At 31.0% G+C, this 144,179-nt stretch overlaps 9 protein-coding genes, 2 long non-coding RNA genes and 1 pseudogene across 13 annotated transcripts; 7 read left to right on the forward strand and 5 right to left on the reverse strand.

Annotated features, from left to right (window-relative positions):
- Positions 1-7,929: 7,929 nt before the first annotated feature.
- Positions 7,930-9,119, reverse strand: LOC137823170 (ethylene-responsive transcription factor RAP2-1-like). The gene has a single exon (XM_068628321.1). The coding sequence runs from the start codon at positions 8,919-8,921 to the stop codon at positions 8,448-8,450; it is 474 nt and encodes a 157-aa protein (XP_068484422.1). The 5' UTR covers positions 8,922-9,119; the 3' UTR covers positions 7,930-8,447.
- A 15,852-nt stretch (positions 9,120-24,971) lies between these two features.
- LOC137822227 (uncharacterized) lies at positions 24,972-28,859 on the forward strand (annotated as a pseudogene).
- Positions 28,860-37,384, forward strand: LOC137822229 (uncharacterized). The gene is made up of 2 exons (XM_068627125.1): positions 28,860-29,407; positions 37,251-37,384. The coding sequence occupies exons 1-2, from the start codon at positions 28,927-28,929 to the stop codon at positions 37,382-37,384; spliced, it is 615 nt and encodes a 204-aa protein (XP_068483226.1). The 5' UTR covers positions 28,860-28,926.
- A 7,378-nt stretch (positions 37,385-44,762) lies between these two features.
- On the forward strand, positions 44,763-47,766 carry LOC137820946 (uncharacterized). Its single transcript, XM_068625297.1, has 2 exons — positions 44,763-46,359; positions 46,871-47,766. The coding sequence occupies exons 1-2, from the start codon at positions 45,414-45,416 to the stop codon at positions 47,374-47,376; spliced, it is 1,452 nt and encodes a 483-aa protein (XP_068481398.1). The 5' UTR covers positions 44,763-45,413; the 3' UTR covers positions 47,377-47,766.
- A 10,297-nt stretch (positions 47,767-58,063) lies between these two features.
- Positions 58,064-59,272, reverse strand: LOC137822648 (uncharacterized). The gene is made up of 2 exons (XR_011082954.1): positions 59,132-59,272; positions 58,064-58,239 (listed from the first exon to the last, which is right to left on the reverse strand). It is a non-coding gene; the product is annotated as an uncharacterized lncRNA (long non-coding RNA).
- A 44-nt stretch (positions 59,273-59,316) lies between these two features.
- LOC137822646 (uncharacterized) lies at positions 59,317-60,333 on the reverse strand. 2 transcript variants are annotated; one of them, XR_011082953.1, is made up of 3 exons: positions 60,061-60,333; positions 59,757-59,928; positions 59,317-59,639 (listed from the first exon to the last, which is right to left on the reverse strand). It is a non-coding gene; the product is annotated as an uncharacterized lncRNA (long non-coding RNA). The 2 variants fall into 2 exon arrangements; XR_011082952.1 differs by having other exon boundaries at positions 59,786-59,928; positions 60,061-60,332.
- A 13,772-nt stretch (positions 60,334-74,105) lies between these two features.
- On the forward strand, positions 74,106-85,759 carry LOC137820212 (kinesin-like protein KIN-4A). Of its 2 annotated transcripts, none has more exons than XM_068624151.1 (26): positions 74,106-74,652; positions 75,706-75,852; positions 75,935-76,084; positions 76,224-76,477; positions 76,915-77,096; positions 77,182-77,306; positions 78,048-78,084; positions 78,516-78,607; positions 78,706-78,813; positions 78,949-79,062; positions 79,254-79,341; positions 79,426-79,538; positions 79,943-80,041; positions 80,118-80,231; positions 80,340-80,456; positions 80,540-80,620; positions 80,913-80,984; positions 81,957-82,050; positions 82,270-82,301; positions 82,389-82,486; positions 82,570-82,665; positions 82,814-83,035; positions 83,242-83,404; positions 84,519-84,674; positions 84,746-85,062; positions 85,307-85,759. In XM_068624151.1, the coding sequence occupies exons 1-25, from the start codon at positions 74,536-74,538 to the stop codon at positions 84,959-84,961; spliced, it is 3,087 nt and encodes a 1,028-aa protein (XP_068480252.1). In that variant the 5' UTR covers positions 74,106-74,535; the 3' UTR covers positions 84,962-85,062; positions 85,307-85,759. The 2 variants fall into 2 exon arrangements, with proteins under 2 accessions (XP_068480252.1, XP_068480253.1); XM_068624152.1 differs by having other exon boundaries at positions 74,191-74,652; positions 79,429-79,538.
- A 7,371-nt stretch (positions 85,760-93,130) lies between these two features.
- On the reverse strand, positions 93,131-96,840 carry LOC137821497 (probable inactive receptor kinase At5g67200). The gene is made up of 2 exons (XM_068626118.1): positions 95,109-96,840; positions 93,131-93,971 (listed from the first exon to the last, which is right to left on the reverse strand). Exons 1-2 carry the CDS (start codon positions 96,508-96,510, stop codon positions 93,391-93,393), a joined length of 1,983 nt encoding a protein of 660 aa, XP_068482219.1. The 5' UTR covers positions 96,511-96,840; the 3' UTR covers positions 93,131-93,390.
- Positions 96,841-107,337: 10,497 nt separating this feature from the next.
- On the forward strand, positions 107,338-109,982 carry LOC137821513 (cysteine proteinase mucunain-like). Its single transcript, XM_068626141.1, has 4 exons — positions 107,338-108,051; positions 108,943-109,178; positions 109,269-109,409; positions 109,585-109,982. The coding sequence occupies exons 1-4, from the start codon at positions 107,571-107,573 to the stop codon at positions 109,846-109,848; spliced, it is 1,122 nt and encodes a 373-aa protein (XP_068482242.1). The 5' UTR covers positions 107,338-107,570; the 3' UTR covers positions 109,849-109,982.
- Positions 109,983-111,815: 1,833 nt separating this feature from the next.
- LOC137821436 (protein RICE SALT SENSITIVE 3-like) lies at positions 111,816-113,976 on the reverse strand. Its single transcript, XM_068626028.1, has 7 exons — positions 113,550-113,976; positions 113,365-113,418; positions 113,147-113,284; positions 112,891-113,002; positions 112,699-112,740; positions 112,559-112,615; positions 111,816-112,477 (listed from the first exon to the last, which is right to left on the reverse strand). The coding sequence occupies exons 1-7, from the start codon at positions 113,690-113,692 to the stop codon at positions 112,058-112,060; spliced, it is 966 nt and encodes a 321-aa protein (XP_068482129.1). The 5' UTR covers positions 113,693-113,976; the 3' UTR covers positions 111,816-112,057.
- Positions 113,977-117,202: 3,226 nt separating this feature from the next.
- Positions 117,203-122,696, forward strand: LOC137821479 (protein DCL homolog, chloroplastic). Its single transcript, XM_068626084.1, has 3 exons — positions 117,203-117,679; positions 117,764-117,878; positions 122,207-122,696. The coding sequence occupies exons 1-3, from the start codon at positions 117,354-117,356 to the stop codon at positions 122,375-122,377; spliced, it is 612 nt and encodes a 203-aa protein (XP_068482185.1). The 5' UTR covers positions 117,203-117,353; the 3' UTR covers positions 122,378-122,696.
- Positions 122,697-139,869: 17,173 nt separating this feature from the next.
- Positions 139,870-142,058, forward strand: LOC137821906 (cyclin-D3-2-like). Its single transcript, XM_068626701.1, has 4 exons — positions 139,870-140,606; positions 140,828-141,029; positions 141,183-141,313; positions 141,403-142,058. The coding sequence occupies exons 1-4, from the start codon at positions 140,064-140,066 to the stop codon at positions 141,649-141,651; spliced, it is 1,125 nt and encodes a 374-aa protein (XP_068482802.1). The 5' UTR covers positions 139,870-140,063; the 3' UTR covers positions 141,652-142,058.
- The last annotated feature ends 2,121 nt before the right edge of the window (positions 142,059-144,179 follow it).

Genomic DNA, 144,179 nt, shown 5'->3' on the forward strand with positions numbered 1-144,179 from the left:
CGTGGGATGATGATAGCAAGGTTGACAAATAATAGACTATGAGCTTGAGGCAATGTTTTTTGTCTCACATTACACAGATCTCGTATCTGATTGCACCACATTTATCACAATTCCCTTCAATCACGACAACAAAAGATTTTCCCTCTCATTCCATGCCAATCAACCAATGCTGCCCCTATTTACACATACGTAAGCCTTTCATTATTCTCTTCCTATTTTCATTTTTTTGTTTGTTTTACAGCTAACATATTTTTAATTTGTGTATATTTACCTTACTTTTGTCCTCATACTTATATTTATTTTAACTATTAAAAAAATTTAATTTATTTTAAATTTTTTTTTTTTAGTGCTATTAGATTGAAAAGAAGAAAAATGTGTATTTTTTAACATTTAATTTTTAATAATTTTACATTTCATTTAGTTTAATTTTTATATTCTATAATATATGATTTAATAAATATTTAAAAAAGTACAAACAGAATTTAAATATTGGAGATGGTAATAAATAAGATTTTTTATTACTTAAAAAAAATATAACAATAAATATAAAATTTTAATTTGAAAAGGTGGACATATATCCAAAGAAACACTCATCATTTGTTACAATCCATAAATCTGTCGGTCCCAAAATTGCATATTTATTGTACCGAGTTAATGTTTTCTAATTTTTTTTAAATACTAAAAAAAACGTGATATTAGCTATCAGATATTTGTGTTTAGTGTGGACGTGATTTTCATTGATTTCACAAAATCGATGTAAAATTAACAGAAGCACGAAAAGATTTCGAAAAAAATAATAATTTTGTGTCAATCATAATTTTAAAGTCTAATTTAAGTTGTGCGTCGAGATACTTTTAGAAATAAATATGTTACATTGTCAACGTATTGTTATATTTTAATTTTTTAAATATTATTTATTCTAAATTTATTTAATGTATAATATTATAATAGATATTTTAATTTTAAATTATTTATTGTATTTATTTCAAATTTAATTTTTTTAATATTATAATTAAATTTTAAATTTTTTATATAAGTTAGTTAAATTAAATTTATTAAATTGGTTAAATATTTGATTTTAAAATTATTTAAAGAAATTATCTCAAAAGTTTATAAATAATTAAGAAATGGAAAAAAAAATTGAGTAAAAAAATAGGTATTTAAATTTTGTAAATGTTATATAAAATATTTAAATTTTTTTAAAATTATTTATTTTAAATTTATTTAATTTATAATATGAAATGGATGAGCTCGCATTTTCATCCCTAACTTTATTTATTTTTTAAATGTTCACCACTTGTTCTTGCTATATTCTAAAAAGGAGTTGAATCTGCACAGATATGTGGTCATTGATAGCAAAAAAGTAAACATGGTGTTAGAGAGGAAAATCCATATGCTGGATAGACTCTACATTGGAATCAATGAGACTGTTATTTGATGAAATGTGTATGACACACCTAAGAAGGTAGGTTCTTTTGTTTTTGTTTATTCTTCGTGTATAGAAAAAGTGGTAGATAGTTATATGAATACTTCATGTTTTCTTATAATTACCGACATATACACTAACAATATTTAATTATTTCTTAAATAACATTATAATATGATTTTCACGGGTTTATTTTTATATTATTCAGGTTAAAACCTTTATTAAGTCATTTACTTAGAGTTGTAGTTTTTTTCGTTAAATCATATTTGGGAAACGTGTTTCCCGAAGTTTTAAAACTCTTGTTAAATACAATGAATTTAAGAACCCCCGTAAAATACCATAGGTTTCAAAACCTCCATAAATATCATGGATTTCAAAACTTTCGTTAAATATCATGAGTTTAAAAATCTCAATAAATTAATATGGGTATAAGAAACTCCATAAAATACCATGAGTTTCAAAATTTTCATAAAATGACTTGTTTGAAATAACCTTCAACCCTATTTTCCACCATTTCTAATGATCCTCCTAACTTCTCTCTTCCACCGTAAGCACACTGCTCCCTGACATTGGCTCATTAGCCGTCTACGACAGACGTAACAAGGAATCACAATTCATCCACACTTATGTCAATTATATCTAAGGAGAAAAAATAAATAAGGAACTATCTTCTTCTTACTCCAATATTGTTTCTTCCATCACCTTGATATCCTAACTTTGGTCACAAGCCACCATTACCTAGCTCGAGAACAACTTATTTACATATCCTAAATAATTGCATTATCTATCATATGTGGGTTTTAAAGTCATGTGTGTTCTTAGCTAAAGATCGTAAGAACATATTGGGAGGAGAAATTAACTTTATTACTTCTCACTTTCACAGTATTAATTATTAGATGCATTTTAAAAAAAAGTCTTAATTTAAAATATTTCAAAATTACAAGAATTAAATATTAACAATTATAACTAAAAGTAAAATTGCACATAAAATATACGTACATTGAAAGTTAAAACAAAATAAGCCAAATTTTTTGAAGTATGAACTTGTAACAAAATAAACTATGAATTATATAAACCAACTACCATCAATCATAAGAAGTATGCAAATAGTGTTGAAATACTTATTACCCAAGTTTAGTTGTTTAAATACTTATTATCCAAAGTTATTTTGTTGAGTTTTAGAATAAATTTTTGAAACTCTAGAAAACTTATTTGTAATGTAAAATTACACTTTCAAAATTTTATAGAATTTAGTTATAAAATATATTAAAACTATATAGTTTTAATTATTTATTTATAAATAGATTTAATTATATTTATTTGTTGAAGTTTGAAAATTTTGTAGTATTTTATTAAGGTTCAACAATAAATCTTTGAAATTTAACGAAGGTTAAAAAAACCTCCGTTATTTTAATGAGGTTTTAAAATAAACCTTTGAAATTTAATTAATGTTAAAAAAACTTTCGTTATTTTGTTAAAATTTTAAAATAAACCTTTGAAATTTAACAAAGGTTAAAAAAACCTTTATTATTTTGCCGAGGTTTAAAAATAAATTTGGAAAGGTTAAAAAAAACATCTGTTAATTAAATCAATTCTTAGAATTATATTAACCTTCGTTAAAACTCTTTTTTCTTATAGCATATATCTTGCTTTAATATATCAATTGTTACACTTTTGAAAAAAAAATGTACAAAAATAATAAGTATTTAATAATTTTATTAGAAAATTTACATAGTTAAAAATATATTATTTATTTTAATATAAATAAGAATATTTTTAAAATAAAACATATTTTTTATGTTTGTAAATGTAATTAAATTTGTTTTTTTTTTCATTTACATTTTTCTTTTTTTATAACTTTGCTTCTTAAATTTTTTAAAATAAATTCTTTCACTGTTTAGTTTGGTATAAAATTTGTATAATATGTTATTGGCATGTCACTTTGCATTGATAGATGATTTAACGTTTTTAACATTATGATATACATGACATTGGTGTGGAGTGTGTACCAATTTTACTTATGATTAAGAAAATTAATTGATCTCGTTGTTCACTGAGATTATTTTCTTCACAGAATTTAGGACATTAAGAAATCCGAAACCATTTTTCCTCATAACAATAAACATTGTTATATCTAAATATATGATATACTATCTTTAAAAGTAACCAGAATAATTTCCAAAAAATAAAATAGTTTAAAATTTCTAAAAATGGAAATGACCAAAATTATTAAACTCTAGGGATGGGCTTTTATTAAAAAAAAAACAAGGCAATTGCTTCATACACCATATAATTGCACCCAATTCCAGTGGAAAAAAGGAAAATGTTAATGTATTATTTTTTTATTGAGAATTTTTTATCCTGAATGAGCTTTTTATTTTTGTTTCTGGATTTTTATGTTCGGAACACAGAAAGCTCTTCCGGATCAAGTTTTTTTAGAATGTGTTATTTTTAATTCTAAATTTTCATATCTGGAATAAAGAGTATTTTTGGAATTTTAAAATATGTTGGTGCAGGTTCAAAAGTATTGGGTGTAGGAAGAATTTGCCTAGAAACAAAAGAGTCCAGTGATGGGCTTGCTAATTCTTGAGATGGACTGGGAGGGTGGCGAGAAATTGACTGTTTCTTCCTGCACCTCCATAGGTTCTTCTGCTATCCGCATACAAAATGTGAAAATATATTTTTATCCTTATTGTACCACCCCATAGAGTAGCTTTCAGATTATATAATCTAGACACACATTTCAAAAAAAAATTCGGATTACATAATTTGGAAACTAATTATGCATATGAAAAAAGGCTTCCGATTTATGTAATCCGGAAATTAAAACGAATTTGGTAACAGAAAAGTATTTTTGGAAATATGAAAATTTATGAAGGTAAGAGAAAAATATATGGAGGTGCAGGAAGAAACAGCCGGAGAAATTTTGTCCAGCCAGATCAGCATAGCCATCTACTTCAAATAGAAGGTCATTTCATTCTGCACCCCATGTTTCGAAGTTGCATTCCTTAGGGGGTAGTGAAATGCCTAAAGTACTCCTGGATTAAATTTATAAAACAAGTTTATTTTGGATTGGGTGATAATTCAGAAAGGTTCTAGATTGCATAATTTGATATTTTGAATTTCACAATTCAAAACATATTTTGAAGTTTTGTGTATATTTTTTAATATATTTTTTTTATTTAAAATATAGTTTAGAATATGCTAATCATCTTGCTAACTTTTAACACGCATGAAGGTCTTTGTTTTTTTTTCAAGTCCATCCTCACTAGTCTCCACCCTTTCTATAAAGGAAAATCCATTGGCCCTTTACCTTGTTTTTCTTTTCTTTTCAGCAATTATCAATACGGGTTAACATCAATTAAGTTCTTATAATTTTTTCATTTTGATTATTTAATATTTAGTATCACTAAATTTAGTTCATTTAATATAATTTTGTATGTGCATTGAGTTTAGCAACACTATATATCATAGATGGTTCACATTATTAAGTGTATACAATTTTATGTATTTCACTAAATAACTTTATTTTAATGCATATTTCTTTTTTTCATTATAAAATAATTGTATTTTTTATATAAAAATAAAGTTTAAATAAGTTTTAGATCCTTATAATATATAACTACATTTTGTTTTGAATACCCAATAATTGCTAACATTCTTGATGGGTTGTATGTTAAGAGGTCATGTTAGTAATTGAGTAGAATGACATAAATTTTTTAAAATAATTTTGTTTCAAGGAAAGAAATTAATCAAGGTGATGTTGTTTCTCTTCGTGAGAGTTTAGTTCATTTTTGTTTCTTCCTTTTCACATTGAAATCCCATAGAAGATAACGATGGATAGGTATAAGAAATTTGTTTCTATATATATTTTTAATCTTTAGTTTCATCATTAAATAGGATGTCAATAAACCACTGAAAATAACATGATCACTCATCACTTAAAATATGTCAATAAATCACAGGAACCAAATATAAATACAAATTTTATGGGACTAGAAAGTTTTTTATTTTATTAAAGACTAAAAATAAAATGTAAAACTTTCTATGAAACTAAAAAAAAATGTCAGTCATATTCCAGCATCGATGTCTCAATTAATAAATAGGTACTCACTTACGAATATTACTAAATGATAGAAATCAAACGGAAAATATTTTTTTACTAAAGAACATATACAAGATTCACAAATTTACGAGGATAAAAGAAGTTATTTAAACCTTAAAATTATATAGATATGTTTTTAAAATAAAAAATATACAGTTGTCACATTCCATACATCAGTTATAATATAGATAAACACTTATTTTGATTCACGAGAGTCTTTATGTGAGTAGTTTTTTTAATCTTCTTTTCACAATCTATCTCTTGGAAAATTTTGTTTTTGTCACATCCTTTATTGATGGTCAACCGTGAGACAACCTTCTTTGTAAAGACAAAACTCTATTTTTATTATTTTTGAATCTTTATCATATTAGCTTTTGATTAGGTAATAATATATATATATATATATATATATAATTTCTTAAAGTAACCAATGTATCTTTTATTTTATTAAATTATATTCAGGTCTAAAACCCACGTCTATTTCATATTAATCATATTATAAAATTAATTTACATAATTTTTTAATAATATTATCTTGTAATAAATATTTACATATTTTTAAAAGTCACGTTTCACGTATAATGTAATAATTATCTAAATTATTTTTAAATATAAATTTATCAGTTGGATTAATTAAATTTTTAATTTTTAATTTTTTTTATGAAAGATGTAAGTTAATTAACTTTTACCTTGATATAAATGGATTCTCGCCTATAATAAAATATTATTTGTCTAATAATTTTATAATAAAAGAAAAAAATTAAAGTTCATAATATAAATACCTTTAATGAATATTATGAATTATTGTTTTATAATATTCATGCTATTAATTAGAGTAAATACTTTGTTTTTTATATTTACTTTTGGATTACATTCAATTGGGTGTAAAAATAGATTTATAATTATTGTTTGATATTTCTGTATTTAAAAATTAATGTTAATATTATGTTTTAAGTTTTATCATTATATTATTAATATTAATAAATATTGAAAATATGTATTGATTTTGAAGTTTTTTAAAAGTTAAAGACAGTTTATTTTAATTTTTCACTGACCCAACCCAATTATATTTGGATTTGATTACTAAATAAATAAAAAAACTTAATCCAACGCAATAAAATTTAATCAAGTTAGGTTTAAAATTATACTCAATTCAACATATTTGAATCGTCAAATATATTATTTGTATGTTAATAAGTGATATAATATTACATAAATTTGTGAAACTCATTTTTATAATTAACTGTAGAACTCTTTTAAGAAGATTCATTTTGGTTATAAAATGATTAAAAATGATTCTATATGTAAGAAATAATAAAGTTATAAAACTTGAAGATATCATTGATGTGTGGTGGGTTTATTTGATTTTTTTTACTCTTGTACACGAGTGGGTTGAAGCGATGGAGTAGAAGTATTTGTGGTGGTTTTATAGGAATGTTGAAAAGTATTTGGCATCGGTTCATAGTGGAGTTTGAAGTCCGACGAAGGGGAATCAATGATTGGAAAGGGACAGTCTCACATAGTCGCACAGAGGCATCGCGCACCCAAAGCTCAAGATAATTTATCCAACACGTCAAAGGTGCAGATGAGACCTACCATCACAAACGTTAACACTCAACAAAAACACTACAACATACTGCTACTTGGTTACATTTTAAGGAGGAAGATGAAGAACACACATAATAATTTCTAAATTTAAGAGGAAATAAGAAACTTCTCAGACTGTACTGGTGGTTAAAACATGAAGTTATAAAATGGAAAAAAATGTTTTGACAGTTGGTGCAGAGTTTTTTTTAAGGAAATGTGATGTGGAAGAGTAAGGGGAAAACAAAAGAAAGACGAAAGTATATTATTAAAAAGTAAAGAGAGATGAGAGGTGGGTGAGGCCCTACGGTTTGAATGTGTATCAAACGCAACTATCCTAAACTCCAACTTTCCCATGACTCTGACAACTGACAACCTCACTTTGAGATAGAGCCACACTGTTCTCCGCCTATCTCGCATATTCTTTTAAGAACAAAATTAAATCATTTTTTTTTTGTGGGGTGCCCTCATCAGCTGCTGCTTTGGGTGCTCAATTCTTCCTTATCTCCCAATCCACTTGTTACCACTGTTCCACAACTGAAACATTAGTGTTTGTTTTTTGTTTCAAATTAATTCGGCTTTGTTGGGCCACTGCTGTTCCTATCTTTATCTCTTCATTCACCCCTCCTCCTTCTTTCACACTCATCAATTCCATCATTTCCTCGTTTTTTGACTTCTCATCAAGATAACACACGCAGGGGAGAATATAGTTCACACACACTCAACCCTTATACACCTTCCAAACACTACATTTGAAATCACAAACTATCGAATTCATCACAACATATGTATATATTTGCATAAAGAAAATCCGAAACAATAAAATACGGTTAATTTGATTCGATTGTGTCTACTCCAGCCAACAGATATATATATCTCGTTACAAATTACAAGTTTACAACACACCACCGACCTGAGAAAAGACCACATCATATGCCCCGTCAAAGAGAACCCACAACATAGCTGCGTACCAGTCTACGACCTCAGCATACGCATAGTGAAAAAAAAAAGGAAAAAATCTTTGTTACACGATCTCATTCGATTGGTTAAAAGCTAAACTTTGTTCTTGGTGAGGTGAGCAACTAGTGATACAAGTAACCCCTTGGTGTGTGGTAAAGAGAGAAAATATATATATAATTTTAGTTACTCACCTCATGAATAAGTTAGCCTCGTCTCTGGTGTGTGTATTTCTTCCTAGAGGTTCTAATTTTAAGTAAAGTGGAAGAAAATATGAAATATGTACCCAGATAAATGACATGAGAATAATGATTTTGGAACATAAAGGAGGAGGTTGAAGCCCTATATCATGTCACAACCCATGGTCGGTGGAAACTAGTCTTCGGGTTTAGGATACTCGTTCAAGTCTGGTTTGTCAGAGCTGACGTGGCTGGAATTAGCGGAGTGGGACGACGAGGGTTGAAGCGCGGTTTGGAGCGCGTCGACTCTCGCGCCGACTTGGGTCGCTTTCTTGCGTATAGAATCGGCGGACATGTTGCCCTGTTGGGTCGAAACGTCGTCGTCTTGGGAGAGCAGTTCGGGGAAGTTGAGGCGAGCGGAAGGGCCTCTGAGGTAGAAGACGGCGGTGTCGTAGGCGCGTGCTGCGGCGACGGGGGTTGCGTAAGAACCCAACCAGATTCTGGACCTCTTGTTGGGCTCTCTAATCTCCGCCACCCACTTCCCCCACTTCCTCATCCTTATTCCTCTGTATGGTTTGTCTTGGTCCTGTTGCTGTTGCTTCCGTTTCTGGCTGTTCCTGGTGGTGGTGGAGTTGGACGAACAGCAATCTCCTAAACCTTCTCCTTCCATATCTGCTACGATCGAGGAGCCCTCTCCAGCTACTACACCTACCTATTCAAAACCATGTTTCTCTATGATAGTTTTTGTGTGCAGTTGGGAAGTGCAAGGAAATTGTGCTGATAGGTCCCTGAAGAAACTGAAACGATGTTGCTGTTGTATTGGTTTGTATTTATACTGAGGTTGGAAAAGGAAAATGGGAAATAGTTTGTGTGGAAAGGAATAATAGTATTATATTATATTATTGAATGGATGAATGGGAGAGAAAAGGGAGAAGGGAAGGGAATGAGTTTCCCACTTGGCTTCTAGTCTGTCGTCTGTTACGGCCGCCACGTTGAGCTTTCTTTAAGATAAATCCAAAGATGGCCGACACAATCCATCACCCTATCTCTCTCTCTCTCTCTCCTTCTTCATTTCAAAACTCCGTTTTTTGTTCCTATTTCATACATTCCACGTAGCCTCCTCTGCCCAATGTCATCCATCGCCGACGTGGACGGGTTACGCCTCTCTATACATACTACTGTCTCTCACTCTATCCCATCACTTATCCCTTCTCACATTTTACTTCATTTCAACACACTTTTTCTTCTTCAATACTCCATATCTTCATTTCTTAATATTTTATCAAAATGTAAATAATTTAATTATTATATTTTCATCTAAATACTTACATATTTTAAAGAAAATAAATGTATTCATAAATCAACTAATAATTTAAATATGTTCATTCCTTAAAAAAATCAAAATTTAATATCATATTGTCATTATATTATTTTTATTGAAATGATGTTTTATCATATAATAAATATTTTAGATCTGTTAATATTTTAAAGACTAGACAACAGAAAAAATATTAAAAACCAAATTCGAATTTTATAAAAAAAATGAAAACATATTTTAAGCTTATTTCTTTTTCATTCCTTGCCATTATATTTATCTCCTTTCTTGGTTTTTAAAAACATTGCAGATATTTTTTTAAGAAGATAAATTTTCTTTAATTTTCAAAGAATGATTATGATTTCTTCACACAAAAATATTGCGAATGTTCATATTTCTTGGAAAGGGGTAGCTACCTTGCTAAACAGTTAACTACGCAAAGAATTGAGCATTCAAGAATATATCGCCCCCCTGAAAGATTTTTTTGATTGGTTAGAATTTGAAAATGTATATATGAAAAAGTATTTGAACATTAAAATTTAGGTCAAATACGAAATTTTAAAATTAAATCAAGAGTAAAACGAGAAAATTACTTTTGATTGAAAGCGTTGTAATTATGATTTGGATAGTCTTATACATTTTTTAATTAATTTTTAAATTCCTGAATATAAAATATTAAATACATATATGTTTTGAAAATATCAAATATATCATAATTATATGATGAAGATATAATACTGGTTTGCAGGTAAAAGTAGATGGAGGATGGACAAGTATACGGGTTTTAGAATCCCTCTTTTAAAGAAAACTAATATATTAGTTTGTTGATAACAAATACTAAATATGTAAATTTCATTTAAAATAAAATTACAATATAAAAGTTAAATTTTCATTAAACTATAAATTATAAAGTGATGTGTATGTTAAAACTGCTAATTTTTTACGATAATTAATTACTTTAGAATTTTTATATCTCCAACAATATTTAAGTAATTAGTTATAGAGAAATAAAACATATTTATTTGGATAATTATTTATTAGTAAGGCATTTAGAATAATAGAATATTTGTGAATGATTAAATAAGGGATTAGTTAAGCGTTTGTTTGTCGGAATGATAACTATTACAAGATGATGTTGGTGGATGGGTTGACGCTTAACTTAATCGAGAATCGAACGGATGAAATGAAAAGAACGATAATAGTCGGTGGTAATGGACGGTCGGATGGGTGCCAATAGAGGAAGACTTTCCGTCCACGCAATACAAAAAACTCTGTCGCATAATTGCATTCTTCAAGTTTCTTGGTTGACAGCTATAGTCTGAGTTTTTCTTAGTTCAACAATTTTATTAATTACTAAGAAATCGCATGCAATTATCACTCCAGGTTCAACCAAAGCATAAAAAATATTTAGTATCTGAATTTCTGTTGCATCATAATATTCACCAATTTTTAATTATGATTATATTAATAACGTAAATGATTTCTTACTTAATAACGATGGAACAATATAAAAAGCAGCAATCAATCAATTTTGAACTCTTTAATATATCATTAAGCTCGGATCTTCAACAACCCCTTCATGTAAAAGTTATATTTGAAATTAATGTTTCTAACGTCAACTTGTCTTTTATTTTTATTTTCTTATACAGATTAATTAATATTTACAATTTAAGTCTTAAGCACATGATGTGTTCAATTTTTTAAAACAAAATTATTTTGCATTAAAAATCCTTGTAATAATGAGTTTTTGCTAAATTTGCATGATAATTCCTCCAAACTTAAATGTTGTGGAATTAAATTGATGATCGAAGTAAACATTTTTTACAAGGAGTTTAAGTTACTTTACTGCTATACCAAATTTTTTAATCATATTTCAGTTACACTAAAGTTTTGATCGACCTTAAAGATGCATGTATCATCATCACCCATCCAATACAACAAAGCCACTTAAGTTTGAGTTTTGAGAGATTCGTCTCATCATTTTGTTCCTCCACTTGGCATATTACTAATTCATCACACATGCACCAGCAATCCACCTTAAACACACCATCTAAGTACACATATAAAAACATCTTAAAATTTTAATTTATTAAATGCTTTAAATTTATTTTAATTAATCGTTTTGAAAGTTTCCTGTTATGTCGAGTTTTCGTTTCAAATTTTATTTTTTTATCACGTTTTAAATTTATTCCTTTTTATATTGCTGGCAAATTATTCATATTATTATTGTATTAGTTTTTAGCTTATGTTTATAAATATATTTTATAGCTATAGAGAAAAGACAAACTATAAGATGCTTATAAAATTTTAAAGGAGAAATAAAAATAAATAAATTATATATAAAATCCTTGAATGTTTTTGCAGCATTGGTCTCAAAAGATAGAGAGCTTCTTAACTGACTAACGGCTTGCTGACATCAGCGCCATTAAATTTGGTGAGCATGGATTGCTGGTGAACCACAATTTTCTCACCGACGTGCTGATAAATATGTTGACTTCTACACCTTCGGATCTCTGAACAGCCGCCACCTTAAACGACTAAAATAAACACTGCAGATACTTTGCAGCAAGAACAACAAAACCAGGGAAAATACCTTTTAACTAAACTATTATAAAACACAAGGATGGAAGATGATATTTCCATTTAATAATTGGAATATATAATATTTTAGGGCATTCAATAATTTTAAATGGATAACTAATATATTCTCGTATTTTGTTATCAATCCTTTCAATACTTATTAATTAATTTTATGTTGTCTGTTATTAAATGAGGAATAGTGAAGGAAATTATAACACAAATGTTATCATTCAATTTTCTAAAAATCAACAATTTTTTCAATTAGGATTCTGTTAAAATGAACCAATACAGCATTTAGTACTCGTCTTAATTAGTTAAAAATATAAATAATATATACCTTTGGTTTTTTACGGATCGGCACCCAATGATTGAAGTGTGCACATTAGATAACTTAAATAAATAATAAACATGGTTACACGTGGAAAATAAATAGTTATAACTTCTATTGAATAAGTCAAAAACATTTTCTGGAGCATTTTCTTGATATCAGGAAGTCACTAAACACGACCCTGGGACCATGAGGCATGTCTCTAACAATCTGTTACTTGGCCCACACAGTCAAGACCCAAGTCAACATACAAAAAGAAATTTCTGAAAGGGGAAAAAGGTACGTTTTTCATACTATCAGAGAACTCTCACTTGAGCACCATCGCTGACTTGAGCGTCGAAGTGCAATCGCAGGTATTTCCACCGATCGATCGAAGTACACGAAGAGGCATAGAAACTTGAAGAATTGGACAACTAAAGACACAACTACCATTTTGTATCGACGTGGATCAATATCCAGTTACAGTTTTTAAATATACTAAATAATTTGGTTTTAATAAAGTTTTATTTACTGACATGTTGTATAGACTTGTGTTATTAAAAAATTTAAAATATTAACATGTTTGATAAAAATAACTTTTTTTTTTCTGAAAGACGTGGGATTGAGACAGATATTTATATTTTTTAAGTACATAATTATTATAATGATTTCATAAGAAAATGTTTTCACAACTTTTAAGTTTATTTAGCAACTATTTCTAGATAGTCTATGACTTGTCAAAATATTTTTTAATGATAAACCCTAACCGACCATAGACTTGGGGCTTTTTAATGCCGTGCAAATAATTAATCATCAAAACATTAGTGAGTAAAATTAGGCTGGTATTTTAAAACAAATCATAAAATCGAATATTTTGAAAATGATATAATTGGGTAGAGAAACTTCCTTAAGAGTGTTGATCAGCATTTAATCACCACTAATCAAAGACTAATGAAGTCCGTAAATATTTTGCATTAATAATATAACAATAAAATATTTATAGTGTATTTATGAGTTTGAATATGTTTATTTCCGTTATTTGTTTTAAAAAAAATTGTTTGCCTGAAAAAATACGGAGAAAATTTCATACACAAACCATATTTAAAATAATTCTGCCTCTAAAAAATGTATTGGATATCAGAAGACTCTCACATGTAATTTTTTTTTCTTTTCATCTAAGTAATTTTTAGATTTTGTTTTTGTCTTCAATAAGTTTTTTACCATTTTAGTTTTATAAAACTTTTATTTTGATATCTCTCGTTTATTGATATTCTTTAACCTTTTGTTTGACGTCAGAAACATAAAAAATGATGAAAAACTCGATTTCTAATCACAAAAATCGAGTTAAATTTTTTATATCCGATTTTCTTTTAAAGGTTTGATAATCAATCATTTGTACAAAATAATCGATTACGAATAGATAAATATAATAACATATTTTTTTAAATAAAAGCTTTCATGTTAGGTATCACTATGCCACTTAAGATCTCAGTTAGGCGCTGACACCTCAAGTAACAACAATCATTTACCATCACATGAAAAAAAAATATTATTAAACAAAAGAAAAAAGAAAAAAAAATACAAAAATACGGGGGACTAGACCAAAATCCATATGTTAACAAAAACGATACATAGGTAGACTATACCTATTCATAAAGAATTCTAAGAACAGACAAGGTGGAAGCCTATTATACCAAAGAAAAGGTTCTCTATGAAAAAATCCTAAATTAGCCAACTTATCAGCACACGCATTTCCTTCACGAAAAATATGAGTAACTGTAAACCTAATTTTCCCACAGTAATTAAGACAAGCATTCCATCGATTACGAAGCATCCAAGGAACATTTGTCCTAGCAGTAAACGCAGCACAAACCAAAGCAGAATCACATTCCAGCCAGACATTAGTAAGCCCCATCTTTTGAGCTTCCTCCATAGCATGTATAACCCCATAAAACTCAGCAACCAGAGCAGTCTGAACTTCAAGAAACGCAGAAAAAGCTCCAATAAATTCCCCCATACTCCCACGAAAAATACCTCCGCAAGTAGCAAGACCAGGATATCCCCTAGCAGCCCCATCAGTGTTAATTTTTACCCAGCCTGGTGAAGGAAACTCCCATCTAACAGGAAGAGGACGTAGAACTTTACCAGTACGAGTGTTAATACCAAAAAACTTTAGCACATTGAAATCAAACATATCATTCTTCATTGAAGCTTTAGACGAATTACCCACTAGACAAGTTAAGTCTTTAATAACCAAAATAGCCCCAGAAACCTCAATCTTATCCTGAAAACGAGCATAATTCCTCATACGCCATATCATCCAAATAGAAAAAGTTATCACAGCTAGCTTAATTAATTTAACCAACGGACTACCATCACTCTTAATAAAAGAAAGAAGATCATCCTTATTAGAGAAATGATAAGTAGGAAAAATGTGTTGAACCCAACTCCAAATACGCAAAGCATTAGCACATTCAAAAAATAAATGTTGAATAGATTCCTCGTGCTTTTCACAAAGCGTACACATAGAACAAATATGCAAACCTTTATTTTGAATATGCTGATCTGTAGGAAGCCGCCCATGAAAAACTTTCCAAAGGACAAGAGTTTTGGAAGGCGGAATATATGAAGACCAAATAAATTTACCCCAACCACAAGAAACCCCTGGATCCAAGAAAAAAAGTCCTAGCTGATTTAAGAGTGAAACGACCAGACTCATCTAGAATCCAATTAGGAATATCCTGTACCGCCCTAACCATGATATGACTAAAAAGATGAGGCATCTGCTGTAAAGACAATGGAATACTCCAATCACTACCTGTCCAAAACTGAGAGACTGTATCCGGAATACTAGCACCATCAGATAATCCTGCAATATTTGCTAAAGAAGAAGTAGCACACCATTTATCATTCCAAAAATTAATAAGAGAACCTGTACCAACAGTCCAAGAAGTATAATCAAGTATAGTAGAATAAAACTGCTTAATTCCAGGCCAAAGAGATGACGATCTATAAACCATTCGAAACTCATATTTTGATTTAAGGACCCTAGCTTTCAAGAGCAGAGACCAAGGCTTGTTGCTATAAGCAAAGTTCCAAGCAAGCTTAAGAAGATAAGCATTATTTTCATGGTGAAGGTTAATAATTTTCAAACCTCCATTCTCAAGGGGAGAACAAATCGTATCCCATTTAACAGTAGCTATACCTTTTTTCAGAATATCACCAGTCCAGATAAAATTTCGACACCACTGTTCAACTTGCTTAAGAAGAGAAACAGGCCATTTATACAAATTAAAACTATAAGCTAGAAGACCCGTAATCACCGTATTGACCAACTGAACTCGACCCATCATGCTAAGAGATTTACCTTTCCAAGAAGCTAGCTTCAATTTGACTTTATCAGCCAAAGGTTGAAGAAAACGACCCCTTGGAGCACCAACAAAGATAGGCACTCCTAAATAAGTGAAAGGCAAACAACCATGACTACAAGAAAGAATACGCTGAATTTTGGTGACAAATCTTGTAGAATTATCCATGGTGAAAAAACTACTCTTAGAATTATTAACATATTGACCAGAGAAATCACCATATGTTTTTAGAAAATTTCTCAAATTTCTAAGAGACTTAGTATCCGCCCTACAAAAAATAAAAATGTCATCCACATATAAAATATGAGAGGGAGTGAGAAAACCTTGTGGACTAGCCATATGTAGAATCTTCTTATCATTCACAAGCTTTGAGAGACCTCTACTAAGAACTTCCTCTGCAAGACAAAAAAGTATAGGAGACAAAGGATCACCTTGTCTAACACCTCTACTACAAGGAAAATAACCCACCAAACTACCATTTATTCTGATAGAAAGCATAGCTGAACGGAGAATAGTACTAATCCAACCGACAAACGAGGGGTGAAAACCAAAGCGTGACAAAACTGATAGTAAAAATTTCCAACTTAGAGTGTCAAAAGCTTTGTGAATATCAACTTTGTAAGCCACATTGCCTCCGTGAACCTTTTTAGGAAGCAAGTTAATAGCTTCAGAAGCAATACTAATACAATCTTGAATCTGTCTGCCCTGCACAAACCCATACTGATTAGGAGAAATAATTCTGGCAGCCACAAGAGCAAGTCGATCTGCCAAAATCTTGAAAATAATCTTAAATTTAAAATTAGCAACAGCAATCGGCCTGTAATCTTTAATAGATTCAGCACCCTGAATCTTAGGAATAAGAGATACCACATTACTGTTCATTCCAGGGAGAACCCAGTTTTGTTTAAAAAACTGTTGGACTGCATTACAAACATTTGTCCCAATAATAGCCCAACAAGAATGATAAAAAACACCACCAAAGCCATCAGGACCTGGAGCATTATTACCATTAAGGTTAAAAACAACATTCTTGATCTCCAAAAAATCAGGACATTTAAGCAACATCATATTCTCCTCAGAGGAAACCAGCTCAGGAATATAAGTACCAATAAAATCTTCCATATTGTTTGCATCCTGATCATGAGAAATAGACTCGGCATAAAGAGTTTTATAAAAGTCCAAAATATGTTCCTCAATGAGTGTAGGATCCTCAGTAACAACATTATCAATTCGTAGACGATGAATCCCACTAAAATTATTCCTCCTCTTGACCACAGCATGGAAAAAAGCAGTATTTCTATCCCCATCTTTAAACCAAAGCATTTTAGCCCTTTCTTTCCAAAACAAATATTGACAGTGAAGAGCCTGATCAAGCTCCTCTTTAGCGATCCTTTCTTGACAGAGAAGTCCATCAATATCAGACATACTAGCAGTCTCTAAATTTTGTTGAATACCAAGCAGAAGACCCTGTTTAAGAAGAACTGCATTGTGAACATTACCAAAAGAAATTTTTATTCCAGTCACGTAGCTCAACTTTCAACCTTTTTAACTTATGATGTAAAATAAACATAGGACAACCAACAACCTTATTAGCCCAAGAATCATGAATAAGCTTCATACATGAAGCGTCTTGAAGCCACATAGAAAAGAAACGAAAATTGCTAACCTTCTTCAAAGAATTACTAGCAAGACTAGTAAGAATAGGGGAATGATCAGAACAATTTATAACAAGAACCTGATAAGTACAAGAATCCCATTCATCCAAACACACTTCGTTACATAACGCCCTATCCAATTTTCTATGAATTCTATGGAGCCCTCTCCTTCCATTACACCAAGTATAGCAAGTACCGGTAAAAGGCATACAAGAAAGATCATTAGTATTAATCCAATCAAGGAATTCATTGCAAGAAACTTGATTAGGAGCCACCCCTCCTTTACAGTCATCGGCTGAGAGCACAGCATTAAAATCACCCATAATACACCAAGACCCTATGAAGGAACTAAGATCCCTCCACAAAACCCGTCTAGCCACGTATGTGGTAGCACCATAAACACCTGCAAAACTAAAACATTTATCATGCAAATGACAAGTTACAGAAATAAATTGTTCATTTACCAAGAAATTTCGAACCAAATTAGGAACCGACAAACACCAAAGCTTAGCAGCTTTATTAACAATAGGAGACGTAGCCACCAAATGCATATTAACAGATTTGAAAATGACTTCAAAAACATCAGTGTACGGCACCATAGGTTCAGCAAAAAAAACCAGAAGAGGTTTGTGTAGTTTGAGTAAACTAAATAATAACATATTTAATTTTTTCTATTTTAATATAATAAAAAATTAAAATAAATAATATAATATTTTCAATTTTAACATTTCTGTAAAATAAACTATTTTAATATTTAATAATTAATCTCGTAAGAAAATAAATAAATAAATTTAATCAATCAAAATTTAAATTAATTTTTATTAAATATTTTATAACTTGGTATGTAATATATAATAATAATAATTAAATATTTCTAAATATATTTTATTATTATAATAAAATGAATAATGAAATAAAATATTAAAACAATTAATTAAATAAATTCAATTTTTTAATCTATTTTTTTATATTAAAATGAATAAATAATTTAAATAAAAAATGAAAAATGAATTAATATAAATTTTAATAAATTATTTTAAGGTATTTTTGTTGTGAAATTTATTTTTTTCATTTATTAAAATTTTATAATAATTTTTATTTGATTTAAATTTGATTTTAACTTTAATTAACACTTATAAAAAATTATCTTTATAATTCTTTTATGTAAACTACTTAGTCACAAATAACTATATTGTGCATATATTCAATGATTTTCTTCTATAAATACCAATAAAAAAATCATCTCAAATATATATATATATATATATATATAATCAATAAGAGACTGATAACAATTTATCAGTCATTAAACCTGCAACAATCCAAATACTAAGCAAAACCAATAAAGGTTAACGAAGGATTTTTCTTTCTTTTTCTGAAAGACGGTGGTTACTTTTCCTCCGACGGCATGCAATGATTAATGAGCTCAAATTGATCCAAAAGGATAAGGACGACGAGATGATCGATTTATAATTGAACGTTACACTAACAACAATATGAAAATCCTGCAGGTACATCCATCAAGGATAAATTCCTTAACATGGGTAGGTACAAGCCAGTAGGTAGAAACAAATTCCTTAACAGATCAAATAAAAATAACTCGATTGACAAAATCTGTTCATTCGATATATATTTCATGATTTAAGAAACCATTCTTTTGTGAGTACATTGATCATACTGTTGTATTGTATGGTATGCATTTGTATGTTGGCTAGTTTGGAACGAGATAGTGATAATCGATAAATAAGCTTAATGTGAGTATGAAGTTCAAGCATAAATTATTATGAATCGGCTGAATTGGTAATGTGTATGAGATGTTGGGTCCTTATCATCGAGATAAAGATTCATCATAATCATCACCAAATATCTGACATCCCTTTTTAACTCCACTTAGAACACAAGTGAATACATGATCTAGTTTGGTTTCTGGATCTTTCTTTTTCTCCCGTATAGAACTTGCAAAAACACTTTCGAAGGAAAAGAAGAAGAAAGAGAAACAAATTTTAGCCTAGGTTTGTCGACCCTCACAAAAGAACCGAGAGCTTATACAGAAATTGATAAAATAAAGCCCTAACCAGGTAGTTTGTATTTTTCATCCTTGTATTTCTATAAGGATATTGATAGATTGAATTCAATGTATCATGTAACAGTAAGAAGGAACGGTGGAAAATGAGGTGAAGAAGAAAACGTGGGGTCCACCTAACTGCCCAACATGGAGGAAGTTAACTAGTCGGCAGTCCAAGTTGTCCACTAATTAATGACATTATTGTAATAAGAATTCCCAAATTATTTAACCTAGAAAATCATGAGTGATTTGACATTATTATCCAGTGTGCTAAACGCCTCCAATCCAATAAAGGAAAGCCTAACTTGGCTTCTCCCTAATTTGATATTCAGGATTTGCAGCACCACTGAAGAAAGATGCATGAATTAGAAAGTAAGTGTGAAGAAGCGTGCCAAGTTGAAGCATTCAGAAAATGAATATGGATTAACCACAACGGAACAATCCAACACTCATAAATACATGAAAACGCATGTTTTGCGGCGACGAGACAATCAGCAAATCCCATATTGGTTTCAGGACAGGACTTGAACATGGGTAGTCCCCACATCACTGCATCAATAAATAAATAAATAAATATATATTTATATTGTACTTTCTGGATTTCATCGGTTAAGAGACCAATATGATTTAAACCAGATAAATAATTAATTTAATTAATTAGAAAATTAATAAAATTTAGTTCGATATTATTTTGATGAGGAAGCGAGTTTTACTTTTTTGTTATTTTCTATAACTAAGTCAATATTTTAAAGTTTTTTTATTTATTCGTTATATGAATATTAATTGATGAATATACATAAAATATTATATGGTGGATTTTTTCAGTGAGAATATATATATATCCTTTCTTTTTACACTATTTTTCGAATTAATACAAAAATTAAAGCCCTCCACATGCTCGTTGTCTAATTCACTAATTAATACTATCCACGTGCCTATTTGCTGCCCAACTTTCCTTTTAAATGTAATTTGTAAGGTTATTTCTGAAAAAAAAAATATAATAAAAATCAGAAGGGGTGTTCCTTTTATTTACACATTAATTAAGCCAGGTTATTTCCCTAACGTCGGTAAAATCAATTAAAAAATAATTAATCCTTTGTTGTTGTGTATGGAAGGAAATAAAAAAAAAAAGAAAGAGTTTAGATAAGTGAATGCCGACATTCGATTAATGGAGATTAAAGTAAAAGAACAATATTGTTGTCTTGAAGCAAAAGAGACAAACACTATAGCCGATGAAATAATGTAGGTATGCAACTAATTTATCAGATTTAATAGTAAGCTGATGTTACACTTTACTCAAATGCCACATGTATTATATTTTACTTCAATGAATTCGCACATGCATTACACTTTACTGCATGTATTCTTTCTATATTTGTTTTTTCTTATCTTTTTCCATGCACGCCTAAAAAATACAGTTAGAAAATGAAAAAGGAAACATTTTATTGTCTAAATTGAAAAAAAATCAATAGTGGTGCTAGTTTTTTTCTTTTTAAAGTCTAACATTTTGTTAAAGCCCACCATGTCTGTGCTTTTTAAAGTCACGGGAAGAGTTATCAATAGCATTTATTTTTCTTCCATCGACTTTTGCACCTCATTTTTTTTCTTTTCTTTTCTTCTTTTCTGTAATTTTATTTATAATATTTCAAGAAAATAAGCTGAATTATGATAATTATATTGAATTAAAAGATACAATTTGTTGGAACAAAACTATACTCCAAAATAGTCGGTTGAATTATTTCTAATTGCTTTGTTGATAAAAAAAATAATATTTTAATATATATTAATTTAGTGGTAAAAGACTGAAGATAACCGTGGTAACACAACAATAACACGTTCGGACAAGAGTATGAACGATCTCTAAAACTAAAACATTCGGAAGTTAAGAATAAGTGTATTAACTTAGCCGAGTGTGTGACCCGTCTTCCTTTCTTGCCCTTCCTCTTATATATACTGGAGTTTTCCCCTATCTTTCCTATATCTGATCGTGTTATTGACCTAAGTTCATTCATAAGGACTATTTATTTAATATCCCTAGATTTGCGCCACTACAACAATCAATTCTCTCTACTAATAATATCGAGCCTTAATATTTTTTATTAACAATATAAAAAACGATCACTTAATGTGCTTGATCGGACTCAACCCATAAGACTACGGACACAATTATTTATTTTTCTTTTTTAGAAAAGAGACTATAATTGTGTTGTATTAGAAATAATGAGTGGTGACTATAAAAAATTTCGTAATTGCATATGAAAAAAAAATAACTAAGTAAAGTTGAAAAAAAAATAGATTGAAAATTTAATGAACAAACGATAGCGATTATCTTAAAACCATCATAAAAATTTATTATATTTACCTTAAATTAATTATAAAATTGTTACCACCATCTTTTTCTTTTTACGACGAATTCATTCAAAATTAAATCAATTAAAAAAAGTCTCAGATGTCTTTTTTTATGACCAATCCCTTTATAACTCATAAAGTATTATCACACCATTTCAAAATACATGTATTAAATATTGTTGAAAAAACATGATAGTTATATTTGTTGTAGGACATAAAATTACATATTTATAGTTAGTTACGAAACATATTATATATGTACTGAGATTAAAGCATTTCATTGTATATAAGTGGGTGCAAACCTCAACTCTATGAGTCGGTTTTATGGGGTTGAGTTAGGCTTAAAGTCCACTTCTTAATATGGTATCAGAGTCATTTCGAGTCTATTCTAGCGATTGTTTGTGTTGGGTCTATCGTGCCACCCGTTATCAGGCCGCTATTGGACCACCCATAATATATAGTGTCACACACGAGTTGAGCCGGTTTTATGGGTTGAGTTAGACTTAAAGTCCACTTCTTAATATGTACATTATAATTATTGGAAATCAAATTTTTATGTTTATTAACTATGACAACTTAAAAAAATCCCTCACGTGTCTATTATGAAAGAACTTGTAAGGGTCTAAAAAAAATAACCTTAGAGTAGAAGTGGTATATTTTAAATGATACCTGAATATTTTATTATTAAAATGAAATGACATATAAATAGAAAATTCAGTTATTCAGGTTTCATTTTAAAAGAACCACCATCTCTCTAAAAGTTTCCTTTTTCCTTTCCTCTCCCTTCTCTCTAAGATTCTGATCTCCTCGCTTATCAGTTTGGCCATCGGAGTCTGTCGTTGGACTCCTGGCAGCGAAGACTACAAGACTGCCCGATCAGAGTCTCTTATAGAGTAAGTTCAGTTTTGTTCCTCTTTTTTCTTTTCTCTCCATTCTCTCTAAGATTCTGATCTTCTTGCTTATCAGTTTGACGATCGGAGTCTGCCATTGGACTCCTGGCAGTGAATCCTATAAGATTGCCCGATCAGAATCTCTTATAGAGTAAGTTCAATTTTTACCCTTCTCTGAGTCAAAGTTTTGAACTTGTAGATCAATCTGAATCTAAGTGTATGCATGTGCCTCTTTTAGTTTTAGGATTAGTCTTTAGTAGATCAGAGTCCTAGAGATATAGTTAGATTTTTTATCAGGACTCTGTGGTGCAGGTTAAGCTACTTTTGAAGATTTTGGTAGGTTTGGGGCTCTTCGTGAGCATATGCTCAAGTAAAGGTAAGGGATGCTAGTTTAAAATCTTCAATAGAACCATAGGTTAGAAGATTTGAATGTGAGTATGACGGGGTCAACAATTCCAGATTTTGTTGCAAGATTTCTTGTTCTGAGTGGATTGTAGTTTGATTGAAATTGAAAGTGTTGTGATTGAGAATTGGTTGTTTGATTTAAATGGTTTTGGAATTAGAAATCATATATATGATATATATAAATGGACATAATAACTCAATGATTCACTGAGAGTGATTGTATCATGCTGAACATAAACTGTCAATGTAATGTGTTGATTTATAGTTTAGGAATTGAATGAGATATTGACTTATAATCTAATAGGTATATTAAGTTATGCATAATTTTCTGCAGAATTTTCTGCATATTTCGCTCAAGCTAGCAAGTACTAGCTCAAGCTAAAAAAATTTGGGTGCTCTCTGGAGGATTTTAGCCCAAACTAGCGACTTCTAGCTCAAGCTAAAAATTCTGGGTGCTCTCTGGAGGATTTTAGCCCAAGCTAGCGAATTTTAGCTCAAGCTAAAATTCTGGGTGCTCTCTGGAGGATTTTAGCTCAAGCTAGCGAATTCTAGCTCAAGCTAAAGTAAAAATAAAATAAAAGATAAAAAAAATATATATATATATATATATATATTAAACTTTTTTTTATATTTTTTATTTGCTTTTAAGAGATTGATTTATTTATTTCTATATAGTTTTTCTTATAAAGTATGTAAACTTATATTTCATGTATAGTTAATTGAAAATCTCTTTAATTAGACATTTATATGATTAGTCAATGAACTGTTGTGTATTTTGGGAAATTCTAAACATTGGTATGATTTGATTGTTTGATGGTGGATATTATGAGGTTCAAAATATGAATTCTGATCGAGACATAGTATTCTCAGGAAAGAAAATACCGTGTTAAGATTGTTTAGGATGTGCATTGACTAGGGATTCGTCTAGAAGGAGATATCCTGACTCTCCTGAGATAATGGAATCATATAGATGAAGTTATTCAGGTGGTGAGAGTCGAAGGAGGTTCATATGAATGGGTAAGTTGTTTGAAAGATAATTAACTTGACCTGTTATATGAATTAACCCTGTCATACTAGGACAGAGATGATATTGAGATTAATTATGCGCATAGCTGTGTGGATTTCACAGTGATGTAGTATGACAGGTGCAGATCTCTGAGTCTAAGTCAACGCACGAGTCTTCCGGAAGTAGAGTCAAGTGTCTATGTGTTATGAGTCAGTAGAAGTCTGACATGTGAAAAGATGAATTATGAAATTTAATAGACACTCGATGATTTGAGAAATTGTATGAGAATTGATTAATTTGACATGAATTTATATAGAAATTTTTTATATAGCTAGCTTACCCTGTTATTGTTTGTGTTTGTTTCTTTATCTGTGATGATCGTGTTTTACACGGGAGCAGATGAGATTGCAGGTAATAGAGCTCCTCAGTGAACAGCTGGAGTATTGGATAGATTTACCTTTGAATGCTTTGTTTCTTTTGTTTTTTTTAAAAAAACTTTTAATGTATATATTAATTCCCTATGAAGAGGGACATCTTTTTGAGATACAAATATGATAACCTAATATATGTTTACATGTTAATTAGAGATTGTATGCATAATATATTAACAAAAGAAAAAAAAAATAGGGATGTTACATTTTGGTATCAGAGCTGTTCGAACCTTAGGAGACCTAAGGGTTATGGACTTGTTTGTGTGTGGTTTATTTGGTTTGTTAGTAAAACTAAATAATTTAAAATTCTAAAGATTTATCCTAAATCTTTACTTTGTGTTTTATAGAAATGGCTCCTAGACCTCCTACCCCTCCACAACCTTCTTCTGAGATGAACCAGATTGTCAGGGCTTTTGAGATGATGGCAAATGCTATCCAACAACAGAATATGACAATGGCTCAGAATCACCAGGCAACAATGCATCATTGGGAGAATGCTAGATTTGCTGCAGCAGCTTCCCATGTCAGTCAATCGCAGGAGCAGATGGGGCTGACAGAGTTCATGAGGCACAACCCGCCCAAGTTTAGTGGGAATGCCACTCCTGACCAAGCAGACCAATGGATCAGAGAGTTAGAGAAGATCTTTAGGGCAACCTCCTGCCCCGAGGATAAGAAATTGGTTTTTGCTACATATTTATTGTCTGGAGAAGCAGAGTTCTGGTGGATGGGAGCTCAACAAATGATGGAAGCCAGAGCTGAAGTTTTGGGCTGGGAGAGTTTCAAAGTGAGATTTCTGGAGAAATATTTTCCAGATAGTGCCAGATTTGCAAAGGAAGCTGAATTTCTCAGGTTGGAGCAAGGAGAGATGTCAGTAAATGCATATGCTGCTAGGTTTGAGTACCTAGCCAGATTCTACACCCAAGCTACCTCTGAGGCTTGGAGGTGTAGGAAGTTTGAAGAAGGTTTAAAGCATGAACTGAAGAAGACCATAGCACCTATGTGCATTAGGGAGTTTCATGCCTCAGTGGAGAAAGTGAAGATGGTGGAGACCCTGGAAAGGGGTGATTCTATGGTGATTAGATCACACCCAGGAGGGTCTTTCAGTGGGAAGGCCAAGGTACAACATCAACAACACAAGCCTTATGCTAGACCTCCACAACATAAGGCAAGAGCATTTCCGCCTCAGTTTCAACAACAACAACCATGGAAACCTAGATGTTTCTATTGTAGTGGACCACATACCACCAATACATGCCCCAAGGGGACTCCAGAGAAAAGATGTTTTACATGCCAAAAGATGGGACATTTTGCTAGAGATTGTCCTAACAAGAATAAGATGACTCTATCAGGCGGTTCTCAACAGTTTAGAAGTGAAGGCAATAGACCTCAGGCAGCAAGGAGAGTTTTTGCTATGACAGGAGCTGAAGCATCTCAGTCAGGTAACTTGGTACAAGGTGTTTGTTATATAGCTGGTAAATGTGTAAAAGCTTTGTTTGATTCTGGAGCGACACACTCCTTTGTGTCAAGTCTGTGTGTAGCTGAGTTGGGTCTTCCAGTTAAGGAATTGTCGTTTGAACTGCTGGTCTCTACACCTACATCAGGAAAAGTATTGACCTCTATAGTTTGTTCTGAATGTCCAGTAATAGTAGAGGGACGCAGGTTCAAAATGAATTTGATTTGTCTACCTCTTCAGGATCTGGATGTTATCCTAGGAATGGATTGGCTATCTGCCAATCACATTCTCATAGATTGTGGTCAACAGAAAATAGTGTTTTCAGATTCCAAGGAGTTAGATATGATGTCTGCTCAACATGTGTGGTCGGAATTGAAAGAAGGATTAAGATGTTTTGTAATCTTAACTCAGATGGAAGTTAAGAATGAAGAAGAAATGAGTAGTATACATGTGGTGAAGGATTTCATAGATGTATTTCCAGAAGAAATACCTGGATTACCTCCTAAGAGAGAAGTGGAATTCTCTATTGATTTGGTACCTGGAGCTGGACCAGTGTCAATGGGACCTTACAGAATGGCTCCAGCTGAGTTGATAGAACTAAAGAAACAAATTGAAGATTTGTTGGAAAAACAATTCATCAGGCCAAGTGTATCTCCATGGGGGGCTCCGGTGCTTCTAGTTAAAAAGAAAGATGGAGGGACTCGGTTGTGTGTAGATTACAGGCAGTTGAATAAGTTGACCATCAAGAACAAGTATCCTCTGCCCAGAATTGATGATTTGATGGATCAATTACATGGAGCCTCAGTGTTCTCAAAGATTGATTTGAGATCTGGATACCATCAGATTTTGGTAAAGGCTGAAGATGTTCAGAAGACAGCTTTTAGGTCTCGTTATGGACACTATGAGTATGTGGTGATGCCATTTGGAGTAACAAATGCTCCAGCTCTGTTCATGGACTACATGAATAGAATTTTTCCGTCCTTTCTTGGATAAGTTTGTTGTAGTCTTTATAGACGACATACTTATTTATTCAAGGACCGATGAAGAACATGAAAAACATCTGAAGACAGTGTTGGAGATTCTGAGGGAGAAGCAATTATATGCTAAATTCTCTAAGTGTGAGTTTTGGCTAAAGGAAGTCAACTTCTTAGGGCATGTAATATCAGCTCAGGGGATCTCTGTGGATCCAACCAAAGTGGAGGCAGTGCTTCAATGGGAACGCCCAAAGACAGTGACTGAAATAAGGAGTTTTGTGGGTCTAGCTGGCTACTATCGGAGGTTCATTGAAGATTTTTCCAGAGTAGTAGCTCCTTTGACACAGTTAACTCGCAAAGATCAACCTTTTGCTTGGACAGACAAATGTGAGCAATGTTTCATAGAGCTGAAGAAAAGGTTAACTAGTGCTCCGGTGTTAGTGATTCCTGATACAGGAAAACCTTTTGAGGTTTATTGTGATGCTTCACTTCAGGGATTAGGATGTGTCTTAATGCAAGAGAAAAGAGCAGTTGCATATGCTTCAAGGCAACTTAAAGTTCATGAGAGAAACTATCCTACTCATGACTTAGAGTTGGCAGTTGTGGTGTTTGCTTTGAAGATTTGGAGGCATTATTTGTATGGAGCTCAGTTTCAAGTATTTAGTGATCATAAAAGCCTGAAATACTTATTTGATCAAAAAGAGTTGAATATGAGACAAAGAAGATGGATGGAGTTTTTGAAGGATTATGATTTCCAACTGATGTATCATCCAGGGAAGGCTAATGTTGTTGCAGATGCTTTGAGTAGAAAGTCAGTACAAGTGTCAGCCATGATGATTGAAGAACAAAAGTTGATTGAGCAATTCAGAGATCTAAATTTGGGAGTGAAAGTTCATGTTGATCACATTAGTTGTAGTAAGTTAACTATAACTAATGATTTTCTTGGATTGATAAAGGAAAGGCAGTTAGAGGATCCTAGTCTGAAGCGTACTGTGGAATTACTAGGTACTCAAGCTAAGGACTTTGTGATGGGAGAAGATGGGATTTTGAGATTTAATGGTAGAATTTGCATACCTGCAAATGAAGAGCTGAAGAGAATGATTCTAGATGAGGGTCATAAGAGTCATCTTAGTCTACATCCTGGTATGAATAAGATGTACCAAGATTTGAAGGAGTCCTTCTGGTGGTCAGGCATGAAGAAAGAAATAGCTCAATATGTTGTTGTTTGCTTAACATGTCAGAAGGCAAAGGTAGAGCATCAGAGACCTGGTGGTTTGTTGCAGCAGTTAGATATTCCTGAGTGGAAATGGGATAGCGTTGCTATGGATTTTGTTACTCATTTACCAAGATCGGTAAGGGGTCATGATGCAGTCTGGGTAATAGTTGATCGACTGACAAAGAGTGCTCACTTTCTCCCAGTTAATTTGAGGATATCTATGGCCAAGTTGGCACAGTTGTACATCAAAGAGATTGTGAGATTACATGGAGTGCCTTCTAGTATTGTTTCAGATAGAGATCCCAGGTTTACTTCAAGGTTTTGGCAGACTCTACAAGATTCATTGGGAACTAGATTGAGAATGAGCTCTGCATATCATCTTCAAACAGATGGGCAGTCCGAGAGAACGATCCAATCCTTAGAAGATCTTTTGAGGACATGTGTATTGGATCATCTGGGAGGTTGGGATGAGATGTTGCCTCTGGCGGAGTTCACTTATAACAATAGTTATCATTCCAGTATTGGAATGGCACCATATGAAGCTTTGTATGGGAGGAAGTGCAGAACTCCTTTATGTTGGTATCAGGATGGTGAGAAAGTATTGGTTGGGCCAGAGTTACTTCAACAAACTACTGAGAAGGTGAAGCAGATACAAGACAAAATGAAAGCTTCTCAAAGTAGGCAGAAATCATATGCAGATCAGAGGAGAAAGCCTTTGGAATTTGCAGTTGGAGATCATGTGTTCATGAGAGTGACACCAACCAAGGGTGTAGGACGAGCTATCAGATCAAGGAAGTTATCTCCTAAGTTTATTGGACCATATCAAATCTTAAGGAAGATAGGTCCAGTGGCTTATGAGATTGCTCTACCTCCCCAATTAGCAAACCTGCATAATGTATTTCACGTATCACAGCTAAGGAAGTACATCCCAGACCCTAGTCACGTGTTGGAAGTGGATAATGTGCAAATCAAGGATAACTTGTCTTTTGAAGCAAAACCAGTTAGGATTGAAGACCATCAGAGTAAACAGCTCAGAGGCAAGACCATCAATATGGTGAAGGTGGTGTGGGATGATAAATCTGGTGATTCAACTTGGGAATTAGAAGAAACCATTAGAGAAACCTATCCATATCTCTTTTCTAGTAAGTCAATTTTCGGGGACGAAAATTTTTCTTGTTGGGGAGAATGTAAGGGTCTAAAAAAATAACCTTAGAGTAAAAGTGGTATATTTTAAATGATACCTGAATATTTTATTATTAAAATGAAATGACATATAAATAGAAAATTCAGTTATTCAGGTTTCATTTTAAAAGAACCACCATCTCTCTAAAAGTTTCCTTTTCCTTTCCTCTCCCTTCTCTCTAAGATTCTGATCTCCTCGCTTATCAGTTTGGCCATCGGAGTCTGTCGTTGGACTCCTGGCAGCGAAGACTACAAGACTGCCCAATCAGAATCTCTTATAGAGTAAGTTCAGTTTTGTTCCTCTTTTTTCTTTTCTCTCCATTCTCTCTAAGATTCTGATCTCCTTGCTTATCAGTTTGACGATCGGAGTCTGCCATTGGACTCCTGGCAATGAATCCTATAAGATTGCTCGATCAGAATCTCTTATAGAGTAAGTTCAATTTTTACCCTTCTCTGAGTCAAAGTTTTGAACTTGTAGATCAATCTCAATCTAAGTGTATGCATGTGCCTCTTTTAGTTTTAGGATTAGTCTTTAGTAGATCAGAGTCCTAGAGATATAGGTAGATTTTTTATCAGGACTATGTGGTGCAGGTTAAGCTACTTTTGAAGATTTTGGTAGGTTTAGAGCTCTTCGTGAGCATATGCTCAAGTAAAGGTAAGGGATGCTAGTTTAAAATCTTCAATAGAACCATAGGTTAGAAAATTTGAATGTGAGTATGACGGGGTCAACAATTCCAGATTTTGTTGCAAGATTTATTGTTCTGAGTGGATTGTAGTTTGATTGAAATTGAAAGTGTTGTGATTGAGAATTGGTTGTTTGATTTAAATGGTTTTGGAATTAGAAATCATATATATGTATAAATGGACATAATAACTCAATGATTCACTGAGAGTGATTGTATCATGCTGAACATAAACTGTCAATGTAATGTGTTGATTTATAGTTTAGGAATTGAATGAGATATTGACTTATAATCTAATAGGTATATTAAGTTATGCATAATTTTCTGCAGAATTTTCTGCATATTTCGCTCAAGCTAGCAAGTACTAGCTCAAGCTAAAAAAATTTGGGTGCTCTCTGGAGGATTTTAGCCCAAGCTAGCGACTTCTAGCTCAAGCTAAAAATTCTGGTTGCTCTCTGGAGGATTTTAGCCCAAGCTAGCGAATTTTAGCTCCAGCTAAAATTCTGGGTGCTCTATGGAGGATTTTAGCTCAAGCTAGCAAATTCTAGCTCAAGCTAAAGTAAAAATAAAATAAAAGATAAAAAAAAATATATATATATATATTAAACTTTTTTTTATATTTTTTATTTGCTTTTAAGAGATTGATTTATTTATTTCTATATAGTTTTTCTTATAAAGTATGTAAACTTATATTTCATGTATAGTTAATTGAAAATCTCTTTAATTAGACATTTATATGATTAGTCAATGAACTGTTGTGTATTTTGGGAAATTCTAAACATTGGTATGATTTGATTGTTTGATGGTGGATATTATGAGGTTCAAAATATGAATTCTGATCGAGACATAGTATTCTCAGGAAAGAAAATACCGTGTTGAGATTGTTTAGGATGTGCATTGACTAGGGATTCGTCTAGAAGGAGATATCCTGACTCTCCTGAGATAATGGAATCATATAGATGAAGTTATTCAGGTGGTGAGAGTCGAAGGAGGTTCATATGAATGGGTAAGTTGTTTGAAAGATAATTAACTTGACCTGTTATATGAATTAACCCTGTCATACTAGGACAGAGATGATATTGAGATTCATTATGCGCATAGCTGTGTGGATTTCACAGTGATGTAGTATGACAGGTGCAGATCACTGAGTCTAAGTCAACGCACGAGTCTTCCGGAAGTAGAGTCAAGTGTCTATGTGTTATGAGTCAGTAGAAGTCTGACATGTGAAAAGATGAATTATGAAATTTAATAGACACTCGATGATTTGAGAAATTGTATGAGAATTGATTAATTTGACATGAATTTATATAGAAATTTTTTATATAGCTAGCTTACCCTGTTATTGTTTGTGTTTGTTTCTTTATCTGTGATGATCGTGTTTTACACGGAGCAGATGAGATTGCAGGTAATAGAGCTCCTCAGTGAGCAGCTGGAGTATTGGATAGATTTACCTTTGAATGCTTTGTTTCTTTTGTTTTTTTTTTTTAAACTTTTGATGTATATATTAATTCCCTAGGAAGAGGGATATCTTGTTGAGATACAAATATGATAATCTAATATATGTTTACATGTTAATTAGAGATGGTATGCATAATATATTAACAAAAGAAAAAAAAATAGGAATGTTACAGAACTCAATTTAAATTAAACTTGAACAACTAAAATCGGTTAAACGATATAGTATTTCAAAAAAAAATAACACTGAAAAACGAAATATCAAGATTATATAGTATGGTCTAAAAAGCTCATAACTAAAATACATAAATTATATTGATTATTATCACGAAAACAAATTTATTAGACAATTGAATATTTAATATTATTTCAAACAATTTACTTTTAAATATATTTATATATGATTTTTTTAAATCTCACCAGCTATATCCTCATAACATGTGGCCCCTTAATGAGTAACACTTCTATATTTTCACCGAACCAAACTATCATGGAAAATAAAATCAAAATATAACAGTGGTCAAAGTGGTCAAAGAGCCAATAGAAAAAACAGAGGTCAAAGTCAGCAAGCCGGCTGTTTTATTAATCTTTTAAAATTACAAAAACTAACAGGTTTTAAGAAAATAAAGATATGGATAAGTTTTGCTTTAAAATTGAGATTGATTTCTACTTTCAATTTTTTTAATTTTTTTTGGTTTTCTTGATTAAAAATAAATAAATTTAATGTTTAATATTTTGAATGCCATACAAAATGGTTTTTTTTTTCCATCACAATTTTTGTGATATAAATTAATGTTTTTGACTATTAATAATTATTGAAATTATGACCAAATTACAGTGCATGAAAAGGCTGAGGAAAAAGGAAATGGAAATAGGGTTGGAAAGAAGAGGAAAAAGAAATTTAAATGATTTTTCAAAAGGATAAAGAATAAAGTTGTCAGTTTTTTATAATAAGTTTGTAAGACAATGAAATTGTGTTAAAACAGCTCAGGCAACTATTCTTCAGAGTTGAAAATAATGCTGAAAATTTCACTGTTTTTTTTTTTAATAATTAAAGTTAAAACATGTTGGTATTTTGTTGTTTATATAACTAATTTTCGTTTTGGATTCAATTTTTTAAAACTAGTGGGCTAATAAGATACTGTCCTTGGCCCGAAAACTGCATTCAACTAACGACTTTTTCTTACTGCACCCCCACAGTGATCATTTTAACCTTCTTTAAAGTGATTTCTGAAATATGCGTTCTGAATTTTGTTTGGAAGACACTTTGCAAAATTTCTGAAAAGAGATTTCTAGAATGTGATTTTTAAAATTAGGATTTTTCAAATAAATTTTTTAAAATGAAATTTAAAAAATGAAATTCTTCGATTGCATAAATACATTTTAGAATAAGCTTTCTAAAATAAAAATTTATAATACATATAATATCTTTCAGAATGGACTTTTTATAAATTTTTCATAACACATAAAATATGTTTTAGAAAAAGCTTTTCAGAATGAGCTTTTCGTAGTTTGCACATAAATTATACGCAATCTTTGTAACTTGTGGACCAATCTAAGCAATATTAACTAGTCTAAGATCACTCATAATTATATTATTGCATACAGATCACTCATTATTTTTATTTTTTAGTGAATTAAATTATTATTTTTCATGGTATTTTTTATCTTTTCATTTTAAAATAGAGATATTTAATGTTTTGATTTTTAAAATTCTGTAATGATGATTAATTAGAGAGTTTTTCATAAAATTCCTTAGTTACTAAATAACAGCTTAGACCCAACTCTTCAATCGATCCACGGTTACTTCAATTCCTAGCAATAACAGTTCAATTAGGAATCAATTGTACAATTAGGGATCAATTGTACAATTATGAATCAATTGTAGAGCTTACAAAAACTAATTCAAATATTCACTTTTAATTTTAGAGTGATTTTGTTTGTCTACTTAAATCTATCTGGTATCATTAAACCTAAAAAAATAATATAGAAAGAAATACATTTAAGCACGTGCACTGTAGAGCTATAAATGAATATGTTAGATTAAGATTTTGATTAAATAAAAAAATTAAGTATTAGACACAATGATGAACTTTCTAAAATCAGAGATCAAATGTTTTTGTTTTAAAATAAAAAAACTAAAATTTTGAATTGAGTAAAATAGTAGAATGAAAAGTATATTCAAGTTTTTTTCCTTTTATATTGAAGAAGTTAGTTTCTGAAATGCATAAAACCATTTAAAAAATAAGATTTGGAAGGATTTGTGTGTGTTTCTTACGGCAACCCAACAAATGTCTGCCTACACCCCCATCATTTATTAAAAAGACATTTTTACCCCTTTTAAAAATGACTTTTGGATTCTTCTTTCTGAACATACTTTTCGAAACACATTTTATAAATTTTGAATTTACTATGGAAATCAAAAAAATATATTTTGAAAAGAATATTCTAGAATTTTTTTTTATTGAATTTTCTATTCTGAAAACCTTTACCTATGAAATTCCTATTCCATAAACACCTTTTATTTATAAAAGTTTTATTCCAAAATTAAAAAAAAATCGATATTTTAAAAAATGTAGGAAGAAAAACTTTATATTTGTTTGTAGACGCTCTTACTAATGGGCCCGCTTAAAATGTGGGGCTTCCGTGTATTTTTTGGTTTTTTTTATGCATCCAATAAATGTGAATCTCACTTTATTATCGATGTGAAATGATAAAAATATTCTCTTTAATTTTTAAATAAAAATAGAGAGTGTAGATCAAAATGTATTTTAGATTTGATATTTTTGAATATAATTTTGAATTTTTTATTTTTAAAACACTTTTTCAAATTATACTTTATAGAACAGCTTCTCAAAATAACTTTTCCGAAATATGTTTTTGGATTCTTGTTTTTGATAATTTTCTTTTTAATGTTTCTAAATTTTATTTTCTGTAATATCTTTTACAGAATATATTAGTTGTATTTTGGATTTGTCTTTTTAAAAATATGAGATTTTGGATTTTCTAATTTTATTTTAAAATTTCATTTCTAACACACTATAAATTTATTTCTGAATTTCTTTTTCTGAAATATAGTTTTCAATTCAATTCTGGAATTTAAGAAATTGATTGAATGTAGGAAGCAAAATTCTTATTTTTTTTTTATATTGGCCTTTCTCCCAGCACGTGTTAGCAGTGTGATGGGCCGGTATTTTTTTTTATAAAAGAAATGTCAGACATTATTTTCATAACTTTTCCATCGTCAGTTCATCTTCGATTATACATTATTTTCAAAGAATGCGTTTAGATTCATAAAACTCTTTTCGACAAAAAAAAAACATATTTTAAATATAATATGTATGTTTTTAATAATTTTATTTACCTTTTCCACTACTCTATAAATGTGTCAAACAATTTCTTAATTTTCTCACTGTCTAGATTTTTTTTTTATATTTCAATATATAATTTAATAAAGGTAAGTATTATTTTATTTAACTGTTTTTCAGTTATCAATGGAAGGTAAATATTATTACAATTAACTGTTTTTAAGTTATCAAAGGAAGAAGATATATTTGTGTTGGAAGAAGTTGGAAAAATAAGCCAGTGCCTAGCTGATCCTTTTTTTTTTCTCAAAGCTTAGCATAAAAAAATTAAAACAGATTTAAAAACCAATTTAATGATTAATTAAATACTATTTTATCATAAAATATAATATTACTGACGAATTTTAGGATGGGAAAAAGATGGAGTTGAACACTAAAAACAAGTATCAAAATAATGTTTTAGATAGTGATTTTTTTTAATACTACAATAAAATCATGAAATAGAAACTAATTTTAGATATACAAATAATTAATTGTTATAGTAACTAAATTAGATACCATTTCAAAAAATAAAAAAAATATATTTAGTTTCTAAATTAGTTCCTATCATTGTTAAATAGTTTCTAAATTGGTATCTAATTAACTATCAATATCTTAACTACCAATTATTTATATTCTAAATTTGGTAGCAAAAATCTTGATTGCTACCAATTTGGAAACCATTTAACAATAATATAAACTAATTTAGAAACTAAATTTTTTTTAGTCTTTAAAATGATCTATAATTTAATTCTTATAACAACTAATTATTTTTTGTCTTTAAAATTGATTTCGCTAAGGAATTGATATATGAAGAAGTTTATTATTAGAATTTTATGTGATACATTTATTTTCTTTCACTTGAAAAAATTCTTGCATAAAAAATCTTACATAAAATAAATAAATTTTATTTAAAATATATTGAGTATATTTTTTTAAATTTTCTGATTTTTTTTTGTCATTGAAACATAACTGAACCTGTGTTTCTTAAAAATAATAAGATCATGGGAACGATAAAAAGTATTACTAGCTAGAACCCAACAAATATTTAAGAAACTCATCTAAAAACTTAATATTAAAAATGCCCTTACAGCTTTGGCTGTGACAGTTATCACTTGTAAACAAACTAACACATGTGACATTTATGAAAATAAAAAATCAATAATAGTGTTGTAGGAAAGTATAATTTACCCAAATTTAAAAAACGATAAATTTTTAAACATGCAGCAGTCTGCAAAGTATTAAATATAATTAATTGAATTGAACAGGTGTATTTGAATGAAAATAATTAATATTTACAAAATGAAACTTTTAGGTGTTTGTAGTTTATTGCCATTTACAAAATGACTCAGTGCAGATAATATTGATATTTATTATTAGGATTAATAGTATTAATTGTTAACCTTTTAATAACTTTACCATTAAAATAAAACATGTCACCTATTTTAATTCATTGAAACTATTTATTAAATACTTTATTGTATACAATATTTTTAATGTAGTTTGTATATTTTTCTTTTTCCATCTTAATAATAATAATCACAAAATTTTACACTAATGCAAACATGAGAAAACAACTTATGTTTAAGCATAATAGGACAGAGACAAATTTTTGGGAAGAGTTCTTTATCTTAGATAATTATGTAAGGGAGTTTTTTTTATAAGAATTAGAATATTCCTTAAATATCTTTATTTATTTATTAATAAAAAAAGACATAAACAACTTTAAATTTCTTGCTTATCAATCTCATCATAAACTAATTGATTTAATAAATTGTCCTTTTGTAAAGAAATTATTATTATTATTATTATTATTCACTTTTTAATCCTTTAAAATTTAGTTTTAAATTTTGAGGAAATTACTTAGTAACTTAAACAAAAAAAAATTCTTTCCTATCCTAATGCATTTTATGTTCAATATTTGTTGTACTGCATACTTGTTAAAACTAAAAACAAAACTATAAGAATAAATCTATTAATTGACTAATGAAGGTTGGTCAAGTTTGGTATATTATATAAACGCTAATCTAAGAATTTTGTTGGTGGACTTGGACTTGGAAGAGTTTTTTAATTTGAAGACATGTTCAATTTTAATTAGTTCAAAGAATCTAATTTATTAATTTTTTATTAATAAATAAATTTTAAGTCTAATTCAATAGATTTACATGTCTTTGTATATATATAAAATATCTTTATTTATAAATTCACGTGTATAAATGATATTTAAATATAGAAGAGAAAGAAAGAGTAGATAAGATAATTATGTAATCTTAGACTAGATAGCACAAAAATCCATAACAGTGTTTCTGTACTCATTGCAGATTGTGTGTTTGATGAATTAGCTGATAGACAACTAGCTTGTACTGTATATAGTGCTGTTAGGTGTTCAAAACTTGCACTCGCATTATACATATTTATGCAGACAGGGAGTGCATCAGGTACTCATGCTCGTTAATTAACTCTTCTGCTCACGCATACATCACATTCATTAACATGCCATCTTCTTTTCTTTTCTTAATTAATGTTTGGAATTGGAAACCCATCTTTTCTGCAACCAACTTCAGCTGCTGTAATTTACTATATATCCATTGCAGAAACTTTTGGTCTGCAAGAAAGGGACACGAAGGAGATTATGAGCTCTTCAAATGGTGTTACATTTTCTTCCTTTATCAAATGACTCCAGAAAGGACAATGGAGAAAAGAAATTATCTGCATTGCAAATTATGAACTTGTGCATCTGCTTTTTTTTTTTTTTATTGAATTTTATGAAGTTATATATGTTTTGGAGAAAACTTAAAAGTTGGAATTTACTAATGTCTGACTGGAATGTATCTCTGTTTTGGTTTGTGTTGTGTTTACTGTTAAGACAAATGTTCCTTAGATGCTTCATAATCAATTAAATACTTATCTTAATTATTGTGGAAAATTCATGTTTAGGGTTACTCATATTTTTCGTGAGGGAATGTGTGTGATGATAAGTTGGCTAATTTAAGATTTATTCATAGATAATTATTTAATTGGTATAATAGACTTCCATCTAATCTCTTCTTACAATTATTTATTAATAAGTATAGTCTACTTATATATTGTTTTTGTTAACATATGAATTTTGATTTATTCTCTCATATTTTTGTATTTTTTTAATAATATTTTTTTATAAGATGACAAATGATTGTTGTTATTTGAGAGGTTAGCCTAACTGATATATTAAGTAGGATAATAATAATAATGGTTAACATAATTTTTTTTTTAAATTATGAACCTTCTTACTGCACAACTCATAATTTCACCAAATAGTTTATAATTTATACCTATAAAAGATGTTCTCTAACATTTTAATTTTGCTAGGAATAGCCCTTTTTCCATATGCTGCTGATCATTATCATCAATTTCCCTTTTGCTTTATTACAAAAAGAGTCTTTTGTTTCATACTTTTCATTGTCTTCCTTGCATGTGACTGCGTTTCATCTTTCTTTACACTTTTATTAGTCAGAATCCGGTCTTCAAATATTTGGGAGACTGCACCCTCCTATGATGTTGATTTCTTTTGGCAGTTATCTATAAGTTTGTAAAAAGAGTCTTTACATTTATATAATTAGATATTGTATCTTTCAATATAAATAAAGATGAAGAGAGAACATTAAAAAAATGGGTAATAGAATAAGATTAGTATCTTTGACTTTTGACTCGCTCAATCACATAGTTATATTAGCATTTTTTTTAGATCACATGTATGATATATTCAAAGAAACAATTCCGTTTGAGTCAAATAAAAACATAATACAAATTAATAAATATTTAACTTTCAGACCACTGATTAAACTAAAATAATTATGTTCTACACTATAGACTCGAAAAATCATCATTAGTTATTTCTAGAAAATTATATTTTAAACATACATATGAATAAATCAAATTGAAGATTCAAGTCAAAAGAAAAAATAAAATAAAATCAAGAAATTAAAGTTCAAAAAGTCGCTTAAGTATGAGAGAAGAGATTTTAAGTGTACATTCATGATTCATATCCACACTGAAATACATGTTTCTAACTACTCCTTTCAAGAATTTATTTTGCAATTTATATGCTTTGTTGATTTACACTATTTTTTTTTGGGATAAACGATTTACCCTATATACTTTGTTAATAGTTTTTTTTTTATATTGAATCTCTTTCCGTATAATAACACCCTAAAGTTCTCAACAAAAACTGACCACTCCATGATAGTAAAAGCTGTATTCAATCCCAATTATTAGAAGAACGAATTTAACTGCTAAAGATTGTTTAACTTAATATAAACATGGTAACATAGTACATTTAAATAAATTATAAATGAGTCCATTTATGTGCGCACGCATAAATCTAAATCTGATTTTCTCACAGTAAGATAAATATTTTAACGATTAAGAAACATCCACAAAACATTAATCTTAACAGTAAATGCAGTACAAACTAAGTCAAAATCACATTCAATCTAGACATTAGTAAGTCCCGTCTTTTGAGTTTCATCTATAACATTAATAACTCCATAAAACTCAACCATCATAGTCATCTGAACTTAAAGAAACACAAAGAAAACATCAATAAATTCTCTCATACTCCGACGAAAAATACCTCCATAAGTAGCAAGACCATGATATCCTAATAGCCCCATAGTGTGTTAATTTTAACTCAGCCTGGTGAAGGAAACTCTCATCTATCTAACAAGAAGATGACGAAAATTTTTATCACTACGAGTATTAATACCAAAAAACTTAATCACGTTAAAATTTTGAAATTCAACATATCATTCTTCATTGAAGCTTACACGATCATGTAGATTTGCAAAAAAAATCATTATTTAATATATATTATCTTTTATTTGTATTATTTTTATTTTATGTGATTTTATTTATGAAAATAAAATAATAAAATAATTTATTTATTTATATTATATTCAAGTTATGTTGTAATAAAAAAATATTAATTATAAACCATCAATTATTAAAAACTCACAATTTAATTGTACCTCAAATATTAACAGTTATTTTCTTTTCAATATATGTGCGAAGTTCTCCTCATTAATTAGTTTTTTCACTATATTTTACTGTTTTTTTCCTTTTTTAAATTCATGCCATTCTAAAATTTATATTATTAATAATAGGAAAGGAAACAAGTTAGGTATACTAAACTGGAAAATCTTATTATATATTGTTGTAGGTTTTATATTGTCTTAATTTATAGATTTTAAAAATTTAAATTAAAAATGAAAATAATTAAATATAGTGATCGAATTTAATAATATTATCTTAAAAAATTATTGTCTGAATAAATATCCTTTAAAAAAAATTAATTGTCTCCAACATTTAGTCTTGAAATAAATAAAAAAATTGTATACTTTAAATATAAATATAACAATATATTGATTATATTAAATGTCATAAATCTTTGAATTTTAATTTTAAAAGAAAGTAATACATTATTTAAACTATGATGATTTTTGTATGTATCATAGGTGAAAAGTTTAATTTTTTTTCTATTTCATACTTAAATTTTTTTATCTTATAAAAACAACTTGTTTAAAGATAAGATGATATTATAATCATGATTTTACCTTTTAACGAAAATCAAATAATTTAAATTTAATTGAGAAATAGCAACGTCTAACCGTTTATGACAACTACTTTTGACTTAATGGCATCTCAAAAGATTGCAATGGCTACCTCTACCCATCCATCCATCTATATCAGTTTTTTTCAATTCTTTCCCTTTTACTAGTTCTACTTCTCCAATATGTAAAAGAAAAACAATATTATATTTATCTTTTATTTACAAATTTTAAAGTGTGAGATAGTATTGTTTATAATTTTATCAATTATATTTTTTATTTAATATTTATCCAAATTACACATATATTATTATGATGCAGAAATGGAAAAAAAAACATAAAATAAAAAATATATTATAAGAAAAATTTAAAATAAAATAAAATAATTTTTTATAAATAAGTATAATTTATTTATATATCGATTTTATTAATATGATTTTTGTTTAGTTTCATAAGTAAGATATTAAGTTATATAATAATGTTTAATATAAAAAGTTTTTATTAAAAAATAAATAAATAAATAGAACGGCTGATTACAGATGTATGTCTCACAAAATTCTAATAAAATATAATATTTTTTTAAAATTTTAAATTTTAAATTTAAATATTAAATTTTAAACTCTAAACTTTAATCACATGTGGCATGATTAAATTAAGAAGAGAGAAAGTATTTTTCTTAAAGTTATGTATGCATTGAAAATTAAACACATAAACATGCAAGTAATTCTTATTAGCCAAGCCTTTAAGATAGATCACACTATCTTACGAAATAGAAATAACACCATAAAATTGTTATTTATAATTTAAATAATACTCAATAGGTTTTTATTCTCAATAAACTAAAAATGTATATTTATTTTAGTCTTTAAAAATTTTAATAATCTCTTTAAAAATTTGTTAATTTAAGTTATAAAATAAATTAATTTTATTTTTAATTTCTATAAAATATATTTTTTCAATCTTTTAAAAATTTAAATCATTAATTTTCTCTAACATCTATTATTAAGGAGTAGATAAAGAACACATATTTTATAAATTTTAATTTTTTAGAAATATTATCATGTACTTAAATTATGTATATTACTTAAAATGATCTTTTGACTTTTCATTCAATACACACAAAAATTACATATAAAATTAAAAAATTAAAAACATAAAAGTATTTAACAAAAATTAAAATAAAAGAAATAAGAAAACGCTCAGGAGTAACATATTTAAGCCTCCTATAATGATGCCCACTTTTCACAGCTGCATTAATCTGAAAAAAGCAATATCTATTATCATCAGATTCATCCTTTATTTTTTATTTTTTTAATAAAACCAATATGAAGCTATATTTTGGCCAAGTTTGATTACTTTGTAGTTTATGAATTGTTCTGAAAACTGTGGTATAATAGTTTACAAATGGACATGAGAAGTAAAAATATTATGAAAACTTTTTTAGAACGTGAGGTATAAGATTTAGTTTCAAATAATAGATAAAAATAATTTTCATTTCTTTGATTTATTTATTTTTTCTCTTATATATACTTGTTAAAAAATTATCCAGAACAACTTTTTTTTTTAAATGTCGAGCAAAATAGAATACTTCAACCTATGACATTAATAAACTGTGGTAAAGCTTGATATCAACATCAGAAGATCTAAACGCATTTTTTTATATTAAAATATGACAGTAAAACATTGCGTTCCATGTTGAATATTTCCTCCAAAAGATTTTGTTTTGAAAGGTCTTCATTAAAATTGGAACACAAAATCATAAGTAAACAGGATAACCCCTGTTACTGTTTTGCAGTCTCATAAAAGTATATATAAAAATACTCACTACTATTACAACAAAATCATTCAATAACATGAAATAAAAAAATAATTATTTATTTATATTAATTAAATTAAAAACTACTTTAAAAAAATTTAAATTAATTTTTTAATTATTAAATAATTTTTAAATTGTTATAACCAAAGTTTTAACTATTAATTATTTAGATTCTAAATTTAGTAAAAAAAGTTTGTACTTAATTTAAAAATTATTTAACAATAATATAAATTAATTTTAAAATAAAATTTTTAAATTTTTTAAAATACTAGTTAATAAAATAATTAATTATTTTAGATTTCTATAATTAATTTTTATTTAATGTTTTTTTAGTGATTGATGCAGCACACTATTTTTCACGTTCCAAAATTTTCACTAATCCTACTTTTTGTTAGGAGAAGAGAAAAAGAAAGTAAAAAAAATATTAGTTATTTAATTTAGAAAAATTATAAAAATACAAAACTCACTTTATTAATTACCTATTTCTAACTATTTTTTCTTTATTTAATAGCAAATATAAATTATATTTTTTAAAGATATTTTTTCTGCATTTTGCACCGACCACAGTAGCCATACCTATCTGTCCCACCTTCATAATACAAATCATATCTCTCTGTCCATTCCCCAAAATGACGTGAAAAGGTGAAAAATACCATTGCTTACATTAATGTAAGAGCACTGAACTATCGACATAAAAAATCACTTTATAGAAACAATTTTTTAACTGAAAAAAATATTGTTGATAGTTTATTTTTCTCATAATCCTTTATTATATAATTTTATTATTAAAAAATGATCTCTCACTATCAAGTTATGAAAATGTAATTTTGCTTTATTAATAAAGTCATACTGGTATATTTATTTGGCTGCTTCAGATTTGGGTCCAGAAGTGTCCATGCATGGCCATATTTTAAGGACGGTCCCTTACAATGAGTTTGCCATCTGGAAGAGAGAACCATTATTCATGGAATGAGACAAATTCTACACGTGAAATTGTTTTCTCTCAAACCTTAATTACTTAGTATTAAACATATAACAATGGATTATGATGTCTGGTGCTTCAGTGGCAGAGTGCATTCACTCGCAAAAAACTCCCACTATATTCAAATGGAATGTTGGAACTCAATTCAGTTCTTGGAATCATTAAGAAATTCAATTTCAGAAATAAATCTTATATTCGATATTTATTATTGATTTTTTCAAATCAACTATCATATTCTAGAAGAGATTGATTAAACTATATATTATTCTTCCAAATGAAAATATACGAAAACTATAAATTACGTCATTTATTAATTCTAATACCTGTAATTTTATAAAAAAAATTTAGAATAGACAGTTTTTTAAACAAAATTATTTATATGAAGAAGTCTTTTTGTTATATGATTTTTTTTAAAACACTGTCTATTTTAATAAAAAAAATGAAATTACACTATATTGGTTAAAAAATAGTGTTTGTGATATATGAATCTCATGTATCATTCTCCTTTCATGTTATGTTGTCTTTCCATGTACGTTCTTCTGTTTTTTTATTCACTTTTTATTAGCATCGCTTTTCTGGCATCCTAATGGGTCACAAACTTTTACTTTGAAAATCTGTTTTTTTTTTCTTTTATTGTCGAAATTATTTTGGTAGTACAAGAGTATGGGACCAGTAGACCCAAAGAACAGAAGTATTTGATCAAAGAAGGTAGCACAAGAACAAGATAACCCAATCAAAATGTCCTTCACAGACGAATCTGAACTCAGAAAAAATAACCATTAACATTTCAAACTTTTTGCTCTCTCCTCCGAAGGCCAGATTCTCTTTTCTTCGACAATATATAACAAGGAAATCACCATTTTCTTTCATAAATTTCGTTTTTTTTACAGTTCAAAGCCGCTATCTCTGTTAATAATTATAATTATTTTCTTACATTGTTATTTTTCTACTCTTTTTACTTCTTCATTATTACACCTTTCTTCTTTAATCATCTCAGTTTTATTATTATTAACAGCATATCTCTCTCCTCTTCAGGTAATAGTAACTTTTATCCCTCTATTTATTATTGTCCTGCTGCTTATTTTAGAACAACTCAGTTCTTCTTCACATTCATTTATTTTTTTGTTTCCATTTTTCATTATTTTTTCTTCTTCTACTTTTATTTGTTTAGCTTTCTATCATTTAAAAGTCATATCAGTACATTTTTTAAATCTTTAATGAAATATTAAATTTCAATTTTACCCCCCAAATTAATAATATTTATATTAGAATACTTAAAAATTATTTATAGAGAATGAATATCAAAGTATTTTAATAAATTATGTGAATAATTAAACGATTTATTAAATCTTTATTCCAGTTTAAAATGGAGTACACATGGATTATTCCAGTTTAATCGACGCTTAAGTTGTTTAATTAAAATATGGGATTCGATCTCCAATGTAGAGATAGAGTGGGAGCTGAAGATTGTTAGAGTTGTATTACGTTTATTGTGTTTTAAGTATAATTGTTTTGAAGAAGAAGACCCAAATATTGTGTAATAAATAAGATTAAAATGGAAAAGAATAGTTTTTTTAACTGGCCTGTGAGATAATGATTTGAGTTTCTGGAGTGCATGGTAATGGAAAGCAGAAGCAGCTCAACCACAGTTCCTACTAGTCTTCTCTCTCTCCTTTGAAATCAGAAGACACAATAAATCGTCAAACGCGTTGTTTGCTTAACGAGGAGAGTTTGTCGGTTCCCACAGTATTAAATTATTGGGAACTGCCAAAGAATTCTTAATCAAACAAAAACGCTACCTTACCCTTACCTTGTCGTGTGTGTCCCTTCTAGTAGCAATGCTACATCTCTTCTCTCTGCCCCTTCCCTTTCCTTCCCTTCCCTTCCCTGCATGCCTTCTTTGATTGAACCAGTCTTGGTCCACGCCCGCCACGCCACCCCACCCACTTCATAATTTCAATTTCCCCTCTTTCACTCATTCTTTTCTCCCTTACCAATCACTCCACCTTTTCTTTTATTTTTATTTTCACCACACCAAATCTATGCATACAAACCCGCAAACCAAACAAACCCTATTCAAATCCAACGCAAGAAGAAACAGATGAAGCAGTGGATACACGTGGCGCTGGCCGCATCCGCCGTGGGATGCGTCTCCACCCTTATCTTGGTCTTTCTCTGGCGTTGGTGTCACAAAAAAAACGGCACGAATTTCGTTGAACCGGCTAGTTTGACCAGGGTGGAGAGTGTGCAGGGAGGGATTTCTGTTTCCAGGCTTCATCCGCAACCTTTTCAGTTGGATCAGGGGAGCAAGAACAGCAACAAGGGTAATTACAATTACTATATTTTTCGCGGTGGTGGGGTGTCGGGGAAGAAAAGCTTCTTCAACTGGGGTGATCACCCGTCCATGGCCGCTGATGCTGTTGAAAATGGATGGTCACGATTTGCCTTCACGGGGTACAAGAGTTACACGCCGTCTCCTTCGAAAAGATCGTCACTTTTGGGAGCGTGTGCTGCACCGGGAGGAAGTGATTTTGGGAGAGAATCAGAGGCCGAGATAAGCTGGGAAGTGTCACGTGGATCTGCTGAGTTTATGCAGAAGGTGAGGTTGAATCCTGGTATAAAAAAATCTCAGCAAAGCAACAACAATCATGCTTCTCTGGACGTTGCTTCTATCATTAGAGGGGCTTTGCCTCTGCCTGGGCCTCCTCTGGGGAATTGTGCGTTCCCACAAGAAGCATATTTTGAGATTACCATTTTGTACTCACGTGGTGACGAGTGTGAATCTGTTGGAAAGAGTGGGGAAGGCGAGAAAACCAAGCTTTTGGTTCAAGGGAACTCCAATGGTAAAGGAAATTCTGAAGCTTTGGTTCATGTTATCAGTGGGAATGGAAGTAATAAAATCAACAATGTTGAAGGAGAGGGTGGGAAGGGTGAATCTTTGATGTTCTCGTTGGGGTTAACAGCAGGGGGTTCTGTTCCTTTGAGAGTTCCCGGTAGCTATCCTGGAAGCATTGGCTTCAACTCCAACGGTTCTCTCTATCTTGATGGTAACTATTATTAACTCATAAATCATTTCCCGAGGATTAGATTACTGATTCACATTCATTTATTTGCTACCATTTGACCAAATTAGGTAAAGTTGTAGTTTGTAACAGCTATGTCTTTTTTCGTTTTGTTCTTTTGTTTTATCTATTGGTCTTAAAACAGAGAGCAGAAAACAATACATATATACTCAGGGTGTCTTAAAAAACTATTTGTAGTTTTCAGAATGTGATAATTAAACAAGGTTGTTTACACAACTGATGGAGGGTGCAGGCGATAGAGTTGCAAGAACAAAATGATCTGTTTTTGTTTTTTAGTTTTGAAAAAAAAAAATTATTTTAAAAACAAATAAAAGTTAATAACTTTTGGATGAGGAATTGATTGTCTTAAGATTTTTAGAAAAGAATTATTAGAACAAAGAAAACTGTGAAGGGTATCAAAGATGTTCTTACTTACAAATGGCAATTTTATTGTTTTGTATCTTGGGAGACATCTAAGTATGAATATTGGTTACAGGAATGAAACTTGTAAGCGAATCGGAGAAGGCAGAGTGGGTGGGAACTGATAAAGTGATTGGTTGTGGATTTGATCCAAGGCAGAAGAAGGTTTTCTTCACAGTAGACTCTGATCTAATGCATGTAATTCACTGCCAGACAGAGGAGTTTGGCACACCACTTTTTCCAATCATGGCTGCAAATATAGACATTATGGTGTTAGTTAATTTTGGACAGAGTGCATTCAAATATGCACCTGCCAATGCCCAGAGAACACCAAATCCATGCTTCATAGCCCCACTTGTAAATTCCCCTGCTGCTACCTTGGGCTATGATGACAGCAAGGAGCTATTCTCAATGGGAAGGATCGATTCTCAGTGGCTCAATCGCTCCACAACCAAAGGAAGTCACAATAATAATAATAACCATAATAATAATGGAACATTGGATTTCGACGAGGAGTCTGAGGCTGATCTATTTGAAATCGTCTTAGATGGTTCTGGAAAATGTCCATATCCAGCATCATAGATTACAGCAAAGAGTGCACATTGGTAACATCATTGTTCCTTGCTTGTCCTCATGGGACATGGCTTTGCTGCACATGCATGGGTTGTTTGGAAGAATGTTTGATGTATGCATGATGTATCTCACCATCTCAATGGGATCTTGGGCATCGGTTAGTGCTATACAAATATAGAGAACACACAGAAAGAGATTCATACACATGAGACACTACTTTATCTATCATCACCAATTGCGGAGGCTTAACATTGACTAACTAGTCAAATACACTTTGTCTTTCGTTTTCCACTTCTTTTCAAGTGCCCAGACATTTCATTTTTTTCATTAGGGAGACAACATACCCTCTGTAAATATTGTATTCTCATATAATAAAAAATATATATGTCCAGCCTTCAATTGTCTCTGAAAACTATCAGTATTTTGAGTCGTCACGTCAATGGTTATTAAAATCAGCATCGAGAATTAAAATGGAAGTGAATGGGTATGACTCAATTCACCAAATTTTATACCATCAATAATTTTATATAAAGAAAAAAAATTTCAATCAGACTCTAATTAAAAATTATGTCTGGTACAATTTATTTTCTCTCCAATACTCTTTATAGAAATTTGATTTCATATGATTTTTAATTCTAATTTTTTAGTTTCGGTGTCCTTAAAACACTGATTAACATTTGCTATTTTGTATTCTAAAAAAACAAGTGAAGAAGACTCATAGCTGAATCTTAATAATTGAACTTTTCAAAACACTGTCATTTCAAACAAACAAGCAAAAATGAATATAGAATATTAAATTAGTAGTTTTGCATAAAGAAGGATTTAAGATTCCTTTTCCCTTCCTCTTTTTATTCTCTCGTTCTTCTGCTGATAGAAATGAGGTATTATATTCACAGATAATAGTGGCTATGACTTTCATTTGGTAAAACATTGAAGGAGAAGCCGAGGAAGCATGAGCATAGCTAAAGGTAAAGGATATTCATAATTATAGCAAAAGGTATTGTTACTCAAACATATATTCTTCCCTTAGTGCTATTGTAATAATATATATGTTTGGTAAAAATAGTGTAACTTTGAATCCAAAACTAATAATTACAGTTTGAGGGAATCAAATTAAAACACATAAAATAGAGTTTTAAAATACTCATGAACAATCCAGTATAAACATGCTAATGCAAAAAATAAAACAGAAGTAGCGTACTTGTAATATTTCGCGTGAGAAAACCAATACCTTTTATGGGGAATTGATTCCTTCACGATTGATTATTCAATCGTTGAAATTTATTTATTCGGTCATTAGTTGCCATTTTACTTTTCAAAACATTTGGAGGGTATTTTCAAGAAAGAAAATTCCTTTATTAGTTTATTTCTTTTTTTTTTTGGTAAGATTTGAACTTCCATAACACAATTGAAAATGAAACACGTGGAACAGTTTGAAGGACAAATTTTATTTTGTTAAACCAACCAGAAAATTAAATTTAATTAATCTCTTATTTTATTTTTAAATAAAAGTTTAACAACAATCATTTGTCATCACATGAAAAAACATATTATTTAAAAAAAAGAAAAATAAAAATAAAAATATGGAAGGACTACACCAAGATCCATATGTTAACAAAAACTATAGATAGGTAGACTATACTTATTCATAAACAATTATACGAACAAACTAGATGGTAGCCTATTATACCAATGAAAAGATTCTTTATGAATAAATCTTAAATTAACCAACTTATCAGCACACGCATCTCTTTTCCTTTTCGAAAAATATGAGTAAGCTTAAACCTGATTTTCCCACAGTAATTAATACAAGTATTTCATCGATTACGAAGCATCCAAGGAACATTAGTAAACGCATCACAAACCAAAGCAGAATCATATTCTAGTCAGACATTAATAAGCTCCATCTTTTGAGCTTACTCCATAGCATGTATAACCTCATATAACTCAGCAACCAAAGCAGTTTGAACTTCAAGAAACGCGGAGAAAACTCTAATAAATTTTCTCATACTCCCATGGAAAATACCTCCACAAATAGCAAGACCAAGATATCCTCTAGCAACTCTATTAATATTAATTTTAACCCAATTTTATAAAGAAAACTTTGATCTCATAAAAAGAGGACGAAGAACTTTATCCATAAAAGAATTAATATTCAACGATATTTCTAAGGACTGTATGTGGTTGGTTCTTTAGTTTTGTTGTTAGATTTATGGTTTGACTTTGATGGCTACTTAAGAAGAATTTCATAAATTCTACTTTTGCCTTTCATGGTTGGCAACTGGGCATTTATTAACCTACACATTAAGCAGGATCAATGTACCAAACAAAAAAAATCAACACAATTATAAAACTAACAGAAAATCACGTGTCAAACTGTCAACCCTTAGTTTAAATTCGTCAATGGTCAGAATAAAGTTTTATCCTTTCTCAGTGGTCAGAAACAGAATATAATAAAATAAAACCACTTACTAATTTTTTATTTCTACTATCAAAACCACTTACCTAATTGATGCTTGTCCCACCATAACAATTTTAACCGTTGAATGGCTTCTCTTCTCTTTCCATTTTTTCTTCAAGAAATAAATAAAAGAAGTGATCTTTTTTAATGTTTAATTTGCACCGTTATTTGCATATCTACGAGGTTATAGGTTTTTTCAGAGGGTAGAAATTCCTGTTAATGATGTTCTTAAGGTATGCGTGTGCAGTGTAATGCACATTAGAGGGTTCAAAACTTCTGTTGCCTTATTACTCTGTATATCGTTAAATTATATAATTAAATACATTTGAAAGTAAAATATATTTTGAAGCATATATCTAAAAATATATGTAAACAATGTACGTTGATAATTACGTCGACACGACTTATCTAAATGATTGCTAAAATTATCTTTAACTAAATATATTTAGTTATAAATATTTTTTGTTGGAGATAATTCTATTTAAGTCGAATAGGACCATTAACATTATTCAATTCTCAGTGTCTCCCTCCTAATATTTAACTGAGTTGCATTCTCATGATCCAAACACAAGACTATTAAATTAGAACAATGTGCTAGTAGGTAATACGAAAAGGAATCATTAAATAGGATGTGGGATCCACAATTTTTTTTGTAAGGTTTAATAAATTTCGATAAGTAAAGGAAATATGTTCAAAACAGTATGAGGTATTTCTAATATTTTCCTTAGCATGATAAATAAGTACTTATTTTTTCATAAATGTATAAACATGTCCTGTGAGATTATATTAATATATATATATATATATAACTTATGTTTAGATTAAATTAGATGCATTTTTAAAATCACATTCAATGTTTATTCTAATTCAATAAATTATGTGATTTTAATTTTGTATACATGGTAGGAGTTGTTGGATGGTGTCATTTATGAGAAATATCAACCATACGAGCATTTAAGGTCCTTTCATTTTCTATATCTGTGAACAAAACCTCTTTTGTTTTTAAGCAATAATAGGTTTTTTCCTATTAGGTAGATGGGATGGGAATGTTTGTATTGTTGGACCACTAGGCCTTCATACATAGAAAGTATAAAAGTAGGATTATCCGATTTTTTTTTTTTGAAAAAAAGGTGAAAATTAAACGTGCTTAATCCAAGAGAAACCAATATTTGTGAAAATAATTCGTAATCCAATTTATTAACTTTATTTACTTTCGGACTAAGAGAAATTAGTAAAACAAAGTCTTAAAAAATCACACCCAAAATAATCACTACAAGAAAATAAAATCAATTTTAAAAATAAAAAATAATTAGTTCTTATATTAACTAAATTAGAGACTATTTTAAAAATTAAAAAGAAAAATAATTTTTAAATTAGTTTCTAAATTGGTATCTAACTAGCTACTAAGAGTTTTGTTACCAAATTTAGAATTTAAATAATTGATAGTTAAAACTTTGGTAGCTAATTAGATACCAATTTAAAAATTATTTAACAATAATAAAAACTAATTTAGAAACCCAAAAATATTTTAATCTCTAAAATTATATCTAATTTAATTAATATAATAATTAATTATTTTTTATCTCTAAAATTAATTTATATTTGATGATTTTCTTATTTACTAGTAAATGTAGAATGAAAGAAAAAAATCAATTGTTTCTATTACACTTTGGTTATGAATTAAGTAATACTTTCATAAATATATTTAATACTTCTTATTTTATTTTTTTTAGCAAAGAATTAATAAAATTAAATTAAATACTTCTTATGAAAGTTGTCTATTCTTATTTCTTTTTATGTTTAAAAGTATCTAAGTGATGTTTTTGCAACGAGGAATCTTTAAGTGAAACTAAATTTAAAATCCATATATGACTTACAGATTTTTATAGTATTTTCTATTAGTTTATTATCTATTATGTTTTATTATGTTTTTGACTCATGTAGTAGTGAATTTAGACTTTAAGATGAGTAATGCAGATTTAAGACCATCATAAAAGACTTAAGTGTTATGATTCATAATATATATAAATATAAAAGATTGATTATATAATTATAACTTTCCAATTATCAATTATACATTATTAAAAAAATTGTCACGCAAAAACAAAAGTAAATTAGAACATCTCATTAGTTATTTTCGTTAAAAAAATGTATTTTAAATATTTTATTTATAAATAGTTAAATATGTTATTGTTAGAATAGGAGTAGTTACAGAAATTATATTAAGTATATAGACAAAATCAACTAGATAAATTATGAAGTGTAACATAAAATATAATTTTATATAGGTTTAAATGTGTGCTTTAAAATTGAGGATATTTTTTCAATTAAAAAAAATATTTGTTTAGTTCCTCAAATTTGTAAAATGTTATTTAATTCCTCTAACTTGTTTTAAAGAGGTTTGAGAAGACATCGATAAAAAGAGAGATTGGGTAGAAATGAAATTGCGAGGTAAAAAAAACTTTCAAAAAAATTATATTATTTATTTTAATCACAAATAATATAGTAATGCGCCAATTTAAAAGAATAAAAAATATTTAAATATTTAACAAACATTTAAAAAAATATTTCATTCAATCAAATTAACATGAAAAATTGAATAAATTACTATTTATCACATCAGGAACATAACTGACATAGTTTAACCTCAGAAAAACAAAACAAAATAAAAATCAAAAGAAATAAATCCTCCATGCCATTAGGAAATACATACAAAACCTAACTTCTGTCAAAAATCTGTAAAAATAGCATGTTTTCTAATTTATTTATTTACAATTTAGTATCACTCTCAACTAATTTCAAACATGTTATTATTGACTTTTGAAAGGTAAAATTGAGCTTTTAAACATTTGTCAACTTAAAAAAATTACGTAAGACATTCGTGTCATCTTCTATGGTCAACTTTTGTTTCTTAATAAAAAAACTCAAAATGTAGTAAATATTCATCTCGTGTATTTTAAAACAAGATAGTGGTGTATAATCTAAACATATTTCAAAAGAATAAAACATAATTTTCTCTTAAAAAAATATGTAAAATTTCAAATGAAAAAGCACAGTTTAAGAAAAACAGAAAAATATAAATTGAAGAAAATGGGAGCATATAAAAATATTAAGGGTGGAAAAAAATCCGGGTCGAGCAAAGTCAGCCAAAGTCATTTTAGGCAAAAGTCGTGCACAAGTCATTTTAGGCAAAAGTCGAGCAGAGTCGGTGCAAAAAAAGTCGAGTCGAGTTGACCCAGGGCAAAGTTGAGTTGAGTCAACCCGGGCCCAAGTCGAGCTGAGTGCACCAAAGTCCAACTCGGCACGATGCCATGTCGAGCCAAGTTGACCCGAACCCATGTCGAGCCAAGTCAATCTCGAGCCGAGTCGACCTGAACCCATGTAGACCAGAGTCAGCACCATACCATTTTGAGCCTTGTAGCCAATGTTGAGTCGATTCGATTCGGGTCGATGTCGAGCTAAGTCGGTTCATGCTGATGTAGAGTCAAGTCGGTCCGAGTCGATGTCGCGCCGAGTCAGCCCGAATTGATGTCAAACTGAGTGAGTCCGTGACAATGTCAAGCCAAGTCGTTCCAGGCCGATGTCCAGTAGAGTCAGTATGGGCCGATGTCGAGTCAAGTCAGTCCAGACGATGTAGAGCCGAGTCTGCCCGGGCCGACATTGATCTAAATTGGTTCAGGCCGATCCGAGTCGATGTCGAGTAAAGTCAGTTTGTCCCGATGTCGAGTAAAGTCAGTTTGTCCCGACGTCGAACCGAGTCGGCCCCAGACCATAGGGGTGGTCATGAATTGGATTTTTCAAAATGTAATCTAGATCCAATCTAAATTCAAATAAATGGATTGGATTTAAAATCCATAACATTTTAACTAGATCAAATTTATTTGAATTTTTTTAAAATCCATTTAAATTGGTTAAATCTAGATAAAATCCACTTTGTCAATTACATTAAATTCATTTTGACATGGACACATTCTAACTTAGCTCAAATTGGGCCTAAGCCGACTCAACCTGGACGCAGACCAACTCCGCTCGACATCGCTCTAGCCCGGACCCGAAAGACTCAGCTCGACATGGGCTTGGACTGGCTCGACTAGACATTGGCCTGGGCCAACTCGCCTCGATATCGGCCCCGACTGACTTGAGTCGACTCAATATCGGCCACTAAGCTAGACTTGGCCCAGGGTTGTCTCGGCTAGACTTTGGCCCAGAACGACATGGCTCGACTTTGGTCCATACTGACTCGAGTCGAGCAGGTCCAAGCCGATGTCGAGCCGAGCGGGCCAATGACAATATTGAGACAAGCGGGCTCGAGCACAAACTACTTGACATAGGGTCGAGCTCATACGACTTGACATTGGCCTGGGCCCAGACGACTTGACATTGGCCCAGGCCCAGACAACTTGACATCGGCCTGGGCCGGACGACTCATCATCGTCCTGGGCCAAGACAAATCGACATTGATCCGGGCCCACTCAACTCGACATTGGCCAGAGCCCGCTCAACTCGACCTTGTCTCGGCCCGGATGGCTCGACATCACCACAAGCTCGAACGGTTCGACCTCGTTTTGAGCCTGCTCGACTTGACAACGGCTTGGGCCCAAGTCGAATCAAGTTGACAACCCTGGGCCAAGTCGAGCTGAGTGGCCGATGTTGAGTCGACCCTAGTTTGTCGGGTCAATATCGAGCCGATTTGGCCCAGGCCAATGTCTAGCCAAGCCGGTCCAGATCCATGTCGAGCTGAGTCTTTCGGGTCCGATATCGAGTCGGACGAGCCCGAGCCGATATCCAGACAACCGAGTCAGGGCGATGTCGAGCCGAGCAGGTTCGGGCCAATGTCAAGCGAGCCAAGGCCGATATTGAAACGAGCGGGTGCGGGATCAGACTACTTAACATATGCCTTAGCCCACATGACTCAACATCAGCACGAGCCCGCTCAACTCAACATCGGTCAGGCCCTTTCGGCTTGACATCGGACTGAGCTCGCTCGCCTCAAAATCGGCCCAGGCCCGCTCGACTCGACATCAATCATGGACTGCTCGGCTCGATATCGGCCTAGGCCCAAGTCGAATCGAGTCGGTATTGGCCAAAGTCGAGCAAAGTCTACTCTGGGCCAAGTCGAGCTAAGGGGTCGATATCGAGCCGAATTAGCCAGGCTAATGTCTAGTCGAGTCGGTCAGGACCACGTCGAGCTGAGTCTATCGGGTCCAATAACGAGTAAGGCGGGCCCAAGCTGATTTTCAGACAACCGAGTCAGGGCGATGTCGAGCCGATGTCAAGCGAGCCAAGGCCGAAATTGAGACGAGCGAGCCCGGGATCAGACTACTCAACATAGGCTTTGGCCCGGACAACTCAACATCGGCCCGACCCAGACGACTCTACATCGGTCTGAGCCCTCTCGGCTCCACATCGGCCCGGGCCCGAATGGTTTGACCTCGTCCCGGCCACGCTCTACACGACAACGCCCAGGCTCAACATCGACCCGATCCTGCTCGACTCTACATCGGCCAGGACGACTCGACATCGACCTGTGCACGGACGACTTGACATCGGCCTGGGCACGAACGACTAGACATCGGTCTGAACCCGCTTTGCTTGACCTTATCCCGGGCCCGATTGACTCGACATCGACTCGGGCCCGCTCAACTCGACATCGGCCTGGGCACGTACGACTAGACATAGGCCTGAGCCCGCTCGGCTTGACCTCATCCCGGGCTTGCTCGACTCGACATTGCACTGGACCGCTTAACTCAACATTAGCTCGGGTCCACTCGACTCGACATCAGCCCGGGCCCAAGCGACTCAACATTTCTTGGGCCCACTCGTCTCAACCTCGTCCCGGGCTTGGCACGAGATTGCCCGAGCTCGCTCGACACGACATCGGCCCGGGCCTGCTCGACTCTACATTGGCCCAGGCCTAATTCGCCCGGCCCAGACGACTCGACATCGGCTTGGGCCTGAACAACTCAACATTGGCCTGGGCCCGCTCAGCTCGACATTGGCACAGGCCTAGTTGGCCCGACCCGGACAAATTGACATCGGCTCAGGCCCGAATGACTTGACATCGGCCCTTGCCCGGACGACTCGACATCGAACTGGGCCCGCTGAATTCCACATCGACCCAGGCTCGCTCGTCTCGACATTTGCCCAAGCTCGTTCGACTTGACATCGACTCGAACCTGCTTGGCTCGACATTTGCCCAAGCTCGTCCAGGTCCGCTCGACTCGATAGACTCAACTCAACATGGGCTTGGACCGGCTCGACTAGACATTGGTCTGGGCCAACTTGGCTTAATATCGACCCCGACTGACTCGGGTCGACTCAATATCGGCCACTCAGCTCGGCTTGGCCCAGGGTTGACTCGACTTGACTCATCTCGTCGTGGACTTGGGCCGACTTTGCTCAACTTGGGCCTGGATTGTCTTGGTTCAACCTGGATCAGGCCAAGTCAAAATCCAACCCAAAATGCAATTTGGATAATCCAAAAATGTATCTAATCTATATGTAATCCATATCAAAAAATATGAATTTGGATTTGAGATAAATCCATTTAAATGGATTAAAACTAATATGGATTGGGTTCTGTAATTTGGATTTTTTTCCCATCCTTACCAAACCATGTTGATGCAAGTCGACCCAAGACCATGTCGAGTTGAGTCAAATGAGGCCCATCTCAAGCTTAGACGGGTCATGCCCATGTCAAGTCGAGTGATCTCGGATCCATGTCGAACTGAGTCACACTGGATCAAGGTTGAGTCAATACCGAGCCCATGTAGATCAAAGTTGACTCATACCAAGGTCGAGCCCAGTAGGCCAAAGTCCATGTCGAGCTAAGTCGACTAGGATTCAAATCGAGATGGAATTAATCTAATTGATAAAATGAATTTAATGTAGATTTAATCTATTTTAAATATATTTGAAAAAAACCAAATTAGTTTGATCCAGTTAAAATAGATATGAATTTTAAATCTAATCCATTTTATTGGATCTAGATTGGATTTTTAAAAATGAAATTTATGACCACCCCTAAAAATATAGTTTAATTATTAAAAATTAAACAATCCTTAGCTGAGACTATTCTCATTACTATGCCTAATCTTAAGATCTACCACTGCCAAATGGGCAAAGGGCAAGTAGTTCTCATTCCCCAACCCAAAAATAAGATAATTTACATTTTTTTACAATATTAAGATTAAAACTATGCATATTACCCAAATTTCTAACCACTGGACCGACTCTAATAGTTTTCTCTATTCTATAAATATAAATTACGAGCTTTAAAACAACACACACAGAAAATAATAATAATAATAATAATATAATAATAGAGCAGAACTAATCGCAGAAACGTCGAAGCTTTCTGCAGCAAATCCCATCAAAATATATCTTAAGAAAATATAAGCAGCCATCAATAGAGCTCCAGAATAGGCTACTATGTCCTCGTTGCTGGAAACTTTAACTTGAGGAAAAGTAAAAGGTAGATTTAGCTGCAAGATAAAGTCCAAGTATTGGGGAATAGCTAATAGAACTTTTGAACCCTTATGGTCGAAGCATTTGCTTCAAAACTTGAAGCTTTGTAAGATATACCCAATGGCCCTTGTTATATAACCAATCAACTAATAGAAGACTAAACATATAGAAGTTTCGTGGGGCTCTAAGGAACAACCTATTAGTTCTTACTATCCTAGAATAGTTTCTGTATGTAACAAGTTGGATGCAGAATACTTGTATGCCCCAAGTCGCTTTAATTACAGTCACTAGCCTGCCCCAGTTTGTGACTTCTTTGGATGTTGCTTAAAATTGCAATCTCAAGAGTTGGTTTAGTCTCACATTTACTAGTAATATTGTCAAATTAAAATATATAAGTAGAAAACAGTCCCCGCTTTAAAAGATAGCTGTGTATTTGACTTAGACTTAAACTCAAATATTAAGATAACATCAGATACTATGTTGGGTCACTTGTATATCTACCATGTTCTAGGTTGGAAGTCCTAGGCATAAAGGACTGTGTTAGAAAATCATCTTAGTTGTGATCACCCCTAGCCCACTCAAGTTCCGGTCTCTTTGGGGTTGCCTTGCAATCTTAAGGGTGGTGGTTTAGTCTACACAATAATTTTTTAGATTAATGTCTCTCAACACAATTTTCAAAGATATAATTCAACTTTACCATCATTCTTTAGTTCTGCTAATGTCAATTGAGATCCTAAAATGCAAACTGTAACAAGATAATAGCCATCCTGATTCCACTGTTTGTTTATTTAATTAATTTTTAAAGTTGACATGTTCCATATATTTAAGAAATAAATCAAGCCAACAATTAGACAAGGTGAGGATAAATATATCTTAGGGTTGTACCTTCAAGTCTGGTAATTCAATCAGACAAGCACACTCCACAACATCAACCCCAACACGTTCTGCAATAAAGGGAGTAACAAACAGAACAACTAAGAATGTATTGAAATGCTTATGTTAAGCATTAAACAGTATAAAATACACTTCCAAGTTAAACAGTCACTTCACTTGAAAACACCATCTTTAAAAGGATGGTATTAGGTTCATTACCCAGAAACAAGCTTTTCTCTTCTCATTAAAAGCACATCATACATGCATTATTTGTCTGAATGTATAAATAAACAGAAAGAAGAAAACCATGAATGCTGAAACACTGATAGGATGATCTCTTCTGTGGTTCAATGGGTCCGAAGAAAGGAAAGTTAAATGCACAAAAAGGAAGTACTTAAATTCCACAACAAATTTTACATAGAAATGCCCCTTAGATTGAGATGCCTATAAGAACATAAAATGTGTATGGGTGTAATGCAGACAAAATTAAAATGTTGGATTAATATCCTTCTATATTTTTCTTAACAAATTATGTAATAGGACCCTTCCAGAGAGGGTATAACTCAAGTAAACCAAAAAACTCAGAAAGACAAAGTGTAAAATAAAACAAAGAGCAACAGAATAAAGCATACTGGTTTACTTCAGGAGAGAGGAAGAGAGAACACCAAATACTGTCATGCATTCTATTTCACAAGCAATAAGGGAAAACATCTTAATGAACTTCATCTATTATTTTGTGCAAATAAACCAAAAAAGAAGTATCAAAGATATAATCATGTATCCCAGTGCCTAAGGCTCCTCACTTTACGAAGGAATAATTATACACAGCCTTTCCGTTGCATATTCAAAGAAGCTATTTCCTTATTCGAGCCCATGATGAACTGGTCACCAAGGCATAACTTCACCGTTATGCCAAAGCTCATCCTTGTACCAGGTAATATACTATTAAACAGAAATTCTTACCAGTGATCTTGTCAGTTCTTCATTTTCATGATAGTATATGGCACATATATCCAATAACTTTGGCAATTCAAGCAACTTTTTCTCCTGCAAAAGAACTACAGGCAAAATTAGTGAACAACGGTGAATCACAACAAAAAAAGACAAAATATGAGGTAATATTACTCGACAAGAATCCACAATGGAAATAATTTTCCAAACACTTCCTATTTCTTGTATACAAATAACATTTCTAAAACAGCACAAAATCATTGTTCCAATGCGAGTTCAATCTCTGCCTGGGCCAAGACTTACAAATGCACACAGTATGTATGTGCGCTGTCTTAACAAAGGAATTAGTAATAAAAAACATGTAGTGGTCACTCAAACAAAAACGTCTATATTGTCCACAACCTAAAAAAAGTCAAATGATTTTCGCTAGGATGCAAATACAGGTAACTTCCGGCTGATGATGTCGACTGTTACGTTTGAGTGGAGGAGGAAGGGGTTTTATTTTGTTCTTCAGCCATATCTGTAAGGAAAAACAATAAGGAAAAAGAAAATTCAGAAAAGCGAGAATCGGAAACTGATTGAGAAAGAAAATGAAAAAGAACAAGAGATTGAAACAAGAAAATCAGAGTTACGCAACAGAGCTCTTCAATTGAAGAGCTATGATACCATAACACGATTAGTGCAAATCTGAGATGAAGATGCGCCTTGCGGGAGATGGTTGAAGGAGTTCCAATCTGTGAAAAAGAGCCCCTGCGTAGAAGACAAAAGCGCTTGTGCTTTGGATCAAAAAGGGGGCTGCAACATCAACGCTGTAAACAAACCAGTATGAACACGAAAGGGTCTTTATTCGAAGAACTGCAATGCACACACATTACAAAAAATCACAGATAAAAAAAACAGAGTCCAAAACAGAGCATCACTCCAACTCATGAGAAACTTACATGCGATACAATACCATGAAAAACGCGGCGACACAAATCGCGCTCCCCAACAATAACACCTGCAACAATCCCTTTCACCCCGCGATGAGGGAAATCATACCACAAGTCTAATCTAAAATGGGAATTAGTTGAAAAGAACAGGTTAATTATGAGAAAAATCTTAAAAAAAATAAGAAAGAAACAAGAAGAAACTTGTTTAAAAGATCGGATCTTCTTTCATCTATTATAGTTCAGCGAAAATATAAAGAGAATAATTTTGATAATCTTTTGGGCAAATTTTAACTTAATTATATTTTATATATATATTTGATTTGAGAGGCTTACAGTTACCAATCATAATTTAATATCAAGAAAAGTTAAGTGTAAAATATCAAATGAACTTAAGAGGAAGTAAATATAAGTTAATTTGTAAAAGTGCATTCACACAATAGTAAGGGGTATTAATTAATTTTGCAGATAAGATTATGGGAGCAGTGTTTTTAAGTATTCATGTCCTGCCATGAAAAATAATAAATAAAATAGGGTTAAATAAGTTTTTAATCTTTCAATTAGGAATGCTATTTCTTTTTGGCATAATAATTTTTTAAAAATATATTGAGTTTATTACAAAACCAACTTAAAGATAATATATATATATATATATATATATTAATTTCATATTAATTTTTTTAACTAATATAAAATCTTTAATAAAAAATTTCGTATGATAAGATTATATATTTGTTAATATCTAATAACAACATGATAACATAATAAGTTTGTTTTAAAAAATTATTTTTTAAAGTATAATTTTTTTAATAATATTTTAAAATATAGATTTTATGTCTAACTTTAATCTTACTCGATTAGTAAAGTAGTAAGTAAAGTGAGTTTCACTTATATATAAAAATCTTATTTTTAGTTAATACAAATCTCCACCAACATTCAATAATTAAAATTTAATTTATGAATATTTATGATTTAAATTATAAAATCAATACATATTTTCATTATTTAAATAATAACATTAAAAAAATTAACCTCTTAAATTAGTTTTTATTTTAAATTTAGAAAATGTCAAAAGGTATATAGGAAGATTAAGACTAAAAATATTTTTTATTTATTTATAGAGACTAATGCATTAAAATTAGAAGTGAAAAATAAATTCTAAATTTCAGAAAATGGATAAGCAGTAATTATAAAAAAAAAATTAAGGAATTAATTTTTAATGATTAAGATTACTGAATGAAAAATAGTAAATCTTTTAAAGTTTTTAACACTAGACTGGGCCGGGTTGTAATACATACACAGAGGAGGCTATGGCTTCTTCTTCCTGCACCCCTATGTTTTACTTCCTACACTCCCACAATTTTTTGAATCCCGAAACTGTCCTTGACCTTTTATTAGAAAAAGGGCACCGTGGTTACTGGAAATCGGGATTGGAAGTGTGCTACGGATTCATCATTCTAGAACTGAATTATTTTTTTTTAATGAGGGGGTGTTATGGAAACAATTTTTGCATAAATTATTGATTTCCGGATTGCTGAATCCGGAAGCCTAATTCTGTTACGGATTGGTGGATCTTGAATTCTTTTTTTTTGAATTATGGATTTCTGAATCCATAATGCATATTTCTTTACGGATTGGTGTATCCATAATGTTTTTTTTGAATGATAGATTTTTGAATGTGAAATGCATATTTTGAATTACGGATTGATGGATCCGAAATTTTACTGGAAATGTCAATCCAAAATTTTTTCAGATTATCCAGAAGGCAAAAAAATAAATACAGTTCAAGTGCATTTTAGGGTTTTTAAAAAAATAATAGAGACAGTTTGGTCTTTGCATAATATTGTGGGGATGCAGAAAGAAAAATGTAGGGGTGCAGGAAGAAACTGCCCAAGGCTATTTTTTTCTGCCCTTCCATAACTTATCTTGGGTTGTTTCTTCCTGCACCTCCATAAATTTTAATATTTCCAAAAACACTTTTATGTAATATTCCGAATTATATAATCTGTAAGTGTTTTTTCAAATTCGTAGTTAGCTTCCAAATTACATAATCTAGAAGCTTTTTTTTCATATGCTTGATTAGCTTCCGGATTATGTAATCCGAAAGTCTTTTTTAACTTCCAGATTACATAATTTGGAAGTCTTTTTTCAAATACGTGTCCGGATTACATAATCTGGAAGCTACCCTATGGGGGTGACACAAGAAGAATAAAAATGTATTTTCACATTGTGTATGGGGTGACACAGGAAGAATAAAAAGGTATTTTCACATTGTGTATGGGATGACAAAAGAACCTATTGAGGTGCAGGAAGAAACAATCCTTATCTTGGCACCCCATATATAAAGCAAAAGATGATTTTATTCTTAAAAAATATATTTTGAATTTAAAATTTAAAAATGTATTTTTTTATTTATTCCTCTTGAATTATATAATAAAAGGTATTTAATTTAAAATACATTTTCAGATTATATAATCTAAAATATAAAAAAAAGTTTCAGATAATAAAATCTAGAAGAGATTCTCGAATTCAAAAATATTTTTTTAAATTTAATAATCTAAAATTATCTTTCGAATTCTATAATTCAAAATATAATTATTTAAAAAAAATTATTTAAAATTATAGAATCTAAAAGATATTTCCAATCCATAAATATTTTTGGATCGTATAATTCAGAATTTTTTCAAATTTCCTATTCTAAAATAAAACTTCAATAGAATAAAGGATATTTTTTATATTTTAAGAAATATGCGGGTGCTCCAAGAAGCTATGAGGTGAAAGAAAGAAATAACACACTAAAGCAATTGCTTCCTACACCCAATTTTTTTTTAACCTTCATTCATCATCTTATGTGAAATAGTAAAATTGTCTTTTCTAGTTTTTAAATAAGAGAGACGTGTTGATAAAAATACATTCCAGATTTTCTATAATGAAATATCAATTTCCCAATTTAATTTCTAAAACATAAAAATCTACTCTAATTTTTTTTTTTAAATATTTTTTAATTATAAATTTTCAATTCTAAAATGAAAGACAATTTAAAAAGTTCAAAAATTGATTGGATGCAGTTAAAAAATAATCGTTGCAGTGAGTATGAGTACGGTTTGTGAGCACTTTTAAAAAAAATTAAGCCTAATTAATTTCAATTAGACAGTTTGGTATGTGGGCCCAGGCAGATAATGATTAGTTCTTTTTTCTACTAGTCTCTGGTTTGCTTGTACTGATCCCGTTTGTTTCAAAGTTATATAGGTTTTTGGTTAGTTGATGATTGCAAATCCCGTGTTTGTATTTCTATTACACCAATATTTCTTTCATTCATTGCTCACTATGCAGGGTGCTTTTTAGGAATGAATATTATTATTATTAAGATTCTGTTTTGAAGTTGTTGTAAGTTTTTAGTTTTCAATTTTTAAGCTTAAATTCAAAATAAAACCTGTTCTGATAAAAGAGGAATGAAATTAACTTTTTAAATAAATTATATATACTATAAATGTTTCTAATAAAAATATCACACATAGTAAATTCGTTTGATTTTAATTATATAGAGTTATCTTGAAGATTATACTATATATTGAGGATTTAAGATTAAATTGATAAAGTAAAATCTGTAAAGATGACAGTATATACTTATTCAGCTCATTAAAATAATCATAATAAAATAATTGATTCAGATAAATAACAATAATCACAAGTTGCTACTAACTAGCGGATGGATAAATTGGAATGGCATATAGATCCATCCACCATATCAAATGAAAATGTAGTAAGAAAAAAAGTATCACTTAATTTTGATTATATTATTGACGTTTTAAATTATTGTAAATTTGTATTTATGATTTCTCAAAATTTATACACAATGATAGATTACGTGATGAAATTAGTAGATAAAAAAGTATTTGACGGCATAAGGGAAGAAAACTGTTAAATATTAATCCTTGACAATAAGGGTATATATTAATACCTGAAACATAGTCAATTTTCTTTACTCTAAATACTCATAATATTTTATTACAACAAATATTCTATTTCTTACAAAACATTTAATATATATATATATATATATATATATACCAAAACAACTCAAATAATAAATAAATAAATTTATTACTAATTTCTAAGTTCTTCAATGCTTAGCTCTACTACCTCTAGTCTATGCTATCATAGTAGGTTTTTGAAAAGAAGAAGAACAATTACAAACAATAAAATAAAGTGAGCTAGTTTTAAAAAATTTAATAAATTTTTTAAATAAAACAAATTTCATTAACAAACATATTAATTATTATGCACCCTTCATTATCTAAAATTATCATTCTTTAATAGTTAAGTGTCTACCTTTATTTTAATTTCCATATCATTCATTCAAGGAAATCTATTAACATCAACGCATAAACACTTGACTATACTTTCGGAAATACTCGTGTATTAAAATTAACATCAAGAGACTTGCACCTTTTGTAAGACTCACTATGAATCCGCACAATTATGCGCATAATCATTTTAAAATCTCATCATCTCATATAACAGGGTAAATCCATATGATATACTCGGATAAGTTCTTTCAAACCTCAAACTTAGTCATATGAACCTCCTTCGACTCTCATCAACTGAATAACTCCATCTATGTGATTACATTATATTAGTAGTGTCACTCATCTCATTCACATGACACTCACAGATCAATACACCCTAATAAGAATCTCGACATGATATTTTCTTTCTTGAAAATATTATCTTGATTACACTTTCACATCATTTCATACTTAGTGTAACACATTAATACACCATTCAATCACATCACATTTGAACTTTGTAAAACAATTCAAATATATCAAAAAATTCACTTAAACATCCCTGTAAAAAGATTTGAGACTGGTGACCACGTCACCCCCACATCCAGATCCTCTAACATAGGATTCTATTAAAAATAAAGTTAGCTTCCTTTATTTGAATTTGAGCAGTTGTGCTCACAAAGAGCTCTAACCCTGCACAGTCCAAATGTAGCTTAACCTGCACCACAAAGTCTTGATCAACGATTCAAACATATCACTTGAACTCTGAACTAACAGGAACTAACCTTGAAGCTCTAAACGTCACATGCAAAGCCTATATCAAAGATAATCTAACAAGTTATGTACATGCATAGAGAAAGAGGGCCTAGATAGTGCATGAGGTTGGTTGTACAATTGCTGACGTGTCGATGATCCTCTAGTTCCTTCCACAAATGTTGATGCTCGGGCGGAGTTGATCAGAAAAAGGTACTCCGACGATCAAGTAAGTACTCTGTGTAAAAAGTGTATATTGGTAATTGATAAAAGCGTACCTTAAACCTCCGCAAAAGGGTTTATTTACAGTGTTGGTTATGAACCCTTATTGTGATGGGTCAAATATGAGTTATTCACTGATGTGCATCATGATTTCTGATTAATAGGAAGGTCTATTGGTATATATGTATGTTGGAATATCTTAAGAATATTTGTACCATCTTTCAAGTTAACTAGTATTTAGCTGATTTATCGAAGATATTTCTCATGTATTTCGGGATATGAATGTCACTCATTAAGTGCTATTGTAACTGTCGTTACTGTCATTTATTGCGTGACTTGAGATATTCTTTGACTCGGTTGATTGATCACCAAGCCTGAGACTGGCTCGTCCGGTATTGACCGATACAAGTTCAAAAGTGACTCCAAAGAAGAAGGAGCAAAAGTGAACTTATTTTGTCTAAAACTCTGATTGGGCGATCTTGTAGTATTCGCTGCTAGGAATATAATGACGGACTCCGATCGACATTTTGATGACAAAGATGCTAAAAAGTTAGAGATAAGACATAAAAAGAAAAATTGAAAAAAATTAAAAAGATAATGACACTTTTAAAATGAAACCTAAATAAATTATTTTTCTATTTATATACTCTTTTCACTTTAATAATAAAATAATTTTTTATTTATATATTCTTTTTCTTTTAATAATTTATTGTTAAATATCATTTAAAGTATATAACTTTTATTCTAAAACTATTTTCTATTTGCTTAGGATACGTCGAACTTCATTAAGTCATCTTAATACATAACTTTCATAGGTATTAATTAGTTTAATCATAACTTTGATAGGAATTAATTAGTTTAATCATTGACCCTTTTACGTACTAATTAATTTGATCTAATTAGCAGGCACCAGAATAGGCAATAGAAGTGAAATTTGGAGACGGAATCTGGTAGTAATAATTATCCAATACACGAACCAATTTGATTGATTTTTGTAATGATAGGAACCAAATTAATTGGTATTACCAATCTCAGAAGTTACGCTGATTAAGAAATATTAAAGTTAATGCAAAATTGTCGGTAATGAAATAAAAATGGAGATAATTGTCTTATCTAATTGACAATGATTATTATAGAAACTTTATTTTGCAGGTAGGATATATAGGAGTTAATAGGGGATAAAAATAGTTGATATTGATTTAAGTAAGCATCAGTGGTGTAAGAGTGATTTGGACTTAATATAAAAGCAATTAGAGAGAGAGAGAGAGATTTGATTTGTTGTTTAGCGAGCATTAAGGACAAAACAGTTGGTTTGGTGAGGGTTTTGATGAGAAATGAATTGAGAGGTGTAGGTTTTGAGCGCAATTCTGATTAGATTTATTTTCCATTTTGAATGAGATACCTAAAAGAAACAGTGTACAAATTTCACCTGATGTTACTGGCATGTGTCGATTTAAGTAGAAGAGCTAAAAAGGACGAGGTGGTGTCGCTGGAAGCTGAGATAAACAGTTAATGGGGACCACTCTGTGGTTGCTTTCTTAATTGCTTCTGAGGTAACGTTGAGATGCCAAAATCCAATGAATGAAGAGTTAGGTTGGATTGGATGGGAAGCTTGAGGTTGGGGTTTCTATGCACCCACCTCACTCCTTCACTTCTAAAAAAAAGGAGGCAGAGAAACAATTTCTGCAAACAAAATTGCATCTCCCAACTTTGCTTTCCTTGCAGTTCACCACCACATGAACATAAAATTAAAGTCACAAAACAGAGGAGAGGTCGTTTTCTTCTATTTCGGATTCAACAATAAAATAATCCTGAATCTTCAAAACCACTACCCAGTTCCAACGTTTTTTCACACTACCAAGGACTAAGCTACAACTACATTTCTCCTTCCCAAACCATTCTATCAGTATTCGACAAAAATTATTGCAAAATGTTCAATTTTCAAAAGTATCTATTTCAAGTCATTTGATTGTCTCATATGCTGAAAAATGTAAAAGACACTCACCAACACAATCATGCGTTACTTTGATTAAACAAACCTCTTCATAACAATCATTATTTTAGTCTCTATCTACTCAAATTAAGTAACTTGATTGCTGAATAATTCAATGTATTAATACATCATCAACTTAACTTCAAACATCTCATTATTAAAACAACAAAATTATATCAATTTGTCAATATGTATATACTGTGTCAAAAAAAAAGTTTTCAACATTTGCCTCAGACAAGGAAAGAACATTTGTGCGGGTTTAATTTACATATGATTAGGTTTTATATTAAACATGTACATATATGTAGGCAACACATACATATCAAATGCTATTAAAACTTAAAGTCATTAATAATTTATCTGCTCATAAAGGTCTTCAATTTCATGAAAAAAAAAGAGAGAAAATTTGCATAGTTTCCTAGTTGTTTGCATGTGATGATTTGCAAATAAATGTTGATAAAGTTGCTGAATCCACACATGTCCATCTAAAATCATGTAGCTTGTTTAAATTTGCATGTGCTGATTTGCAAAGAAATGTTAATAAAGTTGTTGAATCCACACATGTCCATCATGCAAGGTCTAAAATCATGTAATTATGGCTGACACATGGTGTTTTATAAAATTTATTCTTGTTTATGGTGCAAATATGTTAATGTTGTGTTATCCATTAAATTTGGTTTTACTCACATGAAGAACATTGTCTGGTGAAAATCTTTGTTCACCACTTCACTTCACAACTTTTATCAGTGAATTAATTTCTTATAGTTATCTTCATTGATCAGATCAAATAAGAGAAGCATTACATCGTAGTACTGCACATGCGAAGAAGGACTTCAAATAAGATTGTTTGGTATTCATAAAAACACTGTCTGAAGCTTGTTTTTTGTCCTTACCACATTGTTGCTGCAATGACCCTCCTTGTTCTTCCTCACCTTTGTTTCAACAACGTTATTGGAGTTGGAATCACAAGTTCACAACTCATTTTGTCAGCCAACTGATTTATAATATTTTCATTTAGAAACATTTAAGTTTAACAAATAAATCTATAACTTTAGGCAACATTAACAGATAAAAAATGTTTATTTGACACCACCCTACACCCAATAAATATTAATATTTTAATTATTTATAAATCATAAGTTTTTTTTATATGATTGAATAAAAAAAAAACTGTCATATTTAAGTTTGATGAAGGTTAAATACATCAATTTAATAATATTAAATGACAATTCATCTCATATATTTCAAGCATTTATGGAAATGAATTAAATATATGGAACTAAAATTAAATTATCTCTTCTCCTCTCCCTCCAATAATTTTCTTAACCCAAATTCCATTTAGTGTTCATATGTTAAATTAATTGAGGTAGGAAATAGTTATCGGAAGGACAAGAAAAAACACAGAATGGAGATAAATAATTTTAAATCGTATTTATATAGGTGTGTATTTTTAAAACAGTAAATTATATTATAGTTATGAAAAACAATTTTTTAAGGTGTATATTTATACTTACTCGTTAGTTAGTTTGTACTTTTTTATTAATATTTATTAACTTTGTTGCAAATGAACTTTTTTTAAATGATAATTTGCACTTTAATTTTTAACTAAGATTTTATAATAAAATTTTATTATAATTTTAAATTATTTTAACTTATTTGATACATTTAAAAAATATTTTTTACATCATGGTGTTTATTATAAAATTATGATTATTGACAAGTTTAAAATAATCTACGATATTATTTTATAAAAAAGTATTCAATTTGTTACGATACAGACCTTTTAAACCGATATAAATAATATATTTTTGACATTTTTTAATTTAAAAACAATTTAACCATTTTTCAAATTCTACCATTTACTTATATTTGTATTCTATCATATGAAGTAATTACTCATAATTTTTTTACTATTTTGTTTTCATTTTATGTCGGATAATCTCACTTTCAATTTATTACTTTTTCATTCCTTACTCTTTTTTTTTCAGTCAATAACTTTTTAGTACTTAATCCAAAGCTAAGTAATGAAGCATGTTAGTGCCCCATGCCAACTATCTTCAACTGTTTTTCAAATGCTCTTAATGTTTCACCGGTTATTACAATTGCACTAATAACTCCCACCTTAACAAGACGAGGACACGTGTTATTCATATAGAGACACATATGCATACTGCGATGAGCACCATGAACTTATTAATTTAATTTGTTGCAGAAATTTCATGGAATATCAGATGTGTGGTCTCGGAGATGGGGATGAAGTGGAGTCATTATTCTATCAATAAAATGTTTTATGAATATCAAAATAAAATAACAACAAGGTTGCTTTTTAGTTTAAATTTTAGGTTATATTTGTGAGACACGTTATTATAAAAATTATAAATAATAAGTAATAAGTAAAACAATTCATTATATACCATATAACCTCTTATAATAATTTTTTTCAGTTGGATGTGAATCTGATCTAAGTAGGAAAATGTTACACAAGATGATTTTAAAACAAACAAAGACGCAACAAATTTATATAAAAATTAAGATAACATGTTGTATTCAAAATTGTAAGACAAATTTTTGAGTATTTTTGCGCATATATATATATATTATTTATCTTAATTTTTTTATTTAACGTGAGACTTTCAATCATAATTTTTTTATCTCATATTTTATATTTTATTCAAAGATAGAGATGATGAATATATATCTAATTTTAATAACTTTGAGAGAGAATGAATTGAGCATTAAGGAACTCCTTCATACACACCACAACATAATGATATAGAAGAATTAGACTACTATGAGATACAAAGTATGTTGAAGACAACTAAGAGTTACCAAAATATTTGTCATACGAGATTGTGTCAACTATTGTCTATATTTTGAATATATGTCAATCTAATAGATTAAAAGAGATTATTTCAAAAGATGTTTAGTCCAACAAGTTAAGTGTGAGTTATCTAAGAGTGTTTGGATCAATATGCTACAAACATGTGCCTAAGTAGTTAAGAAAGAAACTAGATGATGATGAGAACAAATGATATTGTTAAGATATCATCAAATGAGTGGCTACAAGTTGTTAAATCCCCTCAACAAACAAATTGTAATGAGTAGAGATGTTGTGTTTGACGAGACTAATGGTTGGATTTGGACATCAAACGCATATAAACAATATAAAGGGGTTATTATTGAATCTGAAGAGGCTGAGACTATTGAAAAACAAAATGTTGTATCAAATAGAAGAGAAAGTACATCTTCTTTAAGAATATCTCAGGAAATAGTCATACGCATATGTATATGAAGATGTTGTTCACTTTGCTCTATTTGCAAAAACTAAACCAGTCACCTTTGAATAAGTCATTACAAATAGTAAATGAGTTAATGTTTTGAAGGATGAGATTCAATCCATTAAGAAGAATCAAGTGTGAGAACTAGTATCTCTACCAAAAATCAAGAAACCAATCAGTGTAAGGTGGATCTTTAGGGTCAAAATTGATCTTGCAGGAAGAATAGTGAAATACAAGACAAAGTTTGTAGTACACGAAATTCTTCAAACTCCTGAAGTAGATTATAAAGAATTGTTTGCACTGGTCGCTCGAATCAAAACAATAATGTTTTTGTTTCAAAAGGTTTGATCATGCATCAACTTGATGTAAAATTTGCCTTCCTAAATGGATCTTTAAAAGAATATGTACGTGTATTACAACCACTTGAGTTTGAGCTTGAAGGACAGGAAGCCAATTTTCAAATAAAAAGGAAAGTGCTTTACATACTTAAACAATCACAAAGAGCCTGGAATCTAAGAATTGATGTGTTTATGTTGCAACTGGAATTTTTGAAGTGCACACATAAGTTTACACAATGTGGGACACATAATCTAATTATAGTCTGTTTGTACGTGGATGATCTCCTGATTATAGAGAACCATGAAAGATTGATGCCATTAAGAGGAGTTGCTGAATGGAATTGAAATTACTAACTTGGGAGAAGTGACATTTTTTTTTGTTTTGAATTCACAAGAGTAAAGGAACGAATGATGATGCAATAAAGGGTGCATGCGATTCAATATGCTTGACTGTAATTCAACAACCACTCCATATGAGTTCGGTTTAATAATAGAGAAAGAAGGAACTAATGAGCAAGTTGATGAAACCGAATCTAAGAAAATTGTTGACTCTTTACGATATATTTATCATACATGACGTAATATGGAATTTGTTGTATGAGTAATATTGAGATACATGCAGAGTTCAGAGTATCTCATCTTCTAGTTGTTAAATGCATTCTCGGATACATCAAATGAATCATGGAAAATGACATTTTGTTTTCCACAAAATAACACATCAACTAAGAAATATGAAGTTGTTGGGTTCACAAATGTAGATTGGGGAAGTGATAAGGATGATTGCAAGAACATTCCGAGTTTGTGCTTTTTGTAAAAGGAGTCTCGGTCTTAAGGAATTTGAAAAAGGAACAAGTAGTTACATTGTTCACATGTGAAGCATAATACATAACTAGTGGTATGTATACATGTCAAGTTATATGACTAAACAAAGTGTTTATTGAATTGAAGTTGAAACAAATATTTAATAAAATTGACAAAGGACTATGTTACTCATGATATGAGTGAGTATTTTGACATTAAATTTTAGTATCCGAGAAATCAAGTGAATGAAGAAAAACTAAAATTGATATATTTCAACATTCATCATCATGTTATGCTTGAATTCTTTTTATAATTTTTTTAATAAACTTGTTTTGCAATTTTTTCTAGTGAATCGGTTAGACTCAACTTATTTTTACAATTTTAACGTTTTACCGTAATTAGCTCCACAAAATGTCTTGACTTAACTAATATTTTTTATTTTTTAATATATAATTATATTAAATATATATTTTTCTAACAATCTTAGTACTCAAGTAAAGTATATTGTATGTCATGGAAGATACATGGGATTAGTATAAAAAAAATTCACTATCGTTTTAATGTGAATCTTTAGTCCTCTTCCTTTTACAATTCTCTCTAGCTCGTAATTTACGAAGGTAGTTAAAGTTGTCTAAGTTGGCTAAAGTAACTACCCTCCATTAAGTTATAAAACAACATCTATTTTTTTTTTCTTGTTTCTTTATTTTGTCGACCAAGTAATTGCTTTTAAAAATACGAATAAAAGGTATTTGTAGTTTTCTAACGTGTATGCATTTAAAATATAAAAATAAAAACTATTTAAAATAGTTTCAACTTAAATGTGAATATTAATCCGTGCTTAAGTTAATTTGACGTGAATATTAAAATAATTCTTTAGCTAAATATTTATAATTGTCACAATTGTAAAGCTGCAAATATACCTGTAACTTAAAACAAGTTCATTAATAAAAGAAAGATAAATAAAAAAATGTATCATAGCATATACATGATCTACATGTTTAACATAACTAGTGCGTAGAAATAGGAAGAGAAGTTAAAAGCAAAAAATGTTTTTCACCACAGAAACACAGTGTGACAGAAAAAAAAGAAAAGAAAAAGAAAAGAAGAAACGATGTACATATACTATGGCACCTGTGAAATGTGGACGTGAGTGACGATGACTGGGTACCGGCAAAGACGCAAACCTCCCTCCTTTCTCTCATAATGGTGTCTGTATGTGGTTCCGCGTCACGTGGCTTTGTGCGTTGCGTTATTCCTTTTCCTACCTTTGTTCTCAAATCCACATCCCAACTAGATTACGTTAGCTTTCTCCCATTTTCTCTAGCTTCCTCTTTTTCAACCCCTGCCCCTTTCATTCACTTTTTTTAATCTAAAAAATTAGGTGAAATCATTTTTAATTTTATAAAATTAAGATAAAATTAATATTAATCTTTAAAAAAATTAAATTAAAAAATATTCAAACTTAATTGTATATTAATATTAATTTTCTTTTAATACACACATGTGATAGTATCCGTGTGTTCGGTTTATTAATAACGCAAATCAAGAGTTTCTTTAGTTTAATAATAACACAAAATGTTTAGATATTTAGGTATTTGATTGCTATATTAATGTGAACAGAAGAACATTTATTGAAAAAAAGTAAGTTTGTCAAATGAATAGGTCTGTCTGTATTATGATCTATCAAAAATGCTTTAATCACTTAACTACTTAAGAACTAATGTTTAACTTTCTGTTAAGAAATACCCTTTTTGAATTTTTTTTTAAAGACGTAAGAGAAAAATTATTTCCTTCTAACTCGAACTAGAACATTAAAAATAAACATGTGTCACCATTATTTTAGCTTCTTGTAAAGCTAAATCATTATTTTAGCTTCTTAATGATCCGATGAAAGGAGAATGTAGAATGAGGAAATACCGACATAAGAAATGAAGATAAATAAGATATTTTAATTATTTCATAGAAAAGATTTTTTTTTCTTTTACATTTCATTGAATTTTATATGTTTTATTTTCTATCCACATGTTTTTATTTTTTTATCAAGATATAAAAAAGAGTAAAAATATAAATAAATTAGTATTTTTCAAAAATATCTCTCTTTTATTTTTTTATAATAATATATGGGTAATTTTTTAATAACATAATTACTTTAAAAAAATTACTTTCATTATTTTTTTTCAAGCGGACAAATTTTTACTTTTTTTTCTTGATATTTTCCTTCTAGTTAAATAGGCAGATGTAAAACATTAGTATGTATATTTAAATCACAAAATAACAATGACATTTGAGATATTTATTTGAGTAGCTTTTTAGTTCAACGTATTAATAGGACAATTAAATACAGTTTCATACATTAAAATGATTGTTTGGTCATTAAGAAAATGAGGGTGTGGGTAAAGTGGTAAATGCGGGAAGAGAACCTTTGATGCGGGAGTACAGTTGGAGAGGGTCGTTGAGGAGGGGTAAATGGGGAAAGAAGGTGAGAAAAGGTTGAAAGCACGCGACCACAATGCAGTGAAGGTGAAGGGAAAATGATGGTGGTTGTTGTTCTTACAGATGCCTGGCGCGGCTCGCTTATGAGACCCTTTCGTTTCCACAACTACCCTTTTTCCCACACGCCCTCTCTCTCCACTTCTAATTATATTACTTTCTCTCTCTAGCATTGTCGGAGAACACACTCTCTTTCTCTCTCTCTCTCTCTCTCTCTCTCTCTCTCTCTCTCTCTCTCTTCTTCACACTTCCATTCTCGAGCAACCGAATTCATCTTCGATTCACTCTCCCTCTGCGTCTCTCTGTTACTACGCTGCTTCCCCATGGAAGCAGGGGAAGATTGCTGCGTCAAGGTCGCGGTCCATGTTCGGCCACTCATCGCCGATGAGAAGCTTCAAGGATGCAAAGATTGCGTCACCGTCATTTCTGGGAAGCCGCAGGTGCACTTACTTACTCACTCTCAGCTCAATGGTGTCGTTTAGCCTTCGCTATTGGCGAATGTGAAAACGAACCGAAAAGCATTGTCGTTGACTGTCGACACTGTTTGAGTTCCGCGTTCTAGCTACTATTAATTTCCTCTTCTGTGAGAGATCTGGATCCGAAACTCCTTACGTAACTAAACATGCGCTACAGAGTTTGGAATTGAAATTACTTTTGTTTGTGATCTGACAAACTTACCTAATTTGGATATTTGACTTGTGTCTATTTCTGACTTCTGACATTCTAGCCTAGGCTTGACTCATAAGTTTCTGAAACGTTATTTTGGGGAAATAGACAGGGTTTGTTTGTGGTAGCTATATTTCATCTAGTGTTTTCAATGCAAGAAGGAGAAGAAGGCTTTTATCCAGTTTTACAGTTTCACTTTTTGTTTCGTACGATCCATAGCCCGTCATTTACTGCGATGCAGTGTTTTGAACAGTGTACACACACAGTGTATGTGTGTGTATATATATATATGTATATATATATATGTGTGTGTAGATATATATTATGATAATAATTCACCAATTATTGTACACAACTTTGGCACACACTTATTGAACATGATTAATTAGAAAGGGCAGGGAGATTTAGGAAGTGTAAATAGCTCTTCAGGTTCGCTGTATCATCAGGACCTCGGTTCAATTGCTTGTTGCATTATTATTTGCCTTTTTTTAGGTTTCTAATTTAAAATCGCACAGTATGTATCGCGTCAGATATTATAATAATTTATTTTTTGTAATAGTAGGTCATAATTTCGTCGTCTTCTTCTTATTGTTAAAGTCATCATCACAGTGGAATATGTCAGTCATTCTCTTGTTTTCAAAGAAAGCTAGCAGCTAGCGTTCAGTATATTTTTCAAGTAACTTACATATTTGCATGGATGCAAATTGCGTATGGTTTATTTTTAAGTCAGTGGGACTCCGATATCGGAAAATGCACCCAATAATAATATATTTTAAGTAGCAAAAACTTTGGCTGGGAATCATATGCTAATTGTCACAATAATACAGGTACAAATTGGTGCCCACTCCTTTACATTTGATCATGTTTATGGAAGCACCGGTTCTCCCTCAAGTGCCATGTTTGAAGAATGTGTTGCTCCCCTTGTTGATGGCTTGTTTCAAGGATATAATGCTACTGTTCTCGCTTATGGTCAGGTATAGTTACTACTAAAGTGAACAGAAGTTACATGCCACTACAATGGTCTCTTTTGCATTTTACAGTTTCAGTCTACTGCAGACAGGTTCTGGGAAAACGTACACCATGGGAACTGGCTTTAAAGATGGTTTCCAAACAGGAATAATACCTGAAGTTATGAACGTTTTGTTTAGCAAAATTGGGACCCTAAAGCACCAGAGTGACTTTCAGTTGCAAGTGTCTTTTATTGAGGTTTGTTGATCAGTTCATTACTGTTTGCAGCATGGTTTTCATAGTTTGATTGTTCTTTAGTTTACGAGGATAATAAAATTTGTGTATGTGCAAAAACATTTAGATTAAGTATTTGACAATAACCTTTAATTGTGAAAAGATTCTTAAAGAAGAAGTAAGAGACTTGCTGGATCCCTCCTCCATGAGCAAACCAGAAACTGCAAATGGACATTCAGGAAAAATGACCTCTCCTGGGAAGCCACCAATACAAATTCGTGAGACATCAAATGGTGTCATCACCCTTGCAGGATCCACTGAAGTCAGTGTAACAACGCTAAAAGAAATGGCTGCTTGCCTGGAACAGGGATCATTGAGCAGGGCGACTGGGAGCACAAATATGAACAACCAATCCAGGTTGAAAACTTATTTTTCTTCTCTTCTTTGAACTATCCAATAATTAACTGATGAAATTGGATAATCGGCTGTTTTTAAGCATCTCATAGTAAGGTTGACTTTATAATAAGCCATGTAAGAAATGTTTTGACTTTTGGATTTCTAGTTACTAGTGAATAACTAAACAGTTAATTTCTATGCACTAAGTGCAAAATCTGACACTGTCAATCAAACAAAAATGATCGTTTTTATAACTTTTTAAATAGTTATAAAAGCCAATAAACTTATTATACACAACAGTATGTGATTGAATGGTAGTGTGAAAGCCTTTTACATCAGAGCATAAAAAGGTTCACTTGCTGGTACTAGTCTATGATAAAAAAAGTTTTGCCTTAAACTGCTGTTACTGTTTATTTTACCGGAGTTTTATTACTTATACTTCTCTTTGTGCCAACTAGTCGATCCCATGCCATCTTCACCATCACCCTAGAACAAATGCGAAAGCTGAATATTCCTGGTGATAGCGGTTTAAATGATATCATGAATGAAGAGTATCTTTGTGCCAAGTTGCACTTAGTAGATCTTGCTGGATCAGAACGAGCTAAAAGAACAGGGTCTGATGGTCTGCGTTTTAAGGAAGGTTAGTTTGGGACATTTTTTCACCTTCATCCTTTAAGTATGCTTTTGAGAAAACATATTCACTAGTCATTTAATCTTTCAAACAGGAGTTCACATTAACAAAGGCCTTCTAGCACTTGGCAACGTTATTAGTGCACTTGGTGATGAAAAGAAGCGAAAGGAAGGTGTTCATGTTCCTTATAGGGATAGTAAACTCACTAGGCTTTTGCAGGTTTGATATCTTTATAAACACCTTTCTCTTTGCAGCACTCTTATGAAGTATACGGTAGTTTGTTTGGATAATAATCAGTGTGCACTCTGTTTGTCATTTCTCCAAAAACATCAACGTATAGTTCCAAAGGAAGGTCTTTCACCGCATAAGCTTTAAACAAATACCGAAGAAAGGAAATTCTAAGAAGAGAATATATCAAAGAAGGCTACTCTGTCAAGACCCCAAACCTTTCCCTAAAAAATCAAACCCCCTTCCCCTAGGACCCCTTCATCCTTTTCATATTATCGTTCCCTTGCATGATTCCAAAAACCTCCATCTCCAATGTCCTTATGACAGCCGCCCATTTTGTTTGATCCCTCCGCTTCCACACTAACAGAATTGAGAATTTGTATTCCAAATTATGCCCCTGTTCCGTCCCTTTTCCTATGCATCTTGATTCGAGGCCCTATTTATTGGTCTATCAATTATACTTTTTGTCCTTGGCTTGAGAGGTCTCAGTTGTATGTTGGAGATGTAACATGGTTTAGTGATATGACCAAAGTATTATTTATATATAAGTGGAGGGTAACTCCGGTGATCCTCAACTGATTGCCTTGGTGAAAAGAAATAATTAATGCTAATAAAAAAAAAGACAATATGAAGTAAATGTGTATATAAAATATTTTGTATTTATTTTTTCTTCTTTGTTCTTTTTAGTTTAATTATTTTATATTTGAAGATGAAAATTAAATGATTTTGCAGGATTCACTAGGAGGTAACAGCAGAACTGTCATGATTGGTTAGTTGTTTCTCTTAGTTTCTTGTATTTCAATAAATTCTACATTTCTTGGGTATCTTAAGTGTCATTTACCTTCAAATAAACATTTCTAATCTTCAGGATGCCAGTCTGATTTTTAACCCCTTTAAATTCTTTAATCTTAACATTCATAGGGAGGCTTGATATTTTATAAATTGTATTAACAAACTTCACGAGAACACAAACTATTGATTTTATGTTTTTCATCCTCAAAAATATTCCCTACTCTGGAAATAATTATTTTTCAGCAAATTTGAACTTCTTGCATCTTTGGTAATAAATGATTGATGGCAAGAATAATGATGCTCTGTTCTGTTTTACTGATTTCGTCCAAACCTTTCATGTTGCATCTAATACAAGCTGCTGTTAATTTTTTCTTCTTCTTCTTATGTAAAACGATATTTCTATGTCAGCTTGCATAAGTCCTGCTGATATTAATGCTGAGGAAACCCTCAACACTTTGAAGTACGCAAATCGTGCACGCAATATCCAAAATAAGCCTGTTGTAAGTATCTGCATAATTTTTTCTCGTCCCTGTCTTTCATTGGAAAAATTGAGATTATTTTGTTATTGATTTATGTTTGCTTATTGATTCTTCTGTAGATCAATAGAGACCCCATGTCCAACGAGATGCTAAAAATGCGACAACAGCTAGAGTATTTGCAGGCAGAACTTTGTGCTCGAACTGGCGGCTCTTCTGAGGAAGTTCAGGTAGTTGGATCCAATTAACTTGAATCTTAAGTGATCTCTTGATTACTTCAATATACTTCCTATAATGGGGTAGTCGTAGCATCAATGATTTGCATTTATAATAAATATATAATAATTTTATAATTGATTGTGTAGGTCCTTAAGGAAAGGATTGCTTGGCTTGAAGCTGCTAATGAAGATCTTTGCCGTGAACTTCATGAATACCGTAGTAGATGTTCTAATGTAGAACCAGGTGAAAGGGAACCTTATGTATGTCTCTCTTACTTTGTCTTACTTTCTGTCAATATCCATCTTCAACTAAGGATATTTTTCTCAGTTTCTGTTTTGATGCCTATGTTTGTCCTTTCATCTCATCTTGGTATTTACAGTCTACTTATTGAAGTGCGTTCAGGATATTGGCTTGATAATGTATGCATGCGTGGTTTAAAACTGTTTTCCAGGATGGTAACACATACATTGTGAAGACTGATGCAATTAAGAGGAGCTTACCTATGATAGAAGCTGAGTATCCAATGAGTGAGACAGTGGGTAAGCCTCTTAAAAGGTTGTTGCTGCTATTTAATCAAATGTGACTTGAACTGCAATGATTTAGGGTGCTATATGCCATTTTAGCAGGTGATTCTAGGGAAATTGAAGAAGTAGCAAAAGAGTGGGAGCACACACTTCTACAGAATAGTATGGATAGAGAGTTACATGAATTGAATAAACGCTTGCAGCAGAAAGAGGTTGTTGCAGTGTCTATGTGAATATATACCCGTGACACACTATGCATCAATCAATAGTGTATTTTTATGAACCATAAGGAACTTCTTTTCTATAATTTATGAACCTTATTGTGAGAAACTTATTTCTGATGCGTAATACGGTGCTCACTTGTGTTATGCCTAAATCCATTTTTTTTTTTTGCAACTTAGGCACATATCTTCTTAAGGCTGTTATGCTACTGAAAATTATCAGATTTTTTATCGTCCAGGAACTTAATAATTTAACAAAAGCAAAAACATATCACCGAAGCTGCATAATGGTTTTTTTACAAACACTATCATGAGACTCTCTTCGAAATTTCTTCCATATCTTCTCCTGTCTCGTATTTTAATAATTTTACATTTTTGTATTAATGTCTGCACAGTCCGAGATGAAGCTTTTTGGAATATCTGATGCTGAAGTACTCAAGCAGCATTTTGGTAGAAAGATAATGGAATTGGAAGATGAGAAGAGAGTAGTGCAGGTTCAATATAAGTTACGCAAATTTATTTGACGCTACAAAAAAAAAAATTATTTATGCACTTGATTTATGAATGCAGCGAGAGAGAGATTGTCTTTTGGCTGAAGTTGAAAATCTTGCTGCCAACTCTGATGGACAAACACAGAAATTAGAGGATATTCATGCCCAAAAATTGAAAGCACTTGAATCACAGGTGCCTCATTCTCAATTTTTGGATTGACATTTAAATTTATTTTCAGTTTCAGATTTAATTGGTAGATATTCTAAATTACGAAATTTTTTTCAAAACCCTGCCCAATAGATTCTGGATCTGAAGAAGAAGCAAGAGAGTCAGGTCCAGCTTCTGAAGCAAAAGCAAAAAAGTGATGAAGCAGCAAAGAGACTGCAAGATGAAATACAGTGTATAAAGTCCCAAAAGGTTGACTGTTGTATTTCTTCAAACCATGGTTGTAAAAAATCTCTTAATATATTATATCTGTTATAACCTGAATAATATTGCAGGTTCAATTGCAGCAAAAGATAAAACAAGAAGCAGAGCAGTTTCGGCAGTGGAAGGCTTCAAGAGAGAAAGAGTTGTTGCAAGTATGACAAGCTTCTTCTTTTTTTTCAATTAACTGAATTAGTTCATTCTACTTCTAAACATCTTAAAATGCTTCAGTTTTTTTCCCAAATTGAAATATTTCCTTCATTATCAATTTGATGTTTCATTGTAAAATAATAAACATCATTTCATGCATAATTTAAAGTTTCAGACCTGACTACTCCAAAGCTTTCAAATGACAAGTAAAGAAGTTAGATGTAAAGGCCATGTTATTCTTCACTCGATATATTTATCGTTAACATGATAAGTGATCACTTTGCCTTTGCAACACAGTTAAAGAAGGAGGGAAGAAGAAATGAGTACGAAAGACACAAGCTGCAAGCTTTAAATCAGCGGCAGAAATTGGCAAGTATTTCTAAGTTGTTTCATTGCTACTATGTTTTAGATAATGGTTTTGCTTTACAATATAAACTTAATCCAATATACGATATGAAATCGAGTTTTGATAATTTTTTGGCAAATTGGAGTGGCTTTTAAGCATTTATACACAGACCTCTCCTAAACATTTACTCCTGCAAGTAATTAAAATGCATGCCTACTTTTTAGCAATAGATATGGCTTACTTAAAATTGTTAATAATTTTAAAGCTGAGGGTTTAGGGTTTTTAACATTATGGGTAAATATTAAGACTGAGGAAACTTGTGGGACAATTCCCCCCACCTAGTGGCTTTATTTAGCAGGGAGTTAGGGGAGTTTTTGCATGCCGCATGTGTTAATTACCAAAAGACTGTTAAAGTCGGCCTTTCTATTTTATGTTTGAGCTTTTTATTCAATTAAAGGTAATGGAAAGAAAAGAAAATGTTATAATGCATTGAAGTCTTGATTCTTGAACCGCAAGATGGAATGAATTGCCAAGGTAACCAAATTTCTGTTGCATGGTATCATGTCAGTTAATTTAATCAATAATTTGCAAAACATTATTCCGGATAGATTACATGTGAGATAGATAAAATATGCAGATTTAGGAAACTGATGTACCATCTTCCAAAAGGTTTTTCCCAAAATAAATCATGTTTAATGAAGAAGTTGAATGCATGCATTTCATAGGCGTTTACTCGGTCTTAAATTATATACAGAAAGGGAGTTCTTTTTAAGTTGAATAAACCATCTTTCTATTTTTTTATTTGAGAAGCTAAATCGAATAGATATGGGGCGAATACTTCCTTTTTATGTTTTCCACTCAAAATGCATAATTCGTTATAGGAAAAAGGAAAAGATTCAGAGAACCAAAATTTGATGTTAATGTTGACTTTTGTGATTGTCAAGTCTGATGCAAGATTTAATGCTTTTGTTTCAATAAATGTGTATATCTTTCAGGTTCTTCAGAGAAAAACTGAAGAAGCTGCAATGGCCACCAAGAGGTTAAAGGAGTTGTTAGAAGCACGTAAAACTTCCAGCCGAGAGACTTCAGGTGTGATTTTTTTATATGGACAGACGATGCTTATTTTTGAAAAAATTTAGATTTCCACCCGTATGGGATATTAAAAAAATCAGGTGTGGCTTATAAGACCACAATAAATGTGATGTGCTTTTAAAATGTCTTAAACAGAAGACTGTCTATTAATGAATTGCATGGTAGTATCATTGCATTTAGTCTTTTGTTAATTTTCTAATTTTTTTTCATTTTCAGTGACAATGAATGGAAGTGGGACAAATGGTCAGGTAATGAGCTCTCCTTCTTTCTTAGATTTGCTTTAATTTGCTTTAATGTCACGTGGTCTTAACAAAATTTTCGAGCTTCATCTTCAGAGCAATGAGAAGTCTTTACAACGGTGGCTTGATCATGAACTAGAAGTCATGATAAAAGAGCATGAAGTCCGTTTTGAGTATGAGAAACAGAGCCACGTGTATGTAACACAAGTCTAGTACTTATTTTTGTTCCTGATTGATCTATATTGGGTAGCCTATAATTTTATGATTCAATCTTCAGGCGAGCTGCCCTTGCAGAGGAATTAGCCATGCTGAAGCAAGTAAATGAGTTTGCTGCAAAAGGTCTCAGTCCTCCAAGAAAGAATGGATATGCCAGGTAATTTTTCTTTTGAAAAAAGTTAATTTAATTTGTCAAGTCTTCCTCTTAAGTTCTTAAAAATATTGGATCTTTGAAGTAATGATGCATGGAATATATGAAGGATAACATCTGTTTTCCTGGTTGCTTTTAAAATTGTATTTCCCAGGGCATCCTCCATGTCACCAAGTGCAAGAATGGCCAGAATAGCTTCACTTGAGAACATGCTTAATATATCATCTAATTCACTTGTTGCAATGGCTTCTCAACTTTCTGAGGCAGAAGAACGAGAACGGGCCTTCTCTAATCGTGGACGCTGGAATCAATTGCGCTCAATGGGAGAAGCCAAGAATTTGCTTCAATATATGTTTAATTCTGTTGCAGATGCTAGGTGCTTTGACCTAGACCTTTTCTCTCTTTCATTATATATATATAGAGAAATTAAAAAAAATAAAAATAAAATATACACATATATATATATATATTTTAATTTCTCTATAAATAAGATAACCAAACATTTTTCTAATTGAACACGGTCAAATATGTGATACTGTATACCGTTGAAATTTGAAGTGTGAATTTATGTGTTGACAATAGGTGCCAACTCTGGGAGAAGGACATGGAGATCAGGGAAATGAAAGATCAAATAAAAGAACTTGTTGGTCTTTTACGGCAAAGTGAGATGAAGAGAAAAGAAGTTGAGAAGGAGCTAAAAGTGAGAGAGCAAGCTATTGGAAGCACATTGGCTACACCACCTTCGGTAAGATTATTGTTACTCGGTGAGGCATTATATGCCAATAATAAGCCTATGATTTAGGGAGACCTTCTGGAGCTATATACTTTGGTCCTTAAATATGGATTTTGGGTGCTGCTCCCTGGATGTGAACAGATTGTTGAGTCGTTAGTAAATATGGTTTAAAATAAATATATAACTAATTGTGGAGTCGTCAGCAAACTATGTAATTAGGGACACAGATGCCTGAACTTTTATACTCTTTGCTTAGCTGTTGATTTTGAGTGCTGCTCCCGGCTGTAAGTAGTCTGCAAATTTTGGATTTAGGATTTGATGGGTTCTAGTGTAAATTCAAGGCAAAACCGACTGGGATTTCAAATAATAATCATAATTGTAGTGTTGTCTGTCAAAGAGTCAGATCCAGGCACCTGACTAAGTCGAAGAAAAAAAATTAGGCTTATAGCAGTAGAAGAAATTAACCTTGTCACCGTATCTTAGGTTCTTCAGTTCTTGGGTATCACACATAAAAGGTCGTTAGTTCATAACACCTCTTGGTGACTAGGAGAGACAAAATATTATTTGGCTAGAGCCAAAGAAAAGTTGTATTCCATCATCAGCCACTCCATATTGGTTGTTTTACAAAACACGTGTAAAGTTTGACCAAAGTTTTCTCCTTATTTTCAATTCCTCACTCAACCAACTATACCTCAATACTTGACCTTCTAAACCCTGACGAAATGATCAAAATACATCTAAGATCTATACATGAACAGAAGTAACAACTGACTAATTCTAATCTTTGTACCTTCAAACATTAAGTCTAGTAATTTCTTGAACTAGTAGAATCCAGCCCAGTAATCAAAGTAAACCAAAATAATGAGATTCTTTGATCTTTAGGCTTAAACTTTATTGATGCTCCTGCTATCTGAATAAAAGACCTTTGGAGCTTGATTCCAAATGAATTGAAGGTTAACCTTCTGCTAATTATTATGGTGACGAGTTGCAGCTGATATTTTGTGGTGGTTTTAGCAAACTTTTGGTTGCATTCTCTTACTTTTGTATATCATAGCAATGGTTGTCAAGTTATTACTTCCTTTGCAAGTAGTTAGCTACTTAATTTATCATCACACAACTTCAACAGGGAGACTCCCCAAATCCATTGAAACAACATGCTGAAGACGTGAAAGGACCCTTATCTCCAGCGTCTATACCAGTGCCTAAACAGCTAAAATACACGCCAGGGGTTGCCAATGGGTTGGTGAGGGAATCGGCAGCATTTGTAGATCAGGGTAGAAGGGTAAGTTAATCTTCATTTGAATCGGTTAAAGGTTTTTATTGGATACGATTGTGAATTTACCGTTAATGTAGATGGTACCCATCGGACACCTGTCAATGAAAAAACTAGCAATGGTAGGACAAGCTTCTGGAAAGTTATGGAGGTGGAAAAGAAGTCATCATCAGTGGCTGGTACAATTCAAGTGGAAATGGCAGAAACCATGGAGACTTTCAGAATGGATACGACATAGCGATGAGACGATCATGAGAACAAAACCACGCTCACAGGCTTTGCCACGTATCAGGTGATCTTTTTTAGGATCAGCCGAGTTCATGTGGCTCGGTATTTTTCGAACCACAAGAATTATCCTAGACACATGGCATTGGAAATAACAGAGCACTAGGTGCAGGTAATAAGTATTAACCCTTTCTTTTTTAAATTTATGTCTTTAACAAAAACGACTGTCAAACTTATGGTTGCAAAATTATATCCTCCAATATTCTTTAAACGAATACATATCCGAACTTTTACTTTTTCATCTTTGTCTATATTCTGTGCTAATTATTAGTTTTATATGACTCGAATATTATTATCCAAAAACTTTTTATATGGTACAGATACATTGATCTGACATTCATCGTTTCTTGCAACAGTGTAATATAATTGGTTGCTGAAGAAATGTATATACCTGTCAGTCTTGAATAATGCTGTCCAGATCTTGGGAATTTTGCCACAATTTTGTGCATATGGATCATCTTGGAGGTATGTTGCAATGTAATGTTTGGACAGAGATACCCAAATAATGAAGAACGAAGATGTCGCTTGCTTGAAGACAATAGTAGATTCTGGACGGACAAACTATGTTGGAAAATAGTCTGTTCATACTAACAGCTTTTGTCAAGTCTTGGGAAACTTATTGTGTATTTTATTCTTTATGGCAAGCTCTTACGGTCGTGTTTAAGCAAATTGATTTTGTTGATAGGTTTTATGTTGTAGCATTTGTCACATAACAGAAGGAAATTCCTGTGTAGTTTTTTAGTTCTCTAGTGTTTCTTGTGTGTAAAGAACGATTAGCTGCTATATGGAAAGATATTTTACCATACAAATTGTATAATATGATCGTAAGCTACTGTCTCATCTCATCTTAAACCTCCTACTAAGAGAAACTCTAAGCCTAACTACACTTGTTGAATTGAGATTTTAAAAGATTAATTTGCTAATGAATTTTAAGGATGACATAGGAATGTTAAGTCTAATATTATTCTTTATAAGGCATTAAGTTGTTTTCCTTGTATACCTATAATTGTCAAGTCACTTTTCATTATTTTCGTAATCAAAAGAAAAGTTCCAAAAATAATTTAAGTATCCTGTATAATCCCTCTCTATGAGAATGTAAATATATTTCTTCTTTCTAATGATATGATCCCAATAATTTAGTACCAAAACCTAAACATATTATATTTATGAAATAACATTATTCATAATATAAATGATTTCTCATCAATTTTCACATCACATATATATATATATATATATATATATATATTATATATTCATAATGATAGTCTGAAATTGGTTGAGATGAATTCGTATAATAAGATAAAAATCTTGGATGAAGAATTTCATTAACATACTTCATGATAAAATTAATACTTAAAAAAATATAATCATCTTACATAAGAAGTTGCTATAAAAACTCATTCACAAGTTATACTGGTACTTATTTACTTAAAGATAATATGCTCCTTCTTATCTAATTTTATCTTAATTGTGATATAATAAAATAACTACTATTGAAATGTCCATGATGGATCCTCCTCCATTTCTGAAGTGTCTTCATTTGTCACCTTCTGCATAGGTAATTCCTCCACTTGAGATGAATCTTCTTCCTCCTCCTAGTAGTAAGAATCCACACACAGTAGAAGGGTCAAATATGTTAACAAGACCGAATATGAAATTACACTCTCTGATGACTCAAGCACCATATTAGGAAAGGAACTTGAAAAAGATAAAATGGAGATTGACTCCTCACTTGGAGGTCATCTTTATATTACCAACAAGTCTATATGAAAAGGTTTGGGCCCTACTAGCATCATCCGTTATGAAAAATAGACTCTTTCTTCCTACACCTCCATACCTTCTTCTGCCACCCCATACTAAAAGTAAAAATACCGTTTTCTCCTTTTTTGTGCCACCTTCATACATAATCCGGAAGCTGTTTTTGAATCCAGAAGTGTTCTTGAAATTTATAAAATCCAGAACTTTTTTTTTCATTTGAAATAAGTCTATGGATTATGTAATCCGGATATATTTTGGATTACATAATTCGGAAGTCAATCTCATTATTTAGAAAAGACTTCCGGATTATGTAATCCAGAAGCTAATCACTCCTTTGAAAAAAAGGCTTCCGGATTACATAATTCGGAAGCTAATTTTATGTATAGAAAAGACTTCCGGATTATGTAATCCGGAAGCTAATCACAAAAGGCTTTCGGATTACATAATCCAGAAGCTAATTCTGGATCTAGAAAAAGACTCCCAGATTATGTAATCCAGAATATTAATAAAGGGTATTTTTAGAATATAAAAAATATATGGGGGTGGCACAAGAAGGTATGGAGGTGCAGGAAGAAGCAGCCTGAAAAATAATGTATGGTTAAGTAATTTCTCTTCTACTCCACAACCTCACTTATCACTTACACACTGTTTGCATCACTGTTTACCCAGATTAAAAAGCGGATTAAAAAGTACAGAATATTTCTGTTTGGATAAGGGAGTTATGACATATTAGGTTGAATATGTTACCTTCCTAGGATTAATAATGATGATCTTTTATCCTATTTCTTAAGAAGAGTGCAAATAAAAATAAAATTCATTTAAAATTTCATTAGCGCTTAAGCAATGAAGTTAGAAAATATGAAATAAATAAATAAACATTAGAAAATCCATTCTCTATATTTGATTCTCCACATTCCAAAATTTATTTATCTATGAAATTTATATCTGCGTGTGAGAAAATGTAGAGAACCAACACAGTGCCGACAACGAAACTACCAATGATCACCACGGACCACAACCGTCCACTAAGCACCACTATCGATCACCACATACCACAACCGTCCCTTGAGCATCACCAATGGAATCTCAGCCACACCTTGCACCTCTGACAATCGCACCTCCAATGACTGCGCACCTCCGACCACCTTTAAGTTCCTCCCTCAACTCAAAACACGTAATTCACCTCCTCTCCTATTGAAGATCCCACATCGACTAGAGATTAGGACATTTCATTGTATATAAGTGGGTGCAAACCTTACCTCATGAGCCGGTTTTATGGGGTTGAGTTAGGCTTAAAGTCCACTTCGTAATTTGGTATCAGAGTCATTTAGAGCCTATCCTAGTGAGTGTTTGTTGGCCTTATCAGATCATCTGGTGGAATCTCATGTGCGAATCTCTACTGCTGCGTGGTGAAATCTCCACTATTATGGCACATGGGGATGATAGGTGGCAAAGGGTAACATGATAAAAGGTAAACCTCTTGATCCAAACATAAACTTTCTTTATTTTTCAATCCGAATGAACAGTAATGACTCAAATCCAAACTGGGCATAAAAGTCGTGAATGTTAATAGGATGCTTCTACGTAGAGCACACAATTTCTTCCCTTACCAAAAAAAGATCATGAACAAAAGTAGAATACTCAACTTTCAAGATCCATCATCAAAGTTCAATATAAGAGAGAAAATGAAAACCCACTAACAATGGGAGAGAAGAAAAGTAGTTCCTCCTACCTTATTGAGAAGATGAGAAGATGAATAGGCATCCAATTAGGAATTTGTTGAGTGCTCCGTTGGAAGTGTGAGAAATGAGAGAGAAAAATCATGTGAGTGACGATTTTCTCTTTTATTCTTCGAGGATTAAACATCCAAAGGTTAACTATAACTAAAAAAACTATTTATTCACATTTTGTCACCTCACTTCGTCTTGCACAACAAAACACTCAAATTTAAAAATGATATTTTAGTCTTTATATTTCAAAATCAGTCTATTTTCATTTTCGAATTTAAAAATCATTCTTTTTTAGTGTTGAAATTTGTTTCAATATTGTAATTTGGAAATAATATATTTTGGTTTTAAAAGTTTTGTTAAAAGTTGTAGACATGTCTAACACGTGTTCTATTTTTAAGTTTTTTAAATAATTTTATTACTCTTCTCTTTCTCGATTTTTCCTTCTTATAATAATAGGTTGAATGATAATATTATCACAATTGCAACCTCCATACTGATTTAACTATATACGTACAAAAATTAATTATAATACAACAAACAAAGTTGCATAATCAAGTATTTCAAATTAAATAAAAATATAATATGTATGTGATAAAACTCTTTATATTTATATGAAACTAATATCAATACTTATCATGTCATATGTCCATGTATAAAGTAGAATCAAAATGAAAAACCACGTACCAAACACACACAAAATATAAGTTATCAAAAAATAAAAATAATATAGGAATATATACAAGTTTATTTGTAATTCAAGTATACAAAGTAATTAAACAATTTATATTTAATCAATTTCTAAGTTCATGTTGATGTAGAAACCTTAGTTTCAATGGATACAAGATAAGATATAACAAACAAATACATTATAGAAGAATTATATTAAACATGTCTCACCACATTGAACATATCATCTAAATATATGACCTCAAATTAATCAATTCAATATATTTTCATATAATATTTAAGTACGTTTAAGTACAAAATCAAATACATTAAATATTTATTATTAAACACACAAAAACACAATATATATATATATATATATATATATATTCAATAGTATAATTTGAACTTAAGTATGCATTTCAAATTACTCATTACTTAAATTACTTGTTTAAGCTAAATAAGGAAAGGATTTTGCCAAAATTAACTTAGAGAAGAAAAAAATGTTTTGTCATGATTTTTGCTTTAGCAAATGCAGAAAAAAAACATTTTTTCTTAAATTGATCATCAATCTAAAACTATCAATTTTAACTCTCTTATATAGTTCCAATTATTGAAATAATATTGTTTTTCAATCCAATTTGTGTATATACATTCTTAAACAAAATATTACTATTTAACACTCAAAATCAAGTTAAAGATTCACCATAAAGACACAAAAATCAAGTTACTTTCAACCAAATTATTTTTAATACATATTTTTACTAATAGTATACAATTTTTTTTTAACTATAACCAATACAACTCAAATTGTCCATTTCAAACCCAATATTAGACTCAAATTGTCCATTTCAAACCCAATATTAGAATTCAAAACCAATGTAAACACAATATTTACTCATTCAATCCACACATACCTAGTTACAATCTCAACCATTCTAGTAACAATCATAATCCAAAAAATCAAAATCGAATTAAAATTAGTTCCCTTATATAACAGTTATTTGTGTTCAAACAATAGCAAAAAGAGTTGACAACACCAAATTTCTAGGAACCTAAAAGAATATCACCAAAACAATCGAAATACAAATAAAAATATGAAGTAATTAAGGAAATAATATTTTTCAACTAGCATGACCAATGAAACCTTATAATACTCACATAAAAAACTAAAGAATTAATAGTGGGGAGATTTTAGAGAAAAAACAACTTATTCTAAATTGAAGTTTGATTGGATAAAAATATCTATATTCAACTACATTCTATAAATACATTTAAAATATATAAATAGGTTGGTAGCTAATTATATACCAATTAATTTAGATACTAATTTATAAATTTTATTAATAAAAAAATTATTTTAAATACTAATAATTTTGTAGTCTTTAAAATAGTAACTAATTTAGTCAATAAAATGACTAATTATTTTTTATTCTTATAATTAGTTTTTATTTAATAAATTTTCTTGATAAGAAAAATTACAAAGAGACTTGCCAATAAAAATGAGATCAGAAAAGGAAAGAAAAAAATAGAAAAAGGAAAAATAAAATACGTTGAGAGTCCATTCTTACACTGAGAATGTATTTTCTTCTAAAATTCTTCCTTCCTTCTTTCTCCTTGTCACATTTTTATAAGTGGTAACTTTAATTTTATTTTAAGATTAAAGGCTAATGACTTATTACTAAAATTGTGAACATAATGTTCATTTAAAAAAAACTTATCTTAAAAAATTATTCAATAACTTAAATTTTGAAAGTTTAAAATTGTGATAAATTATATTTTTAAAATTAGAAAACATTGTTAGTAATTTATGTACATTTTTAAGCCACAACTTTTGTAAACTAAAATTATTTACTTTTAAATTAGTTAATTAAAGAAATCACGTTAAAGTTTAAGGAAAATAAGAAAAATATTTATAAAAAAAAAATACTAAAGGTGTTTAATAGATTGAGTTACTGAATGACTTAACTTGATTCACTCTAGAATTAGATTGAATGTTATTTAGAGTCAAATCTAACTCAATCCAAACTAATTTACAGTTATATGAATTGAATGATGAATTTAGTATCTAATAATATTTTTGTACTTATATTATGAATAAATTGTATTATATTTATCTTTTCGTGTCTTTAATTAATTTGGACAAATAGACAAATTTATTATAAATTAATTTATTTATTTAATTGAAATCTCCAATTAATTTTTGTAAAAAATTATGTTATTTTTAATTAAATTTACATTTGAAAATTATAACTTTTAACATAAAAATAGAAAAAATTCAATATCTTAATCCAAACCGCTTAATCATGAATAAAATTTAATATTAAAAAAAAATACAAAAACTTAATCCAACTCAATTCAATCAATCCAATTATTTTCTTCTTTTTTTTGTAGGTTAGATAATATAGGTTTATCCAAATATTAGCGAGCCAACTCAACTGGTGAACATCCCTAATTAAAACAACACTTTTAAATCTTGGAATTAAAAATAATAATTTTAAATATGAAGGGTAAATTTCGTTTGTCAATTTAAGAGACTAAATCTCTTTTATTTGGAAAGCTAAAATAACATTTGCTAAACTAAAAAAGATACGTTAACTAATAAATTTAAAAAGTGAATTGTCACGTTATTATTTTTGGATACTTTTATTTTTTGATTGCATGAAATTATTACTAAGATGGAAGTTGTTAGTAGCATAAAACGAAAACCGGGTGAAGAATAAAACGAAAACAGGGTGAAGAATAAAAGAACGTTTTTTTTTAAATCAAAAACTAAATTTTTGTTGAAGGTTTACTGATATCAATACCATAACTAGGTCAATGCTCACCAAGCCGACCGAGTTTATCATATCCATGCAGGTCGACCGACACACCCAGTTCATTAACGCTTAAATCAAGGCTAGTGAAGCTGAACAACTATTAAGAACTAGATAATACACTCATAAGTGCGATCTACTCCACTAATCTGACCCAATAAAGTAAATTCATTAAAATAATATAAATAGTATATATTACAATAACAAGATATGTCATTAATTACTGTACACTTCGAGTGCCGAATAACCTTTTTACTAACTTAAGCATCGGAGTATTTTCTGTAGGTACCTCATTCGACATCCACTTGAGATAGAGCGGCCAAAACCTGAAGAAGTAGCGTTAAGGCAAGTAGGAGCATACTGACATGATAGAAAGGAAGGAGAGGAAGTCCGTCAACAGTTCTCTAGGTCTCATCCCACAAAAGAATTAAAAGAAAAAATATATTTTTTATTATTGAAGATTAAAATTTGATTATTATAAAATAGCAAGTTCGTTATAAAAACTAAAATTACATCTCAAAGCTAAAGTAACTGTGTTAGAATTAGAAAAACCTTGGAATTTTAGATATTAAATTAATATATTTTTTATAGTTACAGATGACAACACCTCATACATAACACGCGTTGTCCATAATTGTCACATGAGATCAATTAAGTGTCTCTTGTTGTAGGAGTATATTTTTAGAGTAGGAGTCTGGATTAGTTATTGTCACATGTGAATACTTTTGTTGAAAAAGAATTAATTTTATAATTTGACCTTTTTAAAAAAGTTCGTACTTGTAGTTCAATTATTAATTTTACATACGGTTTATTTTTATTTTAATCTATTTAAATTCTAAACCGTACATTTTTTTAAAGTACCATTGAAAATTAAATAAAATACAAAAAATAAACATTCAAAATTAAATATAAGATTAAGATTACAATTTTTAAGTACAAAACAAAAAACAAAAAGTACATATAAAAAATTGTGGATCGAGAATAAAAAAACCAAAATTTGAATTTAATGTAAAGAAACCATCCTCACTTTTACGAGGGATTGAAATGAACGATGACTTGTCATTATAAAAAGCAAATCTCATAAAATTGACCACTAACTCGCTCAGCCATGCACTTGAAAATGGCATACAGTGAATCCCAGTGACTAGTTTGATCATAGCCTTTTATTTTAGTTAAGAGTTTCATAATGCAACTAAACAACAAAAACTCTAAAAAAAAATGACATATTTACTCTAAACTTCACTTTGGACAACCTGCAGCAATATATATACAAGCCCAAAATGGGACGTTATGAGCTTTCCAGAATCTACCAAGATGGTAAAGTCTATATAAGCAATACAGCAAAGTATAACTTATGGATTTCTTTCTTAAAATTTTTACCCCAGTTTACTAATCTTGTGTCCTTCTATCCACCGTTTATCACATCATAAAACCGAAAATTTTTAGAAAAATAAAATAGAATTAAGACTAAGGCATGGCATTACCACTCTGCAATTCCAATTCAGTAGTATCCTCCAATAGTACAATCTCTTTGATTTCCTGCAACATCTTCAAGACCTGCCACATAGTTGGCCTCTGCTCCGGTGAGGTCAAGCTACAAGTTGTAGCCACCTGAAGAAGCATGTCCATTCGGCTATCTTCGCCCCCATTGTCATCCCTGATGGACCGCACCCAACTTGACATTTCACCAGGAACCATGAATGGAAGCTCCGAGGGAAATTTTCCCGTCAGAAGCTCAAGCAACAAAATCCCATACGCATAAACATCGGATTTGTGGGTTGGCTGATGATTGGGGTTGCGAGTCTCTGGAGCTCTGTACGCTGCTGAATCCCCATCTTCATCAAATGTGGATGGGTTTGTCAACACGGAGAGGCAGTAATCTGTGATGCATGCCTCGAAATCAGGTCCAAGAAGGACATTGGAGGACCTGAGATTGCCATGGACCAGTCTCCATGCCTGGTGGATGAAGGCCAAACCTTGTGCTACGTCCTCTGCTATTTTTAAGCATGATGTCCAGTGTAATGGCCTTGCCCTGCTTGATCTCGATCCTGCACAAAAAGTTAGCAATTATCAACAGATTATTTCTTCTTTAATGTTATGTAAGTTAATTATGCGTCTAAGCACGAATCAGTCCATTAATGTAGATATTGGATTACTCATTTTGGCAAAACATAATACGAAAAATTAAGATAGTTAGAAATATTGGCTTTTGACTCGTGGTAGTTGATTCAATGCAGTTTGTTGGCATCTAGAGAAGTTCAACAACAAGCCTCACCGGGATCACTTTACCAATATCACAGTTTTCATCGATGAAATAGCAGCAAAAAGAAGTAGGGTCATCGGAAGGACAAGGATTACATAAACGTGAGCAATTTAAAATCACCGACCACATTGGGTTCCACCGCCTGCATACTGCCAAAATGGTTCAGTGATTTTGAAACTCCTCAATCAGAACGTCAGATCTTTTTCCAGACCAACGGCTATAAAGATTTAATGGTTTATGAATGACCGTACCATCATCAGCCCCACAAACAATGCCTATCTTTACATTTCAACGGAATCTACCTGTCCTGAATTCAACAGGTATCTGCCAATGCAATTAACAAGCTACCCCGCCCCCAACTGCCAAAGTCCAAATATGAAGTTAAAAAAACACACCATTGCTATCTATTCGCTGGTGCTAGAAAGAAAAAGCATTCCTGGAATAAGAGCATATGTCCTCATCGCTTACACAGGCATAGGACCGAAAAAAGAAAGGTGGTAGAAAACAGCTAGCTAAACGACACGGACCAGCCAATTCAAAAAGACTATTCAGTAGCCAGTAGAGCCATGCTTTGTTTAATTAAATATTCAAATTCCCCGTCCAATCTTAAAATAATCCAGTGATCCACATGTAACACAAAATCAATTCCTATTCCTACGTAGTCACTAATCAACAAGATTCGCGGTGCTGGTTGAAAAGCTTAACCTCTATCAATTCCAAAAATGCAATCACGTGCAAAAGAGAGTTTCAAAAACTTTCCACGCACAATATTTTGCTCGCATCAATAAAACGCAGTCACTAAAAAACATATATAAAAAACCATATCCATTTTGTTTATATAATTAAAATTTAAAATGGTGGAACGACTCAGTGGCGAACGGACTCGTTCACCAACTCACTGAGTTTGAGAAGGATACCATACCATGTATGAGGGAGAACAGACTGCCATTGGGCTGAAAGTCATAGATAATGAGTCTCTCCTGCTTTGCCTGGAAATAGGCCCTAAGAGGAACCAAATTGGGGTGTCGAAGTGCACCGACGGATTCCATGTGTCGTTCGAACACTTCCTTCGTTGCATGGGCAGCCATTTTTCCCGCATCAAGGCGCTTCACCGTCACCATCAGACGGTTATCAAGAGCCGCCTTGTAAGTGGTTCCCAAACACCCTCTTCCTAAAAGCTCCGCGGAACCCTTCATCAACTGGTCCAGCGTATACACATGCGCCTCACCCGCACAGAATACCAAACTCCCACTCTTCGCCACCTCCGCTCTCTTCACCTTCTCCTCCAACTCTCTCTCCATCTCCATCCGCATCACCGCCGCGGCCTCCGCCGTCGCCGCGACATCCCCCGCCATCATTCCGGACCGCTGGTCCTTGTTGCATCGGCTCCTCTGCTTCCTCACCGCTGCAGCGAAGCATGCCAGCGAGCAAACTAAAACGAACACGCCGGCGGAGAAACCGATTATCACAGCCCGCCGGTCGTGCCGCTTCTTCACGTACGGCTGTCCGATTATGCCATTGACGCCGTGCACCTGCGCGCTTTGACCTATAGCCGCCGTAGGCGGCGGCGCGGACCCGAAGAAAGGCTTCGCAGGACTGCATTGCACGCGGATGATTTCACCGCAGAGGTTAGGGTTGAACGCGAAGGAAGACGGCGGAAAACGAAACAGCGTCGGCGTCACCGGAATCGCGCCGGAGAGGTTGTTGCCGGAAATTTCAAGTATTCTGAGAGAGGATTGGTTAAACGGAGGTATTGAACCGCTAAAATCGTTAAAACTAAGACGGAGTGTGTGAAGACGGTCTAGGTTAGTGAACGCAGCGGAGATAGGTCCAGAGAGATTGTTGTGAGAGAAATCCAAATTTCGTAGACGGTGGAGAGAGAAGAGTGAGGGAGGGAGAGAACCGGTGAATTGGTTGTTGTCGAGGAAGAGGCTTTTGAGATTGAAGAGAGAGGTGAGGTCCGGTATGGTTCCGGTGAGTGAGTTGTTCTGTAAACTGAGGACTCGGAGCTGGTCGAGACGTGTGAGTGTGTTTGGAGCCCAAACGCCGCCGAGATCTAAGCCCTGGAGAAGGAGACGCTCTACTTTGGGACCGTTGCATTGGACGCCGGGCCAAGCGCAGAAGCGAAGGCCGCGCGGGAGGGGGGAGAAGTCAAGGTGGTTGTTAACGTCGGCTTTAAGTTTGAAGGCGAGGAGGGCGCTGGCGTCCGTGAAAACTAACGGCGGAATATGACGGTGTTGGAGTTGGGAGGAATGTGCGTATGAAGAAGCGTGCACGAGCAGGAGCAGGAGCAGGAACAGTAATGGGTGGTTTGTGTTCGGCATTGTTGGACCAACCTCAGATCAGGGTGTCGAAGAGTGAATGAGGTTTTTGGTGTGTTGATAAAGCAATTGGGGATTTTTTGTCCATTTCAAACGCTCCGTTAGGCTACAAAGGTGTGGGAAAGTCGTAATGGGGTTTTTGCGTCTCACGAGAGAGAGAGAGAGAGAGAGAACGGGTGACAAGAGGATGCAGATGTCTGAGCACCTAGGTCAGAGATCACGTGAAAATGAGGTACAGAGGAGTGAGCCAAAGATACAGTAACGTCTTAATCCCCCTATTCTTCCTATATTGCACTTTGCCTCCCCTAATCACACTCTCATCATAACTTTTTCAACATTTCTCCATTCAAAATTATTTTATAAAGCAACCAATTTCCACACAGTGGTGACCATGAACACGATTAAGTTGATAACCATTCAGACCTAATTTTGAGAGGGTGTATAAAACCTATATATCTTAAAATTTAAATTTATATAATCATTATTAATATTATAAAAACAATAATAAAATAATAATCAGTCAATGAAATCTGAATGAATAATAAATTATGTTTGCCCTTACCATTATTTTGAAAATTGAAGAATTAACTAATATTTAACAAGTAGATTTAATACAATTTTATAGATTTGTTTTGTTAACTTAAACAAAACCCTGGCATAGACTCTAAAATGTAACAGTCGTATCACATGCTAAGAAAAGATGATGGGTTGTTTCGACAACTTTCTCACAGAGACTGCATATATAGACAACGATGCATTCAGAAAAATGATGCAGTGATAACCATTTTTCTACAGGAAAACGATAATTTTACAACTTTTTTATATACAATTAATTGGTAATTCATTTATAATAATAATAATAATAAATAATATATTTTAATAGATAATTAAATAAATAGTCATGTAAATAAGACTGGTTGTTAATATATAAATATTATTTTGGAAACTTTTAAATATAGTTTTGTGAGTGAATTTGATGATGAGAAACGCGAAGGAGGAATACAGGATGACCAAAAATCCTGATGATGGACAAAATTTCTTTGCTTCCTTAAAAGTAGGATTGACATCATTCGTAGGATGCCAAAACAACTGTACCTTCCTTGTTCCTTACTTATGTTCTCAAATCTCCGTCAAACTTAGGTCAACAAATACCAGACGGAATGTTCCAGATGCATACCGCATAATAAAAAGCATTCTACCCGCAAAATGGGATGAAAATCCTTGATACGATGTGCACTCTCAAACTTTGGAAGAGAGAATTCACTTTCGAGTTCATTCACACCATGCACGATCCAATCTTGATGAAAAAAACATTATAGACATGTCTTCCGATGATATCCCAATGCTCGTGATAAAAATTCCGTACTCTCTTTACGCAAACATACTTAAGAATCTTGACTTTCGAATGCCAGAGTTTCCTTTATCACCAATACAAACTACATGCTAAATTGCGACCTCTTTTTCAAAGTCAACAAAAAAAGGAAATTGAGGTCTCACCTTGCCATCCAATAGTCAATGCACTGGTTGTTACACATACCACTGTCCATCAATTATGGAAAATTTTGTTAAAGAGAATAAAGTTTTCATCAATTTAAATTAATTTTTTTCTTTTTTTATTGATTAGATGAGAATGCTAAATATAAATAAAATAATAGAATATTGACAATTTTATGTGTTTTGAAGAGAATCTATCTTGAGAAGTTTAGGTTGTATATTATTATTCTTTGAATTTTGTATGAAATATTATAATTTTATCGATATTAGATTTAGAGAAAAAAATATGCTTTGAGTGCAGATTTGTTTGGCTAGTGTGGAGTCGTTGTTTTGCATGGCTTGGAGTGCAGTTTGTGTCCCATAATGATCCACTGCTAAATTTTTCTCAGTTTAGATTGTGTAATGCGTCTGCTTTAGCAAGTGAGATGTGGGAGTGATTTGGATTGCAGTGGTAAGTGAGTTGTGAAAGCATAGAAACAATGTAATCTTTAATGTGGAAGTTGTCGATGGTTTAGAAGAGATTGCCTTGGTTCAAGTGAAGACTTGGTCTTGGATTACATCCAAGTCTCTCTCTGGTTTGTTCTCATTTTCCGAGTGGTATCTCGAACCTTTGGTCTGTATGACGATGGTTTCTTTAATTATTTTTTAGCTCAGATTGTATGGGTTGAGTTATGATTGTTTAGTAATTCTAGGCATCTAGCGATGTGAGTGTTGAGATTGAGTGTCTTAGGTATTTTATGTTTGTATAAGGGTTAAATCATTCCTGAAGTGGTTCACATTTATTTATTTTTTATTGCCGATAAAAAAAAGAAAAAAAATATATAAAATAGTAAATGACATCACTGTAATCTAAGATTAAGTATAATAAGTTATAAAATTTAATATGTATGAGTTAATGAATTCTTATTATAAATAAGACAACTTAATAAAGATAAGGTGAGAAATACATATATGTGAGATCATGTGTTTGTTTTGTGATGTTATAACATGAAAATTAGACATTTGGTTTACATATACTTAAATATGTATAATTAATTGAGAATATATGAATTAAATTTTAATAAATTTTGTAAAATATGAAAATATATAAGTATGTAATTTTAATATGCATATATATCAAGATTTAAAATACTAGTTTATCTGGTGTTGTGTGTGCATTGTGTATTTTTTAACCTATAATCATGTATTATGTGAGAACGAATGATATTTATTTATATATATATATATATAAAATTTATGTTTTATTAATTATTTTTATTTTTTTAATATAGTATATATTACAATTTTATTTATGTGAAGGATTTTTTTTAATTTTGTTTAAAATATATTATATAAATATTACATAGATGTTTATCTATCTTACAATAATTAGTATTAATGTAATGGTTAACAGGGTGTTACATTAAAAAGATCCATGAATCATCTTTTTTATTGAATATATTTAAATATTTTTTATATAATTTGTCACTTTGTTTCTACTTAATTTTTTTCTAATAGGTGTTTTTATAATGAATAAGCATGTTTTTATTTATATATATATATATATAAACTCATTTTAATAACATAATCTTAAATAGATGATTTTAAAAGAAAAACACTTATTTCAAAAAGTACTTACTTTATATTTAAATAAACTGGCAAATTAAAATATAACTAATCATTGAAGAAATATTTTTAATCCGTTGATCTGCATAAATAAATTATTATTTTTTTATTTTTTTTTGAAAAAAATCATATCTCATTCCTTTATTATTATAGTGTGATCTTTATTTTATTTTAAAAAATTGAATTTAATGTACTAAAAAAATGAATGTTTTATTTTAATCATCTAAAGGAGTTAGTATTAAAAGTGACAGTGGATTTTTTAAAATAAAATATTATATTAAAATTTGTTAATAAAAAATACATTATTTCAATATAATAGTTAAAAAATAGTCATTTTCATTCAAATATTTTGTAGTAAAACTTGATAAGATATTCTTATACATATACAAAAGAAATATATGTAAAACAAAACTTTAATTATTTTTAATCAAGTTTTCTAACAACTTGAATTTATATTTTTATCTTAATTAAATAAATAAATATTTTTCTTATATAAACTCTTAGAACTGCGGGTCTCTTAAAATGAGTCTATATTTCTTAAGTAGGATTTGCCAATCCAATCTGATTTTGCAAGCCAAACGCGACTATCAGCCATATTTCTACCTCCAAAATTTGAAAGGAAGAAAATGGAGATGGAGAGAGGGAAGAAGTCCGATTTGATTGGAAATTTTGTCTATTGATGTTCAATTACGAAATCTCCGGCATCGAAAAACATTAAAAAAATACTTAAGTATATGGGTTGAAAATGATTTGTGTATATAACATAGGTTGATGTTAAGTTATTAATAGATTACATTTGATTCTCGAAGAATCGATTATATTTGAGCCTTTAATTAATTACTTTCACAAATAACAAATTATGTTTTTAATTATAATTGATTACGTATGTGTTTTTGTAATTAATTATGTTTACTCACTTGATCGATTACATTTGAATCTTTAATTAATTACCTCACAATGTAACTAATTCTTTTTTATTATAATATATTAGAAAAATATTTATAAATAATCATGGTTTAACATTCAATCAATTATGTATTGTCTTGTTGGTATTAAATCAGTTCAGTTTGTAATTACAATTGTATTTTTTTCTTTTTTCTTTTTTCTTTTGTTTAATAATTTTTTTTTTCATGTGATGGTAAATGATTGTTGTTACTTGAGGTGTCAGCCTAGCTGAGATCTTAAGTGGCATAGTGATACCTAACATGAAAACTTTTATTTAAAAAAAAAATATTAATCTTAATTTAATGATAAATAAAATATTAACAATTCAATATAGCATGGTAGCTTTCTATTAAATGCTACGTATGCATTATGACTTAAAAATATTAATTAAAAATATTTAAATATTATATTTATTTTTTAATTATAAATTTCAAACAATAATAATTACATAAATATATATATATATAATTTTAATTATAAACATTATTCTTTATTTGAAACCAAATTTATAAATCTACCAGTAAACATAAATATATAACATTTATTTTTATTTTAATTAAAATTCTTTCCCCTTTTATGATATTGGTATTTTGATCTAAAAAAAAAATACAATATTTTTTTAAATTTCAATCACATTAATCATATATATCATCTTTTTACACCCAAATAAACTTATTTTTTTAGTTATTTTACCCAAATCCAAAAAAACATATTTTTCCACTATCTTCTCTCTCTTATTTATCCTTTCCATATTCTCACCTTCATCAAACACGACTAGGGTGCCAAAGTAGAGTAAGTCGTGCGGGCTGGTCCGCTGAAAAAAAAACACAGAACGAGTTGTTTATTTCAACTTGCTGGCCCGGTTAGGTCTATCTTGCATAACCTGTAGTCCACGAGGGTCAAGTGCGGGGCAAGGTGGGTTGGTCCGTATAACCGGCATAACTTTAAAATGTATAAAAAAAATTCTACACCCCCATATCTTCTTCATGTAGCCTCATATTTTACTTTTCAAAAGTTTTAATAAAATCTTATTACGCATGTTTTATGAAAACAATATTATGAGACCATTTACCTAATGCATCTAAATAAAAAAAAATTATTTAAAAATTATTTTTTTAATAAATATTTCTTATGCGAACTGATTCGCTAGCCAATCCTTATGTGGTTTGGGTTAGAAAAATCAACCCACAAATTTTATGCGGGACGAGGAAACCCGATCCGCTTTTTATGGGCCAAGTACAGACGGGCCAACTCGCATTTTCAACCCTAAAAACGACGAGGGTTAAAATATATCTAAAAAACGAGATTTGACGCATCAAAACAAAAACAGCGCAATTAGTGTGGCTTAGTGGTTTTGATTGTTGGGCGGTAGGGGCAGCTCAACCAATTCAATTTTTCACTTCCAAAAAACACCATTAACTGCTTCTACTCTCATCATTCACAGTAGAAAATAATACAGAATTTTGCTATTTCAATTATTTTGAAGTAAAATAAGTAATAAGATGATTTCATTTTGAAGCAGATAATTTTCCTAAGTAACAGAATCCAAGTTAAATTAAGGGTTCTTCATTTTAAAGGTGAATAAAGTTAATTTTAAATTTATAAACTTGATGAAAATGAGAAATCTTATACTACCTTAAGAAGAAACTTATAAGTGAGGTTGAGTTCTGAACGTGTGTTGATACCCGTGAGTGGTCACTGTTCCACGTGATCGTGAGTTGCTTTTTTTATATTGTTATTCTCCCTGGTGTAGCTACTACGCTTGTTGGATTCCTTTATAAAAATAGTAATGTCTATTATCTTAGGAAAAAAGAAAACAAACAATAAGGTAGACATGGTTGGTCTAATAATGGGACACTGGTTGAACAGATATGATAGTTGGATATTATTTACGTTGGATAATCAACTACTAAATCTTGGTTCTTTTCGTATATTTGTTCTATTTAATATTAAAAGTGACATAGATCTGTGATGAAATGAAAGAACTAGATTTCTTTCTGGAAAGTGGCAGATAAAGAAAAGCAATTTCGATTGAAAAAATTATAATACTGATAACAGGTTAATCAGATATTTTCAAATCTCCTCCTAATTTGCTGTGTGTGTGATTTCAGGTTAAAATTAATGCTATGATTAGTTGGAGGGTTGAGGGAAAAAAAATAAGAGCAATAAAATGAAATGAATTTGTTTGGTAGGTTGAAAATAAGGTGATAAATAAAAAGTAAATGAAGTTATTTTTAGTGACGTGTTCTTACTCAACTTTTTATTTTTATTTTCATTTTTTTAGTTCAGCATATTTAATTTCTGTTTTATTTTTTCAAATTATTGTCTGTGCTCAATTTATTTTTAGTTTTCTTTCACCAAATGAAAATGTTTTCTTAATCTTATTCGTAATTTATATTATTTCTGACTTTATGAAAAAAAAATTGTACTCATATTACGCTAATTAATATAATCTGATGTCTAATTAAAGTATATTATTTTGACTTTATTTTAAATTTGAGTCTAGTTATTATAAAATATACAATGGGATTAATAGTAAATACATAACCTTGAAACTATTTTCCATTGTAAAGTAATGAAATGAAATGAAAATAATTTCCTTGTCTCACAGGAATTTAAAATTAATTTAAAACTAAATTAGAAATAATCCAAAAATATATTTTACAAATTTAAATTAATATTTATATAATATAAAATGGTATTCATTTTCCCTTGAGTCGTTTTAACTAATAATTTTATTAAATATGTATAATTTAATAAACTAAGTTAACAATGTCTAATTATAAATTAATTTTTTTAAGGAGTACTAAAGCATAAAGCATAAGTTAATAAAATATCTAATCATTGATCTTTTATGTATATATAATGCATACTTAATTATTAAAATATGAGTATTACTTGGTGATGATATATATATATATATATATATATATATATATATATATATTCTGTTGAATATTTATGAAAATGTTTGTATGATATGTTGCATGTATATATTGGTTGGGTTGAACAATATTGTAGTATCCATTATTTGATGTTGTTTGACCGACTAGTGTAAATACATCATGATAAAAATAATAATACGCTATAAATTAAGTAATTTCATTTTTTTATGATTATATACAATTAATACGGTCTATCAATGGTAGAGTTTATTATAACTATATGAATAAACACATTAGATAAAATAAAGATACATCATTATTATACCATTAACATCACTTAAATATCAAATACTCACTTGAGCATCGAAAACTCTTTTACAAGTGCACTCTCGACCAAGAGTCGAAGTTCGGACGTGAGAAGAAGGAGAGGAAGGAAAGTGCAACCAAAGGAGAGAAATCAATTATCCAATGAGTAACAAAAAGTGTCTTACCCTCTTAGAAGTACATTGCCCTTTATGGATGTGATCCTTTATAGATGTTTTGTCCCTTGTGAGAGAAATCAATTATCCAATACCCTCTTAGAAGTACATTGCCCTTTATGGATGTGATCCTTTATAGGTGTTTTGTCTCTTATGACTGTGTTGTCTCTTATTAGTGTATGCGAATGACACCTGAGATGTATTATAACCCCAAAGATCATAATAAGAAAATATAATATATATTATATTTTACTAATGATCTAATTATACATAAATAATATAGTTGGTGAGAAGTTAATGAGCTTCTTATATCAAAGCTTGTTATAATGAATGCAAAGTAATAAGACTAATATAAAAAATCGAGGTTCGTAATTAAGTTGTAAGTCTCTCGTAAATTTAAAATTTTTTAATTGAATTCTTATTAAAGTTTTTTGGTCTATTGAGTTCTTAAAACTTTTATATTTTTTCACTACTGTTCAAATTTTATGTTAATTGACTTATGTGATTGTTATTTGGCATACTGCTTACATGTCTCTATGGGTTAAAAAGTGAGGTTGTGTGGTCAATCAAACATTAAAAGTTACTTACCATTTTACAATACATATAATTTTATATTAACAACAAAAACTTTATATTTCTTAATATCTAAAGACAAGTAAGTATGTACCATGATGGATAAGATAATAATCATGTCATCCAGTTAAAAGAAAAATTAAACAACCATCCTAAACTCTAAACATATAATTTTTTTAAATACTTAATAAACTAACTTTATTTTAATGAAAATTTAATTAAAAATAAATAAATTTACGAAATATTTAAAATTTAATCAAATTAATAAGGGATATGGCCTTTTTTACAAAAAAAACCACTTTCTTAACAACATCTATTCAAACATTTATGCTTCACATACAAGATTATTGATTAAATTTTGTTCTTTACCTTTTTTTTTCTTTTTTTTCTTATTTAAATAATTTTCTTTTCTTTTTTTACTCTATTATGATTCTTATTATAAACTATATTTGAATGTTAATTGTACCAGACAAGTCAGTCTCGATCTCAATTACCGATCGCCCGAATCAAAGAACATAAGAAATACAGTAAGTAGCAACAATTATAAGTAACATTGAATGAATCAATGTCATCCTAGAATATGCAGAAATAATCGAATAACTGAAATATACATGATCCTGGTATCAAGGAACCACTATATGTATAAGTTAATAATTGATGTTTGACCCATAAGGGTCAAGACTCATAAGTCAATGCTATAAATATAAATAGAACCTCTTGTGAATTAGTAAAGTACGTTTTACCATTTTACTAAAAAACACTCTTAAACTAGAGCATTTACTTTTTGCAGGTAATCTCAAACCGATCGAGCATCAACATTTGAAAGAGAGAGACTTTAAATAACCAGGAGATCACCACCTCGTCAACAATTATATGTTCAGTCACAAGTACTATCTGGACTCCTCAGCCTTTATATATACATTCATGATTTCTCTTGTTCTTAATAAAAAAACAAATATTCGATAAATTTGAATTAAAAGAATGAAATATATGCATATTGGGTTGTATTTTTAATTTCATATATTATCTTTAAAAAACAGTTTTTTAAATTATATTATGAAGTTATATTTATATTGACGTCATTTATCTTAAAATATATATAAACTGATTTTATATATTGACATCATTAATTATAACTATACAAACTGATTTGATTAAAATTAAGTCAAATAAGATTAGAAATAAAGTCTTCCACCTAATCCACCAAGCCCACTGATACACTTTTTGTGCAGACTGGTCATGGCATCCTAGCCAAAAATAAAAAATAGGCACTACAAATATTATTTACCCAAATTAAATGCATTATATCTGTTACCAAGAAGAACAAAATCGATAAGTCTATTGGGTGGATAAAAAATATTAACCCCGTTGACTATAGCCATCCGTCAAAAGACTATTATAATGTTTTCCAAAAAAAATCAGTCAAATATGTTCTAAAATTTTCAATTAAAAATTCAATGAAATAATAACTTTTCTGGTGCAAAATATTTTTGCTTATTTAAAATTTATTTATTTATTTTCGAAGCAGATGATATAGTTTTGAACAAAAATTCTTTGATACTACCTTTTTATATACATTCACTTGATAAAACACTAATTTTTGAAATTATAAGTTGAATGTAAGTAGAAGACAGGAGTATGTAAGTAGAAGACAGGAGTATGAAATTTATATTACCTTAATTTTATTCATTTAATCCCAATCATCACAGTCATCAACATTAATTTTAAATTATGGTGAAATTATAAATGTCCATTTCATTTCATTATTCTAAACAGATTAAACCTCTTTCGACTCTTACCAGTTAAATAATTTTATTTATGTAATTTCATTATATGAGTAGAGTCAGATTGTCTCATTATGGGCCCAACAAATCAATACACCATAACATTAATCTCAACAGGTTATTTTATTTCCTAAAAATACTCTGTCTTTATCACACTTTTACACCATTCGATATCTCCTCTAATATCAAGCAACCAATTTTTATCAAACATCACATTTGAATTAATTCAACAAACTATTCAAATACATTCGTTAACTCATTCAATTTTAAACTCATATACATTCTACAACATCTATAATATCTATAATTTCACATTTCAATCTCAAACAAATTCCATTTCAATTATCAATCAAAAACACTTTCAATTCTTAATCACAAACACTTTCAATAACTTATTCACTTTAAAATCAATATATATTATTCAAAATTAACCATTTCAGTCAATATATCACTTTACTCTTAGAAAAGACAATCCTGCAAGCAAAATTTGATATTGGTGACTACGTCACCCCCACGTCCAGATCTTTTAACCCAGTATTTTATCGAAAAGAATAAGACTAGTTTCCCTTACCTTTACTTAAACAAATGTTCACTAAGAGGTTCAAATCTATCAAAAACTTAGATAATTAACATGTACCACAAAAATTTGATAAAAAAAAATCTAACTATATCACTAAGATCTTAAGCTAATAGAGATTCACCCTGAAGTTAAAAGATTTACATGCAAAGCATAGACATATACAACCTAACAAGTTCAAAATTTGTCTAAAAGAGAAGAGCAAAAATAAACTTACTCTATCTGAGATTTTGATTGGACAATCTAATAGTATTCGTTGTCAAAAGTCTAATGACCAAACTGACGAGGGAAGAAGTTAGAATCTTAGAAAAAAAAAAGATTTTTTTTTTAAAAAAAAATATTCTTTTAAAATAAACCTAAATATCTAAATTTTTTATTTATATACTCTTTTATTTTAATAATAAAATATTCAATTATATTCTAATGTTATTTTGTAATCCTTAAACTACCTTTATATATACATTCACTTGATAAAATAATAATTTATGAAATTATAAGTTGAATGTAAGTAGAAGACAGGAGTATGAATGTATCATTACCTTTACTTTGTTTTATTGTGCCTCGCCATTCATGAGTACCCATAATTACCTTTATTTTATTCATTTGATCCCAATAATCACAGTCATCAACATTAATTTTAAATTATGATGACGTCTGAGTTTATAAATGCCCATTCCATTCCATTCCTGCAATCAACAAATATCGAAACAAAAAAAGGAAAATGGGAAAAAGTAGATCTTCCACACCCACGATCCTCATCGTGTTCTTCACGGTCTTGGCAGTGTCGTCCGCGTTGGACATGTCCATAATCTCGTACGACAGAACCACCCACGCCGACAAGACAGAGCGGAGGAGCGACGAGGAGGTGAGGAGCATTTACGAGGAGTGGCTGGTGAAGCATGGGAAGGTGCCCAGTACCCTCGCCCTGAAGGAGAAGAGGTTTCAGATTTTCAAAGACAACCTGAAGTTTATCGACGACCACAATGCTGAAAACCGGACATACAAGGTTGGACTGAACCGGTTCGCCGATCTTAGCAACGATGAATACCGGTCCAAGTACCTGAGAACCAAGATTAACCCTCTCAGGATGACGGCGAAGCCAAGTAACCGTTACGCTCCGCGCGTGGATGACATCTTGCCGGAATCTGTTGATTGGAGGAAAGAAGGTGCTGTGGTGAGAGTGAAAGACCAGGCAGAGTGCGGTAAGTACTGTACTTTTTCTATTATTATATTATTACATTCTTTCTTATTCTCTGTTTTCCTTCCATTACCCTATTTATATATTTTCACCAATAGTTTATGTATTTTTCTTCAGAACAGTTTTTATTAAATATAAGTATTTTAACTTTAAATAATATTATATTTCGATATCGTATTTTTTTAATTATTTGATGTTCTTAATATAATAGTAAATTTTGTAAAGATGAAAGAAGACTGATTTAAAATAGTCATTTTCTTAAACTAGTTGTTACGTCAAATTAGATTTGAAATTAAAACAAAAGGGTATGTTTTTGAAAGGAATAAAAATTAAATGTAAATCCTTAGTATATAAGATTGGTATAAAACACATGTCTCATTTCTTGTGATGTGGCATTTTTCCAATTTTTACCTTCAAATTATTTTCTTCGTTGCAGTTAAAATTAGTGTATATATGCTTTATTTTGCTCCTACACTCGAGTGAAAAAATGTATTTTGTGTAATATCTAAGGCGTCAAAGACGAAATTAAACAAGAAGCAAACTTATAAATCTATATTTATAGAAGATTTCTCAGTCTCACACCCAAGAGTTCTTAGATATTAAAGTCTTCCATAATACTTTTCTTTATAATTGAACATACATATTTTTCAAGCTTCTAAAGATTTATGAGTCATAGCTTATATTGTAAATTTATTTAATCTAGTATATTTTCATTTTCATTTTCTTATCCTAAAACCTTGGTAAATTTTGAAAAAAGTTTTGGATTGTATTTCATCATAGCTTTCTTGATCTTATTTTCGATGTTAGTGGAACCGTGTATGAACTACTTAATTAAGACGTTACTTTTATTCTTCATACAGAGGTTGCTGTCTAAGTTATTGTTTTTTTCATACAGACGGTTGCTGGGCATTCTCAGCAATTGCCTCAGTGGAAGGGATTAACAAGATAGTAACAGGCAATCTAACTGCATTGTCAGAGCAAGAACTGTTGGACTGTGACAGAACAGTAAACGCAGGTTGTAGTGGCGGACTTGTTGATTACGCCTTTGAGTTCATTATAAACAACGCTGGCATTGACACCGAAGATGATTACCCCTTTCAAGGTGCTGATGCTATATGTGATCAAAATAAGGTTAGTTTCAACTTTATTATTTGATAAATTGGTTAATGTTTCTAACAGTTTATTTGTATATTACTTATATACTTTTTTTTTTTACTTTAGCAAAATGCGAGAGCTGTTACAATTGATGGATATGAACGTGTTCCTGCCTATGACGAGTTAGCCTTGAAAAAGGCAGTAGCAAATCAACCAGTGAGTGTTGCCATTGAAGCATATGGCAGAGAGTTTCAGTTATATGAATCGGTAAGTTTCTAATCAGTTTTCTTTGAAGATTATTACCTACATTCTGAGTAGAATGAGTTCATTAAAATTAGCAATGCATAGAGAATTTTGTTCGGTTCTGAAATAGAAATCAACGTTAACATTGCTTCCTGATTACTGGCTTCATATAATGAATTTATTTGTCTCAATTTTATAGGGTATATTCACAGGAGCATGCGGTACTTTGATAGATCATGGTGTTGCAGCTGTTGGTTATGGTGCAGAAAATGGAACTGAGTATTGGGTGGTGAAGAATTCATGGGGTGAGAAATGGGGAGAGGAAGGTTATGTAAGAATGGAACGCAATATAGCAGAAGACAGTGCAGGGAAGTGCGGAATTGCGATCCTGTCATATTATCCCATTAAGAGTGGCCAAAATCTCTCAAACCCTGTCAACTTCAGTAACCCAACTTTACAGTAGGAACAAGATGAACTTGAGCAAATGATGATCAACTGGTTTTCATTTTCTATTTTTTTTTAATCTTAAAAAAAACAAGACCACATATGTTTGGCAATGGAATACCGCGACGAAATAATGATTTGTCATTTCACTTACTGTTGGCGATGCATTATATATGATATAATTCTCAATCAAAATTTCATACTTTAGTGGATTAATCATTTACTGAAGTTGGGATAAGTTATTTATGCATGTTAGTTTCGAATTCTAGAGTAATAAAGTTGGATATTTTAAGATTTAAAGTATATTGTAAGTTGTAACTGTTAAAGTAATTGGATTTTTTTTTTAAAATTTAGATAACATATAGTGCTAAAATTCGAACTAGATTGACGAGAGGATCGAATTCTGACCTACTTGTCTTTTTTTAGATTTTTAAAAAAAGAAGGAAAATTTTTAAATTAAAAATATAATTTTAATTTTGGACTTATGAAAAATAAAATAAATATAGTATTACTAATAAAATAAATATTATTTTAGATTATGTAAATAAATGTGACATATAAATTATTATTAATTTAATAGTTTTTGTAATTTTATATAATAATTGATTTTTTTAATGTTGAAAAATATTTGAAAGGAGTTTTTACATATTTTTAATAATATGAGTTAAGAATTTATCATTGCAGTAAAATTGTTTTGTAATAAAATCCCAACTATCAAATTCAAATTTCAAATTAATCCCAAATTTTAACTATCATTATATTAATTGATTTTATACTATTTTTCAATTGATTATAATAAAATTGTTAAATAATTTAATTCATTATAGTAATATATTAATGTTATAACAATACTAATGATATAAAATTTTATACCTTTCTTCTATCTTTCATTAACTTTTTGAGAAAATTATTATAATAATAATAATTTTATTCTCAATTATACTACAAAATTAAAATTGGAATTATACTCAATTTTTCTTAAAATTTATTTATACTGAAATTAACTCTTTTTTTTTCTCCCAACCCAAATTACAATTAATCTCAATATTTTTATTAATTATTTTAAATTAATTTTCTTTATTATATTTTTTTTCCTTTCCCTTTTTTAAGAAAAATGAAAAAAGAGAGTTAAAATTTGGTTCAAAGACTCGATTTCTGACTTGTTTTTGGCGTGAGAAATTATTATTTACAATTCAGAATTCGACTTTTCAAGAACTGAATTATAAACTTACACAATAAACCAATCTAGTATGGGAAATAAAGTATGTAAGATCTATCTAATATTTTTTTGGAATTTGGTTTATTTTGGTAAAATAATTGAAAGGTTTTTATTTTTCCCATTGTTTAATAGTTGTTTTTTAGGTTTTGTATCTCTAGGTAAAAACTTTTTGTAGGGTTAAAAATTCTTTACTAACCCGCGAGGTTTGAGTTGGATGTTTTTAAGAAACATTATGTTTATCTTCTGTAATTATTTTGTTTCTTAAAGATTTATTAAGCCTTGAATAGAATGATAAAGCAATGTATGCAGGCACAGTATATTTGGGAGGTGATGGTAATTCCTGACAAGAATATCTAAGAAAGTGTGTCTGTGAGAGTTTGTGTAGACATGAATTCACAGACGTAAGTTTGAAACGGAGAAGTTGTGAAAGAAACAGTACAGTGTTGGGGACCAGGGCTCAAATACTAATTGTCGCCCAGAGAAGCTTGACGTTGAGTTGCTGACTTCAATTATCACTCCCTTCTTTCCTCTCCTTTTCAACACAGCCCCACAAGATGGAACACCACACTTCAAACCATACCCTACTATCTCCATCATTCCCCACCACGCTATTCTCATCTCATCTCATCCCTAACCCCATCCTTCCTTCACCATCACTAACCCTTTTTTCATCTTAATACCATCTTATTTCCCCTTTAATTTTCAATTATTAGCTTTCTAGTAGGGAGTTAGGCACCATCAATATCTTTTTCACACCATACAAAAAGTTGCACAGCTTAATCAAGTTCTGTTCTAGATAATGTCCGCATTGCATTCATCATTACATAAATGCGGGCAGAAAGAAACACCAACAGTCATCGCTATGATTGGTAGATTGTCGGCCACCAATAAACATACCACAATACATTCTCGCCACGACACAAAATAAATAGTTAACTATTTTCTTAATCTATGCTAACTACTCTGATTAAGAGTTATTAAGTTCCAACTTTCTTCCACCTAATCCATGCTACTTGTTCAAGGAACCAACCTTTCCTTTGTGATCGCCGTCGTGGGTAGGATGAAATTCGCAGTCCTCAATCTTCACTCTCTCAATTGTGCTGCTTTGTGTCCCGGAATTGGGGACTTGATTGTGCAGTGGGATTCCAGATGGTAACTTCGATAGCAAAGCTCCAAAACTGCAAGGCATGGTTGGTAATGATAAAGGTGGAGAACCTGAACAAAGAGATGGGCCTGGTGCTCCACTTTGAGGGTTGTTCCAGGCCATATCATACAGAGGCATTCCATTGCTTTCTGTGAAACTGGGCTTCACAATGTATGGATGTTGGATGGGTAGGTATGGTCTTTGAATACCAAATACACCCGGTATGCTTTGAAGGTAGCTGAATTGTCTTTGTATGCTGATCACCAGATTCAGGTCCTCTGCAATCTGAACAACTTTGTGGACTAATTAATAATATGGAGATTTTTGCAAAAATGGGCAAACATTAGGGGTGAGAAAGTGATGCACCTTGTTAAAGGAACCCAATTGCACAACGCCTTCTCTCACTGCTATTATGACTATACTCTACCAAAGTGAATTATAATTAATTGTTAAAGTCATTAGCTTTTTGTATTTTGTGTGGAGCTTGCGAACGAATTTTTACCAACCTGAATGCCTGAATTGAACTGAGACTCCCATGCCTTTGGTTGCTGTTAAGTATCGTCAAGACAAATACAAAGAATATTAAAAACAGAGAGAAAAGGGTCGAGAAGCATTAAGAGTTAAGAGATATGGGCGAAATGTTAAGAAATATATTACACATTACGCTTATTTCTGTTTATAACAATGACTTCTCTTACAGGCTCGACTGAAGTGTTCCATGTAGCAATATAGCTAGCTTCACACTCATTGTTGTGACTCTCATTGTAAACCCATTTGTGACTGTTATCTGCAGCAGCTTTTCCCACGAGTCTGCAGATATATAGAGATAAAAAAAAAAAATTATTTTGCCCCTCTTGCTTCACCTGAATTTTGCAATGCTACTTTTGGAAAACAGAGGAAAAGATAATGAATCTTCTTATGGCAAGAAAATGTAAAGGTAACGTCGACGCTCACCCCTCTCCATAATTGTAAACCTCATGCGACATTTTGAAGAATAAGTCAGCTCCAAATCTACGGTTCAAGTAACCACTACCACTCTTCCTCTGTTCGCACTCGTTAAAATCGCAGAACCCATCTTCCCAGACAAGAATCCTAACCAAGGAAACCTTCTTTCTGTTGATCAAAAAAGAACTACCAAAACGAAACATTTGCATAGTTGCATACAAAATTACCAGTTCCTTTTGTTTCCTTTGGAGAGATCAAGCGCAGTTCCTCCAAATTCCCACCTGTAACATACATGGCAAACCAGACAGCACAAAAACATTTTGAGTTATTAAATTTGTTGACTAACTTGTGTATTGGTTGTAGTGTTTTACATTGTTGTATATATGTATATAGTAGATGCATTAGTTATGACCTTGGTGGAGGAAAGTTTCGAGGCAATATCCTCCAGAAGACAGCATAAACCCACTTAGACGAAGTGGAAGAATTGGAAGAAGTGGAAATGGTTCTGAGGGTCTGCTGCAAGAGACAGTTAAGCAAAGGTAATCCACTTTCCATCTTCTACGGAGGCGAAGTAAAGAGAGTGGGAAATGAATGGGAGCAACAAGATTAAAATTTAAAAGGCAAAATGCAAACAAAGTGACGATGGTACCCACTGGCCTCTTGCAGCCACCAAAGTGGGGTGATCGTGCTCCAACACACACACACACTTGTAAAAGACAATTCAAGTTGTTCTAATTTTACAGTGGGACCCCAACCTTAACATTTCCCTTTCCACTTTCGATGATTGGTGAAGGCATTTATAACAAAATTTAAATCCTAAGCGTGAATCGGTTAGAGTTATGAGATGGTTCCTTCTCTTGTTACTTTTTAACTCAATGCATGATCTCCCTATACATTCACTTCCTTCCAATTCAGCTGCGTAATGAATATTCAACACTTTACCATTGTTTCTTCTGTTACACTACAACTGTACACAAAACTCATAAATGAAACTCTATTCACTGAGGATTTGGATCCTCTATTGTACGGGACATGGTAGGACGAAAAAGATACAAGAGAAAGGATAACTGCATGTGTTTTGATATTTAGTAGTTTCAAAACAGTTTTATCCCATAATGTTTCTGCATATTAATGTTTTTTTATATAAACTATCACCGATTCCACTCTAAAATAATATAAGATTTTGAATAATGGCAATGCATTGTAAAATTTGAGTTAACGAAGACATGTGGACGCAATTTCTATGAACCAATTCAACAACAAATTGTACAGGTATATTCATAATTCAATATTATATTTACTACATTCTTAGTGTTTTATAGTTTTATAGGGTTATATTATTCCTTAAATGTTTTACAATTAAGTGAGTTTTTCTCAAATATACTTAAAGAAAGTTTATGCATAGGGATACAGTGTGAATAAGAATGAATAACAATCCTAAATAACATTTAGATACTGTTTAAGGGTTTTTTTTTCAAAGAGAATATGGTTTGATATAACTCATTTTTGATTTATGAAACTAATTCATTTATTTTATTTTATTTTCAGATGAAAAATAAATCCCAATCACGTAGTTTTCTTAGGAAATCTTGATTAAGACCTAAGCCATTTCTATCAACTGTTAGTGTTTTATAAATAATTTAAAAATTCACAAAAGTGTTACACTAGTAAATTGTATAACGAGAATTTAAAGAGCCTGCCTTTCAAAAAGATTTGAGGAAAGTTTGATGTGTGCTTCTTCCATAACTCCATATGTTCTTATTCATAAGTTTTATAATTTCAAAAATACACTATCTAAAAGAATTAATTTCGTAAGTTTTTTTTATAATATATGGTGTTTCTTTTATGATATTATGGTGTTTCGTGAGTTTTTTTTTATGATATTATGATGTGGTGTAGTTTATATTACGGATTGTGTAATTAAAAAATTTATCAGATTACGAAATTCAGAATTATTGAAATGTGTGTATTTTAGTTTGTGCAATTGAGAACCTCTTCTTCAATTTGAAAAAATATTTTTATTAGTCAATCCATAATGCAATGTTTTATTCAAAATTATATAATTTGAAATATTTATCTAGATCTAAGAGCAAGTTATAGATTATACAATTAATTAATAAGAGAAACACATTTTAATTAGTTTTGAATTATGTAATCTATAACATATTTCTAAATTATAGAATTTGAGGAAATGCTACAATCTAGAAAGTGTAAATAGAAATAAAAAACATTTTTGAACTATAGAATTCATAATGTATTTTTTAAGGACAAAATAGTATTTTAATAAGGGGTGCCAAGAGAAGCTATAGAGGTGTAGGAAGAAACAACAAAGTTTTATGCTATGGAAGTTTTGTATCCAATAGAATCCAACACTGTAATGAAGGTAAATATAAACCGTATCAAGTGGGTTTAAATAGATGTATTAATGTAGAAACCGTAACAAAATATATCAATCATATTTTAGAAACAAATTTAAATTTTAATAATTTCAAATAATATTTTAATAATTACTTATAACGTTTTAAATTCGTTATTTTCTCTAAGCTATCAACCATTCTATTTCTTTTTATCTTTCACATCTTTTTTTTACATTAGAAGCTTTCATTTCACAACATTTTTCATTATGAAAACATTTTTAGGTATTTTATTGAAAAACACGCATTTTTTTTAATTTTTCTTAAAAAATACTTGTAAACTTTAAAAAATAAAATATTTATTTATTATAATTTTAAGCATATAAACTATGTGGTGTGAGAAAAAGGTGCCGGGTTCGTCTAAAATAAGAAAAGTTAAAGAGTGCCTTTATCTCCCAATGAAATATTTTGTTTTGAATAAAATATGATTATTTTCAGAAGCTATATAAAATAATGAATAGAGAAGGACACATGATATGGTTAATGTTTTTTTAATAGGATAATTACATGCGACCGTTAAGTATTTGTAACTTGAGGCTAGCAAAGTTTGTTAAGTTCCCTTTTAATTTTTTAAGTACTCTTTTATCTTCCCAATAGATAGAAATAATATATAACGTAAAAAAAGACATGCATAAATTTTCAATTGAGGAAATTTCATTAACATTCATCATAACTAAATGTAATTAATATCATATGTGTGCTAAATTTAAACTACTACAATAAACTTAACCCATAAATGCTTAAGTAGTTTGCAAAAGGTCCTAAATTCTTATTTTATTGACCCAGCTGTACATGAAAAAAAAAATTAAATTTATCAGAGATGAACGGTTTGTTATTTATAGAAAAAAATATTATTTATATACTAATTTAACTTTCATACTATACCATTTATATTATTTGATAAATTTTTATTTATTTCTGACAAGTAACCCAAAAATAAATACTAAACTATACCCATAAAATAATCAGTTGTAAAATCTAAGTTGAGTGACCTTCAGTGTAAAGATCTCTCGTCCTACTATTAATTACTTTATGATTAAGGACAATTTTATTACAAATGTATTACAAGAGTGAGAGTGTAAAATCATACATGTTATTAACACGCTATGAATAATGTCAATGTCCAAAGATTAAGTTCAAGGAATGATCTTGATAAATATAAATATTAAAAGTTCAATAATACTATTAAAGTAAGTATTTTTTATAAAAATAATCATTTAATTAATTTAATTTTGACTAGGACGGGAAATATTGAATGACTATTTAAGAACATATACCTTTCGATGAATGTACATGTGTGGATGTCGGGGCCTAAGTAATGTTTATCCACTTGATACACAATGAGTTGTCGTGCTGGTAGTCTCCAAATCCTTCGAAGCTCTTCCTCTCCTACGTGTGTGTTCCGTCGGTCGGTGAGGTACCTGCAATTGCACTTCGACGTTCAAGTAAGTGCTAGTGTTTCGTTTTGTTCTCTCAGGATATGAAAAACATACATTTCACCCCTTCAGAAGTCTCATTTATAGGTTGACTTAAACCTTCACTCGCGTGAGCCAGTTTACTAAAACATGTGTAATGGTCATCAGATAGTGTGTAGTGACTTCCTAATCGGGAGTGTATTTAGAAGCGAAAATAGTTTTCTTTTTTATTGGATAGAAAACCCTGGGAGAGTGATCTAATTTATTTATGATTTTATAAATGGTGAACCCATCTTGGGTTGGGGCCCATCATGGACCTTGACTGTGAGCCGTTACGGGATTATGAGGACCAATCACCACAACACCATAAACCAAAACCCATAACCCATGGCCTCTCCTCTTATTCTTAAACAGGCTCTCCTCCTTCAAGCTTGTTTCCATAACTACCAACGCTTCACCGCCGGAGCTGTCGCGGCGCGTCACCGGCCGTGGTGCAGCCCCGCCGCCAGCCTATCGTCGGACGAAGCGGACGAGAAAACCAAATTCGGCAGCATTAGCAAAACCTCCTTTGCGCGGAAAGCTCAGTTCCCCTCAAGCCAGTCGCGGTGGGAGGACGACCCTGATTACCGTAAATGGAAGGACAAAGAAGAGGAGATTCTGATGGACATCGAGCCTATTGTTATGCTCGCCAAGGACATTCTCCACTCCGGAAGGTCGCTTCTGAATTTCATTTCTACAAATATCTCAAGTGGATTTTGTTTATTTTTTTAATATATTATGTGTTCCACACACTGCAGATACATGGATGGAGAGCGATTGAATGTGGAGGACGAGAAAGCGATTGTTGAGAAGCTTCTTGCGTTCCATCCACAATCTGAAGATAAGGTTGGATGCGGTCTTGAATCCATTATGGTAAGCACTCAGACTGAAAATGTGTATGTTGCGTACGTCGTCGTTTTGTATTAGAAATGCTACTTTCTCTGTACTGTGATTTGACTGTGTCATTACTTTGGTGGCTTTACTATTTCTTATCTTTTTAGTTTGCAACTTCTGATTGTAGTAGTTGTTCTAAGTGCTTGTAATTTGTAACTGGTTAGAAACTACTTAAAAATATTCCAATCATGCAATTTTTGCTGTTCCTATATCATACTATCGCAAATGGCAAGATCGTATGTTTCTCACCCATTTCATATTTAAGTAAACGCCTTTTAACCTGAATTAAGTTACACGTCTTTGATAGGCACTTGTAAGACTTTCATTTCATCATGTTTGGTGGCTTGATTACACCCTTGGACTATTTTTTTTCCTTAGGGAGGGGTGTATTAGTCACAAGTCACATGATATCACTTTAACAAGGATGTCAGAGCTTAGTTTGATCACAGTGGTGATTGTACTGTGAGCAATTAGAATCTGCATAAAACGGTAAAACCACGGTTATTTGACCTGGCAGGTAGACATCTGGTCTACTTCTGTAAGATACTGAAATCCATTGAACGTTCTCCAAAACTGCCAGTAAGGTTTCACTCAACTGCCAAGATTGAACAATGTCCACTAGAGGGTCCTGGGTTCATCCTTTCTGGTTCTCTTTTGTTGAAAGGTCATTTGTGAGTACTACTGTAAGCCTTTGCTCAGTCATCTGGCTTATCTTATCCTTAGAATAGGGTCTCTTCTCCCAAACTTTTTTTTTTCTGCCAAAGAAAACAAAACCTATCTTGGCTCTTTTCATGTTGGTTTAGCACATTGTTCCTTTAGTTACATATTATCACTCTAGGGCTATTTTAGTTTTTTCTTTTCCACTACTTTGTCAATGATGGTGTGTGAAAGTGGTAGGAAATTTTTCCTCTGGATTAGCACGGTAAGCTTTGTTAGCAAAGGACGAGAGTGGAGAATCCAAAATATACTTTTAATTTGTTTGGCTAGAACAGGTTGGCCACTCTCTCGTTACCCTGACTTAATAGGCCAAGTATTATTCCCTTCAATTTACCCATTGTTGTTACTATTCAGGGCTTCTAGACAACAACTAATCCAGTTCTTTGAACCATCCCATGGCTTCCAAATTCACCTTATCCTCACATATATCTAACTAATCTTTTAGTTTTGAATTAGAGAGGACAAATCCAAATGATGAATCAATGATATTAACCCTTAGCCTTCTAAGCTAAAGATGCGGGTTCGATTCTCCGTCCTTGTTTATATTCTATATTTATTCTATTTAAATCTATCTTTTTCTGATAGAATGAATTTAGAATTCTTAATAATCTGTATATTCTCTTCCATTAATCCACCCTAATCCATCCAGACTCATTAAATCCGAACCCCTTCCCTTGATGTCAAATGTAGCCTTTTTTGATACTTTGTTACTAATAATAGATAAGTTTGTTTGTGAGGAAATTTTAATCACATGATAAGGCAGACATGCTTAAATGTTTTAAACTTAAATTCAGGCCTTTCATTTGATTTTTTTCAACTTTTGGTTATTACTAATTGTTGGCTGGCTACCCACCTTAAACAAACAATTAAGGAAAGTATATAGACGAAGATTGTTGTTTCAATTACCACTCATTATCAAGCTTTTGCAAGTTGAACTAACCGTGAGGATAGGTGTAGATCTAGATATTCCCAAAGAAAGAATAAAATGCGACAATGTAGTACAGTGAATGGAAAGCAAGACATTAGGAAACATGCAATATGAAGTGAATAGTTAAGTGGTTAGGCATTAATTTTATATCATCTCAATATTCTTTGATTACCGCCAATGCTTTCAAGTATCATTCAAATGCACTAGAATAGGTAGAATCCAATAGTTTCATGAAAACACTGTTTCTTTTATTAGAATCATATTTCCTTATACAAAACTCAATTAAAGAGAAACAATAGATTCTAATCCCAGATATCTGAAAGATATAGCTCCTAATCCAAATCTAGTCTTTTATCCAATGAACAAATTCCATTGTAATTCAAAACCAAAGTATCAATTTAGTGGTGATCAATCAAAGGAAAACATTAATAGCAAAATTAGAAAGAAACATAGACTGAATAAAATTGATCTAAACTCTAGAAGACTAACTCAATTAGACAAAGTCAAGTAGAATTCATCCTTAATTAACCTAGGGAAAGTTAGAAATACATGATAAAATGAACAAAAAGAAGGAAAATAGAGATGAGACAAGGATCACGATAACTGTAAGAGTTAGTCCCAGGATGAGGCTCCACTAGAAGATGGAGTATTGTAATTTGGAGTAACTTCCTGAGCAAAAGAGTTCGAAATTCAGGTTTGAATTGTGTTTTGATATTGTTATATTTAAAGTGTAATTGCTTAACAAAGAAAAGTCATCATCGACTGATTTTATCAGAAAAAGTATCAGACTGTTGTGGGCAAAAATGTTAGGCAACTATAAGAGATAAAGACCTAGTAATGACAAGCTTGAACAGATTTTGCATGGTTAGAAGTCTTCACTTAGCAATCATATGGAACATGGGATCTTAAAAATAAAGAAAATTTAAGATAAAATTGTGATATCCTTATAAAAGCCAAACGAACATTTAGTAGGACTCTTAATACTAATATTTATCCTCAAATACTTCTAACATGTTTCTGAGATTTATAACTCACCTAAAGAGATGAGAGCTTGTCTCCTGATAATAACTGATAGTGTAAAATCTACATTTAATTGTCAATAATAGATTGAAAGGTCTAAGAAACTCTCTACATGACTGCTACAATTATAGTTCCCATCTCTTTTGTTTTTGATAAATTTTAGTTCGAGCCTTGTTTATGCTAAATGTCTAAAAGCTGGAATTATGAATTGAATTTTTAAATAATTGATATTTGACCCTCCATTCATGTGGAACAAATTGGTGACCCAACTTAAATGGCTGCTTGATTTCTTCTTCTTCATCATCACTAGGCCAAAACTACAATATGCAAAATGCTAGTTAATTTGTAGTCTGTTGAATAGTAGTTTCCATGAACTAATACTGTATATATAAAATTGTAAATGATGCTTTTTTCATAAATCTTCAAATTAATGTAGAAGTTATGTCTGAACCATGTTGGCATAAAGCTTCGGCCCCTTTATCTACCCAAGTAAAATATTAGGTTTGATTGTACTTTTAATTTCTTTAAACATTTTCCCAATTTAATTGCAAAGTTTTATCCTTTAAGTTTTCAAATTGTTTCATGCAGCTCCGTTTATCACCTTGTTATTAAAGAGATTTTCTTTTGATTATTGGTGGCATTGTGCAATATCATTTTATTGTAAACAAAATCATTGAAAAAAGGAGTTCTTCGTAAACCAGTTTGATTTCTTGCCAGCGAAAAAACAAGTTGTTTTTATGGAACTCATTGCAAAACTGACATAGGGAGTAATTTATAATTAGTATAACTATGTGGACAACGTTGTAGAAATTAAAACAAGAGTAAAAATCAAATTTTAGTGAAAACAAGAGGATTAAAAGTGGACTTAAGTTAAAAAGTTAAAATTGCTACACTATGCTGTTCTGTCAGTTTTGTGCTTCGTAAGGTGTTAAGATTTTTCATTCTTTCTTACTTTGTCTTTTATTTTTGTCAATGCAAACGTATTTTGAAGGAGCTGTTATCTTCTATTACTGTCTACGTTACCTCCTCAGCTAGATCAAATGTACTTACTATTGCACCTCTCATTGATAATACATTAGGTATATTTGTGTGGATCTTTGTGAATTGTCAGGTATTCTCATTTACATTTTAGCAAAATAGATATACTTTTATTCCCTTATTGGCTTGGTTATGTTAATTTTGGTCAAATCTTGTTTATGCTAATCGGTTCTTGCTTAAATTATTCCTGAAAGTTTGTCTTCCAAAACGCATTATTGTAGAATATAACACTTCATATTTGGATTTCACTTTATCCTTTACAATTTACTTTCATGTGATTGATTTGATAATCAATTTTGAAGACAAAACCCCCTCCTTTCCAATTAAAATTTGGTAAATAAGGTCAATAATCTAATAAGATGTCCATGTCCTTATACTTTAGAAGAGTAAAATCCTTTATCTCATTTTATTTTTAAACTAAGATCTCCAATGTTTTTCATATAAATTTCCCATTTTATAAAAATTTACATGATCTGATCTGACCACAAGATTGGAACTTCAGCCATTGTTATTTTTTGGATTTTTTTGTCGATGATCTGCTTTGGTTACACTCCAAAGCAGACAAATAGCGCAGGATATAAATATGTGACTTATTTTGTTGTAGGTTGACCGCCATCCCCAATATCGACAGTCCAGGTGTCTTTTTGTTGTAAGAACTGATGGTGGCTGGATCGATTTCTCCTATCAGAAGTGCCTTCGGGAATACATTAGAGATAAGTACCCTACTCATGCGGAAAGGTTTATTCGACAACATTTTAAGCGTGGGAGTGGTTGATGTATATATAGTGGAATTTATTTACTTTGGTGTGCTCATTGCTTTTTACATATGCTTTCCCCCCTAATTGCTCTCTGGCCTACCTATATTGTCAATGGTAGTGGATAGTCATTGATTGACTGTGATATGGAGCTTATTATGAAAGAAACAGAGAAAATTATTGAAATGAGCTTCAATTTGTTGACTTGTAAGTTTTGTAGAACATTTTATTGCCGGTGCAAATTGGTGGTTAGGTAACTGTCTGGTTGGCAGTAAGGAATGGAATTTTGATGTTTAACGACCTCTAATATTATAAGAAAATTACTAGAATTCAATGTCATTTTATAGTCTGACCATATTTTTATTGTTGCGTGGGCTTCAGCATTTGAATTTTAACCCCGTACTTTTTGGAGGATGCTTTCAACCTGAATTTGGATTCATTCCCAGAGATTCAGATAATCACCATAACGAGGTAAAAAACACCCGGAACCCGGAAACTTCTGTAAAGTGAGGGGGAAGCCTAGGGTTGTACTGTGTACCAATTCTGGATTATGGGTTTTTATTTAGGTGTCCTATGTCCAGCTATATTAGTCACGGGAATGGTTGAGATCCGACATGTACATGTCAATACTCAGCAAGGGTCAAGCTCAACTAGGTTTTCTAGGACTCTGCACAAGTCAAAACGGAGAGAAAGTTTGTCTGGCTGCTTTGGGATTTTTAGCTGAATATGCATCTAAATTCCAAGACAATTATATTAGTATTGATAATAAGTCAAACACTCAAAGAAATTTGCTCCCTATCTGTATGACCGGTAATACAATTTCCCCCAGGGTAATTTGCTTTATAACTCTAGACGCTGGGTTCTTTTTTATATTGATGAACTAAGGCAAAATAAGGGGTTGTGTGTGAGGAATGAATGAGACTTCCATTCTCTATTAAAAAGTTATATCCCTCTCTATGTTAAATGATCATTAAGAGTGATATATTTTTGTGTTTTTTCCATTAAAGAATATAATCAGTGTGGAAAATTCCTTATTTAGATGAAATCACCAAGGGCTTAGAACCAATGGCTACAAACTCAGGATATTTCATTCTAACCCATAACAAGAATTTAAAACTTTAGCACCAATAATAGGAAATAACATAGCCCTACGGTCTCCAATCAAGCTACCAAGCTCTTTTGTCTCATATACCTCCCATACTCCAAATATTGCTAGCAAGGATAGAAAACAACGTGATCGACTACCTACTGTGGTCAGAATGGTGGGGTCCAGTCACTCGGATTTGGTAGATTTGCAGTATAGGAGGCTAAGATGGTGGAGGGAGGTTGGGGATAAGACAGAAAAGGGTGTTCTTTCACTTTATAAATAATTGACACAATATGGGGGGTGTTTCGCTTAGATACTTTTTATATTTTAATGAGCATTAGATATATTATGAGTATGGATATTCTTTTTTTTGCTTCAGGTACGAAAGTTTGATTTGGTTGTGGGTGTTGACCCAGTGACTTCAACTCAAGAGGGGAGGTAAGTTTGATTGTGAATAATCTTTAAAAACATGCAAAACTTAGAAGAAATAATTTCAATAACCAATATGAGATTCATTTCACAATACCTAGATGGATGTAAAATCACTAACGCATTGATCAGATAGCAAAATAATGACTGAATTTATAGGTTCAAATCAAATGTGAAGGATACACCTAAATTTACTACTTCGTTGTAGGGATGCCTGATAATGACAAACCGTTGGCGAAATTCACAACCTAGAGGCAATCATTTGAAAACATCAATTTGCCTATTCATTAAAAATATATTTGTGCGAACCGACTTCTAAGATAAAAAAACCATTTCTAAATTAAAATTTATTTATGTATAAATTAAAAATAAAATTCTAAAAATTATGTACAAGAACTTATAAATTAATTCAGGTACTAGTTAATTTTAATAAAGATTTTTTTTTTATTGAGAAGTTCGTGCAAAAATATCTATATCTTTTTTGGAAATGTTTGGAAATGACCTTGCAGCGGCTGATTAATAGTGGTACTAATTCCATGGTTAATATGTCATTTAAAATTTGGATAAACTATTAAAACTAACTTCTTCTTTTCAAAACCTAAATTTTTAAAAAAAAGCCAAAAACTGCTTAATATCTCAGTTTAGAAACCACGTGGTTCAGCACTTCAGCAGGTATGATCGTATTTTCTTTTCTAAAAGGGGTTTCCGAGAGTAATAGCAGTTGTCAAGCTTATGAAAACTAAGGGAGTATATCACAGTCTGACATACTAATGTAAAAACACATTATTTAGAGTAAAAATGGAAATTTACTCAAATTAACTTGAATAATATTTAAATTTCAAAACGCAGGTCACGTATGTGGAATCGATCGTCAAACACTATCCTTCAATCACTCACGAATCATATCATGAGAAGGTAATTTCTTTTTCTGCATTAAGTTTCCATAATTTTCTATTTGTATATGCAAGAATAGCAAAAGCTGTAGCGAGAAGAAGAAATGTATATAAAGTGAAAAATCTCTCATAAACTTAACAGAGTAACATGACATCATTAAGACAATCAATATGGTTATAACTGTGATGTCACTTACCAAAACCCTTCTTTTTCTAACCTGCTGCAGACTTATGTCAAGTCATAGATTATGATCTGGGTGTTTTGCCATTTAAATCAAGCAAATTAATATTATGCTAATCAAATGAAGTTATTTATTCATAACAAATCCTTTTTTTGAAACTTGTTAAACCTAATCAGCTAAAATTCCTCTTTATCCATGTCCACTATGTGACATATTTATTTGGTAAAGTTGCAGTCTAAATTTTACTTGTAGCCTTTGATATATTTATTTGACAAAGATCTTTATCCCCTTTAAAGCAGTTAAAATAGATTCGGTATTAATCAGGTCGAGACACAAAAGGTAAACAACACAACTTTATAAACAAATTAAAAAATTGTCATAATTATACACAAGACTTTGTAGGAGCTTAATTCGAATTAATAAAAAATACTTGATTATTTTTATTACATGCAATTAAACGTAGGTTTTGTTTAGACAACTTTTTCTATAAACAATTTTAATAGAAAAGTTAAAAATATAAAATTAATTTTCCTGTGAACTAAACTCAATTCAAGTGTAAGCTAATTTTTTACAAGAAATTAATTTTTTACGCAAATTAATTTTAATTTATAAAAATATAACTATTTTTATTTTCTTATAAGTACTTGAAACACATGAACAATAATTGAGCTTCTTGAAGCATATGCTTGGGCAACTACTATTTGTGGAGGAAGTGGCCAAATTCTTCTACAATAATGCAACAGTAAACCCTACAAACCTTAAACCCTAAACCCTAATTAGGGTTTAGGGTTTAGGGTTTAGTGTAAAAATTAAAGGTATGATTGATAAAAAATAAAATCATTAATACTACTTTGAATTTTAAAATATTAAAAAATGTTTTAAAAAGCCTTCACGTGAAAATAATTGAGCGAGTACAATTTAATAATTAAATGCAGCGCAGTATTCTGTGTGTTAGATTAATTATTATACTAGAGATGTAAGTACCTATAGAAAATGGTGAATTGATAACTTGTTATATAATGTGATTAATTGTCCGGAGCAATAATGCACCTTTTTTTAGTTTAAATAACAAAATGGAAAAAGCTGACTTGTTAAATTAACCTATATTCATACTGAATTTTAATACTGAAAATTATAAATGTATCGAATTTGTGTATGCACGTTCTTTTTTTTATAATGGCAATAATAAATTATGAACAAAATTCTAATACAAATTACTGAAGCTCTTGCTGATAAAATAAACATTATTACTATTAATTTTTAATTAAAACTAAAACAATTGGGCTTTAATGTTTAAAAAGGAAAGGTGAGAGTTTTTTATAATAGGAAAGAGACAATTCGTTTGTTGAATGGTTATTTTTTATTTTTAGAGTATCATATAAATTTTATTTTAATTAATAATATTGAAGGTGAGAATTTTTTTAAGATCGTAATAATTTTTTTCTAATTCAAAATTTACGAGTAAATTTTTTGTCTGTGTATATAAACAAGAAAGAGATATTTCGGCTTCTTGATTATCTTCTTTTATAAAGGGAGAGAAAAGAAAAATAATTTAAGTGAGAGAAAAGAACATAAAGATAAAATATTATAATTTTCGTTTTGTAACTTTTTCTTTAGTTTCCATCAAATAAAATAAGATTCTTTTTATTTTCCTTTTTCCACACACATTTTCATCTCTCCTATACTTTCCTCCAACAAAATATTATGTAATTAATAAAATATATATACCGAAAAATTCTTCTTCAATAGTAACTTATCGATATGTTTTTGAACAAATCTTCATTTTAATAAATAAAGAAATTTAATATTTTATTTAACAAATAATATTCATATTTTCTTTTCCAGTAAAAAAATTGTGTACCTATCCCTGAACAATTATTTTAAAAGTGTTCTCATGGAACACACAAAATGTAATTTTTTTAAAAATTGTATAAATGCACTTTTAATTTTTTCTGAGTAATTTCATATCATTCTACTAATCTCAGTACTATTTTATGAAATGTGTAAATCAATTGAAAATTGTTACAGTCTATTAAATTGGTCTGTAAAACTATATATTATTCAATTGAGCAAGATATGCACTACAAAAATGCATTAAACTAGTATCTTTAAGTTTTTCTTCAAAATTTCAATATCAAATATGTATCTTTATAAAAATATAACAAATCAAAATAGATATAAGTTATTCCGATGCTTTCATTAAGTTTTTATATCAACCTATATACTTACAAATTTATCGTAATGCAATTCAAATACATTTAACATTTTCAATCTTAAATAAAACATATTCAACAATTTACTCATATCAAAATATACATCTACTTTATAAAATTAATACAATCAAACATTTCACATTTAATCTCAATCAATACACTACTTTACTAAACAACAAATCCTCCTGCAAGAAAATTTAACACTGGTGACCACTTCAGTCTCACATCCATATCTTCTTCTAACATAGGGCTCTAATGAAAATAAAACTAGTTTCCCTTAGATGTGTGCTCACAAAAAGTTTGAATTCTACAAATGTTCAAGGATAAATTTTGGTCAAAAATTAATAAGACTCTCAACTAAGAGGAACTAACGCTGAAGCTAGAAACACCTCGTTAAAAACCTATATCAAAGTTCAAAACTAACTCAAAGGAAAAATGACAAAAATGAGTTTATTCTGTCTAACTCTAATCGGACAATCTTATAGTATTTATTGTCAGAAATCCAATGATAAATTTATATTATAAGTCTGAGGATAGAAGTGCTAAGAAAGTTATAATAAAATTTAAAAAAAAATGAAAAATTGTTAAATTTCAAATAAAAACTGGATAATTGATTTTTATAATTATATATTATTTTTACTTTAATAATAAAATATTTATATATAATTTAAAATATATCACTTTTCCTACACTATTGTCTATGTCTATTCGGCATAACTTTTAAAATTTGAGAGTTAAAAAAGATAAGAGTGAAAATATTTGTTTTAATCTACGAGATAAATTTATAAAACAATTTGAACAACCATTAACAAATTTAAGGTCCCATGAACATAAATAAATTCAATATGTAGCACTGGAAAGAAAAGAAAAAAAAAGTAATGGTAATGAGAATATTATTGGAGGGCTTATAATAGTTTATAGATTTAGCAGCATAAGGATCCAAAAGATGCATGCGAGAGTAAGATATTTGTTCCATTTTTCGGTGGGTATGAATATGATCCTGAGTTAGATATGTAGGTGTAATAGTAGGATCTGTGGAAAGGGTTGATGAGTCCCGATAAAGGGTTTGTTCCTTTATTTTCCTGCTCTGCGATTAAAATGGAAGAAGAAATCAACATCAGCCAGCCACTCTGTGTTCCTTCAGGGAGTGGACATGTCTGACTTTGACCAGTATAAAGTGCGTGTCCCTGTTTTTGTCTTAGAAAGAAATCATACATAGACTATAGCACACTACTTTTGGGAGAAAGTTAGCAAAGAAAAGATCACAAAACTCATAATGATCTTCTCATAACAGAGCCTTAATTGCAAGAATAGACATTGCTTTGGCCCAAATCAATGAAACGCTTAATTAATTAAGCATACTTAAACAGTGGCAAAGTGGTGACATTTGGTACCATAGTTTGGTGCACAAGAGTAAAGAGCAGTGCCAAAAAGGTTGCTTGTTGGGTTAGTGGTGTGCTGGAAACCACAACACATTCCACATTCCACAATCCACAATCCACAACCACCACCATATCTACCATCACCTTTCACTTCCCCTCACTCATTCTGTCTCTTCTCACCACCTTGCACTATCACTCATCACTATGTTTACCTAGCTAGCCCTTTTTTTGTCTGCATTTTTTCCTCTTTCTCTTTATCTGCCCCCCACTCCACCCATCTGCGTTTCTCCTCGGACCTCGAGCCTACCAAAGAGGTATATAGTGGCAGTAGGAGAATTTCAAAACAAAGATGCAAAATAAAAGAATCCAAAAGAAAAGAAAAGAAAAGAAAGAAAGCAACATCTCATCACAGAAAAATTATGGCAGATAGTTAATTACACCTATAAGCATGCTACTAATTTTATTTACTTCTGTCTATGTATGCTGTCGCACCATTTAAGACATGTTTTTATAGCTTCATCAAGTTTGAGCTCCACTAATAAATTTAGTCCATCATAATTAAAAAATAAAGATGGTATTATTAAGTTGGTGTTAATAATTTTGACATGCATGGCATGGCTAAGTAGCTGGCTCTCTGAATCAGTCCTACTCCTACGGTTCGCTGCTCTGTTCCAACAATTTATTGTGATGGGGCAATTGCAGAGACATCTCTTTATCGTACGACAAAAAGAAGAACTGAGTTGTCCTTGTGTTGTGTTATATATTAGTAGTAAATTATGTTGGGAGATGCATACTTCCGTAATTGTCACATTGCGTTATAGTTTTGGGTATCTGAAGCACAGGGAATGATACTCACGAATCACAAATGAAATGAGAAATTTCACCAAGCCCAAAGCCTTTGCATTTAAGTCTCTTTCTAAAATCTTCTTTCTGACTTCTGCCATAGATCCACTGTGCACACTTCAGACGCTAATGCAAAAACCTAAAGTTCTCTTATATATATAGAGAGATATATAGACATACCCAACTTACCAGTTATAAAAGCTGAGGTCGAGGAAAAGTGTTTTTGTTCATCAACTCTTGGTCAAATTTCATTTTGTATTTTTAAATCAATTCTTTTAACTTTTCATAATGCTTAAATGATTGCTTTAATTTATTTAGTTTATAAAAGACTGAGAATTAATAATCATGTCATTATTACGTCTTATTCTTAAATTTTATAGCATTATTTTATCATTAGCATGTTATCAAATCAATTTAACGTTAATAAGTTGTAGTTTATATTGCTTCATTTGTCATTAAGTTAGTCATTTGTATTTAAGTTATACAATAATAAAAGAACCTAAATTAAATTTTACTTTCTTTTCAAAAATATTAAATTGTCATCTATTTAAAAAAAATATATTAATCTTCAATGAGTGATCTTCTCACGGACAGAATTAGACAACAAATATTTCGTATTTTTATGATTAAATTGTTATCCATTTACAAAATTAAAAATTGTCAATTGTTTTCAGAACTATAAGGATTAAATATCTTCGATGAGTGACTGTCTGGATAGAGTTAGATGACAAAAATAATAAAAATCAAATATTTTTTAAAATTTAAACATTCATCTTATTAAATCGAATGAAAACTGAATTTAACTAAAATTGTAAAAAAAAAACACAATTTTCTTCGTAAAAAGAGTGAATGCACGTGAATAAAATAAAATGTTTCACCTATGAAATAGGATGATTCCAGACAAGGACCAGAGACATAACGTTTGCGGGACAAAATCTAATGAATGTAAAAGTATAAAAATTCATAAAAAGTAGTTATTTTTAACTGAAGAAATAGTAATAATATATTAGATATTGAATATTTTTTTAAAAGATCCAAAAGTACAAATGACAACCACTAATTTCGTAAAGTGAATATTTACAAATTTATAATAAAATTTACTATTCTTGCTAATAAATTTTTTTTAACTAATACGTTTCAAAATAATTATGTTACTCTCTAAATTATCTTTTAATAAATAGTAATCAATAACAGTAAAAAAATTAAATAATTGAAAATATAAAAAAGAAAGTATTATATTCAAATAAAGATTGCAACTTAAAAAAAAACTATTACAAATGTTTAACAGGATTTGTATGGTTTGCGTAGCATGGGTGCCCTTACTGGTATGCCTGAGATTAACAACATGATAAGAGAAAACAATAATTTAAAAAAAAAAAAAACACATACTAGCGTGTCTCGAAAATTAAGTTACCAATTAAGTTTGTAATGTTCGTGAAATGAAACAGTTAACAAAAGTTAATATCTTATATTTAATCCTTAAATTAATATAAAAATATTAATAAAATAACTTAATTAAAAATTATAACTATTTATAAATTTTTATATGATAATAAGATTTAACTAAGCGTTTGATATTTATATACAGCAAAATTTACTGGTAATTTGTATATTTAAAATAATTCCTTTTATTCCTATATAAAAACTATTTTTAATTTCTTTTAATGGTTGTGGGTTTAGACAATCAAACTAAATATATTAAAATTGATAGTAAAATAATTTAATGTAGTGTGTCAAGAAATTAAAATAAAATACTCGTCATCCCATATCCAGATCTCTAGGATTCTATTGGAATTTAACACTAGCTTCTCTTACAAGAACTTAAGGAGATGCTCAATGAGAGTTCCAAAGCTACCAAAAGTTTGAAGGTAATTAACCCGCATCACAGAATCATGATAAAAATCTAACTATATCACTAAGGTCCCGAGTTAAAAGAGATTCTCTCTGAAGCTAGAAGGGACACATGCAAAGCAAAGAAAAAAACAACCTAACAAGTTCAAAATTTGACATAAAGAGAAAAGCAAAAATGAACTTACTTTATTAAAAATTTTGATCGGACAATCTAGTAGTATTCACTCTTAGGGAGTGTGATGTGATGATTGATTTTAATTGTTAAACTGATGAGCGAGAAAATCAAAATCTTAGAGAGAAAGAGGAGGAAAGAAAAAAAAAAGATTTTTTAGAGAGATGATGGTTTTTCTACACTAAATACCTAAATTCATATTTATATGTTTTTTTAATTTTAATAATAAAATATTTATGTACGATGTACCATTTTACCACTTCTTATTCTTTCTTATTCTAATGTAGTTTTTCTTGTTCCTTACAAAAAGTATAATTTTGTCAAGAATGTACATGGAAAAATCTTGTTACGGTGAGATAGTAATTTGCCATGAAAACTGGAATTTTAAATGAATATACTAATTGAATTGATATTCCCAAAAGATTTAAAATCTTTAAATCTTCATCGTTGTCTTGTAATCTTAATTTGCATTAGATCACTTCGCAGAGGTCAATAGACAAATTCGAGATTTTAAATGGAGAACACCATCGCTTGCGAAGCAAAGGTAACAAGGTCCATGACAAAGCATGTTCATTTCATAAAAGAATATAAAATAAATAAACATATTCATTTTCTTCGGCCAATGCATTAAAAATATACTATATAAGCATACTAATTGAGAATCCTAGTTAATGGACGATAATCTTTATTAGTCTAACTCACTATCGAGAACTTGCAAGAAATATTTTAGTGGACAAATAGTAACAAACTATAAATATGTTTACTGTTTTGTTATTTATTTTATTTCCTTAAAATTTTAATTCATCTTAACTTGATATGGATTTAGAAAATAAATAAATATTTTTATGTTATCACAATATGACGAGATAATAAAGTTAATATTAAATTTAACCAATCAATTTTTTATTCGAGAAAATATTTTATTCGTTATTTTGTAAAGGAATAAATTATTCGTGTAAGGTTTGATATTTGGAATTTACAAGTAGTTTAATAGGAATTATGAAAAAGTACAAAAGAAAATATTTTGGTACAGCACATTATCTATATCTAATCAAGAGTATGATTGTTTCTATGAGTATTTATCAAATATCTTTTAAAAGAATTTGGAAAAAATTAAAAAAAAAATATACTAAAGACAATGAAATGAATAGAAAATGCATAACCTAATAAAAACTTATAGTAATGCATTATTCATATATCAAAATAAATACACATATATAGTTGTTAAAATATACATAAATAAAAAATATACTTTATTCTAAAAATCTTAAAAAATTAAATAGTCTTTAAGAATATGTTGTAGTTTATAGTTTTTGAATTTTATTTATACGAATAAATTTTGAGATATTTGGAGGTCCCCACCTCCGATGTATTCGGAGGTGTGCTACCCACCTCTGATATATTTGAAGATAATATGTAAAATATTATTTACAACAGTATAATAACCACTCTTCCAAGAATTGGGTTCACATTTTTTAAAACACTACCTTTTCCATCGAAGAGAACCACCCTTCATTATGGCAAGAACATCACCTACCATATCTTATACGCATTTTTCATTGGAATATAATTATTTATTATAAAAAATTAAATTGACAACGTTAAAAACGATAAAAAAAATATGATCAAAGCTAAAATAAAAAAAACATTATAGGCAAACTAAACCACTCAAGCTGAAACATTGGTTTACAACTCTATCCGACTTGTAATTTACAATGTGACAATTTATCTCAATGTGTTTTGTGCGTTTATGAAATACTGGGTTTGCTGATATATGTAATGTCGTTTGATTGTCTGAGTTGGCAAGTTACATGACACCTTTAAATCCTGCAACAGATATCACAATCAAACTATCTCCAAACAAGTATTGGTCATCATGCGGTATTCTGCTCCGCAGATGATTTTGATACGTTTGTCTATTTTTTTTTCTATGAGATAATAGAGTAACCAAGAAAAATACTGGTCTCCGAGTTGTCTGACAACCTCTCCAGTTTGAGTCAGACCGAGTAACCGTGAGGTATATCTGTCGTCCCACAAGTCGCATGTGTTTGACTGGATCATTTAATAACTCTCCATGTGAGTTTTAGGTATTACTCCATTGGAAATTTGTATGGACGAGTACCTGTGAGTCCTGTGTCCTGCAAAATATCAAGCGCATATTTTTTTTGTGACATGTAAATCTCAGTTTTGAAACAGTAAAATTCAATCTCTAGAAAATATTTTTAGTCTCCGAGATCTTTAATGCGAAATTGTTGTAGTATAGAGTCTTTAACACGCTGAATTTCTTTCAAATAATTTCCTGTCAAAAGAATATCGTTCACATAAATCAAAAGGGCAGTAAATGATGAGTTATTCTGTCTTGTGAATAGAGACTAGTCTTGTTTGGGACTATAAAGGGATTTGTTGAGTTGACATACAATGTTCTCCCCTGTCGATAATGCCCGGGTGGCAAGTCCATGTAAATAATTTCATGCAAGGTGCCATGTAAGAAGGCATTTTGCACATCTAGCTGGTAAGTAAACCAATTTCTAGTTGCTGCAATGGTGAGGAGACAACTTAAAGTTGTTAATTTTGTTGTTGGTGAAAAAATTTCACAATAGTCAACACCTTCAATCTGAGTATACACCTTTGCGATAAGGTGCGCCTTATATCTGTTGACGTTGTCATCTGAGTTGTACTTTATTTTATAGACTCATTTGCATCCGATGGATTTCTGCCTAGCAATAACGGTGTCAAGGTCCACGTTTGATTTAGCTGCAAGGCGGAAAGCTCTTCGTCCATTGCTTTTTGCCAATTTGGATCAAGATAGCCTGTGCATAAGTGTGAGGTTCTTTGGTGGTTGTGATATTAGCAAGATATGCACTATGTGTGGAAGAAAATCGTGAATTAGAAAGAAAATGATGCATAGGATACCTAGTTCCATTTGGTCGGTCTTGGGCAGTGGTCGAATGATTGGCTTGGGATCCCATTACGTAGTCTTGAAGCCTGGAAGGTGGGGTTGATGTGCGACTGGATCGTCGAACAAGAAGGTCGGTTGGAGAAGGTTCAATAATGGGTGCTAGACTTCCTAGGAGAAAAAGGTTGGTTTGCTGGAGGTTCAGGTGCATTGTGATGAGTAGGAGAAGAATGTTGGTTTGCTGGAGGTTCAGATGCATTGTGACGGGTAGGAGAAGAAGGCTAATCGAGTGAATGTTGAACAACAATGGGTAAATCAATGTCAATAGCAGGCAAAATATCTTGTAGTAGAGGTGAGGATTGCATTTGAGACGGTTGGCAAAATGGGAAAACACTTACATGAAAGGTGACATCCCGACTTGTAAAAATAATGTCTGCATTTATATCACATAATTTGTATCCTTTTTTATTGAGAGGATAACCAATGAAGATGCATTGTCGAGCGCGCAAATCAAATTTTGCGTAAGTGAAACAACAGTTGCGTAACACAGGCAACAAAAAATTTTTAGGTGAGAAAGTGAAGGTAGGCGATTATATAGCATCTCAAAAGGTGATTTTTATTTTTTTATTAAAAGTGATGGCAAGCTATTAATGATATATGTGGCGGTTAAAACGCATTGCCCCCAAAATTCTAATGGTAAATGAGACTGAAATAGGAGGGCTCGTGTTGTGTTTAAAATGTATATATGTTTGCGCTCTACTACTTCATTTTGTTGAGAAGTGTAAACGCAAATGCATTGACATTCAGTACTTTTTTTTGTGAAAAAAATTACGCATTGAAATAAATTACAATCCGTTGTCAACGCATATGGTTTTAATAGATTGATTTTGTGCAAAAGTAATGAATGATTCTAATAAATGTTGGGTTTCAGACTTGTGTGTGTCATAAGAAATAAACAAGTTTTATGAGGACCCCAAATGTTACAATGCAATTATTAAATGCAGAATGAGATTTTATTGTGCTTAAAGGAAAGTGTAGCCTTGTCGGTTTAGTTTTGGGACAAATTATAATTATGAATGGGATTGTTAGAATTAATGTCATGTTCAATAATTTTTACTGATAGGTAGTAATGAAGATACAAGTTGTAGACGCGCCGGAAAAGGATGTTCGAGGCGTTTATGCCATAAATCAGGGTCGGTCGAAATTTGAGATGTGTGGGCTTGGTTTGAAAGATGGGACATATAAGCATGTGTGTTGTTTACTCGAGCCAATCATCCTCCTCGTAGCCAAGTCCTGCAAAACGCAACCATGTGGAAAAAATACGTCACAACAAAAGCATAATTAATAGATGAGTTATGGACAAACAGACCTGCAACGCCTAACAAACTTGTCACTTTTACCGATTGTTGAACGAATAAATAGTCTTTGTTAATTGCTGAATTTGCTCGGCAGTAAAGCCTTGGACGAGGTTTCTATCGGACTCGCTCCTTCTTTGCCAGACATGATATCTTATTTAACGAATAAAAATGGAGAGGTTGTAAAAGCACCAACATATAAGAAGATTATATAAAAAGATGGTAAGAAAAATAAAGATGTATTTATTCTCTTGCATGTATTTACATCACTCCGTCTATGGAGATTTTCCCTCTTCAACTTAAGCTAATTAGGTAGGGATTCATACAATAATGGTGTATAATTTGATAATTATTATTTTCTTAATACATTTACTTAATTCACGACAAGAGCTTTTTGGAGAGTATTTGTGTCAATAACAGTTTGTTAGTACTTTTGTGTTTGTAAAATTATGTTTATATTTTATTTATTAATTTGATAACCAATAAATAATTTTTGTATTAATTTCTTAAAATGATTACAAACTTATCCTACAAGAAAATCATCAAATTGAAACTAATTTTATAAAAAAAAATAATAATTAGTTGCTATAGTGACTAAATTATAGACCATTTTAGAAATTAAAACAAGAATTGGTTTCTAAATTAGTTTTTATTATTGTTAAATAGTTTCTAAATTGGTATTTAATTAGCTACCAAAGTTTTAACTACTAATTATTTAAATTTTAAATTTAGTAACAAAAATCTTTGTTTGCTAATTAGATATCAATTTAAAAATCATTTAATAATAATAGAAACTAGTTTAAAATTTTATTTTTTTTAATCTATAAAATAATTTTTAATTTAATCACTATAATAACTAACTTTTTTTTTTTAAATGGTTTATATTTTTTCTTGCCGTAGTGTTATGTTTGGTGGATTACTAAGAGCTTGAATTGAATTAGTTAAAGTTAGTTAAACATGTTTCCATTAGGTGATGTTTTTTTATATGATTAGTTTATTACTAACATTTGCATAGCGAATTTGTTTACATAGGAATGAAGAGCATCTATCCCTACCTTGTTCCCAACCGTCACTAATCACATGAAGGAGTCCAGTTCCAGTGTAAATAAATACACAATGACAGCTCATCTTGCAAAGATGGTTTAATGCTCCCAAAACGAATATATATATATATATATATATATATATATATATATATATATATATATATATATGTGTGTGTGTGTGTGTGTTGTGAAACGAAAGGATGCAGCAGGACCAGGACTGGGATGACTTGTCAAACCTTGATCGAGGCTTTGCCATTCTGTCTCAAATCAGACATGAGATAGGGAGAGAGAGAGAGAAGTTCGAACATGTTCTTTTCACGTGTAGGCCACTGTGTTTCTTTTAATTCCCGCGCGCGCCACTTTCTTCATTCCTTTTTTTTATCAAGGTTAAAATAAAATCATATATTATTATTATTTTTTTTTTATATAAAAAACTTTCAGGTCAAGAATCACTATCTTACTTAATTTCAGCTAGGCTGACACTTCGATCTCAAATAACAACAATCATTTGTCATCACATGAAAAAAATATTATTAAAAAAAAATACAAAAATATGGAGACTAGACCTAAATCCATATGTTAACAAAAACGATACATAGTTAACTATACATATTAATAAAGAATTATAATAACAGAATACATGAAAACCTATTATACCAATGAAAGAATTATCTATGAATAAATTTTAAATTAACAAACTTATCACCATACGCATTTCCTTTACGAAAAATATGAATAACTCTAAATTTTATTTTTTCACAGTAATTAAGACAAGTATTTCATCGATTACGAAGCATTAAAAAAACATTTGTCCTACAGTAAACACAACACAAACCAAGACGGATTCACATTAAAAAAAAAAAATTAGTAAGTTTCAACTTTTGTTATTATTATTATTATTTTAATATTATATTAAACTCAATTAATATGTTATATAAGCATTCTCTAAATAAACATGTTTTGGGTTTCCAAACCTATTTTTGATTATGACGAGTCTAGGAGATTCATTTTACTCAAATTTGTTGGTAAATAATTCAGAAAATGCCAATTTCAATTCATGGGTAATTTGTAAAGTATTTCATTAAATAAGTACAAGTCTTCCTTTTTTCACCAAAAGTTATGCACGGAGAGCTATGGGTAGACGTGATAAGAATCTTTCTTAATTTAATATTTTTATTAATATTTTTTTTAATTTTTAGTACACTTTAATTTACATAAATTTTCTAGTTAAAACGGTTTAATGTGTTACAGTTAAATCGAGTCACTTGTTATTTATTTTAACTAATTTAACTATAAGTAAAAATTAATTAAATAACAATTAATTTAAAAACAAAAAATAATTAATCATTATATTAATTAACTGTTATTTTATAAACTACAAAATTATTTATATTTAAAATAATTTTGATTAAAAACAAAAAATTATAAAGTAATTTTAACATTAGTTATTAATAAATTTAAACTATAAATTAGTAACAACTTTAATTAAAAATTAATTTAAAAATTGAAGTAGTTATTAGTTAAAATTTATAGTTAATAATATTAGATACTAATTTAAAAATTATTTTATAAATTTTATTAATAATAGAAAATATTTTAAATAATAATATTTTTTAATTTATAAAATAATATATAAATTAGTTAATATCATAATTAATTATTTTTTGTTATTTAACAAAGTTTTTTAACATAATCATTAATAAATACATTTGAAATGTGTTTTTATAAGATTTTGTATCATTTATTTTGAGACTCCACAAATTGCTAATATATTCATTATTACATTAAAAGTTGAGGATTTGATTATATTTTAAGAAAAAATAATTAATACAATAAGAATATGTTCTACTTTTTAACTTAATGCAACTTACCACCTAGTATTTTCAACATTGTGTGCTTACCCTTTAATTTTACTTTGTAATGTTTTTTTTTTGTTTTCATATTCTAGGTCTTATTTGATTTTGGTCTTCTTATTTATTCTAGTTCTCTTTCCTTGTCTTCGTTTGAGTTTTTTTAATTTAACTTTTTCATTAATATTAAATTAACACTTACAAAATGATTATACTAAAATTAAATGTAAAATATAATTTATCAACGTTAGTCGTCGTCTTCTCTTAATAAAGTATTTTAAGGTTTGAAATCTTAGATATATATAAATTTTGTATAACAAATAATTCATACCAATATTATCATAAAAAATATAAAACGTAAAGTAATTTAAAAATACTATTACATGAAAGTAAACGCTAATTTAGCAAGTTGATAAAAAAATATTTTATCAAGTGAACCAAAATTTGAGTTATTTTTTCTAAATTAAAATATTTTTTATATTTTACTTGAAAGATATTCCATTAATCAGTAATATATATTAAAGCATTTTTAGTTACTCGTTCCGACCTCAAGTCGTTGGACAACATTGCTAGAGTCAATCATCGCATCTGAGATATTGTCCGCTTTAGAGGACGGTGCTACGTCACGATTTTATCCTTAAAAGACGTCTCGAAGGGTGAAAGAAGTATATAAACTGCCATTGGCCTCGATTCCTGAGCGATGTGAGACTGTATTGGCATACAGAACATTACTCATATTTCACTTTAATTTATATAATGTGTGCAATGCTAATTGAATCACTTGCCTTGAGAGGAAAAATGGGAAAGGGAAATTCTCTCCAAAGCAAGTTGCAACTACGGTAGAGAGGATGTAAGAGAAAAAACTTAATATTTAATGATGAAAAATAATTGAATGAAATAATAGACATTATTGTATTGTTATTATTTATTTAAGTGATTTGTTGGTGATATGCGAAATAGAAAATTTAGTAGGGGTTGTATTGTAAATGAGTGGTTTTATTTATTTTTACCCATGGTTATTTTGTTTTGATATGAGTAAAATGAATGTTTAGAAGAGAAGGTGTCAGACATGGATGGCATTAGAAGTAAAAAAGTACCGTTAGTTCTGATTGAATTGTGCAGTGTACCTCTACTAGGGCTTAAACATTCCATAAATGAATTGGTAGCTAGTAATAGTAACACACTACAGAACATAACACGATGTTTAGGATGAATGGATGAAAGAGGGAGAAGAGGCATCCATTAATTTGTAGGGTACATTTGTCACGTGTCCAGTAATTGTGCTTCATGGCCCATTTTTCATCCGCCTCTGCACCTACACCCAGACACTCCCAATAAACAATAAATAAAACTGCTTCCGTTTGGGGAATAAATAACAATAACACTCTCTTCTCTCTTCTCTCTTCTCTCTTCCCTTTCTTTCAAACACCATGGAGATCCTTCTTTCTCCACCGCCCCATTTCACACTCTCGCTCCTCTCCGTCCCATAGAAGTTCCGCCGTCCAAGATGGCCAATCACCACCACTATCATCATGCGCATGACACCAACCTCAAATCCCTTCTCGACACCCTATACTGCTCCGAAGAGCATTGGGAGGAACACGTTGGGGAAGATGAATTAGACCAAACAGAGGATGATTACCTAAGCGCTAATAATACTTCTAATAATAACACTACCGGTGGCAGCACCATAATAAACTCCGTTCACAACCCTCATGTGTTGTCGGAAAGCGACATGTTTTGTGACGAGCAAGAGTTGGCATCGCTGCTGGGGAAAGAACAACACAACCCTCTAAGCACTTGCCTCCAAACCAACCCTGCGTTGGAGTGTGCTCACAGAGAAGGCGTGGAGTGGATGCTCAGAGTGAACGCTCACTACTCCTTCTCTGCTCTCACAGCTCTTCTTGCCGTCAACTACTTTGACCGCTTCCTCTCCACCCTCCACTTTCAGGATGGCAAGCCATGGATGACTCACCTCGCTGCCGTCGCTTGCCTCTCTCTCGCTGCCAAAGTGGAGGAGACACAAGTTCCCCTTCTCCTAGACCTTCAAGTATCTTTCTTTCTCCACTCTCTAACATCACCAACACACATAATTCTTACATTTTAGCTCAAACTCATCCTTACAAAACCAATGATGGGAGGATAATTTTTCACTTCTTGTCTAACAATAAATGTGGGATTTGAGCTTTACAAAGATTGCCTTCATTTACTTCTCATTTTATTTGCTATTTATTTATATCTTGTTTTTGTATTGTTCTTTGAATTGTGTAGGTGGAGGAGGGTAGATACTTGTTCGAAGCCAAAACGATTAAAAGGATGGAGATTTTGGTACTTTCCACTCTTGGATGGAAGATGAACCCGCCAACCCCTCTGTCCTTTCTTGATTACATCACAAGAAGACTTGGATTGAAGGATCATCTCTGCTGGGAGTTCCTCAGGAAGTGCGAAGGCCTTCTTGTCTCTGTCCTCGGAGGTAATTTCGTTACGTCCTTTTTGTTAGAAGAAATACTGAAACTGAAAGTCAATTTTCGTGTCTAAAGTTGATGAACAATTCATTGATTTCTTGTAATGTGAGTTGTTTATCTTAATTAGTTTTGTATTTAAGTTTCACTTTCCAACATTGCAGATTGGAGGTTAATGGGTTATCTACCGTCTGAATTGGCAAGTGCTACGATGATGCACGTTGTGAAAAGCGTGAAGCCTTGTCTAGAAGGTGAATACCAGAGGCAACTCTCGGGTATTCTGGGATTCGACAAGGTTGGTGGACGTTTGTTTCAATTTGGTCTTGTGTTTGATTTAGAGATTTGTACGAATAAGCAATAAAAACGTGAAATGTGTGCGTACAGGAGAAGGTGAACGAGTGTAGGAAGGTGTTGGAATTGTGGTCAGGGTACGGGAAGCAGGGGAAGCAATGCACGAAACGCAAGTTTGTAAGCATTCCCGGAAGTCCAAACGGCGTGATGGAGATGTCGTTTAGCTGTGATAGCTCGAATGAGTCGTGGGCAGTAGCTGCAGCAGCTGCCGCCGCCGCTGCTTCAGTGTGTTCTTCACCGGAAGCTTTGTCGAAGAAGAGTAGAAGTGAAGTAAAGCGATAAAGGGAAATGTTGTGGGCAGCTAGTTGGGCGTTAATCTCAACCACCCTCACCCCTAGTGGAAGCATATATAGTCTTTCCCTGCTTTAATAACTGCGTATCTTTCTCTTTCTCTTTTTGACCAGCAAGTTAAATTGCCAACCATCTCTGCCTAGCACCACTTCCATTCACCACTCATTTATTAATGGAATTAGATTTAGACCTTCCACGCAACCTCACATCCCTGTAGATGTAGTGTAGTGTAGGACTGGAAGCAGATATTGTTGGCATTTTATGAAGAACAATTTTATATAATTAGTTAGTATTAATAATATAATAATAGTATATATGTTAAGAACAACACCCCCATATCAATGGACATAACTGTATTTATCCTCTTTTCCTTTCAATGCTATGAGATATATTTCAAATATTAATTTCACATTCAATCCAGCAATGTGAATTGGCAATAGAAAAACATTTGTTGAAAGATTTAGGTGAATGAATGAACACAGTGTCGGCCACAGGCAGATATCAGATATGAGTGAGTGATTTGATTATTATTTATTTGTTGGGTTGGGGTGCTGTGTTGTGTTGACCTGGTTGGGTTGAGTTCAGTTTCCGTTTGTATATCAATTATAGTAAAAAGTAATCATACAATGACCCATCCAGCTGTAACACCATCTTTTTATGTTTCTACCACTTTCTTTTTTTAGTTTTTTCATGCTTATTTCTAAATCTCTAAATTTTCTCCATTCCTTCTGTCTTTTTCTCATACCAAAAGCCATGGCGGACCCTTGTCTTCCACCATTCTAGTATTTCAGTACCTTGCTGCTTCTGCTCACCAATTCAAGCCAAAATATTATTAAATCAAAACTCATTTCTTCTATATACCCTTGGATCTTCGTTATTTATTTTCTTCAAAACTAAAATCAAATCATCTTTGACATTTCAAAAACATTTTCGGTTAGGTTAAACATCATGAGGTCAATTTCGAAAAGATTATAGCTTGTCGGATATCCTTCTAGAGATAGAGACGTTTGTGACATACGTGGGAGGTTTCGCACTTGCATGTATAATTGTTTATCTATTTTTTCTTAAACTAAAAAGAGGAAAATGTTTTTATGTTTCGTGGGTCAATTGGCATTGTGCATTTATTTTTTTAACAAGCAAAAGAAACTAGAGGGAAAAAAAAGGCGTGCCAATAACCTTTTACTTTGGTTACGTAAAAAGAAAGCGTTTGTTGGTAGGTATGCCAATGGATTTTCGAATTTTGAAGCTGTAAGTGCAAAATTCGTTTCCAATATCCATCCTTTGTCGGAAGCATCGCAAATCATATAATAAAACAAGACCAAGTCAATGGAAGGTAAATCAAACAGTTGTTTGCACAGATCTCAACCCTCATACTTGTCACATATGACCAAGAAGAAAAGTATATGATATTTTTACAGCATTAACTCCACGTAATAAACTCTACAGAGCTTTTACAGCATTCCTTGGAATTGAATGTTATCTGAACTTCTTCAAAATGCTTGAAGATAATGTTTGCTAGTTGCAGCAGAGCAGCATCTTGGATTAAAAATAATAATCATAAACTGGCCGTCTTTGAAACCTTGTTGGATCAGTCAGTGAAAAATAGAATATCATGGCATTTAAGTTGATAATAAAATGTGATTAAACAATAAGTGATTAGAGTTTAACAATTGCACTGCTCGGCAGAACAATTTTTTTTGAAGTGGATCTTGCTTCTGTCTTGTTCATAGCACGCAAAAGACACCCATGAAAGCCCCTGCATGTGCTTTCCCTACCTTTTTAAAGGGGACCATTGCTTGACTTTATTCCCTTTCTCTATATATGTGCTGCTTTGAGTTTTTTCAAGGGAGATTATTGAGTGTTGTTGTTGAAATAACATTAAGAAGAAACAAAAGCTTTTATTTCCACCAAGAAAAACACGCCCAATACTTCTACACTTCATATTATGTTAATGTTAGCACTAACATGACAATACTTATTTTTTAATAATTAAGTCATATAATGTGTAGACACTGCATCATAGCATGTCTTTCTTATAGTTATAAACCAAAATGTATTGTTTCACTTTCAAGCACTTTCTTCCACCCTTCACTCAAATCTGAATGAATGACAACTGAGACATGAGTCAAGAGTTTGTAATAAAGGTGATAAAAATAATTCATTACTTCAACTCTATTTTTAACAATTCTATTTTTAATTTTAGTCTGAAGTTCACGTCTTTGTTATTATTCGTATTCTTTTGATTTTTCGGTGTTGATGATTTTTAATAGATTTTAGTTATTTATCTATGGTCAAGAGTGGAATAACATGTAAAAGATCTTTTCACACTCAAATGAGATGGTTAAAATTAATAAATGTTATATTAACTTAACATTATCAACTTATTTATAAAGATTATATATTTAATTTTTTGATGAACTTAAAGTAGCACGATGATTAAAGTTAATCTCTGTATTAGTTTAACATCAGGTACAAATCCTCTACAAAATACATGTTTAAGTTATTTTTGTCTTAACTAC

This window comes from Phaseolus vulgaris, chromosome 9, assembly GCF_000499845.2.
Source record: "Phaseolus vulgaris cultivar G19833 chromosome 9, P. vulgaris v2.0, whole genome shotgun sequence".
NCBI lineage: Eukaryota > Viridiplantae > Streptophyta > Magnoliopsida > Fabales > Fabaceae > Phaseolus > Phaseolus vulgaris.

Bases quoted from the DNA above. Each gene is read 5' to 3' on its own strand.
- LOC137823170 (XM_068628321.1), bottom strand. From the start codon at position 8,921: ATGGAAGGAGAAGGTTTAGGAGATTGCTGTTCGTCCAACTCCACCACC.
- LOC137822229 (XM_068627125.1), top strand. From the start codon at position 28,927: ATGAAAGCTTCTCAAAGTAGGCAGAAATCATATGCAGATCAGAGGAGA. The intron at 29,408-37,250 runs GTAAGTCAATTT...TACTCATTGCAG, and splicing joins CTATCCATATCTCTTTTCTA to ATTGTGTGTTTGATGAATTA.
- LOC137820946 (XM_068625297.1), top strand. From the start codon at position 45,414: ATGAAGCAGTGGATACACGTGGCGCTGGCCGCATCCGCCGTGGGATGC. The intron at 46,360-46,870 runs GTAACTATTATT...TATTGGTTACAG, and splicing joins CGGTTCTCTCTATCTTGATG to GAATGAAACTTGTAAGCGAA.
- LOC137820212 (XM_068624151.1), top strand. From the start codon at position 74,536: ATGGAAGCAGGGGAAGATTGCTGCGTCAAGGTCGCGGTCCATGTTCGG. The intron at 78,608-78,705 runs GTAAGTATCTGC...ATTCTTCTGTAG, and splicing joins ATATCCAAAATAAGCCTGTT to ATCAATAGAGACCCCATGTC. The intron at 82,487-82,569 runs GTATGTAACACA...TTCAATCTTCAG, and splicing joins TATGAGAAACAGAGCCACGT to GCGAGCTGCCCTTGCAGAGG.
- LOC137821497 (XM_068626118.1), bottom strand. From the start codon at position 96,510: ATGCCGAACACAAACCACCCATTACTGTTCCTGCTCCTGCTCCTGCTC. The intron at 93,972-95,108 runs GTATGGTATCCT...CTTTTTGTGCAG, and splicing joins TCTGTTCTCCCTCATACATG to GATCGAGATCAAGCAGGGCA.
- LOC137821513 (XM_068626141.1), top strand. From the start codon at position 107,571: ATGGGAAAAAGTAGATCTTCCACACCCACGATCCTCATCGTGTTCTTC. The intron at 108,052-108,942 runs GTAAGTACTGTA...TTTTTCATACAG, and splicing joins GAAAGACCAGGCAGAGTGCG to ACGGTTGCTGGGCATTCTCA. The intron at 109,179-109,268 runs GTTAGTTTCAAC...TTTTTACTTTAG, and splicing joins CTATATGTGATCAAAATAAG to CAAAATGCGAGAGCTGTTAC.
- LOC137821436 (XM_068626028.1), bottom strand. From the start codon at position 113,692: ATGGAAAGTGGATTACCTTTGCTTAACTGTCTCTTGCAGCAGACCCTC. The intron at 113,419-113,549 runs GTCATAACTAAT...TGTATGTTACAG, and splicing joins CGAAACTTTCCTCCACCAAG to GTGGGAATTTGGAGGAACTG. The intron at 112,741-112,890 runs GTAAGAGAAGTC...GATACTTAACAG, and splicing joins GGAACACTTCAGTCGAGCCT to CAACCAAAGGCATGGGAGTC.
- LOC137821479 (XM_068626084.1), top strand. From the start codon at position 117,354: ATGGCCTCTCCTCTTATTCTTAAACAGGCTCTCCTCCTTCAAGCTTGT. The intron at 117,680-117,763 runs GTCGCTTCTGAA...CACACACTGCAG, and splicing joins GACATTCTCCACTCCGGAAG to ATACATGGATGGAGAGCGAT. The intron at 117,879-122,206 runs GTAAGCACTCAG...ATTTTGTTGTAG, and splicing joins GCGGTCTTGAATCCATTATG to GTTGACCGCCATCCCCAATA.
- LOC137821906 (XM_068626701.1), top strand. From the start codon at position 140,064: ATGGCCAATCACCACCACTATCATCATGCGCATGACACCAACCTCAAA. The intron at 141,030-141,182 runs GTAATTTCGTTA...CCAACATTGCAG, and splicing joins TCTTGTCTCTGTCCTCGGAG to ATTGGAGGTTAATGGGTTAT. The intron at 141,314-141,402 runs GTTGGTGGACGT...GTGTGCGTACAG, and splicing joins GTATTCTGGGATTCGACAAG to GAGAAGGTGAACGAGTGTAG.